This window comes from Arachis stenosperma, chromosome 9 (assembly GCF_014773155.1).
Source record: "Arachis stenosperma cultivar V10309 chromosome 9, arast.V10309.gnm1.PFL2, whole genome shotgun sequence".
Lineage (NCBI taxonomy): Eukaryota > Viridiplantae > Streptophyta > Magnoliopsida > Fabales > Fabaceae > Arachis > Arachis stenosperma.
In genome coordinates, this window is record NC_080385.1 from 20,386,194 (window position 1) to 20,530,372 (window position 144,179).

Genomic DNA, 144,179 nt, shown 5'->3' on the forward strand with positions numbered 1-144,179 from the left:
CGTCAAGCGTGTGTGCGCGTCCATGAGGATTTGGCTTAGCCATGAAAATACGCTGGCTTCTGGCTTTGGCTTCGTCGCCCCGATATTGGTAGCACGCATCCACGCGTACGCGCAAGGCACGTGTACGCGTCGCTACTCAAACTCCAAAGCTCCATTTTTCCATGCTCCTTCCCTTTATGCATGCTTCCTCCCCTCCTTCTAGGCCATCCTTGCCCTAGAAGCTCTGAAATCACTTAACAAACGGATCACGACATTGAGTGGTAATAGAGGGGGATTAAAATGTAGCTAATTTAGTGTAAAAGAAGCATGTTTTCATCCATGAAGAAAAGTTGGGAAAGGAACACAAATTCATGCATTTTTATATGGATAAGTGTGGAAGATCATTGATAAAATCCTTAAAATCTATACAAGATAAACCCTAAAAACGGGGTTTATCAACCTTCCCACACTTAGACTATAGCATGTCCTCATGCTAAAGGAAAGCAAAAGACCAAAGGATTACAAGAGAATGAGATTCATGAAATGCAATCTACCTATATGAATGCAACTAAGATGAATGCTACTATCTACTTGGTTACAAGCAAATCAATCTCCCAAGAACATTCATGAGTACATATGGCAAAATGTTAAGATGCTATATGAACTCTACCAATTTAAACACCAAAGTAAACTGTGTGTAACTTGCGTGACGAACGCTCGTGAGAGCCGGGAACAAGGAATTGGGCTTCAAACCTTCACCGGAAGTGTTTGCACTCTATTCGCTTGGTGTATGGGGTTAATCACTCAATTCTCTTCTACTTCATACTTTCCAAAATTTGTTCTTCATCTAACAATCAACAACCATTCAATGCATGCATACACATATTATGAGGTCTTTCTCAAAGGTTGTAATGGGACCAAGGTTAAGGTAAGATCATTTATGGCTAAGTGGGCTAGAATTTGAATCTTTGCTTAACCTAAACTTCCCACCTAACCTATGACAACCTATACAATTAAATACTAATCTAACTACCCATTCTTCACTTTTTCACATACTCATGCATTTTCTTTTCATTTCACAACACCTATGCATTAATTTTTTTATTGAGCTTTTGGTGCACGAAATTGTGATCATCAATGGCGCCATCAACATGGTACGCTCAGTTGCAATCTCAACTATTGATCACAACTTCGCACAACTAACCAGCAAGTGTACTGGGTCGTCCAAGTAATAAACCTTACGCGAGTAAGGGTCAATCCCACGGAGATTGTTGGTATGAAGCAAGCTATGGTCATCTTGTAAATCTCAGTCAGGCGGATTCAAATGGTTATGGAGGATTGATAACTAAAACATAAAATAAAGATAGAGATACTTATGTAATTCATTGGTGAGAATTTCAGATAAGCGTATGGAGATGCTTTGTCCCTTCCGTCTCTCTGCTTTCCTACTGTCTTTATCCAATCCTTCTTACTCCTTTCCATGGCAAGCTGTATGTTGGGCATCACCGTTGTCAATGGCTACAGTCCCGTCCTCTCACTGAAAATGTTCAACGTGCTCTGTCACAGCACGGCTATTCATCTGTCGGTTCTCGATCATGTCGGAATAGAATCCAGTGATTCTTTTGCGTCTGTCACTAACGCCCCACAATCGCGAGTTTGAAGCTCGTCACAGTCATTCAATCCTTGAATCCTACTCAGAATACCACAGACAAGGTTTAGACCTTCCGGATTCTCAAGAATGCCGCCATCAATTCTAGTTTATACCACGAAGATTCTGATTAAGAAATCCAAGAGATATCCACTCAATCTAAGGTAGAACGAAGGTGGTTGTCAGGCACACGTTCATAGGTGAGAATGATGATGAGTGTCACGGATCATCACATTCATCAAGTTGAGGAACAAGTGATATCTTAGAACAAGAATAAGCTGAAGTGAATAGAAGAACAATAGTAATTGCATTAATACTCGAGGTACAGTAGAGCTCCACACCTTAATCTATGGTGTGTAGAAACTCCACCGTTGAAAATACATAAGTACAAGGTCTAGGCATGACCGAATGGCCAGCCCCCATGATCTAAGAACTAGACGTCCAAAGATGATCCTAAGATCTAAAGTGATCAAAAGATGTCTAATACAATAGCAAAAGGTCCTATTTGTAGAGAACTAGTAGCTTAGGGTTTACAAAGATGAGTAAATGACATAAAAATCCACTTCCGGGCCCACTTGGTGTGTGCTTGGGTTGAGCATTGAAACTTTCATGTGTAGAGACTTTTCTTGGAGTTAAACGTCAGCTTTTGAGCCAGTTTGGGCGTTTAACTCCCATTCTTGTGCCAGTTCCGGCGTTTAACGCCAGAATTCTTGAGCTGACTTGGAATGCCTGTTTGGGCCATCAAATCTCGGGAAAAGTATGAACTATTATACATTTCTGAAAAGCCCAGAATGTCTACTTTCCAACGCAATTGAGAGCGCGCCAATTGGGCTTTTGTAGCTCCAGAAAATCCACTTCGAGTGCAGGAAGGTCAAAATCCAACAGCATCTGCAGTCCTTTTCAGCCTCTGAATCAGATTTTTGCTCAGGTCCCTCAATTTCAGCCAGAAAATACCTGAAATCACTAAAAACACACAAACTCATAGTAAAGTCCAGAAAAGCGAATTTTAACTAAAAACTAATAAAAATATAATAAAAACTAACTAAAACATACTAAAAACAATGCCAAAAATCGTATAAATTATCCGCTCATCACAACACCAAACTTAAATTGTTGCTTGTCCCCAAGCAACTGAAAATCAAATAAGATAAAAAGAAAAGAATATGTAATGAATTCCAAAAACATCTATGAAGATCAGTATTAATTAGATGAGCGGGGCTTTTAGCTTTTTGCCTCTGAACAGTTTTGGCATCTCACTCTATCCTTTGAAATTCAGAATGATTGGCTTCTATAGGAACTCAGAATCCAGATAGTGTTATTGATTCTCCTAGTTAAGTATGATGATTCTTGAACACAGCTACTTTATGAGTCTTGGCCGTGGCCCAAAGCACTCTGCCTTCCAGTATTACCACCGGATACATACATGCCACAGACACATAACTGGGTGAACCTTTTCAGATTGTGACTCAGCTTTGCTAGAGTCCCCAATTAGAGGTGTCCAGGGTTCTTAAGCACACTCTTTTTGCCTTGTATCACGACTTTATTTTTACCCTTGCCTTTTGGTTTAAAGGGCTATTGGCTTTTTCTGCTTGCTTTCTCTCTCTTTTTTTTTCCGAACATAATCTCTCTTTTTTTGTATTCACTGCTTTTTCTTGCTTCAAGAATCATTTTTATGATTTTTCAGATCCTCAGTAACATGTCTCCTTTTTTCATCATTCTTTCAAGAGCCAACATTCATGAACAACAAATTCAAAAGACATATGCATTGTTCAAGCATACATTCAGAAGTCAAAGTATTGCCACCACATCAAAATAATTAATCTGTTATAAAATTCAAAATTCATGCAATTCTTCTCTTTTTTAATTAAGAACATTTTTCATTTAAGAAAGGTGATGGATTCATAGGACATTCATAACTTTAAGGCATAGACACTAAGATACTAATGATCATAAGACACAAACATAGATAAACATAAGCATGAAAATTTGAAAAACAGAAAAATAAAGAACAAGGAGATTAAAGAACGGGTCCACCTTAGTGATGGCGGCTTGTTCTTTCTCTTGAAGATCTTATGGAGTGCTTAAGCTCCTCAATGTCTCTTCCTTGCCTTTGTTGCTCCTCTCTCATGATTCTTTGATCTTCTCTAATTTCATGGAGAAGGATGGAATGTTCTTGGTGCTCCACCCTTAGTTGTCCCATGTTGGAACTCAATTCTCCTAGGGAGGTGTTGATTTGCTCCCAATAGTTTTGTGGAGGAAAGTGCATCCCTTGAGGCATCTCAGGGATTTCATGATGAGTGGGATCTCTTGTTTGCTCCATCCTTTTCTTAGTGATGGGCTTGTCCTCATCAATGAGGATGTCTCCCTCTATGTTAACTCCAACTGAATTACAGAGGTGACAAATGAGATGAGGGAAGGCTAACCTTGCCAAGGTAGAGGACTTGTCCGCCACCTTATAAAGTTCTTGGGATATAACCTCATGAACTTCTACTACCTCTCCAATCATGATGCTATGAAACATGATAGCCCGGTCTATAGTAACTTCGGACCGATTGCTAGTGGGAATGATTGAGCGTTGGATAAACTCCAACCATCCCCTAGCCACGGGCTTGAGGTCATGCCTTCTTAGTTGAACCGGCATCCCTCTTGAATCTCTCTTCCATTGAGCACCCTCTTCACAAATGTCTATGAGGACTTGGTCCAACCTTTGATCAAAGTTAACCCTTCTAGTGTAAGGGTGTTCATCTCCTTGCATCATGGGCAAGTTGAATGCCAACCTTATATTTTTCGGACTAAAATCTAAGCATTTCCCCCGAACCATTGTAAGCCAATTCTTTGGGTCCGGGTTCACACTTTGATCATGGTTCTTTGTGATCCATGCATTGGCAAAGAACTCTTGAACCATTAAGATTCCGACTTATTGAATGGGGTTGGTAAGAACTTCCCAACCTCTTCTTCGGATCTCATGTCGGATCTCTGGATATTCACTCTTTTTGAGTTTGAAAGGGACCTCGGGGATCACCTTCTTCATGGCCACAACTTCATAGAAGTGGTCTTGATGCACCCTTGAGATGAATCTCTCCATCTCCCATGACTTGGAGGTGGAAGCTTTTGCCTTTCCTTTCCTCTTTCTAGAGGTTTCTCCGGCCTTAGATGCCATAAATGGTTATGGAAAAACAAAAAGCAATGCTTTTACCACACCAAACTTAGAAGGTTTGCTCGTCCTCGAGCAAAAGAAGAAAGAACAGAATAGAAGAAGAAGAAGAAATAGAAGAGATGGAGGGGGCTTTGTTTTTCGGCCAAGGGGGAGAAGTAGTGTGTAGGTTGTATGAAAATGAAGGAGTGAAGATGGGTTTATATAGGGGTGGAGAGAGGGGTAAGGTTCGGCCATTATGGGTGGGTTTGGGAGGCAAAGTGGTTTGAATTTGAATGGTGAGGTAGGTGGGGTTTTATGAAGTATGGATGTGAGTGGTGAAGAGAATGGTGGGATTTGATAGGTGAGAGGTTTTTGGGGAAGAGGTGTTGAGGTGATTGGTGAATGGGTGAAGAAGAGAGAGGGTGGTGGGGTAGGTGGGGATCCTGTGGGGTCCACAGATCCTGAGGTGTCAAGGATACTTCATTCTTGCACCAAGTGGCGAGCAAAAATGCTCCTTCTGCCAATCCTGGCGTTAAACGCCGGGCTGGTGCCCATTTCTGGCATTTAACGCCAGCTTCTTGCCCATTCCTGGCAATAAACGCCAGTCTGGTGCCCCTTTCTGGCGTTAAACGCCCAGAATGGTGCCAGACTGGGCGTTAAATGCCCATTTGCTGCCCTTACTGGCGTTTAAACACCAGCAAGTTTTTCCTCCAGGGTGTGCTGTTTTTCTTTCTGTTTTTGCTTTTTCAATTGATTTTGTGACTTCACATGATCATCAACCTACAGAAAACATAAAATAACAAAGGAAAATAGATAAATATAACATTGGGTTGCCTCCCAACAAGCGCTTCTTTAATGTCAGTAGCTTGACAGTAGGCTCTCATGGAGCCTCACAGATACTCAGAGCAATGTTGGAACCTCCCAACACCAAACTTAGAGTTTGAATGTGGGGGTTCAACACCAAACTTAAAAGTTGGTTGTGGCCTCCCAACACCAAACTTAGAGTTTGACTGTGGGGGCTCTGTTTGACTCTGTTTTGAGGGAAGCTCTTCATGCTTCCTCTCCATGGTTACAGAGGGGTATCCTTGAGCCTTAAACACAAAGGATTCTTCATTCACTTGAATGATCAATTCTCCTCTGTCAACATCAATCACAACCTTTGTTGTGGCTAGGAAGGGTCTGCCAAGGATGATGGATTCATCCATGCACTTCCCAGTCTCTAGGACTATAAAATCAGTAGGGATGTAATGGTCTTCAACCTTTACCAGAACATCCTCTACAAGTCCATAAGCTTGTTTTCTTGAATTGTCTGCCATCTCTAGTGAGATTCTTGCACCTTGTACCTCAAAGATCCCTAGCTTCTCCATTACAGAGAGAGGCATGAGGTTTATGCTTGACCCTAGGTCACACAGAGCCTTCTCAAAGGTCATGGTGCCTATGGTACAATGTATTGAGAACTTCCCAGGGTCCTGTCTCTTTTGAGGTAATCTCTGCCTAGTCAAGTCATCCAGTTCTTTGGTGAGCAAAGGGGGTTCATCCTCCCAAGGCTCATTACCAAATAACTTGTCATTTAGCTTCATGATTGCTCCAAGGTACTTAGCAACTTGCTCTTTATTGACATCTTCGTCCTCTTCAGAGGAAGAATACTCATCAGAGCTCATGAATGGCAGAAGTAAATCCAATGGAATCTCTATGGTCTCAGTGTGAGCCTCAGATTCCCATGGTTCCTTATTAGGGAACTCATTGGAGGCCAGTGGACGTCCATTGAGGTCTTCCTCAGTGGCGCTCACTGTCTCTTCCTCCTCTCCAAATTTGGCCATGTTGATGGCCTTACACTCTCCTTTTGGATTCTCTTCTGTATTGCTTGGAAGAGTACTAGGAGGGAGTTCAGTAACTTTCTTACTTAGTTGACCCATTTGTGCCTCCAAGTTTCTAATAGAGGACCTTGTTTCAGTCATGAAACTTTGAGTGGTTTTGATTAGATCAGAGACCATGGTTGCTAAGTCAGAGTGGCTCTGCTTAGAATTCTCTGTCTGTTGTTGAGAAGATGATGGAAAAGGCTTGTTATTGCTAAACCTGTTTCTTCCACCATTATTGTTGTTGAAACCTTGTTGAGGTCTCTGTTGATCCTTCCATGAGAGATTTGGAGGATTTCTCCATGAAGGATTATAGAGGTTTCTATAGGGTTCTCCCATGTAATTCACCTCTTCCATTGAAGGGTTCTTAGGATCATAAGCTTCTTCTTCAGATGAAGCGTCCTTAGTACTGCTTGGTGCAGCTTGCATTCCAGATAGACTTTGAGAAATCATATTGACTTGCTGAGTTAATATTTTGTTCTGAGCCAATATGGCATTCAGAGTATCAATCTCAAGAACTCCTTTCTTCTGATTCGTCCTATTGTTCACAGGATTCCTTTCAGAAGTGTACATGAATTGTTTATTTGCAACCATTTCAATGAGTTCCTGAGCTTCTGCAGGCGTCTTCTTCAGATGAAGAGATCCTCCAGCAGAGCTATCCAATGACATCTTGGACAGTTCAGACAGACCATCATAGAAGATACATATGATGCTCCATTCAGAAAGCATGTCAGAAGGACACTTTCTGATCAATTGTTTGTATCTTTCCCAAAATTCATAGAGGGATTCACCTTCCTTCTGTCTGAAGGTTTGGACTTCCACTCTGAGCTTACTCAATTTTTGAGGTGGAAAGAACTTTGCCAAGAAGGCGTTGACTAGCTTTTCCCAAGAGTTCAGGCTTTCTTTAGGTTGTGAGTCCAACCATATCCTAGCTCTGTCTCTTACAGCAAAAGGGAATAGCATAAGTCTGTAGACCTCAGGGTCAACCCCATTGGTCTTGACAGTGTCACAGATTTGCAAGAATTCAGCTAAAAACTGATGAGGATCTTCCAATGGAAGTCCATGAAACTTGCAATTCTGTTGCATTAGAGAAACTAATTGAGGCTTAAGCTCAAAGTTGTTTGCTCCAATGGCAGGGATAGAGATGCTTCTCCCATAGAAGTCGGGAGTAGGTGCAGTAAAGTCACCCAGCACCTTCCTTGCATTGTTGGCATTGTTGTTGTTTTCGGCTGCCATGTCTTCTTCTTGTTTGAAGATTTCTGTTAGGTCCTCTTCAGAGAGTAGTGCTTTAGCTTCTCTTAGCTTTCGCTTCAAGGTCCTTTCAAGTTCAGGGTCAGCCTCAACAAGAATGCTTTTGTCTTTGCTCCTGCTCATATGAAAGAGAAGAGAACAAGAAAATATGGAATCCTCTATGTCACAGTATAGAGATTCCTTGAGGTGTCAGAGGAAAAGAAAAATAGAAGGAAGAGGTAGAAGAATTCAAACTTATCAAGAAAGATAGAGTTTGAATTGTGCATTGAGGAGTAGTGTTAGTCCATAAATAGAAGGATGTGAGAATAGGGGAAGAAATTTTTGAAAATTAAAGTGAATGATTTTAAAATAATTAAAAGAAATTTTGAAAATTTGATTGATGATTTTCGAAAATAAAGATTGAGAAAGAAATAAAGTGATTTTTGAAAAAGATTTTTGAATGTCAAAATCAAAAAGATATGATTGAAGACTATTTTGAAAAAGATGTGATTAAGAAGATATGATTGAAAAGTTATGGTTTTAAAAAGATATGATTGAAAAAATATGATTGAAAAATAATTTAAAAAGATTTGATTTTTAAAATTAATGACTTGGCTAACAAGAAATTTAAAAGATATGATTCAGACATTAAACCTTTCTCAACAAAAAAGGCAACATACTTGAAATGTTGAATCAAATCATTAATTGTTAGCAAGTATTTTTGAAAAATGGAAAGAAATTGATTTTGAAAATATATGATTGAAAAGATATGATTTGAAAAAGATTTGATTTTGAAAAATTATGAAAACTTGAAAAAAATTTGAATTAAAAACAAAATCTTCCCTCTTATTCCATCCTGGCGTTAAACGCCCAGAATGATATCCATTCTGGCGTTTAACGCCCAAAATGCTACCCTTTTGGGCGTTAAACGCCCAGCCAGGTGCCCTGGCTGGCGTTTAAACACCAGTTTTCCTTCCTCACTGGGCGTTTTGAACGCCCAGTTTTTTCTGTGTAATTCCTCTGCTGAATGTTCTGAATCTTCAATTCTCTGTATTATTGACTTGAAAAGACATAAATTAAAATTTTTTTTGGATTTTTAATAATGAGGAATAATCAAAATGAAACTAAGATCAAATAAACAATGCATGCAAGACACCAAACTTAGAAGTTTGTATACTACTGACACTAACAAATTGAGAATGCATATGAGAAACAACAAAATACTCAAGACAAGAGAATTTAAAGATCAGAGCAAGGAAATCATCAAGAACAACTTGAAGATCAATGAAGAACATAATGCATGTAATTTTCGAAAATTAGAAGAATAAAGACATGCAATTGACACCAAACTTAAAATTAGACACTAGACTCAAACAAGAAACATAAAACATTTTTTTATTTTAAGATTTTATAAATTTTTTTTTTGTATTTTTGAAAAATTTTCGAAAAGTAAAAACAGCTTAAACATAAAATAAAATTACCTAATCTAAGCAACAAGATGAACCGTCAGTTGTCCAAACTCAAACAATCCCCGGCAACGGCGCCAAAAACTTGGTGCACGAAATTGTGATCATCAATGGCGCCATCAACATGGTACGCTCAATTGCAATCTCAACTATTGATCACAACTTCGCACAACTAACCAGCAAGTGTACTGGGTCGTCCAAGTAATAAACCTTACGCGAGTAAGGGTCGATCCCACGGAGATTGTTGGTATGAAGCAAGCTATGGTCATCTTGTAAATCTCAGTCAGGCGGATTCAAATGGTTATGGAGGATTGATAACTAAAACATAAAATAAAGATAGAGATACCTATGTAATTCATTGGTGAGAATTTCAGATAAGCGTATGGAGATTCTTTGTCCCTTCCGTCTCTTTGCTTTCCTACTGTCTTCATCCAATCCTTCTTACTCCTTTCCATGGCAAGTTGTATGTTGGGCATCACCGTTGTCAATGGCTACAGTCCCGTCCTCTCAGTGAAAATGTTCAACGCGCTCTGTCACACCACGGCTATTCATCTGTCGGTTCTCGATCATGTCGGAATAGAATCCAGTGATTCTTTTGCGTCTGTCACTAACGCCCCACAATCGCGAGTTTGAAGCTCGTCACAGTCATTCAATCCTTGAATCCTACTCAGAATACCACAGACAAGGTTTAGACCTTCTGGATTCTCAAGAATGCCGCCATCAATTCTAGCTTATACCACGAAGATTCTGATTAAGGAATCCAAGAGATATCCACTCAATCTAAGGTAGAACTGAGGTGGTTGTCAGGCACACGTTCATAGGTGAGAATGATGATGAGTGTCACGGATCATCACATTCATCAAGTTGAGGAACAAGTGATATCTTAGAACAAGAATAAGCTTAAGTGAATAGAAGAACAATAGTAATTGCATTAATACTCGAGGTACAGCAGAGCTCCACACCTTAATCTATGGTGTGTAGAAACTCCACCGTTGAAAATACATAAGAACAAGGTCTAGGCATGGCCGAATGGCCAGCCCCCATGATCTAAGAACTAGACGTCCAAAGATGATCCTAAGATCTAAAGTGATCAAAAGATGTCTAATACAATAGCAAATGGTCCTATTTGTAGAGAACTAGTAGCTTAGGGTTTACAAAGATGAGTAAATGACATAAAAATCCACTTCCGGGCCCACTTGGTGTGTGCTTGGGCTGAGCATTGAAGCTTTCATGTGTAGAGACTTTTCTTGGAGTTAAACGCCAGCTTTTGATCCAGTTTGGGCGTTTAACTCCCATTCTTGTGCCAGTTTCGGCGTTTAACGCCAGAATTCTTGAGCTGACTTGGAACGCCTGTTTGGGCCATCAAATCTCAGGCAAAGTATAAACTATTATACATTGCTGGAAAGCCCAGAATGTCTACTTTCTAACGCAATTGAGAGAGCGCCAATTGGGCTTCTGTAGCTCCAGAAAATCCACTTCGAGTGCAGGAAGGTCAAAATCCAACAGCATCTGCAGTCCTTTTCAGCCTCTGAATCAGATTTTTGCTCAGGTCCCTCAATTTCAGCCAGAAAATACCTGAAATCACAGAAAAACACACAAACTCATAGTAAAGCCCAGAAAAGTGAATTTTAACTAAAAACTAATAAAAACTAACTAAAACATACTAAAAACATACTAAAAACAATGCCGAAAAGCGTATAAATTATCTGCTCATCAGCTTTACTTTGGGGCATTTTGTCCCCTTTTTATTGCTTTTCTTTTTCTTTTTTTTCTATTATTTTCTTTTTCTTTTCTTTTCTTTTCCACTTTTTTTCTTTTGTTTTTCTCATATATTTTTTTCTTTCAAGCAATATACAAGAGCATCAATGCATAAGGTTTAACATTTGATTAATACATGAGTATGTACCAAATTCCCAATATTTACAACAAAACACAAAAATACCCTTTTATCCCAACCAATGTCCCAAGTTTCCCCACACTCGAATGATACTCACACTCACTAGCCTAAGCTAATAAAAGTTCCAAATAAGGACATTTATTGTTTTTCGCTTTAAGGCTTGTAATGTGCTAAATTAACGAACAAGTGGGTTAATCATAGGCTCCAAGTTGGCTAACAATGGAGGATCAAAGGTAGGCTATTTTGGTAAGTGAGATAATGAAATAATGACCTCAATCATATAAATGCATGAATACACAAAATAATGGACATAGAGAATCAAACAAATCAAGGATTACAATCATAGAAAGAGAACAATTACACACAAGAAGGAAAATAAGTGGTTATAAGATGTAACCACGCAATTAGGCTCAAAACTCACAAGGTTGTGTGTTCTTAGCTCAAAAACATGATCCACAATATATATATATATATATATATATATATATATATATATATATATATATATATATATATATATATATATATATATATAGAGAGAGAGAGAGAGAGCAAGTTCTATGAAAAGTTTTTACTCAATCAATTGGGATGTTCATGCCCTATTAAGAATGTGTTTCTTGAAAAATATCATGATATTGACTAAGCTTATTATATACATATATATGCAACTAAAATCCTAGAATGAAATGCAAAAGTGTTGGGATTAGAAACTTGTCACCCAAGAACGCCGAACGATTGAACGACCTCCCCACACTTAAAAGTTTGCACCGTCCTCAGTGCACTCAGAGATGAGCAAAGGGGTACGGCGACTCTCCGAGTTGCTACCTTCAGCTGATAGGTCAACCGGTTGCTGCGTGTTCTTTGTCTCGCTTCCATTTTGGCTTATAATGACTCATCTTGAAAATAGAATACAGGATAGCGAGGAAGGTAAATGCAAAATCAAGGAAGCCTAAATTGTTGGAGTGAGGTAAATCACTAGAATGGAGTGAGTGAATTAGTGTGACATAGATGAAAAATAGGTGTGTGGATCCTAAATTGCGCGCGGTAAAGAACACACGCACACTAGCATAAAAATCTTTGTCACAACTTTCACAACAAAAGAGTGCACTTCACTCATTCTAGTGTGCTTGAGATGCTCTAAACTTGTAGGTTAGGATGTCCAAACAAGCGATAAAGAAGCATGAAAGCATTCAAGAAAGTATATAACATGGATGCATATGATCAAGAAACACAATGCATTAAGATAAATGTACAACATCCATCAAGAAATTGCCTAATCAAAGAATATATTCAAATCACATGATGGCTAGCTACAACATGTAATTCAAAAAGATTTAAGAAGTTCGAGGGTAATTTTTTTTCATGTACTTGGTAGTTACAAGATTAAGCATGAAGAACTCAAAACCAAGTAGTACTATATAACCTCAATCAAAGAATTCAACCAAGATTATAAACACAATGATGTTAAGATAACATCCTCTTTAGTACTCAGCAGCAATTAACAGGAAACATGATTAACAATCCAACACTTATGATGAAAAATAGAAAATAAAATGAAAATTTAACTAATCAAACATTTAACTAACCAAAAAGAGTGGTTGTAGATGGTGTTTGGTAGTGTTGGACGAGGGGTAGGAGAAGGGAAGAAGAAAGAAGAAGGAAAGAAATAAAAAAAAGAGAAGAATAGAAGTGTGATGAAGGGAGGCGATCCACGTGTATGCGTAATGCGCACGTGCGCGCAGGTGGTGCCTGAGAGGATCGACGCGTATGCGTGAGGCACGTGTACGCATTGGATCGGTTGTGCTAGAGGCATAATGTTCGCGCAATGTAGGCACAACTCTCGGGTCAATGCATGAGGGATGAAACTTCTACATCCACGCGTAACGTAAGTGACGCGTGCGCGTGGATTGGCTGAAAAGCTTAGGTACGCGTACGCGTGGGTTGGTGCTGTGTTTTTCAAAATTTTTCATGTTTTTGCACCAAACCAAGCATTTCAAACCTCCAAACAGCTACCAAAACACCATAAAACCTTATTTAACATACTAGACTACCAATTAAACTCAACAAACTCAACAAAACATGAAATTAGACTAATTTTACCAATATTTACAAAAGAGAAAAAGAAAAAATTTACCATGGTGGGGTGTCTTCCACCTAGCACTTTTATTTATTGTCCTTAAGTTAGACTTATGGGGAGCTCCTTATCAAGGTGGCTTGTGCTTGAATTCTTCTTGGAACTCCAACCAATGCTTGGTTTTCCATTGTGCCCCAAGATTTCTCATAATTTGCACCAAGTCTTGATGGAGTTCTTCACAAGCTTGGGGCTCCCAAAGTCGATCCTCTTCTTGTAATCCGGGATCCCAAACTTTATTTTCACACCCGTCTTGAAGTTGATTATCGTTATTCCAACCGGGTGATAAGCAAGATGAATTCTCAATGAAGTGACCAAACATCATCCTAGGCCCAAGCAATCTAGTCCTACACCAACCCTTGCAATTAAGCTTTGAGCATGCAACCATCATGAGCTTTGATTTATATTTCCAACCACTAACCATCTCCTTTTTACTCTTAAAGGCACAAAGATGTCTCAGTTGACCATTTGTTTCAAGCAAAACATATTCAAGGGGAAACATAAAGCTTAAGTATAAGGAATTTACCCACTTGAATAAAAGAATGGATGGTGGTGGCTTGGGGAGAGATGTCTCCAATGGCCTTGCAAGCTCTACTCCCTTGTGTTCTTCTTTGGTTACCTCTACCTCTTCGCAAACTTCTTCAATTTCAATCATTTGTTCATCAATTTCATCTAACTCTTCTCCATCACTCAAATCATAAATGGGAGGATGAGAGAAATCTACCTCCACATTGTTCTCTATCTCATCGAGAGAAGGTTCTTCAAGTTCAAAGGATTCACCACCAAGAAGGTTGGATGTATGATTTTCATCACCAAGGGAACTCAATTCTTGCTTCATTCCTTCCAAGCTTTCATTCAACAATTATTTTGGAGGTTGTGCACACTCCTCCTCAACACTAATTTCAATCTTCTTGGAAGAACTTTCTATGATACTAGGTTTCCATGGAGGTTCCGCATCTCCTAGGTCTTCAACCACTTCTTCCTCTTCTTTAACAAGCATAGGTTCCTCCAATTGTTCTAACATAAAGCAACATTCTTCCTTTCCCACCGGAGTTTCCAATCCCTCTTTCATGCTAGGCTCTTCATTTGATTCTCCACATATGGCCATGGAAATTCCTTGAGTGCTCAAATATTGGAAGGCTAATCGATCGGTTCACCACCTCTATCAAGGCGGCCGTGGATTCTAATGCCTCCCTTTGCATTTCTCTTTTTTCTTGAAGTAGCAAAGTGAAAGAGTCATCTATTGGGGCTTGGGGTGGATAGGAGGGTTCATCATTTTGGAGGAAAGGTGCATGATAGGAAGGTGGTTCTTCATGATAGGGGTATGGAGGTGGTGTGTATTGTGGTGGCTCTTGAGAGTATTGATATTGGAATGATGGTTCTATATGTGGCTCATATGGCTCAAAAGGTGATTGGTATGGTGTATATGGGTTAGGGTCACATGGAGGTGTTTGGTGAGAAGAGGCTTGTGAGTGTGGTTGAGGGTTATGTTGAGGAGGTGGTCCATAGGCATGTGGTAGTGGTTGGTGACACATACAACAAGGACTACTACATCCATTAGATTGATATGCATTAGGGTTGGAGTTATACCTATATGAGACCGGAGGAGGTTGTTGCCAAGAAGGTTGAGCATATGCTTGAGACTCCTCCCACCTTTGATTGTTCCATCCTTGATGCACATCTCCATTGTAATCTCTACTTCCTACAACATAGTGAGCAAGGTTGCGAGAATTAGACCGGTCGAAAAACCGGTGAGGTCACTGGTTCAATGGTTCAATGGTTCGACCAAGGTTTAACCGGGGTTCAACCGGTTTAATTAAATATTAAATAAAATTATTAAAAAACCTAAAAATAATTTTAAATATATAAATTTAATAATTTGTAACTTAATAAAATTTAAAATTTCACATAATAAATTATCCATTACTTAATATTAGAGGTTCACAAATAACTTCAAACATCAAAGTTTATAACTAAACAAAAAAAATGCACATAATGACAAACCTATAATGTTCTACATTCAAAAGAAACAATTACTAGCAAGTTTTCAACTAATCAAAGGTGCAACTCATCAAAAATCATAATTATCATTAAGTCTTCTAATATCTCCATCATAAATAGTAAATCTAAAGCCATCATCATCATAAGTACCACCAAAAGAAGCTGTATTTGAAAATCAAAGACCAGAAAATAACTTCAGAAAACCATGAATAAATAAATAAATCAAGAAGCAGCAAACGAATTCAAGAAGCAGTAAACAAAAAATCATGAAGCAGCAAACAAATTCAAGAAGGTAGTAAAATAAATCATGAAGCAGTAAACAAAAAATCATGAAGTAGCAAACAAATTCAAGAAGGCAGCAAAATAAATCGAAATCAGTAAATCAAGCAGGCAGCAAATAAATCGAAATCAGTAAAAAATCAAGCACAGAACCTCAGATTCAGAAGGAGGCGAGATCAGAAAATCAAAATCAAGAAGGCAGCAAATAAATCAAAATCAATAAAAAAAAACAAAAATCAGAAGGTAGCAAAATCGCAAACAAATAAATCAAGAACTCAGAAGGCAACAAATAAATCAAGAACTCAGAAGGCAGCTCATAAATCATAATCAGAAGTTCAGAACTCAGAAGGCAGCAAATAAATCAAGAACAGGGTCTTACCGGCGGCGAGTGAGGACGCGGTATCGGGCACGTTCGGTGACGGCGAATGAGGAGGCAGGCTCGGCCAGCTCGGTAACGTTCGGCAATGGTGAATGAGGAGGCGGGCTCGGCGAGAAGCAAGATGCGGTGGTGGTTGTGGCCCTCAACATCGTCGCTGCTGTGGGTGGCTGTGGGTGGCTCAGTGGTGAACTGCTTGCTTGGGTGATTTATGGAATCTGGAGTTGTGGGTGGCTGTGGTGGCTCGGTGGTGAACTGTTGTAGGTGGCTGTGGGCGAAGAATGGTTTCTGGAAACTGGAAAGGGGAAACTGGAAACTGATTGTGATTATTTGGGATTTAGGGTTACGCAGTTTGCTTTTGCCGTTTTCTTTTTTTTTAAATAGGCCAAAACGACGTCGTTTAGCATCTCTGATTTCAAACCAAAAAACTGCCAAAAAACCGAACGGTTCTCCCGGTTCACCGATTAACCGCCAGTTTGACCGGTTCTTCCACCGGTTTTTTGCCAGACAGTTTTCGATGTTACCCGGACCAGCCAGGTGACCGGTTTCTGGTTTTTCCGATTGAACTGGCCGGTCCGATTCGATTTTCAGAACTATGATAGTGAGAACTAAACTCATAGCCAAAGTGAGAATTCATAGTAGCAAGAGAAAATAAAAAAAAACTAGTAACAATAAAAGGAAACAAATTCCTACAACTATCAAAGACTAACAAATAAGCAAAAACCAAACATATTCACAATATTCACATATATACAATAACCAATAACAACGCACAATTGCAATTCTCCAGCAACGGCGCCATTTTGATGATCGGCTTTTTGTGTGGTCTAGAATTTCACAAATGAAATCTCGTTCCAAGTATAGTTTCTAAACCAACAATAATCTTTTCATACAAAAATTTTGTTGTCACAAGTAACAAACCCCTAAAAATAATAACTGAAGTATTCAAACATCGGGTCGTTCTACCTAGAAATTGCAATAAAGTGTTCTTGTTATTGGTTAGAGGTATGTTTTGGGGTTTTTGGAATAAGAGACAAGAATTGTAAATTGCAAAGGAAATAAAGGAAATAAACTATCAACTAGAAAAGTTTTTGGCAAGGTATGAGAACTAGAGGTCTTATCCTAGCTATCCTTATCAATTGTGATGAGAATTGTCCATTGCTCCCACTTGGTTAACCTCTAACTATGGAGGAAAGTCAAGTGGATGAATTAACTTGAGTCCACAAGTCCTAGCTAGCTTTAGTGGCATTCAAGTCAATTAGCAACTTCTAATTATCAATCAATAAAGGAGTTTGACAACTCAAGAATCACTAATTACTCTACTTAGGCCAAGAGGAACAAAATCTAATTCTCAACTAAAAGAAGCATTTCAACAAACACATAAAAGGTAATAAAAGCAAACATTATTAATTGCAAGAATTAAAAGAGTCTACAACTATAAAAGCAAGAGATTAACAACAACAATTCAAATTAAGAAATAAAGGAACATGAAACATGAAATTGCATAAAAGGAAAATGGAAGAACAAAAGTGCATCAACATAAAAGTAGAGAATTACAAGAATTAAATGCTAAAGTAGAGAGATGAGATGTAGAAGAACAAGAATTACAAAAGGAAAAGTGAATCAAAGCATGAATTTAACCTAGATATAAGGAATCCTAATCTAGATCTAACCTAATTCTAGAGAGAAGAGAGAGCTTCTCTCTCTAGAAACTAACTCTAACTAAAACTAACTAAAACTATCTAATGGTCTAATTGTGATTCCTTTTGACTTCTGCATGTAAATAGGCTCAGAAAGTGAGTTGGAATTGGGCCTGGGAAGCCCAGAATTCACCCCAAACGTTTTGCCTTTAAGTGAGTCACGTGCGAGCATCGACGCGTATGCGCCATGTACGCGTACGTGTCGCTTGACACTTTGCTATCCACTCATACGCGTCATGTACATGTACGTGTCGCCGTGCGACTCCACAAATCCACGCGTGCGCGTCGATCTCAGCATCCCAAATCCTTGTTTCTTCATGAGTTCTCCACTTGCATGCTTTTCCTTTCCATCCCTTTGATCCATTCCTAGCCTTTCCAATCTAAATTCACTAACAAACATATCAAGGCATCTAGTGGAATCAAGGGTGAATTAATATTGACACATTAAAGGTCTAAAAAGCATATTTTCACATTTAAGAACAAATTAGGAGACAATCATGAATCCATGCTATTTCCTTGGATAAATGTGAGAAAAGATGATAAAATCCTTTATATTGAGCACAAGATAAACCCTAAAATTAGGGTTTATCAATAAGGTTTTGTGAAAACTTAGGTTAGAGAACCATAGGTTAAGTTGAAATGGTACAATGTATTAAATGGTTAGCTTTGTGATGATGTTGGATAAATTAATGTATTAAATGGTTGGCTTTGTGATGATGTTGATTATATTAATGCTTGAGCTTGTGTTGAAAATTATGAGCATGAGATGTTGCCATTGTTGGATATGTGTTCTTGGAATTGCTAATGAAAGGTTGATGATGATATTGATATATGGTAATGGAATTTGGTGATTATGGCTTGTTGAGTTAGTTAAAGGTGATTTATGAGTGGTTATTAATGAATGGAGGAAATGGGTTAATGAATTTTAAAATGGAGGCTTATGGTTGAAAAGGGTGGATTTATGATTAATGTGTGAGTTTCATTTATTAGTGTAAATATAAAGGTATTAGTGGATAGTATTAATGATATAGGGCTTGAGATATGGTAAGTGTATAGGTTTATTGGGTAAGAAATGTGACTTTTGGTAAAAATGGGGTTTAGTGTAATTTGGTAAAAAGTGATTTTTCAACGAACTTTGGAAGTTCATAACTTGCTCCTCAAAATTTGAATGCAAATGAAGTTTGTTTTAAATTAAAGAGTGTTGGATAAGCTTGAGATGGATATAAAGTTTGCGGAAAAGCGAATTCTGTAGAGGAAGTTATGGACGCTGGAAAATCGGTGCGAAAAACTGAAAGTTTGAACATTATAGCAGAATCAAGTTTTTCTGATGTGTGCCCACACACACAGCTGTGTACAAGCACCCAATAGAAGCAAAAAAGTTTACTTGTGCGTACACACACTCTTGTGTGCACGTACACACTAGGTAGGCCTTCTGTTGGTGGCGCTAGTACAGGTGAGGCGCATGCACACCAAGTGATGTGTGCGCACGCACACGTCCTGATATTTTGCTAAGTTGTGTGCACGCACAGGTGTACGCATACGCCCTGTTTTTCAGCACCTGAGTTTTGAGATTTAGACTTGGTTTTGAACCCCTAAACCCCCTATTTTTGCCCTGTTAACCTTAGATTTCACCAGTAGGTTTAGTAATTAGTTGAAGTTAGGAATTTGAGATAACATGGGAATGAAGAAAAGGGGTAAATAAGATGAATTGTGAGGGAAATGGTGTGAAGCTGAATTAATATACGTCGTTATAGTTATAAAGAATGAATATAAGAGAATGATATTGATAAATGATGAGATTTAAGATGATTGTATGTGGCCGAAATGGTCAGAATGGCAAGGTCTGGGTGTGATCCCGCTTGCGTATTAAATTGAAAATGTGTTCGGATGGCAAGTTGAGGGTGGAAGTTTCCTCTCTTGTCGTAATATGGATGTGGGGAAGGTGGAAAGGCACTCTCCTTCGTATTGTATCCCCCACGTCCTTCTCTGGTTGCAAGGTAGAAAAGCACACTCATTCGATTTGGAAAGGCACTCTCCTTCATGAAACCTCCAGGAGAAGGTGGGCAGGCACTCTCCTTCGTTTATGATCCTCCTGGAGATGCACAACCTAGAGACCAATGTCTGGGTTAGCTACCAGATGTGTCAGGTTCTGGCAAAGTAACCGACACGTGAGCTCATGGCCAGTAGGATAGACATTCATCATATGCATATGTGTGCTTTGTTTGCTATGCCTTAATTGGGAATGCCTAATTGATTATATTCTGCTAATTGTTGTAATTGCTACTTGAACTACTTATTTTCTACCTGTGCTTGCTTTGTCTGTTTGTTTTGTCTCTGCTGAATTTATGGATGACGAAGGAACGGAGGAAGGCTGAATTGGTTAGGTGTTAGGTTTTAAAGCAAATAAGTATAGGGTACTTAGATAACCTACCCTTTTTTATGGTTTCTGCTTAGAAATTAGGTTTTATAATTGTATGATGGAATTTTAGGATTTTCTCTGGCATTCCTAAGACCTTATTTATTATACACGAGGCACCTTTACCATGCTGAGAACCTCCGGTTCTCATCCCATACTGTGTTGTTATTTTTAGATGCAGGTCGAGAGGCTCCTCGCTAGGCATCTGGGTCTTTGAAGCGGAGCAATCCCTAGGTAATTTTGGGTCTCTGTTTGTATATATATGTACCTATGTACTTAGATTGCTCTCCAAAAAATTTGTTTATTTTATTCCTCATAGAGGTTACAGGAGAGTTAGGACCTACTTCTGTATTTTTGGTATTTTTGGAATACTTATATATGTATATAAATATTCTCCGGCCAACCTTGGCTTCGCAGACTGAGTCAGGAGCTAGCTATGTTGTATTCTTGGCTCTCTATTCACTCAATCGCTTATTCACATCTTAAATCTGTAGGTTTCTTAGCACACAAGTAATTTCGTTTTCCGGAGCGTTGCGTTTTTTTTATTTTCGCGATTTTTCTTTTCCTATTTTTCAAGGCTCTTAGTATACAACATCCTTTGTTATGTATTATTATATATATTTTAATTTAGACGTCGTAATACCACACCACCTTTGTTTTACATCCTAGGTGTAAAGCTCTGTGTGGTAGGGTGTTACACTAGATGCGCAAAAACAATGACTTTTTAAAAGGGGGACCATCTATAAGATTAGGGTATCTTTTCAACCTTCTTCAAATCTAAACCCAAAGTGATTTTCCTCATATATTTTTGAGTGAGAGTGAGAGCGATCGACACGGGGGAAAGAAAGTCGATAATGGCGAGTGAAGGTAGGACATCAACAACAAGTAAGCGCGATGTAGGAGACCTGTTAGTGATGAGTTGTGTAACACCCCGTTATCCTAAGCCTTACCTCTAGCTGTAAAGTGAAGCATAACAAAGCGTCATGACAGTTCTAAAGCTCATACAATAATAAATATAGAAGAAAATAGTAATACTAGAAGCCCGTTGAAGGAATAAAGTTCAAAATCGCATAAAGCGGATTTACAAAGCACGAAGCATTCATACACGATAACTAAAAGTGTAAAGGAGCAAGATACAACATGAGACGTAAAATAATAATAATAAAGATAGATATATATAAATATGATAGTCATAGAGTACTAATCGCAGCTCATGGAGTGTAGGCCAACTAGTTATATACAGACATAACAGAGTTTTTGAGTTAAAACAGCATATACAACTTATCTCTCAAAGTAAGCCTCTAGGGTAACAAAGTATAATAACAAATTGAGAGAACTTCAACATAATAACCAAAATATAGAGATAACAAAAGATCTTCCGCTCTGTCACCATCTGCAAACTCACCGAGGTGGGTTGCGACCTATATCTGAAAAATAACAACAACATATGGTATGAGAACCGGAGGTCTCTGTATGGTAATAAAGCCCAATATATAAGATATAAGGTTCTGAGACAACGAAGGCAATCCTATAACTTCACATCAAACAGATATTCAAGCTTAATAAAATAAATAACTTAAACCATAAACAGGGTTATCTAAACTTAGGGATTTCTAACTAATACCAATCACACCGTTGTATCCCACAGCCTTTGCCAACCTAACCTCCATGCGATCCCATCGTAGCCGCCTCCCGATCCTCCTCAACGCCAGTAAGACACATTTAATGCAAATAAGTAAAGCACAAATAGAAAAACGAAAATTAAAACGAAAATGCTAAAACAGAAAAGTGCATCACTCGCGTAAGCGATAAACTTAAACTGACGAGATATGAGTGAAGGACATATACATAGGAAAAGAATTCCAAAGATACAAATAACAAAGCTTTTGACTCGGCTCGCAAGATAAACTGGCTAGAGCATATTAGCATATATATAACAAATCCTATTTCTCCAAATCAACCTCTAACAGAGATAAAACATCATATATACAATGGAGATATAAGTAGCTATATATATAACAAAAGCCAAAACATAAACCCAAAAGCTAGAGTCCTTCACTTCAGAAACTTCCAGAATGCCTCAGCGGGGTGCTCACGTCCTGCATCTGAAAACCACAGAATATGTATGGGGTGAGAACCAGAGGTTCTCAACATAGTAACAGTGCCCACATAACTAATATATAATGTCTCGGGAAAGCCAAAAGCGATCCTAGAACTTTCGACATATGATTACAAGATTAAAACTAACATTGAAAACCATGAATAAGGTAGGTCATCTAAGGTCCTAAATCTTAATTAAACTTTAACTAAAACCCTCAACTTCTAACCTCCCTCCACGAACCTCCTAACTCCGGTAGAACCACACAGATAAACAAAATAGACAAAGAGAAACACAATTAGATTACAGTTATTGTAGGTAGCAAATATAGCAGGTAAACATAATAATCACATAGGGAAGCCTAATTAATGCACAATCAAGCAAAACACACATATGCATATGATGTATGCCTCCCCTATGACTGATGATATCATCTGTCGGTTATATAGCTAACCCGACACGTCCTGATAGCTAACCATGGACAAAAATACCCATTGCGGAGCAAGTGAGTTTGAGCTACAACCCCCATGCTACTACCCGCTTAACCCAGAGCCAGTGGAATAACCACTACTGCGGCTACTACCCAGGCTGGTGTTTAAAAGCTCAACCTGAAGCAAGTAGAATAATCCACTACTGCTGTTACTACCCAGGCGTCACATATACACTGGCCTGGAGCAAGTGGGACGAACCACAATCCTTGCCACTGTCCAACTATCACAATCACTTACCTGGAGTAAGCGGGATGAACCACAATCTTTGCTACTGCCCAGGTATCTCATTCAAGAATTCATTCAATCTCAAGTCAATCATTAATTATTAATTCATCAGCATTTTATCATCAATCATTCTCATGTATCATATTCATTCAAAATTCTATAATTAACTCAGTTTTTCATAATTCTCCATCCTCAACTCATACTTCCAACTTCCTCATTCATCCCACCACCTGCCAAGTCTCCACTTTCATCAATCTCAACTCAATATTTCAAATTCAAACAATTTTCAATATACATAGTCAATTATTTATATCAAATACAATATCAACTTTACCACCAATATAGTACCAACAACGACAACTTCAAATTCATTAACCATTATACATATACCAAATTACACACATGTCATCCATACAAGCCTCTATCACAACCTCCAAAACCATTAACCACACACATAATAATCAATATCAACCAACCACAATATCATAATTCAATTACTATCTTAAGGCCACTAGCCTAAGTTTTCATGATACATTATATTTTAATTACGAGAAACCGAGACCATACCTTGGCTGATTCCTCCCTAATGCTTGGAACACCACAAGTATTCACCATCAGCAAATATCCACAGCCCCAAAGTTCAAGCTCAAGCTCCCAACTTTTTCAATTTGCCTCTAATATCACCAAATTGTTTCCAAATATATAATTCAATCTAAATTTTCATACAATAATACTAGAATTACCTTAGGTTTCACAAATTTAGTAATCTTTACAAGGGTAAGGTTTTCTTACCATTACCCACAAGTCAAATGGACAAAATCTGGTGATTACTCGCTGCTAGAGTTCACCTAAACCATCAAAACACCAAAACCCTCAACATCCAAAATCCAAACAAATCACAAACTGAAAAGGGGAGAACTGGACACGAAATCAAAATATCCTTACCAAATTTTTGGATAGATTTTGTAGATAATTCTGAGATAAATGTGTAGCTGCTGACGGCTCGTCAATCTGAGTTTCGGATCAAAAGTTATGGCGAAATGAAATTTGAGTGAGGGTTTGGGCATTTCACTTGTGTTCTTCCCCCCCCCCCCCCCTTCCTTTTGCTTTCAGCGTGTTTCCCTTATTTGGGAAAGAAGGAGAGCTAATGCTCTTATGTATTGTGGGCTTGAGTTGGGCCTTGGGCCCATTTTAGGTCTAATTTAATCGGTTTGGCCCGTTTGACCTAATTTTGCGTCAAATTCTTTAAAATTAGTGTCAAAATTTATATTATAATTTTCTCTACCACATTAAAATATAAAATTCTATTTTCTAATTTCTTTAAATAATAATTAATTTATTTACTAATTATTCACTAATTTTTTGGGTTTTACATCCTACTCTCCTAACAAAATTTTTTGCCCTCGAAAATTCGCTCTCAGATGGAGACTAAAACATAGAATTGATGACTATTGATACTTACATTAACAATTTGGCCATGAGAAGAACAGAAAAAATTCAAGTTCAGTGACAAAGGAAAATAAATTCAAGTTATGGATTTAGTCAATCTTTTTCATTGGCTATCCTTTTCTTTTTTATTTTTGCTATTAGCTCGGGAATCCATGAAAATTCATTACACTTTAAATTTAGTAATATCAATTTTTCACTAGACTCAAAGAATTGCTTAAGCATGAACTTTCATCAACATGCAGCAACAAATGAAACCATTGTATTTGCAACAATAAAACTCATTCAAAAATCCAATAGATAATCAGTGATTGAATAAAGACCAAGTATGTACCTGAGCAACTCGATCAATCTCGAAAGCAATAATGCTTTTCTAGTCTCCAGTACTTTCAGAAAAAGAATATGCCAAATTTCTTATGCCAGAAATGAAGAACAAAGACTATATCAGAACTGAAAGGAAATGGAATGAAGACAGTCCTTCAGAAGGATAAATACTTAATCTAATTAGCAGTCGGATAGTAATAACGGAACAAATTGAACTCCTTGTAAACAAATTGAACAAATCAACTAGTAAAAAATTGATAAAGACGACGACGATGGCACCGAGATCTCAGAAAAAGACGGCGACGGTGCTGCAAACTCAGAAGACGACTATGATGGCGTTACGAGTTCAGAAGACAACGATGACGGCTGCGAGTTCAGAAAATAACGGCCGCGCTGCGAGCTCAGACGAAGACGCCGATGCTGTGAACTCAGAAGACGACAGCGGCACTAACTAAGAATACGACGACGTGAATGGAGCTACGAATCAGAAGACGACGACGTCGCGAAGGGAGAGGGTGTTGTGTTGTGCTGTTGATGAGTGGATAATTTATACGCTTTTTGGCACTATTTTTAGTATGTTTTTAGTACATTTTAGTTAGTTTTTAGTATGTTTTTATTAGTTTTTATTTAAAATTTACTTTTCTGGGCTTTACTATGAGTTTGTGTGCTTTTCTGTGATTTCAGGTAATTTCTGGCTGAAATTGAGGGACCTGAGCAAAAATCTGATTCAGAGGCTGAAAAAGGACTGCAGATGCTGTTGGATTCTGACCTCCTTGCACTCGAAGTGGATTTTCTGGAGCTAAAGAAGCCCAATTGGCGCGCTCTTAATTGCGTTGGAAAGTAGACATCCTGGGCTTTCCAGCAATATATAATAGTCCATACTTTGTCCGAGATTTGATGGCCCAAACCGGCGTTGCAAATCAGCTTCAGAATTCTCGGCGTTTAACGCCGGAACTGGCACAAAAATTGGAGTTAAACGCCCAAACTGGCATAAAAGCTGGCGTTTAACTCCAGAAAAAGTCTCTACACATGAAAGCTTCAATGCTCAGCCCATGTACACACCAAGTGGACCCCGGAAGTGGATTTTTACGTCATTTACTCATTTCTGTATACCCTAGGTTACTAGTTCACTATTAATAGGACCTTTTGACATTGTATCTCTACCTCATGACACTTTACACATTTCTCATTGTATCTTCTACGGCATGAGTCTCTAAACCCCATGGTTGGGGGTGAGGAGCTCTGCTGTGTCTTGATGGATTAATGCAATTACTACTGTTTTTCATTCAATCATGCTTGCTTCCATTCTAAGATATCACTTGTTCTTAAACCTGATGAATGTGATGATCCGTGACACTCATCATCATTCTCAACTATGAACGTGTGCCTGACAACCACCTCCGTTCTACCTTAGATTGAGTAGATAACTCTTGGATTCCTTAATCAGAATCTTCGTGGTATAAGCTAGAATTGATGGCGGCATTCAAGAGAATCCGGAAGGTCTAAACCTTGTCTGTGGTATTCTGAGTAGGATTCAAGGATTGAATGACTGTGACAAGCTTCAAACTCCTGAAGGCTGGGCGTTAGTGACAGACGCAAAAGAATCACTGGATTCTATTCCAACCCGATTGAGAACCAACAGATGATTAGCCGTGCTGTGACAGAGCGCGTTGAACATTTTCACTGAGAGGATGGGAGGTAGCCATTGACAACGGTGAAACCCTACATACAGCTTGCCATGGAAGGAGTCTTGCGTGCATGAAGAAGAAGACAGTAAGAAAGCAGAGACTCAGAAGATAGAGCATCTCCAAAACCTCAACCTGCTCTCCATTACTGCAAAACAAGTACTTATTTCATGTTCTTTTACTTTTCACAATTAAACCTGATAGTTATTGATATCCTGACTAAGAGTTACAAGATAACCATAGCTTGCTTCAAGCCGACAATCTCCGTGGGATCAACCCTTACTCACGTAAGGTATTACTTGGACGACCCAGTGCACTTGCTGGTTAGTTGTGTGGAATTACAAAAGTGTGATTGCAATTTTGTGCACCAGCTGTGCTTCCGGCTATGGTCAAACTCATAGTGGAAGGGGTGAAGTGTAGCTCAGTAACCATTTCAGAAGGTGAGAATGGTGATTGGTGAGGCTGAGTTAGGGTTATCGAGGGGTAGAGTATTTCAGTAACTATTTTAAATTAGCGACCGATTAGTGATAACGTTATTATAAAGTGGTCGCTAAATCGGTTGCTAAGTTAAAAAATAGCGACCAATTTTATAGTTGGTTGCTAAATCAGTCGCCATCTTAGCTATTAGCAATCGATTTAGCAACCACCAGCTTAGAGACCGAGTTAGCGGACCAACTTTTTTCAGCTTATTTCTCTATTGGTTGCGAAATCAGTCGCTAAATTAAAAAATAGCGACCGATTTTGTGACCAACAATCCCAAGCATTACTTTCACATTTCGGTTGCTAATTCATTCCCTAAGTTAAAAAAATAGTGACCGATTTTAGCCACCAATTTTATGTTGCTCGTATAAAAATCTTATCGGTCACTATTAGTGACCAATTTCTTTGATCACCAAAATTGGTCGCTGATTGTAATTTAGTGACTGATTTAGCGACTAAAATTTTTTTTTGTCCTTGAAATCCTATACCGGTCGCTAAATCATTCGCGATTAGCAATTTTTCGGTCACTAAAATCGATTGCTATTCTGAAACTTTCTTGTAGTGTGTATTTTCTAATTTCTTTAAATAATAATTAATTTATTTGCTAATTATTCACTAATTTCTCGGGTTTTATAGAAAGCATGTAAAAGATGCATATGATGAATGTCTATCCTATTTGGCTCGTGATATCACTTGTCGGTTCAAAATGCCAACCCGACACATCTCCGAGATGTCGCCTCTCTGCCACACCAGGGATATAGTGCCATACTCACTCTCAACCCATGGATATATTGCCTGGCACACTCTTTCAGGTCATAGTTTCCAAGTTCACTCTTGAAGCAGAAAGGTTATGTGAGCGGGAGACTGCCTCAGTCCTCAAATCTCAACATAGGCGGGAGACTGCCTCGGCCCCTATGCTAGAACCGCTACCTCGACAAGCGGGAGACTGCCATAGCCCTTGCCCAAAGCGCATAGCCACTTACCAATATAATTTCATATCACGTAAGTGGGAGACTGCCACAGCCCTCACATCCAAATGTAGGTGGGAGACTGCCACAGCCCCTACGACGTAAAACAATGCATATCACAATCACATACTCAATCTCATTAGCCATAACCATTCATTTTCAAGCTTCAAACTCATCATCCATCCTCAATATCACAAGTTCATCATCAAGCCGGCTCCCCACCAGTTCACATGACAACTCCATCCAACTGACATACCAGGCCTAAGTCACCGTCTTCTAAACTCATACATAAAATTACTAATCTCAAATCATAAACCCATCTATACTAGTCTTAGGGCCTAATTCCTCAAACTTTATATCATTTTAAAGCTCTTGAGATAACCTTTAATTTAAAACAAAGTTCATGCAATTTTAAGGTTTGAGGCTAAAGTTATGATCCGCCAAAGTTCACCAAAAATAGGTTTTTACCAAAAGAGACAATTATCTAGTATGTTGGGCTTGGGCCCAGTCCTTACAAGTGGTTTTTATGTGAAACTCCGGTTCTTACAAGCTGAGCATTGAAAGCACCATTGTTGTGGGTAGGAGGCATTTTAAAAAGACTAAATAGCTATTTCTAACCATGAAAGATTCAGAGACTAACAAAACTGACCGTGAAATATTGAAACTAAGTTGTACCCATATAAGATAAGTATTGTTTGACAAAAATAACTAATTGTTAAATTTTTATTGATAATTCTATAAATATGCTTCTCCTTTCTTCGTCCTTCCTCATAATCCTTCCATAACCACCACTATCTCCGCTGCAAAATCCACCATCCTACCAGATCTGCTCCTTTATTCCCACCTCTTTTTCCCTATCTCTCCTTCCTTTTTTTTTCTACTGCTCCTCCCTCCTCGTCCTTTCTTCTTCCGCCGCCTTTGCTTTTCACTCCCCCGATGCCACCACTAAAACCATCTTTTCTTCTTTCCCTTCTCTTGCTCCACCTTCCTTCCTTGCCTCTACCCAGCGTCATTGCTGCCCTCCTCTCTCTGTGTCTGGCCTTTACTTTTGCCTCACTCCTCATTTCCTCTTCCTCTCTTAGCTGGCTCAGCCACCACTGGAATTGACTAACCCTTTGTGTTCGGAACGGGTCAATTGGAGAGCTCGATCGCATGTGAGCCATGCATTGATGTTGGGGCGCCACTGTGCGAGAATGTGGTTTTAGACGACGATGTAGTTGGTCTTCTCAGAGCCGTCGGCGGTAGAAACGACATTGGCCTCGGTTTTCTCCACTGTGAATGAGCTGAAGGGAAACTAACGGAGATGGCGATGAGAGCCTCGATGACGCAATCTTTGGCAACATCATTACGGCAATTGTTGGCGGCGATGGAGACGGTGCTGTTGATCCCAGTGAAGAACTTTCAGTCACCTCCACCGCCCCCAAATCATCGCCGCCAGTGTTTTGTTGAAGTAGAAGCAGAAAGAAGGTGAGGAACCTTACATGGATAGAAGGTTCTTAGTTTCACAGTGGGAATTCTTGATTTGTAGCATTTTCTAAATTTTCTTAATTCAATTCCCGATTCATTTGGGAAATGTTAACAACCGATGATGTAAGATTTAGTTTGGTTATGAGTACTTCATGGATTCATTGTTAAAGGTGCAAAGAGACATTTGGAATCATGTATTTATGTCTAACTTTGTTAATTAGTTTGGATCTTTTGGAATAGTCTTTATATAACTCTTACGAAAGAACAATTTTACTTCAACCTTCAAGGGCTTGGTTGAAGATAGAAGAATACATTTCTCTTCCTTTATGGATTCTATTCTATGGATTATTAATAGATTGATTTTTACAGTCTTTGGATGGTTCTTTGAATATTTTATCTCTCTCTCAACCTTCAACCTCTATTTTTTTGTTCGTGCTATGAATGTAACTGGTTTTAGTTTTTTAGTGATTTTTACTCAAATTTTTTATTATTGACTTGTGAAATTTCTATATTATTGTGTGATTTTTTTTGTGACTGTTTGTTAAGTATAGTTAATGGTGAATGATGTTAAATCTATGATTTTGATGTGGTTGTGTCAGTAGAAGATGATGATAAATATGAGAAATGGCTACAGTGATGGACGATAATAGTGGAGGATGACTATGAAACTGTAATGATGGTGGTGGTAGTGGTAACAGAGAAGGAGGAAGAGGTGATGGTGGTGGATTTTGGAGCAAAAGTGATGGTGGTTATAGAAGGAAAATGAGGAATGCAGAGGAAAGAATAGGGGTATTTACGGAATTATCAATAAAAATTTAACAATTGGTCATTTTTGTCAAACGAAACTTATCTTGTATGGGTACAACTTTAGTTTCAGTATTTCATGGTCATTTTGTCAACGTTTGAATCTTTCATGGTCAGAAATGGCTATTTACTCTTTTAAAAAAGTAAAATACCCTAAATGTAAGTGCAGGATATATGTTGTATTCTCTAGGTCTCACACGGTGGGAAACCCAAATAGATTGCTCTTCAGGTGTCTTTACTTCAAGGTATTTCTAAGTTTTGATGATGTTAAAGTAGTGAGTTTGTGAGGAATGTGTTAAGAATCAAGTGGTGATTGTTGTATATGTTATTTTGTTTGCAGAATAAGCAATCATATTATGATTTTTTTGGTTGGTTTGATGACATTTTTTGTTATACGATGAATAGTGTAGCCAAGCAAAGTGAGTTGTCTTCTTTGAATGTCTTTTTGGATGATGCAGGCTTGGATAGTGTAGAGGAGAGAGTGAAGCTGTTGGAAGAACTGTTGTTAGACGAAGAAAAATATAGTGGTATTGTTAAGAAAGGTGAATTTTTTTTTGCTTTGTGAGTGGTTTAATATTAGGGGCATTTATAGTAATTGTGTTTTGTAGTTTTAATGGGTTTTAGGATTGTAAATGCTTCTTAATCGTTATTGTTGATTCAAATGCTATGATAACTTATGGAATGGCTAAGATGATATTTTGATTCAAGTGACTATATATTTTCTCTCAAATTATAAGATAAGCAATATATTAAGCAAAGATAGAGCATAATGTATCCAAAAGCTAAAGATATATATATGTATCCAATATATTAAGCAAATGCTAATGTTATATAAGCAAATGCAAACATAACGAAGTATTTTAAACAATAAACTTAAGCTAGAGTATCTTAAACAAAAACCTAAACCAGAGCCAAATAATTGAGTAGCTTAATCATACAAGACCAAAAGGTCTATTTTCTTGAAGAACACACAAGATAAGTAAATTTTGTAAGAAATCAAATTGACAAAGTCACAATCCAAAAAACAAAAGCTCCATTGATAAATCATTTCTTCTTAGAGAGGCTTAAGCCTGGAATTGGTATGAATTGGAAAAGCTGTCGTTGTCTCTACAAAGATACCACCTAGGCCTTTCAGTTTTACTATTGCTTGCTTTAGGTGCCTATAAGATTGTAGGCAGGTCAGCCATGCACATTTGTCCCTAAACAAGTACATTCTAAAAGTCTAAATTAGTAAGCATAACTTAGTTAGCATCTAGTGTTAGGGATAAATTATAGAACACATTAGGCAAAAACACTTACAATTCTAGCATTGACATGCCTCCCCGAATTAAGAACCATATTTGAGGTAACATTGTGCGCAACATCAACAGATCTTATTGCTTCAGGCTAAGTTACCAAATGTATAAAATAATTAAATTATGACAATGTAGTCTTTGACATTTTATATTATAAGTCATATATTTTTATCAATACTTATATTATTAGTCAAATAGGTCCCTAAAAAATTCATTATAAGGCAGATTGGTCCAACGAAAAAAGCAACAAATTGTACAAATGACCACAATCCTAAATAGATTACCACAGAACTCAAATCGAGTAACTATCATTATGACTATCATAATGTAAATCAATCTATAACCACCTGAATTATGGGTAACATGCACTTTTTCTTATGTTTAAGAGGATTTTGCCTTGGTGTTTTCCTTGCCCTTACCCTTTGTAGGTGTCCCTAGTTTAGGTGCTCCCTTGAAAGTCTTGGCTGTGGCTAGGCTCTTTACATTTACCGCATATAACTTTGAATGTCTTTCTTATCTTTGTACCCTCTGGTCCATCTTCCACTGAATCTAGCATCTTTCTCTTCACTGGACGACCTATTAACCTCTTAATTTTTAGAGAGATTGAGCTAATTTAACTAGATTTCTTTCAGTTTTCCTCACTGTTCACATGGCTTATGGAATGGCTATAGATTCCTCTGAATGCATCCATCTACAGTCATTGATGTACATATATTTTTGGTGTATCTCCCTTTTTTGCAATTGTAACCATGGCATGCACACAGGGGATACTTGGAAGAGAACTATGGAAAATTAATATACAATTGCTTAAAATCAAAGGTAAGATATCTACTAAAGTCCCTAAATTATACCTGTAAGTTGCCACAAATTACATTTACATGTGCTTTTACCTAAATGCACCCCCAGCTTCTTCATGTGCATTTGCGCCTCAAAGAAATGTCTTGCATCATCTCTAGTCTACTAAGCAGTCTAGTGCCTGGTGTAAACCCCGAGTAATTAGTAAATAATTAACCAATAAATTAATTATTAATTAAAAAATTAGAAAATTAAATTTTATAGTTTAATAGAATAAAAATAATTAAAATATAAATTTTGACACTAATTTAAAATATTTTGGCCCAAAAACAGACCAACGGACTGAACCGGTTGGACCAAGCCCAAGTGGACCCAAGCCCACTTTCTCCACCCTATATAAAAGCATGATTTCAGCCACTCCTCCCTTAAATATCCACCGGGAATCACAATGAATTGGGGAATGGGGGAGCAAATAAGAACCACAAACCCTTGTCTAATTTCAAATCCACATATCTTTCAATCTGAAGCTCTGATTGACGAGCCATCAGTGGCCATGCGTTCGTCTCAGAATTCTCTACAAACCTCATTCAACAATTTGGTAAGAAAATTTTGATTTCGTGCCTAGTTCTCCCCTCTTCAATTCGTGATTTTTGGGCTTTGGATGTTGAGGGTTTTGGTGTTTTGATGGTTTAGGTGAACTCTAGCGGTGGATAATCACCAGATTTTGTCCATTTGACTCATGGGTAATGGTAAAAAAACCCTAACCCTTGTCAAATTACTGAATTTGTGAATCTTAAGGTAATTCTAGTATTGTTGTATGAAAATTTAGATATAATTATGTATTTGGAAACAATTTGGTAATATTGGAGGCAAATTGGCAAAGTTGGGAGCTTGAGCTTCAACTTTGGGGCTGTGGATATTTGTTAACGGTGGATACTTGAGGCGTTCCGGGCTTAGGGAGAAATCGGCCAAGGTATGATTTCAGTTTCTCGTAATTAAAATATAATGTATCATGAAAACTAAGGTTAGTTGACCGTAAGATAGGATTGAATTGTTGATGTTGTGAGGATTGATATTTGTTGATGTTTTGAGGCTTGGTGATTTTGAGGTTGATGATTATTGATATGTATGATTAGGTATTGTATTGTTGGTGTGATATTGATTGATGATGATGTATGTTTGGAATGAGCATAATTGGAATTGTTGCATTTGAATGGGAATTGTTGAATAAAGGTTGAGAAAGGGGAGTTTGAATAATGTTTAGATGTTGGAAAGGCTGGACAGTATTTAGTATAGTATGAAAATGCTTGATTTGTATTTTGGAATGATAAATTATTGATGAGATATGATTAATGGATTATATTATTGATGAATAAATGAGATTGAAATTGATTAAATTGAGGCTCCAGGTAAGATGCACTAGCATGGTCCACTTGCTCCGGCTACAGTTTAAGGCACCGAGTAAGATGCAGTGGCGGCATCATCCACTTGCTCCAGGTAAAGGTTCAAGAAAGTGAAGATGATGGTTAGACAGTTTGAGAAGGAGTAGGTTGGCTATGAAAATGAAGAATGATAAGGGTTGATTTAATTATGATTTATGAATGAATTTGAAAATAAAACTATTTTTTAGTTTGACCTGGCAAGGATCGTGGTGGTTTACCGCTTGTCTAGTGTCAAAATGTCTGTGAAGATTATGGTGGTTTTCTGCTCACAGAAGGTGGAGATCGTGGTTATTTACCACCCATGTGTGTGTGTTATTTTTCCAATTAAAGATCTTGCGAGGTTCGTGGTGGTGTACCGCCCGCCAGGTGGGGTTCGTGGTGGTGTACCGCCTACCGATTTTCAAGAGGACAATATCCAGGTTAGCTATCAGATGTATCAGGTTCTAGAAAAGTAACCGACACGTGAGCTCACGGCCAGTAGGAGAGGCATGCATCATATGCATTTATGTGTCTTGTTTGGTTTTGCATTCTTGGGTTCGCCCATTTTTTGTTCATGCTTAACTGCTATATGTTCTGTTTGTTGTATCTGTAAACTACCTGTATTTTTCTTGTATGCATTGTTTGTCTGTGTAACTCTATTGGTGTTTTGGAGGATCTGGAGGAAGGTGGATAATGGAGGGTTTGGATAGAGTTTTGTTTAAGTTTAGGAACCTTAGAGAACCTCCCTTGCTTATGGCTTATTTATGGTTGTAAAGAATTGTTTTAAGCTTGTAATCTATTGTCAAAAGTTCTAGGATCACCTCTGGCTTTCCTGGGACATTATATGTTAGTTATGTGAGCACCGTTACCATGTTGAGAACCTCCGATTCTCATCCCATACATATTCTGTAGTTTTAGATGCAGGACGTGAGGCACCTCAGTGAGGCATTCTGGAAGTTTCTGAAGCAAAGAACTCTTATTTTTTTGGGGATTCTATTTTGTTTTTTATATATATATGTAGATACTTTATATATCCATTGTATATATTATGTTATGTCCCTTTTAGACGTTGATTTGGAGAAACAGATTCTGTAAACTGTATTTTGGGCCTTTTTGGGATTCTCATGTATAAATGTATGTATGTATATATGCTCTGGCCGGTTTTAACTTCGTGAGCCAGTTCAGAAAGCTTGCTATCGATATCTTTGGAATTTTTTCCCCATGTATACATATTTATATGTGTCGCTCTGCTCTTACCTCGTCGGATTTACATTTATCGCTTTCGAGAGTGATGCACTTTTCTGTTTAACGCTTTTGTTTAATCCTTCCTTCAAAGGCTCCTCGATATAAACTCATTTCAACTATTATTATATGTTTACTTTTAGATGTCATAATACCTTACTACCTCAGTTTTATGACTTAAGCATAAGACTCTATGTGGTAGGGTGTTACACTTGGTGTCTTTCATGACGTCCTCTATCCTTTTTTGTTGCACAGGAGCAACAACAGCAGTGTATGTGCTTAGGATATTTTTATGTTGTGTCATCCTCCTCATAATGTAACATTTCAGCTCCTCTAGCATTGTAGTGATGGACTTTTCTCTATAGTACACTATCTTGCTATTCCACACATCTGTCATGTTATTAGTAATATTGTTCAGCTTAGGCCAATGCCTGAAGTATAACCTGGTCCAACATCTTCGCAAGGTAATTCCATGCATCCTTGTTCATCCTCTTGAGCCTCTGCATATTCTTATTAAACTTAGCATATGTTGAGCTCTTGAACATGCCCATACCATGTTCTTAAGCTGTTTGTACTTGTATTTGCTGGTGAAATTCTTCCATATATGTTCTCAGCAATGTTTTATTCATCTTTTTGTTTATAATTGGATTGTGTTTTGTTGGTTTTGAATTCTTCTTTTAATTGTTGCAGAAATGGAGAAGGCAAAGGATGAAACTATGGCTAAGTCTAAGGTCTTGGACGAGGAAGTAGAGCTAGGAGGTGGCAGCAAAGGAACAATACCTTTTTAGAAATTGTAACCATGATGCTTTAACTTATTTGAAAAAAAAGTGAAAGATATGTTTCAAGATCAAAGAGAAAAATATGACTTGTTCTTTGAGCTCATGGAAGATTTCAAGTTTCAGAAGTAGACTCTTAACCCTCCCTCCTTTTTTGTGCTTTGTATGGCATTTTTAAAAATTGTTGTTTTATACTTAAAAGTTCAATGGATCTAATTTCTTTTAGGATTGTTGAGTTAAGTAAATAACTAAGTTTAATTTGATGATGACAAACATTATTTTATTGGGTTAAACACCTAATTAGTTTTGATTGTGTTTGATTAGTGTTGCAGGCCAAAGAAACAAAATAGTTACAACAGTCCAAACAGAAGGTGCTGAAGCATACAAAATGCATAAACAAAGCCCAAATGAAAAATAACTAAGAGATCACATGGGCTGAGAGGTAAGTGAAGCAATTCCAAGCCAAAGATGCTTGATCCAAGTGAAAGCCTTCTAAAGACATCATTCTCAAGTTGGCTTCGGTCAAAATCAAAGAGAAAGAGAGAGCTTCTCCCTTTGCATTCCTTTACCAGAGAAGAAAGAAAGAGAAAGCTTAATCAAAAAGCAAATGTCCAATCGCCTAAATCAAACCATATTAAGCTAAATCAGAAGCTAAAGGTGATTTATTTCCATTTGCATGAAATTTACTTTCTTCACTCCTTCTCCAAATTTCTGCAACTCTAATTTGGAATAAATGAAAAAAGTGTTCTTGGATAATCACTGTTGTGAATCAAAGGCTAAAATTGTTTCTTGGGGACAAAGCACTTGCTCAAGGATTCAGATTCAAGTTTACCTAATTTGGAAGTTAATGGAAGAAAGTGAAATGACAATTTTGGAAAGCACACAGTTCGAAGAGTTGACACAGAATAGAGCAACACAACAACTTGGAAAGAGGTACAAAAGAAAATTTTTCATCTTTTTGAACATAAGGAGAGCTAGATTTTGAGTTTTGCTCTGAAGAGCTTCTCTGCGAAGAGTTCATCAACTTTGGACAGTGTTTTCTAAGTTAAAGAAGCATTCCGCCAAGATGAAGAACTCAATCAAAGTCAGCTGAATCTGACTCAATTTATAGCAACAGAGGCTGTTGATGCATTAATCTCCTTCATGTTTCATAATTTGTATTTTATTTTCAATATATATATTTCTGTAATTTCTTAAGTGGTAAAAGGCTGAAAGAGAGAGCTCAAGAAAAAGTCAACGAGTGACAAAAGGTTGAGTGAAACATTTGGGAGAAAAACCTAGAGTGATTTAAGATTTTTTTTAGGTTGCTTCATATGTCTTGTGTCTTGTACTTGTAAAGTGCCCCTTTCTAAGTTGGGTCAGCACTTAGAGTGAAGAGTTAGGTATTAGCATAACCAAGTCAAGTTAGCTTAGAACTTGAGAGAGAAAAGATTGTGTGAATCCTAAGAAATTGGTGTATGTAATATTTTAACCATAGTGAAAATTCCACCATTATTGTGGTGGAGACTGGATGTATGTTGTATTGCACAAGCCAACTGAACCAGAATACATGCCTGTGTTATTCTTCTTCTCCTTCTCTAAATTCTATTTTTTGATATTTATGAGATAAAATGGAATTGTCTAATAAAGTTTTTGCTGCACATTTCAAACAGATTCTAAGTGTAAGCTTGTAATTAAAGGCTTATTTCCTTAAAGTAAAAGAAGGCCATAAATTCAACCCCTTTTCTCTAAGTCTTCTATAACCTTCAATTTGTATCTAGAGCCAAGGTCTCAAAAATCAAGCTTCACCGCTTAGAGCAAAGATCCAATGGCGAATAACTTAGGCACAACCACAGTTGTCTACACTCTAACAGAAGGCCAGTCAAACAACAGGCCTCCCTTCTTCAATGGGAAGAACTATGCCTACTGGAAAGAGAGGATGCGGATCTTCATCCAATCCATCAATTACAACATATGGAAGATTGTTGTAAGCGGCCCCAAAATTCCAACAAAAACAAGTGTTGATGGAGTGGTGACTCTAAAAGAAGAAACTGAATGGAATGATGATGACAAGAAGAAGGTGGAGTTGAATGCTAAAGCCGTCAACTTACTTCACAGTGCTATCAGCTTTGAAGAGTACCAAAAGGTGTCTAGATGCTAGACAGCCAAAGAAATCTAGGAGAAACTCCAGGTTACACACGAAGGTACCAAACAGGTCAAAGAAACAAGGATTGATATGCTACAAAAAGAGTTTGAGATGTTTAACATGAACGATGGAGAAAGTATTGATGAAATGTTTGAGAGATTCTCAATCATAATCAACAACCTTGATTCTATGGGTTCAACTCTCACAGAATAAACTCTAATGAGAAAAGTCCTTAGAAGCCTCACAAATAAATGGGAAACAAAAGCCACTATCCTAGCCGAGAGTAACAATCTAAGTCCCATAATCTATGATGAGTTGAGACAGAAACTACTTGCATATGAAACCACACACACAAACCAAGATTCAAAGAAAAAGGGAATAGTCCTTAAGTCAAAAGTCGAATCAAAAGAGAGTAATTATAGTGATTGTTTTTCATATGATGAACTTGTGATTTTTGCTAGGAGACTTAGAAGTCTAATGAGGAACAAAGGCAAGTACAAAGGCTCAAGCTCAAAGGAGTACAAGAAGGACTTGAGTAAAGTGATTTGTCACCATTGCAAGGAAGCTGGACATCTCAAGTACAACTGTCCAAAAATCAAGAAGGGGGACAAAAGAAAGAAAGCAAAGAAGAGAGTGCTCATGGCATCTTGGGAAGATCTTGATAATGATTGGATGAGGAAGAAAACTCTGAATGCGAAGCTCAAATCTGCTTCATGGCTGGTGAAGATCAACTTGATGAGGTAAATTACTATGACCTGTTCATAGATGATTTACATGTCATAATTGATGATCTCACACTAAATTCTACAAAACAGCTGGAAAAATACAATAAATGTAAATCTGAAAAAAGAAATGTTGAAAGTTGAAAATGATTTTTTGAAAGAAAATGTGAAGAAAACCAAATGTGCTTTGAATATTATTTAAGACAATAGATTTTTGAAATCTGAACTTGAGAAACTAAAAGAAAAGCACATTGCTTGTGGATCCTTCTCAAGATCTTATTGCTGAAAATGAAATATTAAATGAAATTATTAAAATATTGAATAGTGATTTAGCAAAATTTGCTCAAAGTTCTAGCAACTTGGACAAATTACTTGCAAATAAAAAACCATTGTTTGAAAAATCTGGTTTAGGATATGTGACAAAAGACAATGCAGTTTTTAATAGTTCTTCTACAAATTTCATGGCCTCTTCTTCGAAAACAAAGTCCATCATCAGCAAATCTGGTTTGGGACATGTTTCCATTTATGAAGAGAAATTTGAAAAACCCTATTCTGATGAAACTGCATCATCTTCAAGAACCGAACCTATATCAAATAAGTTGAGTCTGGGCTATGTATCAAATAATGAGGTTGCTTTCAAAACTCTACAGTTTCACAAAAAACCTCTTATTCTAGAAGCCCATATGCTCTCAAAAATTCTGATTTGAATGGTCTTGCAAAAAGAAATAAAAATAATAAAAATAAGTTTGTAAAAGGAAATGACTGCTTTAATTATAAGAAAATTGGTCACTCTTACGCACAATGCTTCATTGAAAAAGAAGAGTAGGAAACCAAACTTACAATGTTGTTTGTGATTTCAATGCACTTGAGCAACCAAGGTGGATTAACTTCAAAGGATCCAAATTAATTTGGATACCTAGGTTACTTGAGATTTTGTGCAGATTTGTCTAGCATCCAAGAACAAGAAAGATATGTGGTACTTGGACAATGGATGCTCAAGGCACGTGACTGGAAGGTCAACTTTCTTCATCAAACTCAACAAGTATGATGGAGGTTTTGTGACCTTTGGAGATGATAGAAAAGGTAAAATAGTTGCTGTTGAAAAAGTAAGTAACAATCATTCTACCTTCATTGATGATGTCTTTTTGGTCAATGGTTTAAGGCATAATCATTTAAGTATAAGTTAATTGTGTGATTTGGGTTATTTGGTGATTTTTAAAAGATTGGAATGCTGTGTTGTGAATGAAAAGACAAATAATGTATTATTTATTGCTAAGCATTGTGATAATATATATGGACTCACTCTTGATGAACTAAAGGATCAAAATGTAGCTTGTTTTCACTCTAAAGAATCTGAAAAGTGGCTATGGCACAAGAGATTGGGCCATGCTAGCATGTTTCAAATAAACAAGCTTGTCAAGAAAGGATTAGTAAGAGGTCTTCCTTTGATAAAATTTGACAAAAATATCACTTGTGAGGCTTGCCAAATGGAAAAACAAACTAAGAACTCATTTAAATCAAAGGAAGATGTCTCTAATAAAAGACCACTTGAATTGCTACATATTGATTTATTTGGTCCAAAAAGAACTCAAAACTTAGGTGGTAAACATTATGGTTTGGTAATTGTGGATGATTACTCAAGGTTTGGTTGGGTTTTATTTCTTCCACACAAAAATGAAGCATTTTTGGCCTTTGAGATTTTTAGTAAGAAAATTCAAAATGAAAAGGATTTAAAGATTGCCTCAATAAGAAATGATCATGGAACTGAATTTGAAAATCAATTTTTTTGAATTTTTTTGTGAAAAATTTGGAATATCACACAATTTCTCTTGTCCAAGAACACGACAACAAAATGGTGTTGTTGAAAGAAGGAATATGAGTATTCAAGAAATGACAAGAGCTATAATTTGTGAAAGTAATGTTCCAAAATTTCTTTGGGCTGAAGCTGTTAACACAGCTTGCCACATTTTGAATAGAACAATCATAAGAAAAATTTTGAGAAAAACTTCTTATGAACTTTTGAAAGGTCACCCACCAAACTTAGATTACTTACATATCTTTGGTTTTGTCTTAAATAATAAAGAAAACTTAAGAAAATTTGATCCAAAGGCTTATGAATGTCTATTTGTAGGATACTCCACAACTAGCAAAGCCTATAGAGTTTATCATCAAGATGCTAGAATTAAGCCTATAGAGTTTATCATCAAGATGCTAGAATTATTGAGGAGTCTATACATGTTACCTTTTGTGACACTAACTTGGTTCAAAGTATCTTGGAAGATTGTGATGCAGGAAATCAAGTTCAAAGGGAGAAAGAAGAAGCCCAAAATTAAGAGAAAGAAAATTCTGGGCAAAATGAATCAGAAACTGATGCTGCAGAAAATTCTGCAAGAGACTGTTTTGTCTCATGAAACTGGCAAAAATTCTGAAAACACCAGTTTCCTGAATCCCTTAGTGACCGAATCTGCTTCTAAGTCCACAAGACCTCGTGAGTGGAGATTCCTAATAAAGAACTACCACAAGAATTTGTCATGGGGACGTCTCACAAGGTGTCAAAACTCGTTCCTTCACTAGAAAGGCAAATGAAGAAACAAACATTACTTTTCTCTCTCAAATGGAGCCACGAAACATCAAAGAAGCTCTTGATGACCCCTCTTGGGTAAAGGCAATGAAGGAAGAGCTTGGTGAATTTGAAAAGAACCAAGTTTGGACACTAGTTCCAAAGCCAAGTGAAAAGAAAGTGACAGGCACAAAATAGATCTTTAGAAACAAGTTGGGTGAAGATGGAAGCATTGCTAGAAATAAAGCAAGATTAGTGGCACAATAATATGATCAAGAGAAAGGAATATACTTTGATGAATCATTTGCCCCTGTTGCCCGAATGGAAGCTATAAGACTTCTTCTAGCCTATGCTGCTCATTGTGGTTTCAAATTGTATCAAATGGATGTGAAATATGCATTTTTAAATGGTGTAATAGATAGAAAAGTGTATGTGACACAGCCACCTGGGTTTGAAAATAAAGAATTCCCTAACCATGTTTTCAAACTATCAAAAGCTCTCTATGGATTAAGACAAGCTCCTAGAGCTTGGTATGAGAGACTTAGCTCTTTTCTTTTAAAAAATAGTTTTCAAAAAGGCACCACAGACACTACTCTATTTATTAAGAATTCTAATGATTCTTTTATTCTAGTACAAATTTATGTTGATGACATTATTTTTGGATTAGCAAATGTGACCCTTTGTGCTGATTTTGAAAAACTTATGACAAGTGAATTTGACATGAGTATGATGGATGAACTTAATTTTTTTCTTGGGCTTCAAATTAAACAAACTGAAAATGGTATTTTTATTCATCAAGAGAAGTATGCCAAAGAAGTAATTAAGAAATTTTGTATGAAAAATGCCAAACCCATGGGAACTCCCATGCACCCTAATTCTAAAATAGAAAAGGTAAAGACTGAGAAAGATGTTGATGAGACTAGACATAGAGGAATGATTGGATCTCCTATGTACCTAACTTCTTCTAGACCAGATATTGTGCAAAGTGTTGGAATGTGTTCAAGATTCCAATCAAAACCAAAAGAATCACATCTTTCAGCAGTTAAAAGGATCATTAGATATTTTCATGGCACATCCAATTTTGGTTTATGGTACCCTAAGATTGATGAGTTTTTTATAGTTGGTTATTGTGATGTAGATTTTACTGGAGATAGAGTGGATAGAAGGAGCACATCATGCATATGTTGTTTCTTTGGAAAGTCTCTACACGTACGGTCAAGTAAGAAGCAGTCTACAGTGGCATAATCCACTGCAGAAACTGAATATATTGCTGCTTCTTCATGTTGTTCTCAACTTATTTGGCTGAACACACAACTTGCTGATTATAAATTAAATGCTGAAAATATTCCCTTGTTATGTGACAATATGAATGCCATAAATATTTCTAAAAACTTAGTTTTGCACTCTAGAACTAAACATATTGAAGTAAGATTTCACTCAATAAGAGAACATGTTCAAAAGGGGAATATTAGCATTCAATTTGTTAAATCAGAAGACCAATTAGCAGATATTTTTACCAAACCTCTAGCTGAAGACAGATTTTGCAAGCTTAGGACTAATCTAGGGATTTTAAGTCATGATTCATTGTTTGCGCATTGCTGATGTGTTTGTTGAAGTTTTTGTCTCTCAGGTTAAGATGAAACAATTCTGGGTACATGAAGAATCATCTTCCTAAACATTTTTCTTTCTGGGCTCAAATAGCACGTTCTGAATCTGCTAGGCCAGCCCTTCAGTTCAAGACACAATGGCCCAACATGTTTCCTTAAACACTACCATCTCCGAGCCCAATGAATGTTACATTATCCATGTATTATACTTTATTTTTGTCTTTTAGTCAAAAGTTTTCAATTTTAAAATCATTTCTATTTTACCTAATATATTTTAATAAAATCAAATCATCTTTTTGTGATGTCAAATCTTTTCAATGTCTAGTCATAGTCATGTAGTTGCATGGTTTCAAGAAACCTCTTCTCTTGTGGTAGTTACCAAACCTCCATCTTCATAAATCCTTCCACTACCTCCTCGTTTCTTTCTCACTACCATTAGTGCTTTTCTTCATTTGAAACCAGGTTTCATTCTAATGAGGAAGAAAATTATCATTCAAAGAGGTCCTTGTGAAAAGATTTCAAATACCAGAGAACCCTAAATGCACTACTCACTCCAAAGATCAGACCTTCACACCATCTCCATCTCCTCCTACTTCTTCTCCTTGTACCGATCCAATGGCAAGGACCAAAACTACTCTAAGGTTCCCTCTTCTGCCAAGCCAACGGCACCACCAATTGCTCCATCCAAGCCAAGCACTTCGACAGGAAAGTGCCCTACTGCTGAGGAACCTGCGCCCGAACCCTCTCGTCCTAAGCCTAGGTCTGCTCCCTCTCGTTCTCAAAGAGGTAACCCTCGCATTCCTCTAAAATCAGTTAAAGAAACCTCCATTGATCCTTTTGCACACAAATCACACTTTATGACCTCTCACTCAAGCTATAATCCTCACCATTTTCGATCTGCCATGAACAATGACTTCTATGATGGTGTTATTGCTCACCGTACCATATGTCCCACCTTTTTTGTTGATTTACCAAATTTGAAAAAGAAAGGTTTTACTTTTGCTGAAAATTTTGAATTTCTGGACTATAACCATATTTTTAAAATCAGAAAACCAGTCTACCCTATTTTAGTCAAGGAGTTTTATGCAAATATGACTGATCATGAGGAAAGTGTTCATTCCTATCTAAAAGGTCGTGACCTCGTTCTGAATGAGGAAACCATCAGTGATTCTCTGAAATACACTGATGTTGGTGCTTGTGTTTACACCTCTGGTAAGTGGGATGATGGGGTAGGTCTCTCTTACAATGATGCTCTGGTCTATGTATGTGAATACATTTCTTTGATTGATGGCATCACTCCTACACACAAAGCCTTGGGTTACACTCGTGCTCAATTGCATTGCATAGTGAACCATATCATCCTTCCTCAAAGTGGCTCATATCAAAGGGTGTCCTTCTGTGATACTCTAGTTTTGTATGCTATTCTCATAAAAACTGAAATCTCTTTTGCATATTTAATACTAAGGTATATGTTTGATTGTGTTAGAAGTAAGAAAGATAAAGCTCTTCCTTATGGCATGTTCTTAACCTGTATTTTTGAATATTTTGGTGTTGACTTGTCAAATGAGACATATAAAAATAGACACTCATATCTAAAAGGAGGTAGTTCAGTGAAACAGCAAAAAAAGGGGACCCACTCGTTTTGAAAGGGTGGTTCTTGATGATGATGATGATGAATCTGTTCCCGATGACACTCCTCCTCCCTATACCACGGGTACTTCAACTTCCAATGAACACAAATCTGTTATGTATGGAGTTGTTAAGGATGTGATGTAAGAATTTGTCTCTCAGTCAAACCATCTAATTGCTATGAGTAAAGAGCAAAGAAAACTTGCCACCAAGCATGAAAATTTCCTCAGAAAATCCAGAGATAGAGTGGCAGTCTTCTTGAAATTCATTGATAACCTCCAACAGGATGACAATGCTGCCACTGATCCTGAAGACGATGCTGCTTCTGAAGAAGATGGTTTGAATGCTTGAAAATATCTCGTGTTGCTGCAGCCTTTTATTTACTTTTTCTCATAAAAACTCTTGTCTTTTACTTTTTGATTTCCTTTTATTTTGTCTCAAATGACTGTAAACCGTTTAACAACTGTTACCTTTAATTTTAGTTATTTAGATGTTTGAACTTTGCATTAACAGTTTGTTGCACGCTTTAAGTTGCAGGATTGGTATTGCTTCCATTTTCTCTCTCGATGACAAAAGGGGGAGTAGTAGTATAGTAGTAGCTTGTATCTATTGCATGTTGCATGTATCTGTTGCATGTATCTTTGTTGCTCTGTTTTGCTTTTGCTACTCTTGCTATTTGCTTCATCCATGGACAACATATTGTATATAGTATATTATTGTGTTCTCTATGAGAATATGTAAACAGGAAAGAAGAGCACAAATTTAGGAGGAGCAACTCTTGAAAAGAAAAGGAGGAGCAACTAAAATGCAAGTAACATCACCTAAAGGGAAGATCCTTAACCTTATTCAAATTCAATCCCTTTGATGAATGTTTCAATTATATTTGTCATCAACGGAGAGATTGTTAAGTAAATAATTAAGTTTAATTTGATGATGACAAATATTATTTTATTGGGTTAAACATCCAATTAGGTTTGATTGAGTTTGATTAGTGTTGTAGGCCAAAGAAATAAAATAGTTACAACAGCCCAAACAGAAGTTGTTGAAGCATACAAAATGCATAAACAAAGCCCAAATGAAAAATAACTAAGAGATCACATTGGCTGAGAGGTAAGTGAAGTGATTCCAAGCCCAAGATACTTGATCCAAGTGAAATCCTTCCAAAGCCATCATTCTCAAGCTGGCTTCAGTCAGAATCAAAGAGAAAGAGAAAGCTTCTATGATAGAGGAAAAATCGTCGGTAAAAAATTTCACAAAAATAGTCACGTTGTAAGTATAATTCTAAACCAACAATTAAACCTCAATCAAATTTAATTTGTTTGTCACAATGCAAACCCAATAAAAATAAACCGAAGTATTTAAACCCCGGGTCGTCTCTCAAGGAATTGCAGGGAAGAGTACTTATAATTAGTTATGAGATTTTATCTTTTTGGATTTTTAAATGTTGAACAAGGATTGTAAATGACAAGATAATAAACTAATAATTAAGAAAAGTCTTAGCAAGGATTGATAATTGGAATTCATATCCCCATTATCATAGTCACTTGTGATGGTAATTGCCTTTTTTTGCTATCACTTAGTTAACCTCTAACAATTGAAGGTAAGTCAAGTGAGAAAATCAACATGAGTTCACAAGTCCTAATCAAAGATTAGATTTAGTGAAGCTCAAGCCAACTAGCAAGTTTCAATCACCAACCAACAAGAGACTTTGACAATTCAAGAGTCTCTAATTACTCAATCTAAGCTAAAAACATAAAAAGCTAATTTAAAATCCAACCAAGCATTTTATCAAATACTTGGAAGGCATAAAACAAAAACATAGAAATTAACAAGGGATAATAAATCTAAACAACCAATTGCAAGCATCAATGATAACCAATAAATAAAGAAGCTATAAACATAAAACATAAAATTGCATTAAAAAGGAAAATCAAATCTAACATGAGAATTCATAAACTAAATTGGCAACATAGATAAACCAACAAGAGAAATAGATAAACTAAAGTACTAGAACAATTAAAAGTAGTAGGAAAACTAAATTGAAATAAGATAGAATTCAGAAATTGAGAAAGAATAAAACTAAGAAACCTAAATCCTAGAGAGAGGAAATTATGAATCAGAAGTGAATGTCCCCATCTGCTCCACTCTGCAGCCTCTAATTTGGAATTTCGGGCCAAAAACTGGGTCAAAGAGGAGCCCAGAAATCGCCCCTAGCGTTTTCTATGAATTGCAGCACGTGACGCTCGTCACGCGTACGCGTAGTTCACACGTACGCATCGCTTGTCTGACGCGCCAGTCACGCGTACCCGTCGCTTACGCGTACGCGTCGCTGCCAGCTCCTGAATTCCTCGTTTTCTTGTGTTTCTTCCACTTTTGCATGCTTTCTCTCTATCCTCTAAGTCATTCCTGCCCTATAAACCCTGAAAACACTCAGCAAACATATGACGGCATCGAATGGTAATAAGAGAGGATTAAAAGTAGCAAATTTAAGGCCAAAGAAGCATGTTTTCAATTATGGCATAAAATCAGGAAGGAAAATGTAAAACATGCAATTTACATGAATAAGTGTAAGAATAATGGATAAAATCTACTGAAATAAGCATAAGATAAACCGTAAAATAGTGGTTTATCAATCTCCCTACACTTAAACATTAGCATGTCCTCATGCTAAACTCAAGAGAACTAAAAGAGTGAAGGCAAAATAGTAGAACTTATGCAATGCAACCTATCTAAATGCATCATGCTATTCTAATTACTATATATATATGTGGTCAAAGTGAGTCACATTTCCAAGAAATCATATATGGACAGTCAAGGACTAAATTAATCATATCAAAGCACATTCACAATTGAGTTGAGTTAATCAAAACAGTTCACAATTAATCATATCAAAGCACATTCACAATTGAGTTGAGTTAATCAAAAGAGTTCACAAACTTGCAAGACAAGCAATGATCAACTATGGACATATTGAAATGAGCAATTGAACCCTCACTGAATTTGTATATGCACTCTAATCACTCAAGTGTTTGGGATTAACTACTCAAATCTCCTCTAATCATGCTTTATAAAACGTGTTCTTCATCTAACTAATCAACAATTATCAAGTGTACAAATGCAAATATCATGAGGGCTTTTTAAGGTTATAATGGGGTTAAGGTAAATGTAAGGATATATGTATAGCCAAGTGAGCTATCATTTGAATCTTTGACTAACTTGAATTCTCACTTAACACATGCACACACTATATACAATTCTAAGATTAAGCTTAGCCACCCAATCTCACTTTTGCATATTTTCACACACTCATGTATCAATTCTAATTCCATCACATATGCATTGATCATTTTATTAAACTTAATATTGGGATAATTTTATCCCCTATTCATTTATTTCATTTTTTTTCTTTTATATATATATATATATATATATGAATGAAAACATATATATATGAATGAAAACATAATATATCAATGCATATGATTTTTCTAATTTCACATGAGTAAGCACCCAAATTTTCAATATTTGTCAGTAAAAACACAACACATTCTCATCAACCCAAGTTCCCACATTTTTCCACACTTAGTTGGCACACGCTATCTTAAACTAACCAAAGATTCAAATCGGATAATTAATTATTTTTTTTATTTTTTCGCTTAAGGCTAGTGATGTGGTAATATAAAGAACAATTAGGGATTAAAAAGGCTTAAAATGGCAAACAAAAGCAAATGAAATGATAGACTATTTGGGATAAGTGAGCTAATAACAAATGATGGCTTCAATCACCTAATTACATTAAAATACACTCAATAATAGACATATAGAATGGAACAAACCAAATATTGCAATCATAGAGAAGAAAACACACAAGAATAAAAATCATGGTTAAATAATATAACCATTCAATTAAGCTCAAAAACTCACGGATTGTGTGTTCTTAGCTAAAAAATCATATTCCAAGCTATACATATATATCATGCAAGTTTCAAAAAGTTTTAACTCAGTTCAATGTGAATCTTAAATGCCCTTGTTAAGAAAAAGATACATTCCTTGAAAATTTCATCAATTTGACCAACATTTCTTGTATTATATATGTATACTAAATGAAATGATGTGATTGTGAAAAGTTAAAAATTTCTAGTTCACTCTCTATTTTCAATCAAATCAATTTCTCATATGCAAAAGGGTAAAGTAAGCTCAATAATTCATATTTTTCCACATCACAACTAACAAACTAAAAGTGCAATTCAAACTAATAGTCTAAAATATATACAAACCAAAGTACAAAATGCACCAAAGTAAAAATAAACGAAAGTACAATAAAATAAAAATGTGCAAGTACTAAAGGAAAAATAAAACAAAATAAAGTAAAATAGAACAAAAGTCTGAAATAGTTCACCAAAATATAGTTCGCCAAAGATGGCGACCTCCCCACACTTAAATCACAGCATCGTCCTCAATGCTCTTAGTCAAGCTGGGTGATAAGGATCGTCGCCTGTCAAAGGATGTGCCTCTGGCTCTGTCGGCTGTGGCTATGCATGTGCCTGTGGCTCTGTAGGGATCCCATGTTGCGTCTCCTCCTACTGGGTCTCCTCCGGCTCATCTTCCTCCTGCTCATCCTCCTCCTCATAGTGCTTCGAGGGTGTATCAGGCTCAGAGGGGATATCAGTACGCCCCGAAGTCACAATCAGCCTCAAGTGTGCATAACGTCGCTTGTTGCGACGCTCAAACTGCTCGTAGCGTCGCTGATTGCGGTGCTCCATCTGATCAAGGCGCTCAAAATGGCAGTGCACAAGGTGGTAAACTGGCTGAGAAGTGGATGATAGTGCTGAAGTAGGTGGTGCTGCAAGTGCGGCTAAGGAAGTGGCCGCCTCAGTGGGAGCAGTAGTAGGTGGTCTGTAGTCTAGAGGGTCAAACCGCTTGCCGTGCGGAATAACCTTCTTGCAGTTGGCAATCGGTGGTCTCTCATCCTCTGGCTCCCAGGGTACCTCAACTCGGCCAGCCATCTGGGTGACCAAATAAGGGAAAGCCAATGTGCCTCTCACATGAACTCTAGACATATACTTCCTGATGAGTCTTGGAAGGTATAGGTCCTTCTCTTCCATGACACACCAAATAAGGAGGATCATGGCAGCTGGCACTTCTGACTCGTGAGTACTAGGCATCACATATTTGCTCAGTATCTGTTGCCACAGCCTAGCCTCATCATTGAGATAAACAACCTTTATACCCCGTGGAGTTTCCTTTGACTTTCCCATAGCCCATGGAACATCAGGATCAATGGCTATAGTACGCCGGACAGCATCCCAATCAAAACTCATGAATCTAATAGACTTCTCGGCCTTCTGAAAACCATCTGTATCATCTGTTTTAGGCCGAGAAGTGGAGGATATCCTGTATAGCCTCCTCTGTGACTAAGATCTGCTTTCCCCTAAGCTGCACTTCATCAAGGGTTGTCCTATAATAGTTAGAATAGAACTCACGGACCCATGATGTGTTTACCTCTGCCAGATCTCTATCTAGAAATACCCAACCTCTCTGTTCAATCTGAAGTTCAGTGTACTTTCTCAAATCGGCTGGTATTCTGAGCTTTCTTTCCAAGTAGAGGTTCCGGTTTTCCACAAACACCGGAAACTTGAGTTCACAGTAACGGTTGGCAAATTTAACTGGGTCATTAGCAGGCACAAGTTGATCAGCTTTTTCTTGATCAGAAAAATTCTTTTCACACCAAAATTCATCCGATAGAACAACGGATGACTGTCCTCTCTTCCTTTTATTGGAGCTGGCCTTAGCCTTTCCCTTTTCTTTCCTATCAGACATCTTGAAAAACAGAATTCCCAGAGTACAGATTATCAAATAAAACAAAGGAAAGAAAAGCAGGTAAATAAGCAAGCAGACAAAAAGCCAGAAACAAAAGGATATTGACTTGACCTGAAACAAAATTAAAACAGAAAAGAGGTTCAAAGTCACTTGGTCAATCAAGGTTCTATTTGACACAGAATTTCGTCAAATAGCTCCTTGTTCCCATCAAACAAGTAGTGCAGATAAAGGGAAGCAAATACGGGTGGAAATGCTAGCCGACCAATTCATGAATTGAATTTGGCAATAATCAAGTAGGAATAAGGTCAAATGTGCCAAATTCAGTTCACAATTGGAAGTTAATAGCATAAAGATTTTAGAAAAATTTGACAGCATTCCGGCAGTAATTTGAACGTTCCCGGATTAAAACAGCAGTAAACAAGTCAAATGAATTTAGAGGAATTCAAACAGATGCAGCGAGCAGTAATTCCATATGATGCAGATAGCATTAAGCAAAACAAAACAGCTCAAAATAGCATAGCAGCATTCCTTCATAATGAACAAAAATAATGACTTGAAACACAGCACCAAATCAGCAACAATGCACAAACGCAGTAGATCCAGCAACATTTCTTCATTGAATTCAGCAGTCAACTGCAAGTGATAAAAGTTCAACAATTACACATAGCTCAATCCAAGAATGAAGTTCAATTTGAAATAAGGACTCAGCAGCATGAATTGTTTGTTTTAAAACCAGCCACCAACAAGAAAAAGTAAGAATTTATAACCGGGCAGCATTCATTTCTTTGAATTTAACAACCAATCATAAGTATTCAACATGAATTCAGACAATTAAGCATCCTGAATCGAGTGATTAAGTTCAGATTGGAGCAAGAAATAAAATACAGTAGTAGTGATCTTCATTTGAACAGCAGCAGGCATAATCCACAATGTACTGAGCATCAATGCATGACAAGCACAAAGAGTTGCAATGAGCAAACAATTTGTTAACAAATACATTAAAGCAGCAGCATCAATCAAGCTAGTGTAGCACAGAGCAAATCAATGAAGCAGTAACAGTTTCAAACAGCAGCATGACCCACAATTAGTAACAACAGCAACTTGTAAAGTAGTACAGAATCACATTATCATCACTCAACAAAGCAAACAAAAATCAGCCATTTCAGACAGCAGCAGTAAATAGACAAGACCTAAATCCACTATCCAGTCCAGAGTCTCTAACAACCTAATCAACTAACATGCATTTCTAACTATCCTAATTGTGCAAAAATTAAGCAATGCTAACTATACCACTTAAACAGAATGTAAACAGAACGCAGAAAGGAGAAACGGGGGAAACCTGGTAGGGTTTCGTAGGCAGAAACGGAAACTGAAAGGGAGAGAAGAGCAGCGCCGACCCAGAAACGGCAGATACTGATGGAGGTAATGACGGCGGAACGGAGGCACTGAATGAAGGTGCTGAACTCAGGGAATGGGGCTCACTGTTCCTATCGCGAAAATAGCAGAGCAAGAAGAAACAAAGAAGAAGAGAAGAAGAAAGGAAGGTGGTCGTGGTTAGAGGGTGGTGGTTAACGGCGGCACTGGCGGTCGCGGTGGTGTTGGTTGATGGTGGGAAGGATCGAGAGGTGGTGAAAGGGGGAAGAGAGAATAGAGAAGAAGGAAAAAAAAGAATAAGGGAAAGAATGGGTGGTCGGCGGCGGCTCGGGGTCGTCAGCGATGATGGCCGGTGGTGACGAGAGGGTGAATGGGTTAGGGTTCTCGCGTAAGGGGTGTAAGTGGATTCAAATCCAACGCGTCATGGACGCGCGTGGGTGGAGAGAAATGAAGGTGAAGCACGCGTACGAGCGAAATTTTGCCAAACGCATAATTTCCACGCTGTTTTCTCGCAATTTTCTGTTCACAATTCTCTTTATGCCGATCTCCAAATCCACGCGTTCGCGTCAGGGAGACTTGCGTGTGGATTGTCAAAAATGCAGGTGACGGAGATGCGCACGCGTTGTGTGTCTAGCACTCTTTCAGTACAGTTTTAGCCCAACTCTCTGTTCATTTTAGCTAAAACGTAAAATTGGCATCGACGTGTATGCGTGTATCACGCGTACGCGTGGGTTGCCTTACTTTTTTTATTTTATATAACAAGCTACCAAAATAAATCCAAATATTATTAAATCAGTAAAACCACGATTTAAATTAAATAATTCTAACTAAAAATAAAAATTCAATTAATTATCAATCATAAATAAAAGATGAAATTGGAAGAATTTACTATGGTAGGGTGTCTCCCACCTAGCACTTTTAGCTAAAGTCCTTAAGTTGGACATTTGGTGAGCACCTTGTCATGGTGGCTTGTGCTTGAACCCATCTTGAAACTTCCACCAACGCTTGGACTTCCAATGAGCTCCATCATTTCTGAATGAATTAACCAAGACTTGATAAAGTTCTTCACAAGCTGTGAACTCCCAAAATTGATCCTCTTGTATGCCAGGATCCCAAATCTTGTTTCTACACCCGTCTTGAAGTGGATCATCAGTGTTCCATCCGGGTGGCAAACAATCTGAATTCTCAACGAAGTACCAAACTCTTCTCTTAGATCCAACCAATGGATCACTAGCCCGACCCTTGCATCTAGCTCTTGAAATCGCAACCTTGATGAGCCTTGCATTGCAACTCCAACCACTAAATATCCTTCTCTTACGCTTCATTCCGCAAAGCCTCCTAAGTTGGCCATCCATTTCAAGTAGACCATACTCAAGTGGGATAATAAAGTGAATGGAGATAAATTTTACCCACTCAATTGAATGAGCATACGGTAAGCTAGGTAGAGAAGTCTCCGATGATCTTGACAATGCATATTCAACTCCCGTCCAACCTTTTCGAATGACTTCCACCTCATTGTTGCTTTCAATTTCATCGAGAGAAGGTTGGCTTGATTCATGATCATCATCACCAAGGGAACTTTTCTCTTGATCTATTCCATCCAATTCTTCATAAGGAATATGCTTTGGAAGTTGTTCACCTTCTTCCTTAACCTCTTTTCCAAGTCCAATGGGGATGACTCAATTATAGTAAGAAATTCATCAATTATTGAATCCATCTCTTGATCAATCTCTTCAAAGTCTTCAACTATGATATGTTCTGGAGGTTGTACACCCTCCTCAACATCAAATTCAAACTCCTTAGAAAGAGGCTCTATGACTTGAGGTTCCTATGGACTCTCAACATCTCCCAAGTCTTCAACCACTTCTTCCTCTTCGATAATTATAGCTTCCTCCGATTGTTCTAGTACAAAATCGCATTTCCTATTTTTCACCGGAGTTTCCAATCTCTCATTTATGCTACGCTCCTCACTTGATTCTCCACATGTGGCCATGGGCGTTCTTTGGGTATTCAAACATTGGGAGGCTAATCGATTTACTACCTCGGCCAAGTTAGCCATGAATTCTAATACCTCCATTTTTATCTCTTCTTGTCCTTAAAGAAGAACACCAAAGGTGTCGTTCATTGGAGATTGGAGTGGATATGAGGGTTCATTGCTTGGAAGGAAGGGTTCATGATAGGAAGGTGGTTCATCTTGATAGGGATATGGAGGTGGTGGTTCTTGGGAGTAATTGTGTTGGAATGGGTGTGGTTCTATATATGGCTCATAGGGTGGTTGGTACGGTGGATATGGGTTGGGGTCATATGGAGGTGTTTGGTGAAATGGGGCTTGTGAGTATGGTTGTGGGCTATATTGAGGAGGGAGTTCATAGGTATATTGTGGTGGGTGTTGATTGTCATGAAGCGGTCCATCATAACCATTGTCTTGGTACGCATCATAGGATGGTTGTTGCTCATAGTGCATTGGAGGTGGTTGTTGCCAAGAGGGCTGATCAAATCTTTGTGGCTCCTCCCATCTTTGATTGTCCCATCCTTGATCCAAGCCTTCCTTGTTATCTCCACTTCCTAAAACATAATTGTAACCAAACTCATAGCCAAAGGGGTGAGAATTCATGGTAGCAAATAAAAACAAAAACTAATGAAAATAAGCAACAAAGTCCTAAAACTAACAAAAACTAACAAACAAGCAAAAAGCAAATATTTATAATAATCAATAATAATGCACACATTTGCAATTCCCCAGCAACGGCGCCAAAAATTGATGGAGGAAAAATCGTCGGTAAAGAATTTCACAAAAATATTCGCGTTGTAAGTATAGTTCTAAACCGACAATTAAACCTCAATCAAATTTAATTTGTTTGTCACAATGCAAACCCAATAAAAATAAACCGAAGTATTTAAACCTCGGGTCATCTCTCAAGGAATTGCAGGAAAGAGTACTTATAATTGGTTATGAGATTTTATCTTTTTGGATTTTTTAAATGTAGAACAAGGACTGTAAATGACAAGAAAATAAACTAATAATTAAGAAAAGTCTTAGCAAGGATTGATAATTGGAATTCCTATCCCTATTATCATAGTCACTTGTGATGGTAATTGGCTTTTTTTGCTATCACTTAGTTAACCTCTAACAATTGAAGGTAAGTCAAGTGAGAAAATCAACTTGAGTTCACAAGTCCTAATCAAAGATTAGATTTAGTGAAGCTCAAGCCAACTAGCAAGTTTCAATCACCAACCAACAAGAGACTTTGACAATTCAAGAGTCTCTAATTACTCAATCTAAGCTAAGAACATAAAAAGCTAATTTAAAATCCAACCAAGCATTTTATCAACACTTGGAAAGCGCAAAACAAAAACATAGAAAATTAACAAGGGATAATAAATCTAAACAACCAATTGCAAGTATCAATGATAACCAATAAATAATGAAGCCATAAACATAAAACATAAAATTACATTAAAAAAGGAAATCAAATCTAAGTTGAGAATTCATAAACTAAATTGGCAACATAGATAAACCAACAAGAGAAATAGATAAACTAAAGTACTAGAACAATTAAAAGTAGGAGGGAAACTAAATTGAAATAAGATAGAATTCAAAAATTGAGAAGGAATAAAACTAAGAAACCTAAAACCTAGAGAGAGGAGAGAGCCTCTCTCTCTAGAAAAGTACATCTAAAACCTAAAATTATGAATAATCATGAATCAGAAGTGAATGTCCCCATTTGCTCCACTCTGTGACCTCTAATTTGGAATTTCGGGCCAGAAACTAGGTCAAAGAGGAGCCCAGAAATCGCCCCCAGCATTTTCTGTGAATTGCAGCACGTGACGCTCGTCAGCGTATGCATCGATGAGTAAAAATGCTGGTCACGCGTACGCGTAGTTAACGCGTACGTGTAGTTCACGCGTACGCGTACGCGTCGCTGCCAGCTTCTGAATTCCTCGCTTTCTTGTGTTTTTTCCACTTTTGCATGCTTCCTCTCTATCCTCTAAGCCATTCTTGCCCTATAAACCCTGAAAACACTCAACAAATATATCACGGCATCGAATGGTAATAAGAGAGGATTAAAAGTAGCAAATTTAAGGCCAAAGAAGCATGTTTTCAATCATAGCACAAAATTAAGAAGAAAAATATAAAACATACAATTTACATGAATAAGTGTGAGAATAATAGGTAAAATCTACTGAAATAAGTATAAGATAAACCGTAAAATAACGGTTTATCATTCTACCTTTCCATTCTTTTACCAGAGAAGAAAGAAAGAGAAAGCTTAATCAAAAAGTAAATGTCTAATCGCCCAAATCAAACCATAGTAAGTTAATGGTAATTTATTTCTATTTGCATGCAATTTACTTTCTTCCCTCCTTCTCCAATTTTCTGTAACTCTAATTTAGGATAAATGAAAAAGTGTTCTCTGATAATCACTGTTGTGAATCAAAGGCTAAAATTGTTTCTTGAGGACAAAGCACTTGCTCAATGATTTAGATTCAAGTTTACCATTGGAAACATTTCTCTTTGCTGATCTGAGGCACTTGGTCAAAGCAAAAGGACTAGTTCTAAGATCCCTAATTTGGGGGTTAATGAAAGAAAGTGAAATGACAATTTTGGAAAGTACACAGCTCGAAGAATTGACTCAAAAGAGAGCAACACAGCAACTTAGAAATAGGTACAAAAGAAAATTTTTCATCTTTCTGAACATAAGGAGAGAGAACCAGATTTAGAGTTTTGTTCTGAAGAACTTCTCTATGAAGAGTTCATCAACTTTGGACAGTGTTTTCTAAGTTAAAGAAGCATTCCGCTAAGATGAAAAACTCAATCAGAGTCAGCTGAATCCGGTTCAATTTATAGCAACAGAGGTTGTTGATGCATTAATCTCCTTCATGTTTCACAGTTTGTATTTCATTTTCAATGTATATCTTTCTGTAATTTCTTGAGTTGTAAAAGGCTTAAAAAGAGAGTTCAAGAAAAAGCCAATGAGTGACAAAAGATTGAGTGAAACACTTGAGAGAAAAATCTAGAGTGATTTTAGATTTCTTTATATTGTTTCATATGTCTTGTGTCTTGTACCTGTGAAGTGCCCCTTTCTAAGTTGGGTCAGCGCTTAGAGTGAAGAGTTAGGTATTAGCATAACTAAGTCAAGTTAGATTAGAACTTAAGAGAGAAAGGATTGTGTAAATCCTAAGAAATTGGTGTATGTAATACTTTAACTATAATAAAAATTTTACCGCTGTTGTGGTGGAGACTGGATGTAGGTTGCATAACACAAGACAATTGAATCAGGATACATGTCTGTGTTATTCTTCTTTTTCTTCTCTAAATTTTCTTTTCTGATATTTATAAGACAAAACGGAATCGTCTCATAAAGTTTTCACTGCACAGTTTAAACAGATTCTAAGTGTAAGCTTATAATTAAATTCTTATTTCATTAAAGTAAAAAAAATGCCATAAATTTAATCCCCCCAAACCATCTATAATCTTCAAGAGCTAACGTTGTTGTGTCATAACAAGGGTAAAAGAACTATCCAAATGGCACAACAATTTGATTTTTGGATTTAATATTTTTTTGCCTAAGGAAATGAGATAATAATAATAATTGATGAAAAAAAAGTTCCTACGAAAAAAATAGTTGAATTTGAAGAAGAGATTAGTTTTGTGAACAAGATAAAGGTGGATGTGGTTTAAGTTTATGACTTATTTTATTTATTTATTTTTGGTTGGTTTTTAGGCCTAAATGGTAAGGTTTTTTCACAAAAATGATTCTAAAATGATGAGCGTGTTCATTTTCGAAGTGACATCGTTTTGTGGGTGGATGTTTTTCAATTTTTTAGCCTTCTTTCACTTGGATAGCCTAACAAACATATAGACAACGTCACATCCACATTAGTTTACTTCTCACTATAAGAATTCCAGCAGATAATGGCATTCTTTAAGTTGGATAGCGTCGATTTTTAATCGCTGCAAAATGATTATTGGCGATTCTTAAATTGCTCTATAATATCTGTCGGTATCTATCAAAAATATTGTAGCATCCGTTTTATTTTAAAAGGGTAAATAGATAGAAGAAGTTATTTGTCTTCTGTCTGCGAAAATAAGAGATTTTTTTATTTAAATTTTGTGAAAGATTTTATTTAAAATTTTTAAATTAGTGAGATATCTCCACCTCCAAATTGTTAATGTGAGCGTTTTAGTTAGTATTGATATCAAGCATACATAAAATTTTCTCTTCTATTTTGAGATAATATTCAATTTGGTCTTTGAATTTGCACACAAGTCTCAATTTAGTTCCTAAAATTTCAATTGCCTTTATTTAGTCATCAAATTTTATGAACATAATTTATGTTAGTCCTTGAAACAATTTTTAACATACAAATATTAATGGAACGCTGTCATGGACAGTCGAATGCCACGTTAAACACTGTAAGATATGTCATTTTAATTTTGACACTCAAATAATTCAAAAACAACATTGCAAGTAGTGTTTATCAAAATTTTACCTAACAAAATAAGTGATACGATACTGTTTTTAGACTATTTAAATGCCAAAACTAAAATTACATCATTTTATAAGTTTCAACGTGGCATTTGGTTGTCCATATCAAAATTAATGTAAAATACATTTATAAAATTTAAAGACTAAATAAAAGCATTAAAATCTCAAAAATTAAATTAAAACTGCCTATAAATTCAAAAACCAAATTGAATACTCATTTTATTTTTCACGTTTCTAATAGTTTTAATATTTTGTCTGCATCTGAATCTAAATTTTTTATTTTTAATTTCGGCATTCAACAAATTGCAAAGGTTTGATGCGATTTATGATTTACAAAATGAGCACCGGCGCAGCAATTTAAGTACATAAAGAGATAAAGAGATTCTAATACTCTTTCTAATTTCTAGTGTTTGATGAGATTTATATATTTTCTAAAATAGATAAATCAATACTCTTTCTAATTTTTTAGTTTTTGTTGTCATTTACTGATTTACCTATATAAAAAAATTATAAAATTATTTTTTTAGTTTAATTGCGTAAAAATCCTCTGACTTAAAAGAAAAATGAAATACAAAATTTTCTCATTTTTTCTAGTCGAAGATGTAAAGTGTAATTTTAATTTTTTTATATTTTTTAATTTGTTATGTGTATATTAAAATTAATTATTAAAATTAACTACTAGTATAAAATATATATTAAAATATAAATATATATTAAAAATAAATTAAACCACACATATATTTATACACAAATATATTAATGACTCAATCCTTGAAGATGATGCTAAACCAGTTGTGCAACCACAAAGGAGACTCAATCCAACCATGAAAGAGGTGGTCCAAAAAGAGGTAATAAAATTATGAGAAGCAGGTATTATTTACCCTATTTCTGACAGTCCTTAGGTAAGTCTTGTGCAGGTAGTTTTCAAGAAAGGAGGGATGACAGTGATCAAGAATGAAAAGAATGAGCTTATTCCTACAAGAACAGTCATAGGATGGAGAATTTGTATAGACTACAGGAGACTCAACACTGCTACAAGGAAGGATCACTTCCCCTACCTTTCATTGATCAGATGCTTGAGAGGTTAACTGGTCATACTTTTTATTGTTTTCTAGATAGATATTATGGATATAACCAAATTACAATGGACCCTCAAGATCAAGAAAAGACAGCATTCACATGCCCTTTTTGAGTATTTGCCTACAGGAGAATGCCATTTGGACTCTATAATACTCCAGCAACTTTTCAAAGGTGTATGCTTTCAATTTTTTTTGATATGGTTGAAAAATTTATTGAGGTATTTATGGATGATTTTTCTGTTTTTGGTAATTCTTTTGAATCCTGCCTTAAGCATTTATCTCTTGTCTTAAAACGGTGTCAAGAATCAAACCTTGTTTTAAATTGGAAAAAATACCATTTTATGGTTACAGAAGGTATTGTTCTTGGACATCGAATTTCAAAAAGGGAAATTGAGGTTGATAGAGCAAAGGTGGAGGTAATTGAAAAATTACCACCACCAGCTAATGTTAAGGCAGTCAGGAGTTTCTTGGGTCCTGCAGGATTTTATAGAAGATTTATAAAAGATTTTTCAAAAATTACTAAACCATTGAGCAACCTGTTGGTTGTTGATGTTCTTTTTGTCTTTGATTCTGATTGCCTGCATGCTTTTGAAACTCTGGAAGCAAACCTTACCTCTGCTCCCATTATAGCTCCCCCTGATTAGGATTTACTATTCAAGTTGATGTGTGATGCTAGTGATTTTGCTATAGGAGCTGTTTTAGGACAGAGGCATGGTAAGCTTATACATGTCATTTACTATGCCAGTCGTGTGTTAATTGATGCCTAAAAGAATTACACAACTACAGAAAAAGAATTATTAGCTTTTGTGTATGTTGTTGATAAGTTTAGGTCCTATTTAATTGGTTCTAAGGTTATTGTTTATACTGATCATGCTGCTTTGAAGTACCTTCTAACCAAACAGGATTCTAAACCAAGATTAATCAGATGGGTGTTACTCCTTCAGGAGTTTGATATTGAAATAAAAGACAAGAAAGGGTCAGAAAATCAAGTAGCTGACCATCTCTTTAGAATTGAGCCTGAAGCAGGAGTATAACCACCCACAGCTGTGACTGAGACGTTTCCGGATGAGCAATTGTTCCTCATTTAGCAGGCTCCATAGTTTGTAGATATTGCAAATTACAAAGCTATGAATTATATTCCAAGGGAGTAAAGTAGGCAACAAGTAAAGAAGCTATTGACTAATGCAAAGTACTACATTTGGGAGGAACCATACATTTTTAAAAGGTGTTCAGATGGTATAATCAGAAGATGTGTCCCAGATGAAGAAACACAGCAGATTCTTTGGCACTGTCATGGTTCTGATTATGGAGGCCACTTTGGTGGTAAAAAGACAGCTACAAATGTTCTTCAGAGCGAGTTTTACTAGCTGACTCTCTTCAGAGATTCAAGAGAATTGTGAAGCGCTGTGACAGATGTGAAAAAGCCACAAATCTCCCTGCCAACCATAAAATGCCACAGCAGGGGATTCTTGAGGTTGAGTTGTTTGATGTGTGGGGTATTGATTTCATGGGACCTTTCCCACCCTCACATTCAAACAACTATATTCTAGTGGCAGTTGACTATGTGTCCAAGTGGGTGGAGGCTATGGCTCTACCCACCAATGATGCCAAGGTGGTAATGAGCTTTCTTCAGAGATATATCTTCAGCCAATTTGGTGTCCCAAGGACACTCATTAGTGATGGAGGAAGCCACTTCTGTAATAGAGAGTTGGACTCACTTCTGCATAGATATGGAGTCCGTCATAAAGTGGCAACCCCCTATCACCCTCAGACAAGTGGACAAGTTGAAGTTTCCAACAGGGAACTCAAGAGGATTCTAGAGAAAACCGTCAGTGTTTCAAGAAAGGACTGGTCTAGGAGGCTTGATGATGCTCTCTGGGCATACTGGACAGCATACAAGAGTCCCATTAGCATGTCCCCTTATTAGTTGGTCTATGGCAAAGCCTGTCACTTGCCAGTTGAGCTGGAGCATAAAGCTTACTAGGCAATCAGGTATCTGAATCTTGATTCAAAAGCTGCAGGAATTAAGCGAATGCTTCAGTTGAATGAGCATGACGAATTTAGATATTCAGCTTATGAGAATGCCAAGCTCTATAAGGAGAGAACCAAGTTATTGCATGACGAGAAGATTGCCATCAGAGTCTTTGAGCCAGGACAAAGAGTGCTTTTGTATAATTCAAGACTCAAAACTCTTTTCTGGGAAGCTGAAATCCCGGTGGTCAGGACCGTTTGTGGTTACCAGAGCTTCACCATATGGTCATGTGGAAATATAGGAAGAAAATTATGACAGGAAATTTACAGTGAATGGCCAGAGGTTGAAGCACTATCTTGGAGGCAAAATCGATCGCCAGAGGTCCGCTCATCTGCTGAATTAGCAGAACTGACTATCAAGCTAGTGACGTTAAAGAAGTGCTTGTCGGGAAGCAACCCGATAATTTCATATCCTTTTCGTAGTAGTGGTTTCTTATTTATTTGATTTCTATTGAGAATTTGCTGTTTTTTCTTTCGTTTTACGTGTGTTCTGATCATGCAGCTATTTTAGAACAAGAACCGAAAAAAAAAGAGGAGGAAGAAAATAGGCCGAAAGATTGGCCGCAGTGATGCTGGAAGCGTGCCTTGCGCACAAGCAAGACCACGCGTACGCGTCCAAGATGCGTGCGCATCGCTTGCGCAATTGCTAGCCCGCGCGTAAGCATCCCTGACGCATACGCATGACCCTGGAAATTGGCGTCAATAGGAGTTTGGCTAGAAAGTTGTGATGGCTTAAGGCTGGAATTGTGCTAGAAGCACAATCTTCATCACGCGTATGCGTCCTTAACGCGTACGCGTCCTTAACGCGTACGTGTCATTTTCACTTTGTCCCCATCTGCGCGTGTGCGTACCTGACGCACACGCGTCGTCTGTCTATCTGGCCCTCATGCGTATCAACCCGAGAGTTGTGCATGCGCAGGGCTGCCTTCGCACGATTCGCACAAACTAAGAGCACGCGTACGCGTCGCTTGAACTTTCTGCGACCCACTTATACGCGTGTCGTACGCGTGTGCGTCGCATACACTGCCTCACTTCACTAGCGCGCCGCCCAGATTTTAATTATTCTCTCTCCCTCCCAAATCCTAATTCTCTCTTGTTCTTTTATCCTTTTATTCTTCTTCTCTCATATTATTTGTTTTTTTTCGTGTGTCTTTTTATGTCCCTCTTTGTTTTCAGTTCTTCTTTGCTTGAGGACATGCAAACCTTTAAGTTTGGTGTTGACGCTTCGCTTATGGCTTTTTTGTTTATTTTTAATAGCACCAAAGGGAAGCAAATCATCTTCACGGGGGAACACAACCAGAAGAATGAGATGGCCACTAGGATAACTGAGGTGGTTGAGTTCCTTTCATTCTATACTTCCTCCCGTTCTTATTATGTTATATTCCTATTTTCTGTTATTATTGCATGATCAGTTATATCTTCAATTCCTAAGTTTTAGTTTATTTTGCTATTTTTTATTTATTCTGTTATTTGCTTTAATGTTGAAAGGTGTCTCATGTATTGCCCACTGAGCTTGAAATCAAAAAGAAAGAAGAAAAGATATAGTGGATGAGAAATTGGTTTAATTTTAAGAGTAGTCTCATTTATCCAAATATGGTGGTATTTTCTGTGACTCTAAATGCATGACATGAACAGTGCATATTTAAATTTGAATTAAAGAATGTTGATGTACAAGGAACATGAATCTAGAGAACTATTATGAATTCTCTGCAATAAGAGAAAGTTTAATCCTTGAAGCAGAAGAAACAACAAAAGAAAAATAAAATCAAGGTCCAAGGCTCTGAGCATCAATGACTAGGGAGGTCAGACATGATTAAAAGCTCAAAGAGTTGTTTTCCTAGTCATATGCTTGTGGTGTGGTTTGTGTCAAGTAACCCTTGAGACAGAACACTAAAAGTCGAGATCAATTGCATTTAACAGAGTATGCCAAAGGCTTTGAGCACCACTGTCTGGGAGTAACTGAAAGAAAAATCAGAACTTAAAGAGAGTTCTCCAGTTAAGTGCTTATGGTATTTTTGTGTCAAGTGAAGCTTGAGACAAAACATTTAAAGTCACAGCTAGGCTCAAGGTGCAAAGAACAAAAAAAAAAAGAAATTTGCTGTGTTCAAGGATTAAACTGAAATATAAAAGACTAGAGAATTCATAATATTGTCCGGATTCTAATTCCGAGTGACAGTAACATTCTTCTGATTCAAAGAATAGTGAGATGCCAAACCTATTATGGATTGCAGTTGTAAACCCCACTTTAAGAAGAGACATGAGCTTAATTGAACTCTCATTCTCATGAAAATTCACATCCTAAGCCTACATTAGTTTTGGTTGCTTGAGAACAAGCAATAATTTAAGTTTGGTGTTGTGATGCGTGAGCATCTTTCCTATCTTTTTCTAGTGAATTTGCATTTAATTTGTTGAGTTTAATCAAGAATTAATTAACTTTTAGCCACTATGGATGCTACTTTGAGCTTGTGCAATTCTGTTTATTTTAGGTAGCATTCGGCTGGATTTAATGGAGTTTCTGCAGAAGAAGATCACAAGAATTGAAGGGGATAACCAGCGAGGAGGGACGCATGCGCGTACCTGACATGTGCGCGTGATTTGGAGATTTGTACAGCGACGCGTGCGCGTACCTGACACGTACGCGTGACACGCGAAGAAGACCATCGACGCATACGCGTGACTGACGCGTACGTATGACATGCGCCACGTGTAGAAAACGCAAAAAACGCTGGGGGCGATTTCTGGGCCCCATTTTGGCACTCAAGTAAGGCGCAGCTCTTCACCAAGTTAGGCATGGATCCTACGAAGCAAGTGGTCCCTATCCATCAATTGAAGACTTACTGATTGCTATAATTAATTCTGATTTAAATTTAAATTTGATTTTAAAATAGGAAAATATATTATTTTAATTTTAAGAAATAGATTTTAAATTAAGGAGGATGGGATCCCACTTTTGATTCCACCTCATTCCACACTTTACAGTTTTTAGGAATCCTAGTTTTCTCTCTACACCATGAGCAACTAAACCTCCACTGTTAAGGTTAGGAGCTCTGTCTATTGTATGGATTGATACTATTATTTTTCTATTCTAATATATGTATTGATTTATAATTCAAGAATTGTTTTCGTTCTTTATCTTATGAATTTGGGTGGAACGGAAGTATGACCCTTGTTCTAATTAAGTTCTTGTATAACTTGGAAAAACTCTTTACTTGAACAACAGCTTGAAAACATATTCTCCTAAAATTTTAATTATCTGAACTTAATGGGATACGTGACATATAATCCTCTTATATTTGGATAATTAGGATTTCTGTGGCATATAAACTAGAATTGTACTTTACCCTCTAATTGGAATTAAGTGACCAAGGAATTGGCGGTTAATGAATTTTAGAGGAGACTAAAAAGGTCTAAGGAATTAGGGTTTAGTCACTTATAGTTTGCCATGAATAAAATCTTGCATGATTAAAATAGTTAGTAAGAAAAGTCAATCCGGAAAATAGATATCTTTGAAGCCTTAACTGTTTCCCCATATATATTTCACACCTTATTTACTGCTTGCTTTCTGATATTATTAATTACTATTTAATGCAATTGAACTCTCAAACCCCATTTTTTGCTTGTATAACTAAGTAAATTACTCAATCATTGTTGATTGATCCATCAATCCTCGTGGGATCGACCCTCACTCACTTGAGGTATTACTTGGTACGACCCGGTGCACTTGCCGATTAGTTTGTGGATTATAAATTCCGCGCCAAGTTTTTGGCGCATATCCAAAACCTAAATTTACATAAACAAAATTCTGTCTCTCTATAAGCCTCTAAGAGGGTCAAAAGGATCAAGTCATGCGAAGAGAAAACTAAGTACATATATATACATAACTGTACAACAAAATAACTCGATAACCACTTCGCTTCAGAAGTCCAGACGCCTAATAAGGTGTCTCTCGACTGGATCTGAAAAACAACAACATAGTATGGGGTAAGAACCAGAGGTTCTCAGCATGGTAAAGGTGCCACACATATAAGATATAAGATCCTGGGAATGCCAGAGGCCATCCAAGGACGCCGACACTCATATTATGAAGCTTAAAGTATTATACAAAAACCATAAAAGGGTGGTTTTCTAAGAGTATCTAGGCCTAGCTTAACTTAATCTTAAATCTAAGTCCCACTGCACTTCCTTCATACCTCCAACTCAGTCAACATATCACAGACAAACAAGCAGATAAAGACAAGTACAAGAAGGTTACAAGTATTGCCGGTAACAATATACATTTAACATAGCAAATACATTTAGGTACACCCAGTTAGTGCACAAACAAGTAATTCAAATAATATGCACATGATGCATGCCTGTCCTATGGCTGATGAATCTCATCTGTCGGTTATCAAGCCAACCCGACAAGTCCAGTTTGCTAAACCTTTGGATTGTCCCCCGACATGCATCCCCACCAAGAGTCTATGCATAGATTTTTCTCAAATAAATAATATTGCTCAATGAGGATAAACATTCCTGGGAATTTATAAGTGCCCGGTCACCCTTACGTTGTAGGGTCAACAGAGTATCGAGTTTTCGACCTGATACACATGGTGCCAAGCCACAGTACTTAACCCAGAAAATCTCATGTCTCAGATCATTTAATTAATCAAGCCAAATGTTCTACACAATCATTCATAACATTTCATAATTCAATTAATAACTTTCTCAGCTTTACTTCACCTCCAAGTTATCCTCACTTTCTAATTTCATCTAACTATTAGGTCTAATATTATTATTTACGACTAAAGAAATGAAAATAGAGATTTAGAAGTTTGAAATAGAGTTTAAAACTCAGAAAAAATCATGTTTTCTGAAAAAGGGACCACACGTAGCCACACGTATGCGTGGGAGTGTAATAAAGCAGCTCGCGCGCGCTTCCCCTTGTCATGTGTACGCGTAGGTGAGTACCTAATGACACGCGTACGCGTGAGCCATGTGTACGCATGAGCCATGCGTACGCGTGGGCATGCATACTGGCTCATCACGCATACGCATATGGCTATTCGCGTACGCACAGTCAAAAATTTCATGCCACGCGTACGCGTTGCCCACGCATACGCGTGGATGTACATTTTTTAAAAAAAAATCAGATCAACCAGAAAGCGGCATAATCATGAAGTATTCACCTGCATAATTACATATTTCACACCAAAACTTCCGACATGCATAACTTAATTGTTTTTCCTCCTTACTTCGAACGACATAAACTTCACAAATCCAATTTTCATTTAAAACAAGTTGGAATCAATTTGAAATTCTTGAAGCCAAGTTATAGCTCGCCGAAGTTCGGTCAAAAACCAATTTTTATCATACTTCAAAAACCTCACTTTTCTTTAAACAATTTCAATGTTCACTTCCTCTACCTACATTCAGCACAAGCATACAATATATAACAACTCCAAATCACTCAACTATCCATAAATCATCATTACCATCAATCAACAAAATTTCATACTTCCTTCAACAAAATTACCACTATTTTGCCATACATACATATGAAATCATTATCACCAACTTACCAACAACACCACCAACACATACATAATCTTTATTACCAATCAATGCTATTAATTCTAAACATCCAACATACATAATCTTTCCAACCGATCCTATGGTTCTCTAGCCTAAGTTTTCACAGAACGTTATATATTAAATGCAAGAAACCTAAACCATACCTTAGAAGATTTTTCGCGTATTGTCCAAGGCAACTTACTAAAATAAACACAGCCCCCAAAAGTCCAATAAAACAACTTCCTCCAAGTTCCGATATTCACAATTTTAAACTCCAATTATTTATTCACAACCTAATACACATTTATAAGACATATACCCAATTTAATACCCAAGGCCTAAATTCATTAAATTAAATAGGATTTATGGTATCTTCACCTTACCCAAGCTTCGTATAAGTAAGAGTGAACATTTTTCTCAAACTAATTAGATCCTAAAACATCAAAGAGCAAAGAAATTCAATACCTCCACTTAATTTAATAAAAATTAGGGAAGAAGAAGTTGAGAGTGAATAAGTGGGTTACCTGTGAAATTGTTCTGATAGAAACGTAGAGTTCGACATGGTGGTTGCGTGGCCGCAAACAGTGCGGCGATCGGAGCTCGGACGGAGGAGATACGTGGATTTAAATTTACCGTAAGGGTTATAGAAAGCTTCTCTTCTCCTTTCCCCCTATTGTGTTTCAGCGTTATTTTCTGCTAAATTGGGGAAGATGAGAAGCTTGGGTTCACTTAAGTGTTGGGTTGGTTGGGCCCACGGGCCCAATTTTGGCCCGATTCAACTGGTTTGGCCCGTTCTGTCTAATTTTGGGTTGAATTCTTTAAAATTAATGTCAAAATTCTCATTTTGATGAGCTCTATCATAATTTAATATAATATTCATATTTCTAATTTTTTTATTAAAAATTAATTTATTAGCTAATTATTTACTAATTTAACAGGATTTACAGTATATAATATTAAATATAAACACAATGATAAAAAATTTTGTGTTATATAAATTTAATTAATATATATATATTATTTTGTGTGAAATAAAATTAAAACATTAAATATGAACATAATGATAAAAGATTTTGTATTATATAAATTTAATTTAGAAAAATTATATATACAACGTAAAAAGCAAACAAACATATATTAATTTTATTTTGTGCGAAACAAAAAATTATATAAAAAATATTTATATAATTTTTTTATTAACAATTTTTTTATTGAAGTATGTTTACTTTACTATATTTAAAATATATTATTTGGAATAACTAATGTTTAAAAAAGATAATAAAAGAAAGAAGTACTTCTTTTTTTTTTACCAAAAATAGGAAGATTTGAATACACAATTTATAGCTGGTTGGCAAAAAAATACTCTTAATTATATATTAAATAGAATAATTTTTTTATTAGGCTCATTCTTATACAAATAAAATTTTCTCCTAGTTTTATATCTTAAATATTTTATACCAATTAGCTCCAAAGTTTAATTGTTTTTTAATAAATTAATAAAAAAATAACACAATAATTATTTAAATATAATTGTATTTTAATTTTTTATTTTATTACATACACGTTGAGGTTAATTTAAAATAAAAGATAATGGATTTGTTATAACTGTCTTGTATTTTGTGCTTTGATTGCGTTGTCATCTGAGAATTATCGTACCTTCATGGAGATCGGAGTTCTTCTACAAAATCGGTTTTGCGTTTGGAGTTAGCCAACCAGCAATGTGACAGACAAGCGTCTTCCTCTTCTATGGCAACGATTTTTCGGACTTTAAAAGTCATTTATGACAGAGGTGGAATGAGCGGGTTCAAGAGCGTCAAAATCTGTGACTAACCAGAACAATAATGAAAGCACAGCCAGCAAACAAAACAGTGAAGATGTTTGAAGACATCACATCGGAAATAACAGAATAACGGAAGAATTCAAGTTATCCTGAGTACTTTTGTGATGTAAAAGTCGTCCCGTGTTAAAGGAGGAAATTAGTATTTTTTGTCGGTGTCAATTTGTTTGATCAGCCCATAACAAAAAAAAAAATAATAACAATAATAAATAAATTTAATTTACCTAATAAAATTTGATATTAGATTAATTTTTAAAGAGTGCTTCACTCTTTACTTTACTTGGAGTGCACTAACTTTCGCCTGCAAAATAATGCATTTAGGAAAATAACGCATTTTTTAAAAGAGAAATACTATTTGTATACTAAAATCAGCCACTAAAATTAATTAATAATGTATTTGTGTATAAATATATGTGTGGTTTAACTTATTTTTAATGTGTATTTATATTCTAACATATATTTTATACTAGTAACTAATTTTGATATGTAACCCCTAACAAAATTTATCTAATATCAACTAAAAAATATAAATTCTTACTAGACATTGAAATACTAAATTTATAATATCCACAATATATTTTATTAGGACACGATGGCCATTTTGCAAGTAAACCAATAAGAAACGTGTACACAAAGTGTTTACAAAGTGACAAGTCCACCTTAGGGTTAGGTTCTTGAACACCGCGTTTTTAACTTGGAAACTGCACATGTTTTTGACTCGCAATTCATTCAATTTTAAAGTCAAGAGTACCAATATTGATGACAATTAGAGTAGTAAAAAGGATTCCATTAGTGTTCCACAGAAACAAATAACAAATCAAAGCCAATAAAACAGACCACATAGCTGTGGATTTACAAGTACAAATCACAAATTTTTCTAATTTTTCTGGCAATTATTTAAAAACGTGTGAAATGGACGGTGTAGTGAGATTCATGTTTTTGCCACTTTTTTTTTTCTTTTTTGTTATTTGATATTTTATTTAATTTAAATTTCCTTTGCTCTTCCCTATATAAAAGAAATAAGAGCCAGCTCATTCCATTCCAACCAACAGACCACTAACATCTTCCACAGTGATCCCACTTTTCCATAGCAGAGAGAGAAGAGAAACAGTGAACAGTGAAATTAAAAAAGAAAGAGAGAAAGAGAGAAAGAATCAACAACATCAACTGAAGCCATGGCTTTTGCGAATGAAATCATGGCTTCTTCATCAAGAGTCCTTCTACATAATAGTTTTAAACAGAGTCAATCACCATTCTTGGTAAGCCCTGTGTTGGTGAGGTTGAGGAAAGCTGTAAAGTTTCCTGTGGCAGCTTTAAGTGAAGATTTGCTGAGGGACCCTTCCTCTTCCTCCTCCTCCTCTTCTTCTTCATCTTCCACTTCGTCTTCGACCTCAGTGTCTTTATCTTCTTCTACTACGTCTGTGCCTGTTCCTGTTCCCGTGGTACCCTCTGAGAAACCGGTGAAATTCAGAGTTAGAGCTGTGGTGACTGTGAGGAATAAGATCAAAGAGGGTTTTAAAGAGACTCTTGTGAAGCATTTTGATGCTCTTACTGACAATATTGGACAGAATATTGTTCTGGAACTTATTAGCACTGAGATTGATCCAAGTAAGACCTTGTTAATTATAACTTTTAGGAATCTGTATTTCCTTTTTTATTTGTTTTCTCAAAAATAGAAAGTCAACTCTTTCTTATCTTTTGAGAAAGATTCCCTAGTTTCCGGAATGTTTTTGCATTTTTGAAAATATTTTACAAACTACACAAGAGTCTATTATTGATTTTGGTGTGTTGCAGAAACGAAGGCCGCAAAGAAGAGCAACGAAGCAGTGCTGAAAGATTGGTCGAAGAAGATCAATGTTAAAGCAGAGAGAGTTAATTACACAGCAGAGTATATGATTGACTCTAATTTTGGAGAGCCAGGAGCAATAACTGTGTCGAATAAACATCAACAAGAATTCTTCTTAGAATGCATAACAATTGAAGGGTTTGCCACTGGACCTGTTCATTTCCCTTGCAATTCATGGGTACAAGCACGAAAAGATCATCCTGGAAAAAGGATATTCTTTTCCAACAAGGTAATCTCTTGTCAACTTCCCAAAATTTATGACAATAATAGTATGCCTTAATTACTATGCAGATGCAACATAAAATCTTCAAGATATTTTTAATTAAGGAGTTCCATATACTTCTCTTTAAACTTCAAATCTTTAGATTAAAATAGCGTTAAAAAATTTATATATGAAAGTGAGATGAATAATATAACTTAGAATTTAATTTCTGGTGGTTTTTTAAAATTATGGGAGATACACAAATCAGACGGCATTTGGAGTACATAAATCGAATGTACTCCAAATTTTTTTAATTTTTTAAACACAAATCAAAGAGTCCTGTACCCAAAAATTATATGTTCTGATTTTTATTTCAAACATTAAAGCTGCATAAAACATACGTTCTACACTATTTACCCCTTTTATATATAAATTAAAAAGTGAAAAATAGTAGAGAATGAATATTTTTATCTGATATTATTTTATTTTATTTTATAATTTTTTAAGAAATAACGAATTTTTGAATATTAGTTGTGTGAATGATTATATAAGCAAGTAGTTTAGTTGAATAGTTAATATACTTTTATTATTTTTTTTATTTTAATTTTTGTTTCCTATAGCAGCCCTGCCTAGAAAGAATATTGAATAGTAAACATCCAAAAAGGAATACTGAACAGGATAGCCAATTAGGCCATGACCTTTTTTATCATCTCTTCATTTATTTGGTGTATGTATATTTATTATTGGATTTAGATTATAAACTCAAAAAAGTTTAATAAAATTAAAATTATTATGTAGTTATTAAAATAAAAATTTTAAATTTTATTAATAGAAAATTTGACATTAGTATTAATTAATAAATCCTTTATTGCTTTATATTTTTAAATATTCTTTTTTTCCAGTACAAGTATGGCAAAATTATTATTATTATTATTATTATTATTATTATTTACACTTGAAACAATATTATGTTTAAGGATTTTTCTAACCAATATCGTTATCTGTGTTAAAAAATATTTTAATTTTATAATTATTTTTTGTATATAAACATTTAGAAACTTGAAATTTATAACTTTTTAATATAAACGATTTACATTTAACATTTTAATAAGTATTCTAAAAATATTTAGTGTATAAATTTTTTTACATAAAAAATGAAGTCATTAAGAATAAAAATTTTATTTAAATAAAGTTATTAAATCGTTAAATAAAAATACTATTTATATGCTAAAATTAATGATTAATATATTTATATATAAATATATATGTATTTTAATTTATTTTTAATGTATATTTATATTTTAATATATATTTTATATTAATAACAAATTATAATGACTAATTTTAGTGTGCTGTTGATCAATAAAATATCCTAAGCCTAATCCTACGTGGCTATGGCCATGGGCCCGTGAACTTTGCATTGACCTTTCACAATCTGTGGCATACAAACCGTCCAATTTCAATACCCCCACTGTCGGTTAATGTAGTGCTATGCTAGTATATTCTTTTTTTTTTTCTTTTTTTTTGGTAGTTAAAAATTTATACTACCACTTTTCAAATATTTTCTCTCTTTTATATAGTTTTATTTGTTATTTATAATATTTAATATATAATAAACAAATGAATAATTTATTTTAAGAAGTAAAGACAACCAAAATATAGTTTTCTAAAACTATCAAGTAAATCAAATAGTAACACTTTTATTCTCATGTCAAATAACAGTTATTGTTATGGTTTTGTGATTCATTTGTTCAGCCCTACTTGCCTGGAGATACACCTGCTGGTCTTAGATTTTTGAGGGAAAAAGAGCTGAGGAATCTCAGAGGCGATGGAAAAGGAGTTAGAAACTTGTCTGATAGAATATATGACTTTGATACATACAATGATCTTGGAAACCCAGACAGAGCACCTGAGTTTGCAAGACCAACAATTGGAGGATCTGAGCAGTATCCATACCCAAGACGGTGTCGTACTGGCCGTCTCCCATCTGACACTGGTAAATCCTTTGAGATTTCTACCTTCTGAATTACATTAGGGTAGAGACTCGTATGCAGTTGTTTTCATGCAAAATTAATTCTCAAAAACTGTTAAATGATTTAATCTGTTTGACTAAATTGTCAACTTCATAGGAAGACAACGGTATTGATAACTATGGGACGGCAGAAGGTTTTGAAACATGTATTAAATTTTCTCAATAAGCAAGCAAATATTGGTGATATCCTATTTATGCAATTAGTTAACGTGACATTCATAATATATGAGTTATTTATGATCATTTGCATCTAGACTGAATTTTTTGATATAATACTATGCTTTACTGATCACAAAGTATTATGTGATTGCATCTGGCAGACATGTTTGCAGAGAGCCGTTTAGAGAAACCAAATCCGATGTACGTCCCGAGGGACGAACGATTTGAAGAGTCTAAGCAGAACACATTTTCTGTGAAGAGACTCAAGGCTGTTCTCCATAACTTGATTCCTGGGCTTAAAGCTAGTATCTCTGCTGATAATCAAGATTTCAATGATTTCTCAGATGTTGATGGTCTTTACAGTAAAGGGTTACTGATTCAGTTGGGTTTACAAGATGATGTTTTAAAGAAACTTCCTTTGCCAAATGTGGTTAGCAAGATCCAGGAATCAAGCCAGGGACTTCTTAAATATGACACTCCCAAGATTATATCCAGTGAGTATTCCTTTGTTCGTGTCAATAGTTTTTGAGTTTTATTTGTTTGAATTTTGGATAAAAAAATTTTATAGTGAGGAGGAGAAAAATAAAGAGACAAAATGATAGGTAAATAATTGATTTAAAAAATTATACTTGCACCAAAAGAAATTAAACTAAAAATAGACATCTCTTTCATTAGCGAGTGAATGCCATGACAAAACTAGGTGCGACCACGGAGAGGAGCTGCAGCGGTGGTGGACAGTGGTTTCGCTGGCATGACCTTCCCCCTTCTTCTTCCCTGCCCCCACCCTCTGCGTGATTTCCCCTTCCCTTCCCCTTTGTTTTCTTTCTTTTTTTGTTTTTTTTTTTAATTTGTTTAATTAGGGGTAATTTGGTAATAATTTATTAAATTTTTGGTAAAAAATACAATTGCAAAACTAAGTTAAACTTTGAGGACCATTTTGTAGTAAAAAAAAGGTCGAAAACAAAACAAATTTTCAACTCCTACGACCAAAATCGTACTTAACCTAAAAGTAACATTTCGTACTTAGTTATTTCTAGGACAGACATTTCTTATATTGTTAATCACAGAGAATTTAGATATGTCCAAATTTGATCTTATGTCAACTGATTTTTCTTTTCCTTACCTACCTATTATTTGGCTGAGTGTGTCTAATTGAAAGTAGGTGAGTTTTAATGCTATTGCATAGCGCTCGCAATATTATTTATTCGACCGATAACGAAAGAGGACCACTACGATATGCAATTTGTGCTTTAATGTTCATCAGTTAATTTCTACACTTTGAAAAAAGGAAAAGTATCTGTCTTTTATGTATGTTCTTTCTGAAAGGTTTATATCCATAGGCATTTAGCAAAACCTGCATCCAATTGTCAACTTGATTTCTTTTTTTAATGTTTCACATGCGGCATGCGGGAATAATTTATGTGTGCTTTTTATTTAAAAATTGTCAAACAGAAATGATACATTGTCTTATAGCCTTTATTATTATTAAATTAATTAAATTAATGATCTCACATGTGTAACGTGCAGAGGACAAATTTGCGTGGCTGCGAGATGACGAATTTGCCCGCCAAGCAATTGCAGGAGTCAACCCTATTGGCATTGAGAGGCTTCAAGTTTTTCCACCGGTTAGCAAGCTTGACCCGCAAATATATGGTCCCCAAGAGTCTGCTCTTAAAGAAGAGCATATTCTAAACCAACTCAACGGCATGACTGTGCAACAGGTACCCTTTCAAAGTCTTCTTAAATATCTAACTGTATGCGAAGTTGATAGTTGAAAATTATTAGATTGTAATTTAGTTAAACATGTCAAGTAATTTGACGAAAACTATACTGCGCGAGTTTTACCAATCACTTTGCTTTTAATGTGTATGTGATTTATATATATTTTTTTCTGTTAATTAGTTCTTTACTTGATGATACTAAATTCAGTTATGTTTCTATTCTCTGCTGCAGGCAATAGATGAAAATAAGCTGTTCATAATAGATTATCATGATGTTTACCTTCCATTTCTTGAAAGGATTAATGCACTTGATGGTAGGAAAGCATATGCTACACGCACGATCTTTTTCTTGACACCGCTTGGTACTCTCAAGCCTGTGGCTATAGAACTTAGCCTGCCTCCGGCCGGGCCAAGTTCCCGGTCCAAACGCGTAGTCACACCTGCCATAGATGCAACTACCAATTGGATGTGGCAGCTTGCTAAGGCGCATGTTTGTGCCAATGATGCCGGGGTGCACCAACTTTACAACCATTGGTAAGCTATAACCCTCTTTAATATGCATTAGTGCATTACAAAGTACTTAATAAGCTCTTAATTAGTGAGTAGCTTACCTGAATTTTTATTGTTGTGTGTAATTTTTATATAATAGGTTACGCACACATGCTTGCATGGAACCATTTATTTTGGCTGCTCACAGGCAAATGAGTGCTATGCATCCGATTTTTAAGTTGTTAGATCCACACATGAGGTACACTTTGGAGATCAATGCCCTGGCTCGCCAGAGCTTAATCAATGCTGATGGAATTATTGAGAATTGCTTCACCCCTGGCCGCTACGCCATGGAAATTAGTTCTGCTTTCTACAAAAACTATTGGCGTTTCGACATGGATAGTCTCCCTGCTGATCTCATCCGCAGGTACTTATCTTAGTGTTCCTTTCTTTCATGTCATTCATATAGAATACATGTTAAAATATAACATAATTACAAATATTTAGTGACTAATTTTTTGTATACACATAATATCTTTATAAAAATAACGTAAAATCAATGTGTTGTGGTAAATATTATGAATTTGAGAAATATAAAACTTTTATAACATAGACTATTATTGTGACTGGACCAACATTGTGGAATTGGTGTTTGCCTTATGTGGTGATTGCAAAAAGCAACTATATCTAACCAAGATTTTTCTGTTGGCACTATGCAGGGGAATGGCGGAACCAGACCCATCCCAACCACATGGCCTAAAGCTTGTATTTGAAGACTACCCTTATGCTGCGGACGGTCTTATGATCTGGTCAGCAATTGAAAACTGGGTCCGCACCTATGTGAACCATTACTACCCACATTCAAGCCTTATAATCAATGATAAAGAGCTTCAAGCATGGTACTATGAGTCAATCAACGTGGGCCACGCAGATCGCAGCCACGAGAGCTGGTGGCCCACGTTGAACAACAGTGAGAATCTTGTCACCGTACTCACTACATTGATCTGGCTTGCGTCTGCTCAGCACGCTGCTCTTAACTTTGGCCAGTATCCTTATGGAGGGTACGTGCCGAATCGTCCCCCGTTGATGCGAAGATTGATACCGGATGAGAGTGATCCAGAATATGCCAGTTTCATTGCTGATCCACAGAAGTATTTTCTCAACGCCTTGCCTAGTTTGTTGCAAGCTTCGAAATACATGGCCGTGGTGGACACTCTCTCCACTCACTCCCCTGACGAGGAGTACTTGGGAGAGAGGCAGCAACCTTCCATTTGGTCCGGTGATGCTGAGATCGTCGAGGCGTTTTACGAGTTCTCGGCCGAGATGAGACGGATTGAGAAGGTCATTGACGGAAGGAACCGGGATAAGAAGCTGAGGAACCGGTGTGGGGCAGGAGTGTTGCCTTATGAGTTGCTTGCACCAAGTTCTGAACCGGGTGTTACATGCAGAGGAGTTCCAAATAGTGTGTCCACGTAAATTCCGGAAATAAATAAAAGTTGAGTCTCACATCTTGATAAAGAATTATGTTGGGCTTAAATAGTTAGTATTATGGGAAACGGGTCTGTGGTCTATGTGGAGCACTAGGCTTGCCTAATTTGTAACTAGATTGGATTAATGTTAGTATATATTGGTTATTGGTAATATACTCTAAGGTTATATATATCATATTTTATTAAATAATAAATAGAGTTCGGTGATGTATTAGTTAGACGTATAATCTTAGAAAATGAATTCGTAAAATTAAAATTAGTTGAATAATTAAATTGTCCTAAACTTCAAATAGCTAACCATCATAATTCACATAACACAATTAAGTGATTGTACTTGTTTGCAACTATGGAATGAACATATTTTAAAACCAAGTGTGGTCTTCTGGGCCATTGCCAATAACTGAGATCACTGTTCACAATATCTTATCAAACATTGCATCCACTGAAGTTGCACAATGGTTGCTTCTCCCTTGGTCCAATATAATACAGGTTACATAGCTTTACAAAATTAGAATGGTATGCCCTCCACCACTTATCTACCGGTATTCGTGCTACCTCCACCAAAAGAAACAAAACAAGCAGGGACCAAACAGTACAAGAGTACAACCAATAATTCATAGGTTCAGATATATGGGAAAGGCAAAATCTATGGTGTCTATAATTTTGGTATCGAAATTGTCGAACTTGTCTTTTATGGTAAGTTTTAAATATTAACAAATTATTTATTTTTATATTTTTTAATTTAAATATTTATTTTTATCTCCTTTTAGTAAGTTAGGCAAATATATATAAACACCATAGCATGCACCTATGAAAAATAAACCACCTAATACATTAATACACCATGATCATTAACATATTTGAGTGCCGAATCCACATACGAGGCCAGCTGGTCTCGATCGGGAGAGGGACGAGGAAGTGGCTACGAGAAGAATGTTCTGAGCCCAAAAGGTTTATGAGTTCATTAAAAGTACTAAGATTTAGTCTTGAATTGGCTAAAACTACTCTAATTTTAGTGCAAATTAAATCTGACTTATGAATCCTAAATAGGAAATTAGGCTTGAATTATTTTGGAGACTGAGAATTGGATTCTAGTTTCCAAATAAGTTATATGGTCAATAAATGTGAACTATCAACAGTGAACATGGATTGGTAAACTAGTTAATTTCATGAATGATTTCTTCACTGTTTTTTCCTATCTAGTATACTTTGATAATTGAGAAGATTGGAAGAGTGAACTAAGGAGGGAGTAGTGGTGTAGTGACGGTTATTAAATAAGAGTAATTTGAGATTGACGCGATTATTTAATGTGGTTTTTGAAATCCAATTTTATTATTGTAGTCTTTTATATCATAGTTGTAAGGTGATTGAATCGGTCAGATTACTGGTTTATTGATTTATTAGTTCAACCGATAAATTATTAATTGAACCGATAGAACCAATTCAACGTAAATAAAAAATATAAAACAGTTAAAAGTCTAAAATTAAAATTCTAAAATAGATATCTTCACTAATATTTTAAAAATAATCAAGTTTAAATAAATTATAATCAACAAGTTATAATTCAGTTATCATTAAATAAATATATAAAATTTTAATATTTTTTCATAATAAAAATTTGAGTAATGGTTCCTATAAAAATTCCTATTTAGGGTTGTGCATACGCACGCCCAGAAATATTTTCAAGAAGTATGCATACACATAAAGGTGTGCGTACGCACAGTAAGTAAAAATTTTCATTCTACTCATATGCACGATACATGTAAACGTCCTCAGCAGAGTGCACATTCCCGCGTGTGCATGCGCACAAGGCTGTTCGTGCGAGCAGCTTGCAAAACTTCGTAGGTTGTGTATGCGCACTGAGCATGCTAGCGCTCCCAACAGTAGATATATCCCTGTGTGTGCATGCGCACAAGGCTATGCGTGCACACACAAACAAGAAATCACAATTTTTGCAACATCACAAAATTCAGATTTCAGACACCAACTTTCAACGATTATATCATTCTCTACAAAATTCAGATTTCTACAAAATTGATACTGTTTTAAAGCTCTTTGAAAAATCTTTAATTTGATATAAAATTCATCTAATTTCAAAAATGGCAGCTCGAGATATAATCCGTCAAAGTTGGCCTAAAACCCATTTTTACCAAAAACACATTTTTGCCAATTTTCCAATGATTCACAAGCCTCAATCATTTTCCAACCAACAAAATGAACCCAGACCAACTCAAATTACCTATTCCCACACAACCAATTTCAATTCTACTCCTTTTACACATTCCACCTCAATTGCATCTATTCCACATTCTAAAAACCTCATTTTCCACTATTTCATTCATTAATCACATTTTCATACATTGCATACCGACCCTTCATTCAATATCATACATTATCACACAACTCAATCATCTCTTATCGTCCTTATCTTTTTCCGGCCTCCGGCCCAAATTCACAATTCAATACACATTCCACAAACCATTAATCATCATCCAATTCCTCAATTTCACAACATACCAAACACACTCATTCACACTATACTCATTCCAATTCATTAATTTTCACATCATAATATCTATATATATCAATTCCAATCAAGACACACAATTCAAACCTATTCCTAGGGTCATCTAGCCTACGAATTCATATCAAACCATACGATACTTAAATGAAACTTAAACCGTACCGCTTGAAAATCAAATTTAAGCTCTCACTTGGAAGTCTCCACCAAAACTCAGCTCCAAGCTCCACCAAACACTTTCACAAGCAAGATTCAAGTTCTAAAAGTGTATCCAATACTCTAATACGCATATTACATACATACATCAACTTAGGGCTCACTAAATATCATAAATTACAAGGGTTAGAGGGCTCCTTACCTTAACCCACGAAATTGGTTGATGGAATTCACCAATGGCTTATACTAGAGCACCCTAAACAACCAAAATCACAAAATCACTCAAAACTCACAACTATATTCGAATTCAGAGAGGAAAATAAAAATTGGGCAGAGTACAAAGAAATACTCACCACAATACCCAGATGGAATCAAAGAGGGAGAGAAGAGCGACGCGTAATCGTAAACGGCTCGTCGATTGGAGTTTCGTAGCTCAAGTTTTGGTGGTTTGAAGTGAAGGGTGAAATTAGGGTTTTGCTCTCCCTTCTCTCTTCTCCTCTAACCGAATCTCTCTCTCTTTGGATAAAATGAGCTGAAAGCTCATTAATGATGAGTATATATGTTTGGCTTGGGCCCCACTTTGGTTTGGTCCAATCGGTTTAGCCCGTTGGCCCAACTTTGAGCTAAAACCTTTAAGATTAGAGTTTTAAATCGTATTTTAAATATTTCTATCTTTTCACATTATAATTTCTAATTTTCTAACTTTATTCACTTATAATTAATTTTCTCAACTGCAGTACTGGACAGATCTCAGCTGGTACTGTCGGTTAAATTCCAATGCGCATTTTTACGCAGAAAACTATGTTTTCTGACTCAGAAAAATCCACTGAGTTCAAATATTAGATTTAAATTATCAAATTCTGATTGATAAATTTTCTAACCATGTTCGCTCATATTTAATTTATTATTTAATTAATTACGATTTGACTGATTTTACAATCGTCAATTTTTGCCCTTGGATCATCCATATCGAAGAAATAAGGTTTCATTCTTGAAAAATCGAGTTGTGGCCTCTCAAGCTCCAGTTAGATTGTTAGGAAAGGTGGTTTGGTGAAGTGTTTGCAATCTTCCAAGAAGTACAAAAGGTGAATCTTGTTCATGTCTTGGTTTTGGTGTTTCTCATAGTTGGATAAAACGAAGTATATTTTGGGAGTTATCATATTGGAAAGACAATTTGTTAAGACATAATCTTGATGTGATGCACATTAAGAAAAATGTCTTTGATAATGTCTTTAATACGGTAATGGACATTAAAGACAAGACTAAAGACAATGTGAAGGCAAGAATGGATTTGAAGAAACTCTACCGACAGAAGGATTTAGAGTTGTAATAGTTACCAAATGGAAAATACATGAAACCCAAAGCAAAATTCACTCTCTCTCTCTCTCTATGGAACAAAAAAGGGCAATTTATAAATGGGTTAGTGAGATTAAAATAACAGATGGATATGCTTCTAATTTGCGTAGATGCATAAATATTCGAGAAGAAAGAAAATTGTTTAGGAAGAAAAGCCATGACTGTCATGTCTTTATGGAACGTTTGTTACCAATTGCCTTTGCCAATCTTCAACTCCAAATCTGGAAGCCTATATGATTAATTAAGCAAAATTTTTAAGGATTAGTGCTCCACAATTTTGTACGCGGATGACTTATTATTGATGGAGCAAAATATTATCACCATCACGTGCAAGTTAGAGCAAATGTTTCTTCCAGGATTTTTTAACTGCATGAAGCATTTGCCCATTCATCTTCCATATGAAGCAAGAGTGGGAGGCCCAGTCCAATATTGATGGATGTACCCATTTGAGAGGTATAACTTTAATTCAATGCTCTTAGTCATTTAATCTCAATCTTATGGTTGCCACTCTATGCTTACATGTTATATTGCTTTAGGTACTTGAATAGATTAAAGCGAATGGTTAAAAATAAATCACGTGTTGAAGGATCCATTTGTGAGGCATACATGAGTCAAGAAACCTCTCATTTCTGCACTTATTATTTTGAGTCTCATGTACAATCAATGAGAACTAATGTGGGCCGGAATGATGACGGTAGAGCCATCAACATTCAATTTCTAACTTTATCAATATTCAACCATCATGGACGCGCATCTAGGATAATTAAGAGCCAATACTTAGAGGATAAGGAGTTGGTTGCTGCACACTTACATGTTCTACATAATTGTGAAGAAGTTGAACAATACATCGAGTAAGATCACTAAATACTTAATTTTTATAGTTTAGTAGTCTTATTTATGAGGTACTTATATATATGTATATTTATATGACATTTAGATATTTTGTGAAAGATTTGAGAGGTGAAAATCCAAATATCAGCCAAGATAAAACCAACTGAAGAATAACATTAGAATTTTTAATTTGGTTTGAAAATTATGTAAGTTTCCTAGCATTTCTTGTTAAATATTTTCACTTTTATAAGTAAGTTAGTTATTATTAGTTATTAACACTTTGGATCTTTTCTAGATTTATAATAGCAAAAATTCAGTAATGAATCAAAGTCTACACCACTTGACATGGGGTCCTAATAAAAAAGTGCACAGTTATTCTTGATATATAGTAAATGGTTTTAAGTTTCACACAGAAAATTAGAGTGTTGGTAAAAAGACTTTCAATGCTAGAGGTTGTGTTAAAGGAGATGATGACGGCAATGAGGAGAGCTATTATTATGGAATAGTTAAAAAAATTATTGAGATTGAATACTCTGGATGTGAATTGAATAGATTAGTGTTGTTTAAGTGTAAATGGTTTGATTGTACTCTTAATCATGGAGTCAAGATTAATAAACAACTTGGAATTGTGGAGGTGTGTCATACTAGAGAATATTCAAGATACGAGCCTCTCATATTTGCTCAAAATGCAATTCAAGTTTATTATGTCCCATATCCTGAAAAGATAAAAGAAAAGACCAATTGGTGGGTTGTTATTAGAACCAAATCAAGACGTACAGTTGATGATCGGTAGACACTAGAACATGCATTTCAAGATGAAACAATACTTGAAAAACCTGTAGAAAATGATGAATCATTAGGAAGTTTAAGAGTCGAGGATGGTGCATACGAAGAAGTTCAAGTGAATGAAGTAAATGTAGTTCACACAAATGATGGGGAGTTTGAGTTTGACAATGATTTTGAATATGACAGTGAAGATCAGATGGATACCTTGCTTGATGATAATGAAGAAGATAACAATGATGAAAATCAAAACAATATTGATAGTGATAGTGATAATGATGAATATTAGTCTATCTCATTCAGGTGATTTTTCCTTTAACCTTTGTAAAAAGATATAGTTGCTCATTATTAGGCTTATTACCAGTAAATCACTAGTTATGTAGAATTAAATAGAAAATAAAAAATGTTGTTACTAGTTATATATATATATATATATATATATATATATATATATATATATATATATATATATATATATTGTTTTAATTGAAAACTACAAATATATAATCTATAAATAAACCAACTAAAACTAGTTATTTGAATTAATAATAAGGATTACTTTAATTTCATGCCTGGTGGGACGTATATTACGTTTTATGGGGCAAACATAATATTACTTATATGGAAGTACTTAATCTCTTTTATTTTCTGGGTGTGAATGAATATGAATCTGTTAATATTATATATGTTTATGATTCCTTAGCTTAAAGAGAAGAAGATCAGTTATTCAAATTAAGAAGAAAACCACTTAATTATATTTGGTTTTAGCTTGATCTTTATTTTTATTTTTTGGTTTCACTCTATGCTTATGTTTCAATTGTGAAAATGTTTCAGTTTGATCCTTATTTTTATTTTTTGGTTTAAGCTTGATTTTTATTTTTATTTTTTGGTTTCACTCTATGCTTATGTTTCAAATGTGAAAATATTTGCCTAATTTGGTATTCTTTTGAGAAATGTATTATTTTTATTCTCTAAGTGTTTTTCTTGACACAAACTTAATGTAAGAATTAATATATAATGTTATAGGTTGTACTCCTGGACTTAATTACTTTTGGAGATCCCATTTAATTTATGCCCTTTTAGGTGAAATGAAATGGTAAACGAGGTGATATCAGATTTTGGAACTGGATTTAGGATACACTTGGGATTGTTACTTGATAGTAACAGATTGTTTGGATTTAGGATAAATTTATTCTGTTTTCACTATTAGAACATGGCCTTATCATTCTAAGTTTACTTCCTTAATACCATACAAGAGCACAATAATTTTATTTTTTGAAGTTAATCTCTTATATTGCATTCCGATTAATATTAAGTAATATCTACAGATTTTTACCTTTACCTACCGTAGCTCATGCGATTTTGGACATTATTAAAGGATACTACTCTCAGCCATGGCCTTCATGGAAAAAAATACCATATGCTATTAGAAATTTTGGTGAAAAAAGTTCAAAGTAGGTTTTAGAGAAACATTTAATCTTTAGTAGATTAAGAATTAGCTCTAAGTTTGAAATATTTAATATATATCAATATATAACTATCTTACTTGTGTTGATTATCCGGAGCAAATATCAATTTGTTCTTCCAGATCTTCATTGGGCTCGAAAAAATTTTGAGAAGCGAGGTGCGGCTTTACTAAAAAATTTGTTGGGAAAAGCGCGTGCAAGTCGTGTCAAACCTCAATGGATAGGAGAGGTTGTGTGTAGGGATGGCAACGGGTCCCCATGGGGCGGGGACATGCCCCCCGCCCCCCATATCTGTCCCCGTCCCCGCCGCATCCCAATGAGGGGTAACGGGGACCCCGTATCCGCTGGGGACTTAGGTCTCCACAGATTTTTGTAAAAATTAATAAAAATAAAAAAAATTAAAAAAATTAGAGAAAATCAAAGATAATTCTCAATTGCTATTACAAACATAATATCCATAGTCTTTAAAGACTTAAATAGCAATAACTACAAACATAAACATCCAAACATATCCATAAACAACCAAATATTACATAAACAACCAACCATATTCATGAACAACCAAATAAAGTTCATGACATCATAAAAACATAATTTCACCATCTCAATCTTCCTTTCATCCCATAATGTAGTGATGGTAGATTTTGACTTAATTGAATCCTACATCGACAAGAAAATAATTTAAAGTTAAAATCATATAATAACTCAATATGTCAATCATATAAAAACATAGTGTGTTATGTATAATTTAATAGTTTACTTACATCAACATCTCCTTCAATGTTATGAATTGTGTAGCACTCAAATCCTATGTTAGTTGTGATGCCAAGTTCATTCCAAAGCCAATCTTGATTACACATTAGAGCCTTTAATGTGTCCGGATGCAACCTACTATGATGTGGCGTAACAAATTGACCACCCGCACTAAATGAAGATTCAGAGGCAACGGTAAAGAAAGGAATTGCCAAAAAATCCCTAGCAATAGCTTGTAAAGTAGGAAACTTCGCTCCATTTGACTTTCATCAATTTAACATATCAAAATCATGTTCAGTTTGTGGTACCGTTCTCTCTTCAAGATAATAATCCAACTCACTCTTTGTATCAATAAATGCGGATTCCTCACTTACTTGTGCAGCAAAATCAGCTTGCCAATCTTCATGACTGAACTTCCTCCCCTTTGATCTTCAAGGAATTGATGGTGGTGGCGGCATATCTAATTGAGCAGCTTGGTCTCTCTCTCTTCCCTTTGTTGCATATTCTAAAACTAAATTTTGCACTACCCTTTTTACTTGACCAATTACAACACATGCCTCCGTCTCACCATATATTTTACAAAAAAAATTCAATAAATACATCTTGTACCTAGGATCCAAAAGAGTCACAATAGCTATAACTGTATTAATCACACTCCAATACTTTTCAAACTTAGTTATCATACTAGTAGCCATCATTTCAATTATCTCATTTCCACAATTGTTCCACCCCATCAAAGCCAACTTAATCACACAAACCTTAGGAAAATAAAGATTTGATGTAGAATAACTTGTTCCAGAAAATAATTCAGTCACATTAAAAAATATCCTCAATCTTTGAAAAATCTCATCTACCATATCCCAATTCTTCTCACTAGGCAAAGATTTATATTGACTCTCACGCAAGGACAATCTTTCAAACACATCTCTATACATAATTGCAACTTCAAGCATAAAAAATGTTGAATTCCACCTAGTTTTGCAATCAAAACAAAGATTTTTTGTGTAGGGTATTTTAAGTTGCGCACATGTTTCCTTAAATTTTTCTTCTCTTTTAGGTGTTGCAGTCCAATAATGAACAGTATCCCTCACCCTTTCAATAGCATGTGAAATAAGTTGTAACCCATCCTTGACAATCAAATTTAATATATGCGCACAACATCGCATGTGAAATAATTTACCACCCAAGATAAAGTTTCTATGTGACATTTTAGTCAAAATATTCTCAATCATAACATCATTAGTACTGCAATTATCAACAGTCAAAGTGGATACCTTCCTATCAAGATTCCAATCCATCAAACAATCCACAAGAACCTCCGAAAGTACCTCAGCCATGTGGGGAGCCGGCACATAAACAAACCTGTAATGATAATTTAGTACAATTATAAACAAAACAGCTTTGCAATTATATACAAGACAGCTTTGCAATTGTACACAAGAACATATCACAATTGTATAAATAACAAAGCTTTGCAATCATATAAACATTCGAAAGAACCTACTTTGATAATATTATTACCTCACAAGACGGCATTGAAATTTCCAAGAATCATCAATGTAATGAGCCGTGATAGCCATATAACCTTTGTTTTGGTTGCTTGCTATTCACATATCAGTTGTAATTGCAACTCAACTTTTATTACGCTCAAGGACATTCATTATCTTCGATCTCTCATCATTATAGAGCTTCAAGATGTCACTCTTTAAAGTGTTGCGAGTAATTACCTTGAAGAGAGGTTGCAAAGCATTGCCAAATCGTCGAAACCCAATGTGGTTCACAATAGATAGTGGATACTCGTGAAGACAAACTATAACTGATAACTCTTTTCTTGCATTTTCTTGGTCAAAGGTATATGCACCAATCACAACTGATAACTCTTTCCTTACAATAAATTTTTGTTTTTATCTTAATAAAATCTTGTCTGTGATCGTTTCAATGGTAAACAACATTTTTGGAATTCATTAATTTTCTATATATTTTTTAAACAGGAAATATTGCAATCGATATCAAACCCAGGATGAACATTGCAAACTTTTTAGATTAAAAAATCACATTGACCTGGTAATGATCACCAGAAAATTATAAAAAAATCAAAATACCAAAATAGAAATCAGAATCAGAAAATTCAGAAATCTAAACCTAATTACCCTAAATAAAAAATTCAGAATCAAATCAACCCTAAATAGAAATCATAATCAAAAAATTCAAAACTCTAAACCTAATTACCCTAAATCAGAAATTTAGAATCAAATCAATACTAAATAGAAATCAGAATCAGAAAATTCAGAACTCAGAAGCATAAATTCTGAAGCCACAAGACTGACTTACTCGACGGAAAAAAGGGGCAGACCAGCGAAGAGCCAAAGACCAGAGACGAGGAGAGGATGACGTGGCCGCGACAGTGAGATCGAGACCTGTAGTGAGTGACCGAGCCACTCAGAGGTTAGGAGGCGACGCTGAGGAGAGGAGACGAGAAGGAGAGGAGAGGAGACGGTCAGCGGTCGGCGATCTTTGATAAGGAGAGGAGAGGAGACGTGGCAGTCAACGGTCGGCAGTTGGCGATGTTCGAGAAGGAGAGGAGAGGAGACGAGATTGATGGTTTCACGGTGAGGAGTGAAGAGGAGAGGAGTTTGTCTCTGAAGCAGTAAAGCATGTGTGAGTATAATGTGACGGCTAGGGTTTCTCCAACAATGAATCACATATTATATATATATCAAAGACATTTTTGTCTTTTATATACACAGAAATTTAACGAGTCTCCACGGGGCGGGGACCCCTCTTCCCCCTGCCCCGTTTATTATATGGGGCCATGTCCCCGTTCCCGTGGGTAGAAATTACCCTCCATGCCTGCCTCCCAGCGGGTAAATCCCCGCAGGTACCCGTCCTGTCGGGATTTTTTTGCCATGCCTAGCAATGTTTTGTGGATGTCTACATGTCATGGAAAAAAATGAAAGAATACAAGTAAGTTTGACTTTAATTGATTTAGGAACGACCTATGCACATCAATTGTAGTGACTTGAAATGTTCAAATGCTTGATAACTTTGACCTCTGTACGAGAAAGGATCACAATCACAAATGGGAATAACTCTTTTGACATCAGGAATTGAAAGTTATGACACAGGACAAGAACTGATGGAGAAGGAGAACAAATAATCTTTTGCAACCCAATAATAGTATTGAAAAGGACTCAATTATTCAAAAGTAGATCACTCAAATTTAGAGTTCCAGTAACCCCAAGCACATAGCCATATAAACAGAACAGCCGTATGAGCTGGAACATTAGCCCTAATGCAATATTGTTTAATACATACAGAGGAAAAGATATACATTTTGATTAAGATAGCCTCACCTCAACATGTTTTGATTCCTTATCCACCCATGTCTCATCCTTGTGTTTGTGGGTCTTCGTAAATAATTCTAACTGTGTTGGAGTCCTCTTTAATGATTTTTTCTACCAAACATCTAAATTAAAAAACATATCAGTATAAATTACCAATTGAAGTGTATAAAATTATAATATAAAAGATCTAAGTTTTTCTATAACATCACCATATTAGCTTTGTGTTGGGTAACGGAAATTAAGCCAGTAGTATGAAGAGCTGCTCCAAACCCGCTGCAATCAAGAGCTCAATTTAACTTGCCTTGTGCGCTCTTTTGTAGAAATCCAGCATCAGTATTCCAATAAGAACAGAGAGCATCCCACACAACTAGGCATGGCAAAATCCACGACGGGACGGATGCCCACGGGGATTTACTCTCTGCGGGGCAGGTATGGGGGTAATTTTTACCCGCGGGGACGGGAATGGGGCCCCATATAATAAACGAGGAGGGGGCGGGGGTAGAGGTCCCTGCCCCGTGGAGACCCGTTAAATCCACGTGTATATGAAAAGACAAAAATGTCCTTGGTATATATATAATATGTGATTCATTGTTGGATAAACCCTAGCCGTCACATTATACTCACACATGCTTTACTGCTTCAGAGATAGACTCCTCTTCTGTTCACTCCTCACTGTGAAACCATCAATCTCGTCTCGTCTCCTCTCCTTCTCGAACATCGCCAACCGCCGACCACCGACCGCTAACCGCCATGTCTCCTCTCATCTCCTTCTCGAACACCGCCGACCGCCGACCGTCTCCTCTCCTCTCCTTCTTGTCTCCTCTCCGCAGTGCCACCTCCCAACCCCTGAGAGCCTCGATTGCTCACTGTCACGGCCATGTCGTCCTTTCCTTGTCCCTGGTCTTCGGCTCTTCGCTGGTTTGCCCCTTTTCTCCGTCGGGTAAGTCAGTCTTATCGTTTCGGAATTTATGTTTCTGAGTTTTGAATTTTCTTATTCTCATTTCTATGTAGGGTTGATTTGATTCTGAATTTCTGATTTAGGGTAATTAGGTTTAGACTTCTAAATTTTCTGATTATGATTTCTATTTAGGGTTGATTTGATTTCTGAATTTTTTATTTAGGTTAATTAGGTTTAAAGTTCTGAATTTTCTGATTCTGATTTCTATTTTGGTATTTTAATTTTTTTTTTAATTTTCTGGTGATTATTAGTAGTTTAATGTGATTTTTTAATCTAAAAAGTTTGCAACATTCATCCTGGGTTCGATATCGACATGCAATATTTCCTGTTTAAAAAATATTTAGAAAATTTATGAATTCCAAAAATGTTGTTTACCATTGAAACGATCACAGACAAGATTTTATTAAGATAAAAACAAAGTTTTATTGTACATTATCTGACAGCTTCAATTTTTTAATGAGCCACAAAATTGGTCCTGATTATTACTTAATAATAACATATATATTTATTGATTTTCTAATTTCATTGATTTCCTTTGAAGTATGCATAAAGAATATTCATCCATCTCTTTAGTTACATGAATAGCAATTGTTAATTTCATGTATCAATTTTGAATTGTAGCATTAGGCTTTTAATCTATGTGTCTTCTGAAACATTTATAATATAGGTAACGTAATTGACAATTGTAACTCACGATTTTATTTTATTTGATTTTGGATTAAAGTGATTTTTATTCATGATTTATAGAATGTCTTCTTCGGATGCATTGAGTAATACTCTTGTGAAGAATACTCCATCAAAAGAACCTATTGACACCAATATTCAAACTACACAAGAGGCTCCACAATCTCAACCTTAAGAACCCCCAACGGATACCGCAACTACTAATGAAGGAACGACAAACTCTACAAATGGTGTTCGAAAGAGGAAGTTAACCTCCGAAGTTTGAAATCACTTCAAGATTGTGGAAATCAAAGGAAAATTAAAGGATGAATGCAATTATTGCAAATCAAAAATACTTAGTGACCAAAACAAGGCACTTTGCACTTACGTGATCACTTCAAAAGCTGCAAGCTCTGCACCACTAGAGATATAAGACAATGTATATTGAAGACAACTCCAACAAATAGTGTGGAAATAGTTGTGGTTGGTGCATATACCTTCGACCAAGAAAATGCAAGGAAAGAGTTATCAGTTATGGTTTGTCTTCACAAGTATCTGCTATCTATTGTGGACTACATTGGGTTTTGATGATTTTGCAATGCTTTGCGACCTCTCTTCAAGGTGATTACTCACAACACTTTAAAGAGTGATATCTTGAAGCTCTACAATGATGAGAGATCGAAGACAATGAATGTCCTTGAGCGTAATAAAAGTCGAGTTACAATTATGACTGATATGTGGACAGCAAGCAACCAAAACAAAGGTTATATGGCTATCACGGCTCATTACATTGTTGATTATTGGAAATTGCAAAGCCATCTTGTGAGGTAATAAAATTATCATTATTGGTTATTCCGAATGTTTATATGATTGCAAAGCTGTCTTGTTTATACAATTGCGATATGTTCTTGTGTACAATTGCAAAACTGTCTTGTTTATATAATTGCAAAACTGTCTTGTTTATAATTGCTAAGCTGTCTTGTTTATAATTGTACTAAATTGTCATTACATGTTTATATATGTGCCAACTCCCAACACGGCTGAGGTACTTTTAGAGGTTCTTGTGGATTGTTTGATGGATTGGAATCTTGATAGGAAGGTATCCACTTTGACTGTTGATAATTGCAGTACTAATGACGTTATGATTGAGAATATTCTGACTAAAATGTCAGATAGAAACTTTATCTTGGGTGGTAAATTATTTCATCTGCGATGTTATGCGCATATATTAAATTTGATTGTCAAGGATGGGTAACAACGTATTTAACATGCTATTGAAAGGGTGAGGGATAGTGTTCATTATTGGACTGCAACACCTAAAAGAGAAGAAAAATCTTTGATTTGATTGTAAAACTGGGTGGAATTCAACAATTTTGATGCTTGAAGTTGCAATTATGTATAGAGATGTATTTGAAAGATTGTCATTGTGTGAGAGTTAATATAAATCTTTGCCTAGTGAGAAGGACCGGGATATGGCGCATGAGATTTTTCAAAGATTAAGGGTATTTTTTGATGTGACTGAATTATTTTTTGGGACAACTTATCCTACATAAAATCTTTATTTTCCTAAGGTTTATGTGATTAAGTTGGCTTTGATGGAGTGAAAAAAATTGTGAAAATGAGATAATTGAAATGATGGCTACTAGTATGATAACTAAATTTGAAAAGTATTGGGGTGTGATTAATACAGTTATGGCTATTGGGACTCTTTTGGATCCTAGGTACAAGATGTATTTATTAAATTTCTTTTTTCGTAAAATATATGGTGAGACGGAGGCATGTGTCGTAATTGGTCAAGTGAAAAGGGTAGTGCAAGATTTAGTTTTAGAATATGCAACAAAGGAAAGAGAGAGAGACCAAGCTGCTCAATTAGATATGCCGCCACCACCATCAATTCCTTCAAGTTCAAAGGGGAGGAAGTTCAATCACAAAGATTGGCAAGCTGATTTTGTTGCACATGTAAGTGAGGAATCCGCATTTATTGATACAAAGAGTGAATTGGATTATTATCTTGAAGAGAGACGGGTACCACAAACTAAACATGATTTTGATATCTTTAATTGGTGAAAGTCAAATGGAGCGAAGTATCCTACTTTGCAAGCTATTGCTAGGGATTTTTCGTCGATTCCTATCTCTACCGTTGCCTCTGAATCTTCATTTAGTACGGGTGGTCGATTTGTTATGCCACATCGTAGTAGGTTGCGTCCGAACACATTAGAGTCTTTAATGTGTAATCAAGATTGGCTTTGGAATGAACTTAGCACCACAACTAACATAGGATTTGAGTGTTTCACAATTCATAACATTGAAGGAGATATCGACGTAAGTAAACTATTAAATTACATATAACACACTATGTTTTTATATTATTGACTTATTGAGTTATTATATGATTTTAACTTTAAATTGTTTTCTTGTCGATGTAGGATTCAAGTAAGTCTGAATCTACCATCACTACCATTATGGGATGAAAGGAAGATTGAGATGGTGGAATTATGTTTTTATGATGTCATAAACTTTATTTTGTTATTTATGAATATAGTTGGTTGTTTATGGATATGTTTGGATGTTTATGTTTGTTGTTATTGCTATTTAAGTCTTTAAAGAGTATGGATATTATGTTTGTAATGGCAATTGAGGATTATCTTTGATTTTCTCCAATTTTATTTCATTTTTTTTATTTTTATTAATTTATACAAAAATCTGTGGATATCCGCGGAGACCCAGGTCCCTGGCAGATACAGGGTTCCCGTTACCCGTTATGGGGATGGAGCGAGAACGAGGACAAATATTGGGGGCGGGGGGCGGGGGTAGATCCCGCCCCCATTTGGACCCGTTGCCATCCCTAAACATTGCTGGCCTTTTGTGCTAGCATCAGTTAGATGATCTGCCATTATCATATGCTACTCATTTTCCATATTTGCTATATATATATATATATATATATGCTAGCATCAGTTTGATGATCTGCCATTATCATATGCTACTCATTTTCCATATTTGCTAAGATTATATATATATATATATATATATATATATATATATATATATATATATATATATATATATATATATAATCGAATCAACCAATGACCTACCACTTGAATAGTGACTCATTGCCTTAATTTTAATCATTATTTGATTTTTGGTTACTGCTCATATGGTACATAATACTTTAATTTTTACTCCCAATTAATAGTAATCATTACGTATATTTTGGGGTTGTAAATGATATAGATAGTAATGACATTACATACTGTGATATAAATCAGTTATAATTAGTTAGAAAGCTCACTGACATTATTCTTAGCAAAGCATGATTTATTATGTACTATGATGTTGGGGTTACTTTGTAATAATCCCTGCATGCAGAGCAGAGTTTTATATTTTGTGAACTTGAACTGAACTTTGTCCAAATAGAAATTATGAAAAGAACTTATAGATTGTTTCATGGCTAATTGTTCTCTTTGGGTTTGGCATGGCTAATTTTGTAAATGATATTGGCAAGATGAATTTAAGAATGCTATAGAACAGGCTACGCAAAAAACGTCTAAAGAAGGAAGTAATGCACCAAATGAGATGGATGTGTGGTGTGAAATAGCTGGAGTTAAAAAGGGAAGAATTTATGGACTTGGAATAGAATCCACTGCAATAGACAAAAGACCTAGTTATCGTGATTCCAGTTCTCAGTCATCTGATTAGTTGCGAAGGTCAGAACACGAAGAAATAATGAAGAAAATGCAAGAAGAGAACGATGACTTGAAAACTAAGTTGAAAAAGACAGAAAAAGAACTTGAAATCAATAAACGTATGCTTCAAAAAATGATGAAAAAGCTTAATTTTAAAATTTTGATTTCTCAACTAGAAGGTGGAGAAACAAATATAGGAGAGGATGAAGATGGTGAACGTACGTCTGAAGAGTGATTAGTAGTTCTGATGCTAGTTATTTAATAGACTTTAAATGATGTAATTAGTAATATAAGAGTGTTGTTTACTTATTATTGTTATTGTCTATGATACTAAATTGATGAGTTAGTTTGGTTATTGTTTAAGTGTGTTATGTTATTGTGGTTATTGTTAAGTGTTGTTTACTTTTATGAGTTAAGGTGTAGGTTTTGTGTTGATGGTTTTTCAATATTTGATGGCCTAAATGTAACAATTTAGTAAAAATGATAATTAAAAAACTGGGATCAACCATGGAAATTTGGTCACTAAAATGCTTGGTTGCTAATTAGCGACCGATTTAGTGACTAAAAGTTGGTTGCTAAAATATAGGTCCATACTTAGCGACCGAATTAGAGATTGAAATGTTGGTCACAAATTAGCGACCGATTTAGCGACAGAAATAACGGTCACGAATTGGAGACCAAAACACTAGTCGCAAATTAGCGACCGATTTACTCAAAGACCTATTTAGCAATAGATACTCTTTGGTGAGGGTTTGGTGGCCTTGTTAACAAATTGGTCGCTAAAGTTTAACGACCAAAGTTTGTCGCTATTTTCTAATTAGCGACCATCCAAATCGGTCACTATTCCGGTAATTTCTTGTAGTGCATGAAAATTTTAAATATCTATTTTTTAGGATGAGAATAAAAGTTTCAAATCTTGCCAATAAATATTTTTTAGAATGAATTATTCCTCAACATATATTTTAAAACTTCAAACATAAAAATAGTATTTTCATGGACAATTCCCAATAATAAATTGGAATTCATAGAAACAAACATCAATTAAGAAAACTTTAAAAAATAATTCTAAAATTAGCACTAACTACGTCCATCTGACCCGTTAGACCCGCATCTGGACCCGATCTGGCCCATTGGTTGACCCACGTGCTCTAAATCAGCGCTGACGTGGTTTTCTCCTCTCTTCACTACTAGAAAACTATTAATTACATACGAATATTTTTGACATATTTTATCCTACGGAAATACAGAAAGATTTTGTGAGGGAATTTTTATCGAAAATAGAGAAAAATGAATTAGCATGAATTACGAATGGAAAAGAGAATCTGTTGATAATTTTATCGCAAAAATTAGTTTTTTTCATGGAAAATAGTTACCAACAGAAAATCTGTCTGTATTTAAATGAACAAAAATGTTGCATTTTATTAAATTATTACAAATAGAAAACATGTCTGTAATTTAAAATATTCCATCGAAAATGTTAAAATAAAGGTTTGGGGATCATGTTCTCCTCTTCATTTCATATCACACTTCCACGCCTTCATACGCATCCCCTCTAAATGCTCCAACGGCGGCGCTTCTCGGCCTTACACTGCTGTCGCACCGAACCTTCATTGCACTGAACTTCCATCGCACTGAGGCTCTGTCGTACCCCTTCTCAGTTCTTCTCCATCAAACCCCCTTCCGTCGGCCTTGCTCGCGTTGCTCCCTTTCGAACCCTAATTTTCATTTCTCTCTTTGATCTCGCCTCAGTTGTACAGGCAACCCTAATCTCCTTTCTCTTTCATCGCTGTTTTCTTTCATTTAATTCCATCGCTAACTCTAATTATATTATCCTATATTCCATCGCTAACTCTAAATCTATTTCCTATTCTATAATAAGAACTTGTAACAGTTATAGTTCTTTATTTTGTGTTCTTATAAACTTGTTTGTGAAATCTAGGTTTCTGAATGCATTGACAAGCTAGTCCAGGCAGGCATTAAGCTATGGGTTTTAGCTGGAGACAAAATGGAAACAAAAATCAACATTGGGTAATATTCATAGTTATGAAGATTCACAAACTTTTATGTTGGTTATCGAGTGCCTAACATAATCCTCTGCTTATAAAATGGTTGCACTGAATGCTTTGTTATTTCAAACTAATATATGCTATGGTGGGTTGGGGGGCAGGATCATGAAATCAAGCCATTGGTGGAGCAAGACATAGAAACCTTGTAGAAAATGCTTCTTGAGAATCCATTTTGGATAAAAAAATCTAGACTTTAATAGGGTAAGAAACTATCTTTGACTACTTTCATTTTGGTTGAATTTTTTGGGGTTTAGGTTTTTATTGATGCAATGTTTCTTGTTTTCGTATTTTTGCTGAAGATTGATTGGCTGAACAAGTTTCTTGAATAGACTTACCTTGATAAGGTATTTGCATTTTGAATAAGCTTTGACCCTTTTTCATTTTTGCTTTTTACCTTGGTTGTTTGTTTGTCAAAATGTGTTAATTATTCTATTGTTTAGGTGATTTGCAAGATTGCAAAGAATATTGCAAAGCCCATAATTACTGAGAAGATTCTGAAATACAAAATTGATTTTGTTTAGTTTGAAACTCTGACACTGGATGCTTGCCCCCAACTTTTCAAGTTTAGTAGATCTAGATTCAAGATAAAAGATATAATGTTTGATACATTCATGGGTAAGAATCTCCCAGTTTTGTCCATAAGATACTAAGGATCACCAAGTTTTTGTTTTTGTGGGGGAATAAATGTGACAATTTATTAGTTATAATCTTCTTAATGTATCATATTATGTGTTATGCATATGCATTTTCCTATGAGATTCTCTTTTTGGTTTCACTTTTATTTTGTGGGCAGTTTGTAAATTAGGCTTAGAAAGTATGGTTTCTTCGTTTCCATTTTGTTCATGTGATTGATTATGTCTTGGTAACTTATTTATGATATGGTGTGAGTATTCTAATTCTCCTTTGATAAATACATAATTGGATATTGATACTTTTGTAGGAATGAAAGTTTATGTGACTGATAAGGAGTTTACTGGAGTTGATTGGACACTCCAGAGGCAAATCTATCATTTCCAGAAATGAGTTCACCAATTCAATTATTTTCCTTTTGTTTTTTCTCCCTTATTCATCAATTGAATTATTTTCCTTTAGATTTTTTCCACCTGCATCCAACAGATTTTCATAAACTTTCATGATATTCTATTTGAGAATTTTAGTTTTTATTTTATATCAACTTTTAAATGAAAATTTAGCATTAGGCATTCATATTCTTTTGTTCTTTGACTTTATTTAATAATATTTTGGATACTAATTGAAATAAAAAAATATTGGATAAATTTATTTAATAATGGTACAAGTATGTTGTTCTCAACAACTCACTATCATTTTCGCTGAAGCAAGCTATGCTTGTGTAACTTTTAAGTTGTACGTGTATGGTGCTAAGTGTATATGTTATGGTCTTCAATAGAATTAAGAATTTATGATTGAGTAGATATGGGTTCTGAACATCGTTTTCCACTTTATTTGCAGATATTTGGAGCCAAATTGTCTGAAGGTATTTTCATTGTCTCATTTCTCTCCATGTCATCAACAGTAGTGGTATGTTTTTCATGTTTCTCCAAACCAAAAAATATTGTATATCCAGGTATCTATTTGGTTGACTATTAAATGGTAACTTGTTAGATTTTCATAAAGTAATGTCTAAGGTTTGACTTGTCCATTTCTTGGTCCTTGTTCAACACTTGTATATCCAGGATTGCACTGTGGGTTTACTATTTGTCTTGCTTCCAGTTTTGGGTGGTAGTAGGATGCTAATGCTGTCCTTGTATCTCACTGCTACTCCTGTCTTGTCTTGGTCATTTGTTCCTTGCTTTCTTAAATTGATGATGCATCTCTCATCTCAGGTAAGGGTAATTCATAGTTGATTCATAGTTTTACTTCCACTTTCTTGCCTCTGTTAGCAATTCATGAGCTTTCTTTCCTATCCAGACAAATGAACTTTATCAGCTAGTTGTTGTTGCTTTCTCTTACGCTCTGCATGGGTAAGAAAATCATATGCTAAGTTTTTATTTATTTGTGTGCCATTCCATATTGCTTTTCCAAAACAATTCAAAGCTTAATGGCCTTGTCTAACATCTGTTTATATACAATTTGTTAGAGTAAGTAATTAGTTATGATTCTATGCATTTTGTTAACTTTATTTAATATCTTTCCAGTGTAGTGATAATCTCGGCCTTGGTCTTGAATTGGGTTTATTTATGGTTGCTATTATGGTTTCTACAACAGATTTTGCTCAACATACTTTGGATCAAGTATCATTCTCGTGTTTATTTACTTTTTATTGAATTGTGAAGTTCATTGCAATTGTCTGATTATGCTTTCACATTATATATAGGTGGAACCAATTCGAAACCTATTTGCAACTCTTTTTCTCTGGAGTATCGGAATGCTTATACATGTGCAATTTTTTTGGAACCATGTTGATATCTTGTTGGCCATTATATTCACTTCCACTAAAACATAGTGGAAGAAGATTTGATGTACATAGGAATATGAATTTTGTATTCTTTGAGGAAGGTGTATGTAGGTAATCACAGGCTAGTCTTATTTGTTGCTTACGTTGATCTGTTTACATCATACCCTAGTTAGCCTAATATTTGCTGCAATGAACTGTTGGAGCTAAAATGATTCAACAAAGTGTTTAGAAAAGAATTCACCCTGTAACTGTTTTCTGTTTGAAGGTTTATTGTAACATGTAAGAACCCGAATGAAGATCTTGGTTAATAGTTACTAACCATTACTTCAAATTATTGGTGCTGTAGCTCAGCTAGGATTTTGGTAATTAGGGTATTGTAAAACAATCCAGATATGCATACACTCTTTATTATAGACATTCTTTTGATACTAATATTTTATTTTAGTTTGATAATACGATGAACTTGTTTATTTTTTGAAATATTATAAATGTTTGAATACAAGTTAGATAAAAATTTGTATTCATTAAATTTATATTTATTTTGTATGAAAACAAGTTTTTTTGCAATGGAAAAATCTAAAAAAATCCTATTTTACCTTATTGACGAATTTACAAACGAATTTTCCGTCTGTATTTAGAGTTTGAAAATGTTTTTCCAAGGCTCCAATTACCGATGAAAAAGCTGTCAGAAAATTTAACGCTAGTTACTGACAAAAAATCTATGGAAAAATCAGACGGTTTTAGCAAAATGGAAGTGACGATTAATAAGGGAGAATCTATCGGCAACAGAAAAAAATCTGTCGGTAAATTACCGACAGAAAATCTATTGGAAAATCTGACGATTTTTTAGCGAAGGGGGAGACCATTACCGAGGGAAATTCTGTCGGTATCGGGGAAAAATTTGTCGGTAAATTATCGACGGAAAAATCTGTCGGTAAGTAATTTCCGATGAAGCTTTTATAGAGGGACAAAATCCATCGGTAATTTTATCAATAACCAAAAATCCGTCTTTAATGAATACCAAATCTGTCTGTAAATCCATCTGTAATAAGCAATTTTCTAGTTGTGGTTCAGACGCTGACACATTTTCTTCATTGGCTGATGTGACTTCTGACGTGGCAAACAATTGGACCATCCCTAAGGTTTTTTGGTGAGCTCTTTCCGATTTTACCCTCCATTTTCTCATTTTTTGCCCTGAATTTGCAGGTTTTCTCCTCTCTTTGATCTCTGTATCTACTATTATGGAAAATCAGATATTTTTGCTACCACAGACAGAAAGGGTAAATTCTATCGAAACTGTAACCATTCTGGACACCTCTTTTATTAAACGTCGCAAAGGCCAACAAAAAGGTCGCATTAGCTACAATTATCCACAATTGTTCTACCATTATTGAAAGCTCTCAAGACATTTGATTACTAACTATCTTACTTGCCCATCACGTCCTGATCAACTCAAAGTATCATTCTCGTCCCAACTTCTCTAAGAATATGTCTACTTCTACTGTTGCTGCTACTACTGAATCTACCAACTCTGCTCCTCTCAACCTGTCTCCTGTCGCTCTATCTGATATTGTGTTTCTTCTTAAGCATCTTCTCTCCCTTTCTGGTAATACTCCTACTGCTTTTTCTACTCTTTCAGGTAATTCTACATGGTATTTTGATTCCGGTTGCTTTCATCACATGTCTCCTTTGCGTCGTCTTTTCTCGTCTTTGTCTACAACTACAAATGCACCTTTTGTCAATACTGCTGATGGTTCCCTCTTGCACGCGACACACAAGGGTTCTATTTTCCAATCAACTCTTAATCTCCCTGATACTCATTATATTCTAAAATTGAACTTTAATCTTATTTCTGTTGGTCAACTTGTTTATCTTGATTTTGATGTCAATTTTTCCATTTCTAGTTGTCGTGTACAGAATCATCGATCAGGACAAATCATCGGGACTGGACGTAAGGTCGGAAGGTTGTTTGAACTTGAGAATCTTCATATTCCTCCTGTGTCAAAACTCTGTGTTGCTTCTTCTCCATCTACCCTTCACCTGCATCATTGTCTTGCCCATAGCTCCTTAAGAAAATTGCATCCTCTTGTGTTTCATAGTATTTTGGGTCAGGTTAATAATGAGTCTTTTGATTGCATTTCTTGTCAAACTATCAAACAACCTGCTTTATCTTTTCACAATAATTCATCTCTTGCTTGCTCTCCTTTTGATCTTATCCACTCTAATGTTTGGAGTCCTGCTCCCACCGCTTCTATGGGAGGGGCTTGATACTTTGTCATTTTCATTGATGATTATTCACGCTTTACTTGGGTTTATTTCATGTCTAATCGCCATGAGCTACCTCAGATTTATATTAACTTTGCTACTATGATTAAAACTCAATTTTCCAAGGTCATTAATGTTTTTTTACGCGATAATGCTATGGAATACCGTGACTCCAAACTTTTAACCTTTCTTGCAGAAAATAGTACTTTGTCTGATTTTTCTTGCCCTGGTACGTCTCAACAAAATGGATGAGCTAAACGCAAACACTATCACATTCTTGACTCTGTTCGTGCAATGCTTATTTCTTCTTCGTGTCCTGAGCATACTTGGGGTGAAGCTATTCTTACTGCTGTTCATGTTATCAATAGACTTTCTTCTTTTGTCCTTGGTAACATTACTCCCTTTGAGCGTCTTTATCATACCTCTCCAGATTACAGTTCTCTTCGAGTTTTTGGTTGTGTCTATTTTGTTCTTCTTTAGCCTCGTGAACATAATAAACTTGAATCTCGGGCTCACATGTGTTGTTTTCTTGGTTATGGCACTGAACACAAGGGTTATCATTGTTGGGATCCTCTTTCTAAACGTATTCGTATATTTCGCCATGTTGTATTATGAGAGCATCACTTATTTTCCAGGTTCTCCTCATTTGAGTCCATTCCTCCTCCTCAATCACCATTTTTTACTAACCCCTATGTTGATCTTTTTTCTACTGATGATTCTACAGGTTCTATCTCAAGCCAACCTTTACAGTCTCCTACTCTTCCGCCTTCTCCATCTCCTGATGATTCCAGACCAGACGAAGATCCTGCTCCTGCTGTCATTTGTCCTCCTTCCATTCATTCTTCTAGGATAAGAAATCTACCTCCTCATCTTGATTATCATTATTTTTCTACTATTCTTCATCACTATGAACCTATGTCATTAAGAGAAGCCTCCACAAATTCAAGTTGGTAGCAAGCAATGCAGGAAAAAATCCAGGCACTTAAAAAAACACACACTTGGGATTTAGTTGATCCTCCTTCTAATCAGAAAATTGTGGGTAGTAAATGGATCTACAAGATCAAGACTTGCTCTAATGGTTCTATTGACCGTCATAAGGTACGATTGGTTGCTCAAGATTTTACGCAAGAGTATGGTATTAATTATGAAGAGACTTTTGCTCCTGTTGCTCATCTCACATCTATTCGAGCTCTTTGTGCCATTGCTGCGGTAAAAAAATGGTCTCTTATTCTGATGGATATAAAGAATGCTTTTCTTAATGAGGATTTGAAAAAGAAGGTCTATATGAAATCACCTCCGGGTTATCCTTGTCCTTCTAGCAAAGTCTGTCTCCTTTGTAAGGCGCTTTATAGTCTTAAGCAAGCTCCTCGTAAATGGTTTGACAAGTTCAACACCGCTATGTGTAATCTCGGTTTCACTTGCAGCCCTCATGAGAATGCTCTCTTTATTCGTAAAAGTGAACATGGAGTTGTTCTCCTACTTTTGTATATTAATGATGACATGATCATTACTCGAGATGATGTTGATGGTATCTCTGATCTCAAAGCATCTTTTCACCATACTTTTGAGATGAAAGATCTTGGTTCTCTTAGTTATTTTCTTGGTTTAGAGGTCATATCCATAGATGAGGGTATCTATCTCTCTCAAGCTATGTATGCTTCAGATCTTTTTGCTTGTGCCGGGATTACAGATTGTCACACCGAGTCTACTTCCTTTGAGCCTAATGTTCGATTTATCCCTATAAATGGCATTGTTTTGGATAATCCTACTCTTTATCGACAGTTAGTTGGAGGTCTCGTCTACTTGACTGTCACACGCCCAGACATAGCCTATCCAGTTCATGTTCTTATCCATTTCTTGTCAGCTCCTCGTACTATTCACTATGTGGCCGTTCTTCACATTCTTTGCTACATCAAAGGCACTCTATTTCATGGACTTCATTTTTCTGCCCATTCATTTTTATCCCTTCAGGCGTACTTAGATGCTAATTGAGCTGGTGATCCCACTGATCTTCGTTCTACTATTAGTTATTGTTTATTTCTTGGTGACTTTCTTATTTCCTAGTGAACCAAGAAGCAAATGTTCACTGCTCGCTCCAGCACAGAAGCTGAATACTATGCTCTCGCTGACACCACTGCTGAGGTTGTCTCGATTCGTTGGCTTCTCGAAGACTTGGGTACTCCTCAGTCATCCCCGACTGATGCTTTTTGTGGCAACCGCAGTGCTAGATAGATTGTCCATAATGATGTTTTTCATGAACGCACCAAACACATTGAGATTGATTGTCACTTTGTTCAGCAACGTCTCTTTATTGATGTTATTCATCTCATAGCTGTTGAAACTCTATATCAGACTGCAGATATCTTCACGAAGGCTCATCATCTTACTCATTTTCGAACTCTAGTATCCAAACTCAAGATGGTATCTTTAGCTCCCACTTGAAATTGCGGAGAGATATTAGAGTATAATTAGGATCAATTAAGATCGGTCATAGATGCACGAACACTGACACGGACACGGGACACGACACGACACGGGACACGCTGACACGCGAATTTTAAAATCTTATAAGACACAGGGACACGCATATATATAAAATATAAAATATTTTTTAAATAAATCATAATAATATTTTGATATTTTATTGATATTAAATTATAAATTAATTTTTTAATTATTTTTAATATTTTATTTTAATTATATCAAGTATTTAAATATTTTTTATTTTAATAAATAATAATATATACTATATCTAAATTTATTTCAAGAATATATGTTAAGAATAAGACTGGACATGCTAACACGTGATGGTATTTAGGTGTGTCCAAGCGTATCTGGAGAAGAATTTTTTTGCTTTTTATTAAGACACGGTTAGACACAACAGACACGCGTGTCCGACGAGTGTCGGTGAGTGTCATTTCCAAAATGTCTCCGACACGCAGACACGACAATTTAGCAAAGTATCCGTGCTTTATAGAGATCAGTTAATATCATTTATATTTATATAGCATAATTGTGTATTTATTGTAGGATTTTGTATTTTTATTATTTTAATTCTTCTAAGCACGTATATATACTCTTGTATATTATACCATTCGATTCACCCTTAATAATACATTTTTTAAATTATTCTTTTATTTTTAACACTAGTTAACTGATTATTCAAAAAAAAAATTTGGTGTACCACTAATTATAAACCTTTTGTGGGACGCTTTTTCCAGGTTGCTTCTTTCTCCAACAACCACAACCATGTCTTATTATCACTCCACCTTACTGTATATAATTTTTTTACAAGTGTAATTTTAATACTGAAAGTAATTAGTATTATAAGTATTTTATATATTCATTCAATGTAAAAAAAAATCATCTGGCCTTTTTTTTTTCTTTTAAATAGCCCTTTAAAGAGTATATGAAAAGACAGTTACACCAATAATATATATATATATATATATATATATATATATATATATATATATATAATGCTAAAACAGTAAAACTAAACAATTTTCTTGTAACACATATTAATATAATACTACAAATCTCTTTTTTAAGTTATACAAACAACTACTTTCGACTTTGAAGTTTGAAAAATATATAAGTACATAAAATTAAAAAAAAAAGTGTATATATAAATTCTTAATAATAAACTCAAAACAGATTGTTTGCTACTTTGCTCCGGTGCCTCCTTTACCAATACTCAAACCTACTCCAAACCCTGAATAATTGCTCTCTCTCCGTGCCCTTCGAACCCTCCAATAATATAATTCCGACACCACTCCTCTTCGTGTTGGAGGACCCATCTATAATACAACATCTCGTTGTCATTTATTGTTTGGACACAAGAACCTATATAATTTTTTTAGAGTATATACTCATTTTAGTACTCAAAAAATTTAGATCGAACAGTTTAGTTCTCAACTAAAATTAATTACTCGATTAGTCCCTAACAATTAATTCCGCCAGTTATTTAGGTCCTCTATTCCGTTAACTCTAACGGAGAACAAAATAGTCCCTGACAACTCTAACAGGGGACAAAATAGTCCCTGATCTCCTCTGTTCAGAAATGACACTATTCTCTCTCAATTTCCATCATATCTCGCATAACACTAGCAGTCTAACACTGTAACTTCAAACTACACAATGCACACTCTATAAATTTAATGTTCACAAGAAAAAAAATCCTCAACTTGTTCTCAACCAATTCATACTCAAAAAACTAATGCCTATGTCTCTCAACTAGTTATCGTCTTTGATGGATCCAAATCTAGACAGCAAGTCTGATTTGTTAAGACCTGTCGTCGTCGTTGCCATCTCCCTCCTCCTCTGCCCTATCATCTCCATTACCACATTGTCCACCACTCTGATCGCTTCCTTCAGCTTCTTTTCCAAACCAATGTTCAGTAATCGCTTCAGTTTCCATATAAGCGGCAACGGCGATATTGCTCGTTGTACTGATAGCTTGGATCCGAGGTCGAAGCTATCTGCCAACCTGGACTCTGGAAAAGAAGGAATGAAGCACTCGGTATCTATTTCAAATGAGAATTTGCATATGATATCAAAGGAGAATCTTTTCATGATGTCCTAATATCCAACAATCTATATTGCTTGCCGGAGAGTGGAGAAAGGTGTGCCCTTGGACTAGTTGTGGAACTTAGTCTTGAGGATGTCGTGGACGTGTCGGGGTTGGAGGTGATGTTATCAAAGACGTGGAAGTTGATGCTTTTGGTGGGTGAAGTGCAGAGGAGGTGGATGTACCAGTCACAAAGATTTAGAAAGTGTGTGGTCCATGACATGTTGAAGTAGGTGCGACACATGTGACAATTACACCATGGCTTAATCTTGGAGCTAAAAAGGAGGAAGGAAAAGATGGAAAAGAAGACTGTGAAGGTATAGAAGGAGAGTGTGAATGTTAGGGTTATTCGAGATATGATAAAAATTGATGAAGAACAATGTCATTTTCCAATAAAGAAGTCAGAGATCACTTTGTCCCTTGTTAGAGTTGTCAGGGACCATTTTGTCCCCTGTTAGAGTTGTCAGGGACTATTTTGTCCTCCGTTAGAATTAACGGAGTAAAGGACCTAAGTGACAGACGGATTTAATTGTTAGGGATCAATCGAGTAATTAATTTTAGTTAGAGACTAAAGTGTCCAGTCTAAAATTCTTTGAGGACCAAAATGGGTATATACTCTTTTTTTGAATAATTTATTAAAATAATACTAAAAAATTCAATCATTCACAAAAAATAATTTTAAAATATGTTAATAATAAATAAACTTTTAAAAAATTGAAAAATAGGATAAAAAAATTAAATATTAGATATATATTTTAAAAAATAATTTTAGATATTAGATTTTGATATAAATTTTTGTAAACATTATTAAAAAAATAAAATCGTTTTATTCTTAAATTTTTAGTAGTTTTATCTCAAGTAATTTTTTTAAAAAAATTATTGTGAATAATCACATTATTTTAAAAATAAAAAAATATAGAGATCAAATTTTGTCCTAAATTTTTTTGTATATTTTTTAAATATTTATTTAAATATTATCACAAAAATTCAGATAAAATAGATAGGTACATTTGTTAAATATGAAATTTTTTTGTCACTTATAAAAATATAAGATTTATTAATTATTTTTATCATATTTTTAAATTATTCAAGAATTATTTTGTCAATAACATTTTTTAGAGACCTTTTAATAAGCATTTGAATCTTTTGGATACCAAATTAATAGTTAACTCTTTTTTTTCTAAATAAAAATATAATATTCATCCAGAATTATTTAATAGTCATTTTTTATTATCTCAATATATTTTATAATGTAAATTATCTTTATATAACGTTAAATTGTTATTTTAAATTTTGGTAACTTGTATGTTTTAAAGTTCTGCAGACTCTTCTCACAACTATTATATGATTTTCAAAAGCAGGTTTATTGTGAGAATATATCTCAGTTGAAAGTTGAAACCAGTCAAGTTATAAGGATACTGAAAGTTCTGATACAATTAATAATTGGACTAAATTTTTATAATAATTTTTGATATTCATAATTTTTAAGGATTAAGTACGATTTTGATCTCTAAAGTATATGTTGAAAATTTTTTTAGATTTCTAACCTTTTTTGCATACAAAATCGTTCCTAAAGTTTAATTTAATTTTAAAATCGTCCTTTTTATTTAAATCTTAAATTTTATTTCCAAAATTGATTTGTTGATTTTGTTAATCACATTGTTTCTGATTCTGATTGTAACACTCTATTATACAGAGTCTTATGCTTAAGTCATAATTCAGAGATGGCAAGGTATTACGACCTCTAAAATAAAAATTTAGTACGAATAGTATAGTGAAAAATGATTATAACTAGGAGCCTTTTTAAGAAAAATGGGTAAAACAAAAATCGTAACTCAAAAAACGCAACACTCTGATTGATAACGTAGCGAACAAGAATAAACTAACGTGGGATTATATATATACAAAAGAGTGTCAAAAATAGGAATATCAAAACTCAAAATCCGGTTGCGAAGATAACCGGTCCGAGCATAGCAACATATATATACAAGTAAATAAAATAGGAAACCCCAAGGAAAACCCAAAGGGGCACAAGAACTGAGAACCTATTCTCCAAAATCTCCTATAAGAGGAGTCATCATAGTTTGTATTATTCAATGGAGATAAAAGTTTCTAAGAAAAAATCATAAAATCAAAACAGAGTCCCAAGAACAAAGGATCTTCGCTAATCCGGAAATCTCCAGCATGCCTCAACGAGAAGCCTCGTGTCCTGCATCTGAAAACCACAAAATCCGCATGGGTGAGAACCAGAGGTTCCCAGCATGGTAACAGCTTCCACATATATAATATATAATAATAGAGAAAAGCCGAAGGTAATTTTAGAACTTCCTCCAGATAAAATCAAAGCTTATAAACAAGCTAAACCATAAAAGGGCATCTGACTAAAGATCCTTCAGTCTAACTAATACTTCCCTTTCCAATTCCTTCAAACCTCCCAACCACCAGCAGGGGTATAATATGGCAAACACAGTTATTTCAGACAAGAGATATACAAGTATGAACAGATAAGACATTTAGGCAGATAGCAAGTTATATGCAGTTAAGTAGGCAATCTCAAACACTTCACATAGTATGCATATGATGAATGCATGTCCCTAATGCCTGATGATATCATCTGTCGGTTATAGAGCCAACCCGACAAGTCCTGGTAGCTAACCATTGGACTGTCCCTCTGTCGTGTCTCCCCAACTCGAGTTATACTCAATATAAACTTGATCATAATCATGATCCATATCCATCACTTTCACTGGTGAATATTTATGGGGGTGTGCTCATCCGGGGCTTTCACAATGCCCGGCCACCCTGACGACATAGGGTCAAAAGAGTTTCGAGTCTTAACCTGAAGCACGTGGTGGCTAGCCACTGCTTTCTCCCAGGGAAACTCTCATCTCCGATAGTGGAAGTGCAACATTCACAATTCATTCAACAGCATATATGCATTTATACTTAGCCATAATCATGGCTCCGCCGTAACACGGTAATAATCCAGCCATCCAGCTCACGGTTAAATCCATAACCAGCCAATTCATTAACAATTGCGGCCCTTCGGCCCACGGCATAACAAGCACTTTCACCGCCATCCTCCGCATCTCACATAATCATCTTTGAATCATTCATTTTTCCCTTGCTTCACTCGCAAGTTACCACATTCCCTAGCTCTTTTTCTCATTGCTATGCATATCATAATGATTTAAGACACAAATGTTGAGATTGGAGGCTTAGAAGTGTGAACTTTGGCTTTTAAAACTCAAAAATTAACTTTGGGATGAAAATAGGGCCACGCGTATGCATACTCCACGCGCACGCGTAGATGGCCACAAAGCTCATCGGCACGCAAGCGTCATACACGCGGACGCGTGGGTTGAAAATTAGCCAAACGACGCGTACGCGTCAGCCACGCGTACGCGCAGGTACATTTGTGCCCCAGGCACAAAACCGGCACAACTCTAGCACAACTCTCGAGAAAATGGCTGGGCATTGGGTGCATCACATCGACGCGCACGCGCACGCCACGCGCACGTGTGGATGGTGCCTTTTTGAAAAACGGCGCGTACACGCCAAGTGCGCCTACGCGCGAAGGGTCATTCTGCTAAAAAGTTTCTAAGTTAAAAGCTGCAGAATTTACAAATTCAACCCCCAATCTTCCGACGGACATAACTTTCTCATTTTAAATTGTTTTCCGCCTGTTCTTCCAACGGCATGGACATCTCGGATCTAATTTCATTTCTAAATGAGTTTGGTACAAAATGGAGATCCGTAGTCCAAGTTATGTCCTGTCAAAGTATGCCCAAAAATCGTGTTTTCATACAAAACCACAAGGTGCCATTTTCAACTCTTTTCAAAATCAACCAAAACATGCCAATTTCAACCCTTTTTGAAATCAATCAAAATGTACCAAAATCAACATCAAGCCTCCTCAACTCACACATCCACACTTCACCACAATTCACAAAGCATCATCCCACTAATTTAACACTTCTCAATCAAATGGCTAAGAGACAACACATAAACATGTCATACATACTTTCTCATCCCCATTTTCCAATAATACCATTTCCAATTAACCATTATTACACATACTCAATATCATACTCACCATCAACATGGTGTCACCCATAATTCAACCTCAATTACTCATCAAGCATATATCATAACATGCATAATTCTCATACATCATACCATCAAGGCATCAATAATCATCATCACATATATGACTATGATAAACCCCATTTTTAAGGTTTATCTTGTATTGAATTTAGAGTATTTTGATGACCATTTCTTGCATTTAGCCTATGAATTGGCATAGTTTTGTAATCTCTCACGTATTTGTGTTTAAGTGTAAAAACATGCTTTTTAAGCCTTATTTTGATGAATTCTAATTTCTCTTTGATTCCATAAGATGCCTTGATGTGTTTGCTAGTAATTCCAGGATTGAAATAGGCTAGGCATGGATCAAAAGAAGCAAGGAAGGAAGCATACAAGTGGAGAGAAGCATAAAAAGTCAAAGAAGTGAAATCAGCCGAGCACGCGCACGCGCACAAGGCGCCCGTGCGCACATTGCAGAATTGGCCAGGGACGCGCACCCGTACCGTGCACGCGCGCGTCGAAGTTCGCACATGACTTCATTAAAAGCAACACGTGCCTGGCGATTTGGAAGGGTTTCTGAACCCATTTTGGCGCCAATTACTGATAGTTATGTGCTTTAATAATTGTAATTCTTCATTTTGTTTTGGATAGATTGTTGTTCCTTTGTTTTCTTCCAATAATGCAATTTGAGATAATTCATGATAATTGTAATTTCCTTGATTGTTGTTGTTAATTCATTTCAATAATTGTTGTTAGATTCTATTCTTGTTCTCAATTTACTATGCTTTCCTTTTATGCCTTCCAAGTGTTTGATGAAATGCTTGGTGGGATTTTAGTATAGGTTTTGTTCCTCTTGGCCTAGGTAGAGTAATTAGTGACTCTTGAGTTGTCTAATTCCTTTGTTGATCGATAATTAGAAGTTGCTAATTGATTTGGATGCCTCTAAAGCTAGTCTTTCCTTTAGGAGTTGATTAGGACTTGAGGAATCAAATTGATGCATCCATTTGACTTTCCTCCATGGTTAGAGGTTAACTAAGTGGGAGCAATGGACAATTTGTCATCACAATTGAGGAGGATAACTAGGATAGGACTTCTCGTTCTCATATCTTGCCAAGAGTCTTGTTAGTTGTTAGTTTATTCTCTTTGCCATTTATATTTCTTGTCCAAAATCTTAAAAAAAATCCCAAATATAACTCACAACCAATAACAAGACACTTTATTGTAATTCCTAGGGAGAACGACCCGAGGTCCAATACTTCGGTTTATAAATTTTAGGTGTTTGTACTAGTGACAAACAACTTTTTGTATGAAAGGATTATTGTTTGGTTTAGAAACTATACTTTACAACGAGATTTCATTAGTGAAATTCTAAACCGTAAAAAAAAATCCAATCATCAAAATGGCGCCGTTGCCGGAGAATTTGCAATGGTGTTATGTTATTGGTTATTGTACATATGTGAATAGTGTAAATAGTTTGTCTTTTGCTTGTTTACTAGATTTTGTTAGTTTTATTTTTATTTTTCCACTATGAACTCTCACTTTGGCTTTGAGTTTGGTTCTAATTATGTTATAGGTGATGGGAGCTACAATGAAGATGTGTATCAAGGATGGGACAACCAAAGGTGGGAGGAGCCACATGATCAATTCTCATGGCAACAACCTCCACCAATGCACTATGAAGAAGAGCCATTCTATGATGCATACCAATCCAATGGCTATGGTGAATCACCTTGTGACTTTCAAGAACCACCACCATATGCCTATGAACCATATCCTCAACATAACTCTCAACCACACTCACAAGCCTATTTTCAACAAACACCTCCATATGACCCTAATCCACATCTATCCTACCAACAACCATATGAGCCACATATAGAGCCACCACCACTCCAACATCAACATTTTCAAGAGCCACCCCCTCCATATTATTACCAAGATGAACCATCTCCAATAAATAAAAATTTTCAACCACAAGATGAATACTACTTTCCACCACAACCTCCCATGGAAGAATACTCGTGTCCTTCAACTCAAACCTATGGTCCTACTCATGATATCCAAGAGGAGCAAGAGTCAAGGGATCATCTCAAGGAAGCATTGGATCAATTTCAAGCAACCATGGAGTGTGTTGTGCAACAAGTGGAAATAGTGGAAAATATTGAACCACCACAACCCTACCAAGAAGAACCACCTTCCTATTATGAACCCTTCTCCCAAAATGATGAATCCTTCCGTCCACCCCAATCTCTAATGGATGAAACCCTTGGTGTTCTTGTTCAAGGGCAAGAAGAGATGAAAAGGGATGTGAAAAATTTCATGGCCGCCTTGGATGCGGTAACAAATCAATTAGCCTCCCAATGCTTGAACACTCAAGGAACTCCCATGGCTACATGTGGAGAATCGAATGAAGAACATAGCATGAAAGAGAGATTGGAAACTCCGGTGGGAAATGAGGGAAGTTGCTTTGTATTGGAACAATTGAAGGAAGCTTTAATTGTTGAAGACAAGGAAGAAGTGGTAGAAGACTTAGGAGATGTGGAGCCTCCATGGGAATATAGAGTTGAAGAAAACCCCTCCATGATGATTGAAATTGATGCTAGGGAGGAAAGTGCACACCTTCCAAGGCATATTCCATATGACGACTTGGATGGGATAGAGCGTGAATTGAGTTCCCATGGCAATGAAGAGCAAACATCAAGTCCTAGTGGTGGAGAATCCTTTGAACTTGAAGACCCTTCTCCCGGTGCATTTGAAAATATTGTGGAGGTAAACTTCTTTCACCCTCCCAATTATGGTTTGATTAAGGGAAAAGGCTTAAATAGTAGTAATGAACAAAGGATTGAATTAGAGAAATCTTGTGAAGAGGTGGAAGTCCCTAGAAATAGAAGAACGGGGATTGGTTATGCTTTGTCAAGATCGTTGGAAGCACCTCTACCTAGGTTGTCATCTACTCTTTCACTTAAGTGGGTAAAATTCATTTATTGTCCCACTTGAGTATGGCTTGCTGGAAATGGATGGTCAACTTAGGATGCTTTGTGGGATGAAGCGTAAGTGAAAGATGTTTCGTGGTTGGCGTTGCAAATCAAGGCTCATTTTGGTTGACACTTCAAGAGTTGGATACAAAGGTGGGAATAGTGTTCAAATAGATGGGTCTAGGAGGTTTGTTGGGCACTTCATAGAGAATTCATCTTGTTCACCACCCGGATGGACCAATAATGATGATCAACTTCAAGACGGGTGTGAAAATAAAGTGTGGGATCCCGGATCACAAGAAGAGGATCAACTTTGGGAGCCCCAAGCTTGTGAAGAACTCCATCAACACTTGGCTCAATCCATGAGAAATCTTGGGGCACAATGGAAAACCAAGCATTGGTGGGAGTTCCAAGATGAGTACAAGCACAAGCCACCATAACAATGAATCTCTCAACATGTCCAACTTAAGGACTTAAAATAAAAGTGCTAGGTGGGAGACACCCCACCATGGTAAACTCTTTCCATACTATTTTAATTCTGCTTAATAAGTGATTTGAGTTGCCATTGTAGGTAGATGTTTCAAAAAAATTTGTTTGTACAACTTAATTGTTAGCTTAGTCACATGTATGTTGTGTTTAGTAGTAGATGAATAATATCAAATTGCATTTTTTGTGAATTGTACGATGGTTGATTGAATAAAGAGTTGTGAGCAGTATAGCAAGCACCTGAGCACAATTTTTCTGCTTAAAAAAAAGGGGGGGACGCGCGCGCACGATGCACGCGCACGCGTCCATGAGCAGATGCATCATCACCCAAATCCCAGAAAGTTGGGCCTCTCTTGGGCAAACACTATGCCCCGAACCCAACACAACCCACGCTGACGCGCACTATGTGCGTGCGCGCCGATCACGAGAACAAGGAAGTGCATGCGGCCGCACGCCTGCCGCGTCCGCGTCGATCTGCTACTGCAACTTCTGAGCCAATCCCCAGAGAGTTGTGCTGGACCTGGGCCAACTCTAAGCCCCCAGCCCAACTCATCCCACGCGGACGCACACTTGCCACGTGTGCGCCCATATACCAAAAGGAGGAAAGGACGCGAGCGCACGCATCGTGCTTGCGCGCCTTATGATAAGCTACCAATGTACGCGAACGCGCACTTGCCGCGTACACGCCCTAGCTGATGCCGTCATTCCAGGCCTTTGTCCAGAGAGTTGGGCGTGCGCTGAGCCCACTCTAAGCCTCCAGCCCAACCCCATGTACGCATGCGCGCGTTGTATGCGCACGCGTCCCTTTGTAGATTCCCCATCCACGCCTGAGCGCGCTGTACGCGCACGCGTAAGTCCCTAGTTTCATCAATGTACGCGGACGCGCAAAGTGCGCGCTCGCGTCGATTCAAAAAAATAGGATAACCCTAATGCGCGAGGGTGTTGCGCAGTCCCGCACATCTCTTCTTTCCCCCCCCCCCCCCCCCACCATCTCCTTCCTCTTCCCTCCTTCAACCTCTAACCACCCTCCGCCGCTAACAGCGGCCGCCGTCGCCACCATCCAACCTTCGTCCGTCATCTCTCTCTCACTGCCAACCTTTCATTCTCTCGCTCTGCTCACCTCTACCCGAACGCTACCTCCGCTTCCAGATTCTCTGGCCTCCGATGAGCAGGATCATCAGGAGGAGGATGTTGATGAGCCGACTCAGCAGGATGCACCTCCAGCTGCTCCTGACGCCACAGAGATTCAGCACCCCCATGAGGAGCCGATCCCACAGCCTCAGCCAGAGTCAGCACCTACCGTTGTACCTTCCCCTGATCCTCCGGTTTAGCATCGAGGACGATGCTCGATCTTAAGTGTGGGGAGGTCACCGGTAGCATCATTAGAGGACCGGTGAACATTTTGGCCATTTTCCTAGTTATCTTACTTTGCATACCTCTTGTATATATTTAATGCATTTTGAGTTTATTTTGGATACTCTTACTATTTTGGTTCGTTTTGGATACCTTTACTGCGTATTTTGGATTTTTAGATATTTTGATGCTTTTGGATATTTCTAGATATTTTGGATGATAGATTTCATACTTTTAGTTGGATTTTTCTTTATACATTTTTGCATATCTTCGTTTGTATATCTTTCTTTTTTTTTTAGTGTGTGGTTGTGATTAGAAACCATTTTTTGAATTGCAAAAACTTAGTCACCCTTTTTGCATAAGAAATTATTTTAAGTGAAAAAGAAAAAGGGTAAACTAAGGAAAATTTTTGAATTTTTCAATCACAATAATGCTTAGTCAAATATTGAGATTTTTTAAGAAATTTAATTATAGGGCACCAACCCAATTGATTGAAGAAAATTTTTGGTGAAACTTGCTTGAATTCTTACTTTGTGAAGCATGTATTGAATTAAGAACACAAGCTTGTGAGACTTGAGCCTATTGATGTGGTTACATTTCATAACCACCTATTTTCCATTCTTGTGTGAAATTGTTCTCTATTTATGATTGTGATCCTTGATTTGCTTGGTTCTATATGTCCATTTATCTCTTGTATTCATGTATTTGTATGATTGAGGCCATTATTTCATTAGCCCACTTACCCAAATAGCCTACCTTTTACTCTCCATTGTTAGCCAATTTTGAGCCTATGCTTAACTAACTTGTTCTCATTTTAGCACATTACAAGCCCAAGGCGGAAAACCAATGAAAGTCCTTGCTTGGATCTTTGATTAGGCTAGGCTAGTGGAGTGTTTGTTATTCAAAGTTGGTGAGGCTTGGGAATATTGGATGGGATAAAAAGGGTAGTACACTTTCATATTTTAGAATTGGGAACATATTCATGTATTGATTGAATGTATAAGACCTTATGCAATTGATGTCCTTGCACAAAGTATAAAAAGAAAAGAAAAAAGAAGAGAAAAATAAAATGAAAAAAAAAAGGAATATAGAAAAAATGAAAAGAGAAGAAAAATAATAAAAAGGGACAAAATGCCCCAAAGTGAAGTCAATAAAAGGGAATCAATGCATAAGTATTATGAATCAAGGAATAGAATGCATGAATATGTAAGAAAAAGTGAAGAATGGGTAGTTAGAATAGTTTGAACTTGTATAGGTCATTATATAATTAGGTGGGAAAGTCTATACTAATCAAAGATCTAAACTCTAGTCCACTTAACCATAAATGATCCTACCTTAACTCTAACCCCATTACAACCTAAATGAAAGACCTCATGATGAATGTGTGCATGCATTGAATGAGTGTTGATTGTTAGAAGAAAATCAATTTTTGGAAAGCATGATTAGAAGAGAATTGAGTAAATTAACCCTTAAACACTTGAGTGAATAGAGCGGATACACATCCGGTGAGGGTTCAAAAGTTCAACTACATGTGTTCACCCATATCATCTATATTCTTGCAAGCTTGAATTTCTCTTGATAAGTTTCAATACAATTATGGTTTGGATTTGATCCCTATTGCCCTAGCTATTGTGCTTATACATGTCTCTTGGGAATTGATTTGTTTAAACTAAGCATTTGCATTCACTTTAGGTAGTTGCATTTAGATAGATTCATATAGTTTAGTTACATTCAATAAATGTCATACCCCTTAATTCCTTCTTATTTTAGCATGAGGACATGCTAAGGTTTAAGTGTGGGGAGGTTGATAAACCCCATTTTTAGGGTTTATCTTGTATTGAATTTAGAGTATTTTGATGACCTTTTCTCGCATTTAGCCTATGAATTGGCATGGTTTTGTAATCTCTCCCGTATTTGTGCTTAAGTGTAAAAACATGCTTTTTAAGCCTTATTTTGATGAATTCTAATTCCTCTTTGATTCCATAAGATGCCTTGATGTGTTTGCTAGTAATTCCAGGATTGAAATAGGCTAGGCATGGATCAAAGGAAGCAAGGAAGGAAGCATAAAAGTGGAGAGAAGCATAAAAAGTCAAAGAAGTGAAATCAGCCGAGCACGCGCACGCGCACAAGGCGCCCGCGCGCACATTACAGAATCGGCCAGGGACGCACACGCGTACCGTGCGCGCGCGCGTCGAAGTTCGCACATGACTTCATTAAAAGCAACATGTGCCTGGCGATTTGGAAGGGTTTCTGAACCCATTTTAGCGCCAATCACTAATAGAAAGGAATAAAAGGATCAAGGATGGAAGGGGGAGACATGAGAAGTTAGTCACAATTAGTGATAGCTTTAGTTAGAGTTAGTTTTTAGAGAGAGAAGCTCTCACTTCTCTCTAGAATTAGGATTAGGTTTAGGTTAATCTCTCTTCTTAGATCTGGGTTTAATTCATGTCTTAATTCACTTCTCCTTTATCAAGTTTTAATCTTCTCCTCTTCCTCTTTCTAGTCATATGCTTTAATAATTGTAATTCTTCCTTTTGTTTTGAATAGATTGTTGTTCATTTGTTTTCTTTCAATAATGCAATTTGAGGTAATTCATGATAATTGTGATTTCCTTGATTTGTTGTTGTTAATTCTTTGCAATAAATGTTGTTAGATTTCATTCTTGTTGTTGATTTACTATGCTTTTCTTTTATGCCTTCCAAGTATTTGATGAAATGCTTGGTGGGATTTTAGTTTAGGTTTTGTTCCTTTTGGCCTAGGTAGAGTAATTAGTGACTCTTGAGTTGTCTAATTCCTTTGTTGATCGATAATTAGAAGTTGCTAATTGATTTGGATGCCTCTAAAGCTAGTCTTTCCTTTAGGAGTTGATTAGGACTTGAGGAATCAAATTGATTCATCCACTTGACTTTCCTCCATGGTTACAGGTTAACTAAGTGGGAGCAATGAACAATTTGTCATCACAATTGAGGAGGATAACTAGGATAGGACTTCTCGTTCTCATATCTTGCCAAGAGTTTTGTTAGTTGTTAGTTTATTCTCTTTGCCATTTATATTTCTTGTCCAAAATCTTAAAAAACCCCAAATATAACTCACAACCAATAACAAGACATTTTATTGTAATTCCTAGGGAGAACGACCCGAGGTCCAATACTTCGGTTTATAAATTTTAGGGGTTTGTACTAGTGACAAACAACTTTTTGTATGAAAGGATTATTGTTTGGTTTAGAAACTATACTTTACAACGAGATTTTATTAGTGAAATTCTAAACCGTCAAAAATCCATTCATCAGACCACATCATGTATCTCAACCATTCAACAACATCAACAATTCAATGCCTATCTTAGGGCCTCTAGCCTAAGTATTTCCCACCACATTACATATTAGATACGAGAAACTGAGACCATACCTTAGCCGATTTCCCAAGCTCAACCGGAGCACTTCCAAACCACTTGTCCACAAGCCCTCTAGGTCTCAACACCTCCAAGAACAGATTTTTGCATACAAAACCCTCTTTCAAGCTTTACAAAATCACAAAATCAAGCTCCAATATTCACATATACACAACCTAAGCCACAATCATCATACCCATACACAACATCTCAATATCCAAACATCATATAACAATAAGTTACACTAGAGTTGAGAATCTTACCACACCCAAGGTCCAAAGAGACAAGATTAATCTTCTCATTCAAGAGAGTTGGGTCCTATAACATCAAAGAGCCAAAATCTCAACATTTTTGCTCATAAAACTCGAAAACAAGGGCTGAAAATTCGAAGAGCAAAACGTGGCTTACCTCAAGATTGGTTGTATGGATTTTGTAGAGCTCTCCACGGTGAACGCGTGGCCATAAACGGTGTGGCAATCGGAGCTCTAGATCAAAAGTTATGGTGGTTTGAAGATCAACCAAGGGAGAGAACTTGAGAGTATGTTCTTCCCTTCCCCTCCACCATTTCAGCGTGTGTGTGTAACAAATGAGGAGAGAGAGTGCTGAAAACTAGGGTTTTGGTTTAGTTTAGTTGGGCCAAGGGCCCACTTTGGGTCCGGTTGGTCCGGTTTGGCCCGTTCGGTCCAATCTTGGTCCGATTTCTATAAAATTGGTACTGAAATTCTCGTCTCAATCTCCTCTATCATATTAAGCTATAAAAATCACATTTTTGGCTTTCTAGAATAAATTTTTATTTATGGTTTAATTAGTCATTAATTAACCAGGTTTTACACCGATTCTATTGATGTTGTTCACTCTGATTCCATTCTGATTTTACTGTTCTTCTGTTTTTGATTTTGATTCTGTTTTGATTGTTGATGTGCTTTTGATTATTGTACTTCTAATTTTATTGTTCGTTGATTTTATTATTCTTTGATTTCTTGTGTTCTTCTGATTTCTTCTGATTGCGCTACTGATGATGAAGAAGAAGAGATGCTGCTGTGATGGAGAAGAAGAATTAGGTATTTTGGTGAAGAAGAAGAAGGGTATTTTGGTCCGAAGGACGATTTTAAAACTAAGTTAATCCTTAGGAACGACTTTGTATGCAAAAAAAGATTGGGACGGAAAAAAATTTTCGGCCAATACCTTAGGGACCAAATCGTACTTAACCCTAATTTTTACTATTTTAGTCTTTTATATCCAAAATTTATTGTATTGGTTCTCGAGATTCTGCTCTAGGCACCATATTAATCCTTGGACCCTTTTTGATGTATGTTCGACACATGGCTAAATAAAATTGTTTTATTTTGATGTTTAAACAAGACAAAAACGAGATCATTTTGAAAAAAGAAATGAGATAAAACGATTTGTACATCATATGAATTTTTCTTGGTTTTTCTGTTTTTGCCTATTTTAAGCATCGAAACGAAATTGCTTAATCTTGTGTCCACAGTGGCAGAGCATCCTCAGTAGTCTGTTTGCCAACTTAGCACTAGAAAAAATTCAAGGACTAATATAGTGCACGACGTTGGATCTTGAGAACCAATTTCACTACGAAAAAACACCAAGTGCTGTCAAAGTTACCGTCGGATTTACCAAAAAAATTCGCTAGTAACCTGTTTAGCAGCGAAATAAATTCGACCGTATAAACCTTGTCGGTAACTATTTATCGTCAGATTTTTTTGTCTGTCGCTAATTACCGACAGATTTTCGACAGATATAAACCTTTGATTGCGAAATTCTGGAGCTCGTTACCGTCAAATTTTTTTCACGATAAATTCGACGATAATATATTATTTATTATTAACAATTAAATTAATAGCTACCGGTAGATTTAATCGACAGTAAATTTAAATTCTAATTTTTTAAAAAAATTATTTGAAAAATCCCAATATAATTTTAAATATTTAAATTTAATCATTTCTAAACTAACAATATAACAACTTTTAGTTGAAAATTCACAAACAAGTTTAAATATCAAATTTTATTATTAAGACAAAAAAAAAGAATTCAATTCAGAAGTAAAATCAGATTTAAAATGCACTAAACCCTCAATTACAAAAATTGAACAAAATTAAAGTAGAAATCGAAAGAGCAATACTCATGAGCATTATAAATTAGGCTATACTAATATTACTACATTACATAAAGAATAAAAAATACCAAACTATTTATGATATTAACAATTAATTAATTTATCGTATACAACATCAACCATACATTGTCATAAATTAAGCCAATATAATGGCCAAATCAAACACCAATTCATAACCAATAAAAATTTTATTGTCAACTGTTATTAATATTAATCATCTGAGATCATTTTAAAAGTTAAAAAGTAAATAAGTTTTCTTAGTTATCCAAGGTGTCTTGATTCTTCAATTAAGTTTGATGGAACTTAACCTGCCAAGTTGTTGTTTTTTAGAAATTTGCAACAGTCAAAGAGAGTCTGAGTCTAATAAATAACTTAAAACAAAAAATCTGCACCGTCACCATTAACATTCAGTCATAAGTTCACCAACCCTACATGAACCAAAACCAAGCAAACACCAAAAGCACCCAAACTATAAAAGCTTTGCAAATCTATTCACCAAATCTAAAATCCACAACATCAGCCAAATACAATCATATACAAAATTAATCAACTAACCACATCAAACAGTAATTGACATTCAGCCACCATTAATCCAGAAACATAATTTAAATAAAAACATAAATCAATAATTAACTCAGAAGATAAACAAGTTAAGATCAACTCTGACAATTAACAACAATCAACTAATTAACCCAGATAATAATAAATTTACAAAATTAATAACAATAAACAATGAGTCAATAATTACCTCAAAAATTAAAAAAGTTAATATTAACTCAAAAAATTAACAGCAATCAACTAGAAGAACATAAATTAGAACAATATAGTTGGGGATCTTACATTTGTAGAAAAATAAACAGAAATTAAAGCAATAAACAAAAATTAGAATAATAAACACAGAATTATAAAAACAAAATTTTAAACATAGAATAATCAAAATAGAATTTTAAAAAATCCTAAATCAAAATAGAATTAAAAAAAACCTAAATCTAAACTAATACATAAACTAAATCTGAAAAATAGTTAAATTTCTAATACAGACATCCTAATTGCAAATTTTCTAATAGAAACAAGGAGAAGGACAACATACCTAGAGGGAGAAATGAGGCAGCTCCGGCGACACAAGGAGCAGCGGTGACAATGATGGCAGCAGTGGCGGAGCGACGAAAACAGCGGCATAGAGCGACCAACACAACGTAAGGAGTCCACGTAATCTTTGAACGCTGTTGGTGGTGGTAGACGATGGTGGAGGCGCTATCAGAGGTGGTTTGTGGGGAAGAGCGAGTGAGGGAGAGAGAGAGAAAGGAGAAGGTTAGAGAGAGAGGGAGTACTTCAGAAATGAGAGGGAGAATGTTCATGATTCGAATTTAGGACAAGATTATCGTCGGATTTACCGGCGGATGAATCCGACAGTAATGCTTTGTGAATGACCAAAATGCAGCGTCCCACTAATTCAAATCTGCGTGTAAATTGGACGGCAATGATCGCGTTAATTTTTCTTTTTTTTTCCAATTATTACCGGCGAATTTATCATCGGAAAATCAAATCTGACAATAATTTTTTTATCCAACGACTTTATTGTCGAATCCGTCGGTAAACCACCGCTTCTTTGTTAGTGGTAGAATATGATGACCTAAAATAAAACTAATTCAAAAAGAACAAAATTAAAAGTTAAAAATAAAAAGTAAAATTTACTGTATTAATTTTTTCTTGTTAATTTATAATCAATGATTATATTATATAAAACTCAAATATTTTAGAATATTTTCAAAAGGTACATTTTAACTCTATTTATGAATAAATAATTATTTGTAACCATCAAAAAATTTGATCGTCGACAAAATTGACTACAAAAAAACTAACATAATGTTATATGCATCAAAGATAAATTATATTTGACAAAAATATCCAAATATTAAATTTTTACTTATTCGATTAAAAGACACATTAAATTCTTAAAATACCATTACTATCATCATCTTCAACCTCTTAAAGATTCAACCCAATTGCATTAAAAAATAAGCATTTCCTTGGAGATAAAAATAAACACGTCAAAATCAGAGCAATAATGTTAAAGAATCATAGTAGTGTAAAAGAAATTAAAAAAAATTTGAACCGTCATCGACATACAATTAAGCACAAAATATGATTATCTAATTCATCTCTGAAAGAAAAAAAAGAATAAAGGGAATGAGAATAAAATAGGCTTGGATAACAATAACAACTAAATAGCAACACAAGTTTTGGGAAAGATAACAATAACAAAGAAAATAGAAACTTATGCCTAGATCTGATGAGAAAATAAAAAGAAGCAAAAGGACATAAAATAGCCAAAAGAACACTTGAATGAATATTCCTCCAGTGTGTGTAACAATAGCAGACGCGACGGCAGGAAAGGAAAACGACAGCGAATCTAGCTAGGCAGCAATTAAGAAAGAGAAGAGGGAAGAGATGAAGGGAGACAAAGATGGATGTATAACGGCTTCATTATGCTTCTACTTGTTAGACGGCGACAACTGTTGTGATCTCTTTTGTCGTTGCCTTTGCCACTTTCCTTTCTTCTGCTTCTTTTTTTCTTTCTTTCAGTTTCTCACTGTTTATTCTTTGCTTTCGATATGTCTCTCATCCCAGCATCCCTTTCTCTCTCTTCTCTGTTGTGGCAGGGACAACCACTATAAGAAAAATGCTAAATACCGTTGGATTTAGTGTCAGAAGTTAGCGGCGGATTTACTGGCCAATTTACCAGTGGATTTGGCACTAAATTTGTTGGGTAAAAAAGTTACCGTTGGATTCAATTTTCCAACGGTAAATTCGTCGGTAATAATTGAAGGGAAAAAAAAAGAAAAATTGGCACAATCATTACCATCGAATTTAGGGAGAAAAATTCGACTGTAAGGTAATTAAATAAAATGCACCACTTTGGTCACAGGCTGTGCATTATCGGTGAATTTTTTCGATGATAAAATTGACCCTAAATTCAAATTTGCAAACCTTTCCCTTCCACTTTTGCAACATCATTAACCTCACTTCTCTCCCCTTTTCCTTTTTCTTTCTCTCTCACCGTCAGCTCCCATCACCACCATTCGCTGCCATTTGTAGTTGTTGACTGCTTTCCACGACTCCAGCCATCATTGGCGTTGAGGAGTGTCCACCTGGAGCTTGTTTCTGCCATCGAGGAGATTATTTCTCTCCTGCGAGTTGCTGCCTCCATTGTTTGCCGCCGTTGCCGCTTGCCTCCGTCAGCTGTGATGTTAACCTCGTCCTTTATTCATGTATGTCTTCTTTCCTTCCTTTTTTTTTGACATTGTTGACATTTGCTAAACCCTAATCCTATATTTCTCATCTCCCAATTTTATCATGTTAATTAGTTTCTTAATTTCTTTAAATTTCATTATGATTCTACATTTGTAGATTAATTATAAAATGTTGGTGTTTAATGTAATTATCAGAGTCCATAGTTTTTGAATGCATTGATTTATTGACATTGAAAGGTTTTGTTTTAAATTTTTAAATTTTTTATATTATTATCAAAAAGATTTTTAATTGATTGTCCTCAATAAACTCATTAATTAACATTAAATATGTGAAATCAAGATTAATGTTAATTATATATATATATAATCAAATTAATCAATTCAATCAATGATTCAACAATTGGATCAGCAACTCAATGATACAGTATTTTAGTTGAGTTAATTATCAACTCGATTCTAATAACTATATTCCGAAGAGATCAGTCTAATTATAATTAATAAATAGAAAAGTATAGGTAATTAAATATGCTAAAGAAAAGAGTAAAACAATTGAGCAAAGCCACAACAAAGGTTACATGGTACACAGCCAAATATGACAATAATTTTCTCTATAAATACATCCACTCACACATTGACCATCATTCATATATTAAACACACATAACACTCTTCCTTTAGCTCAGTGAAACAAAAACCACAAAACTCAAATATGGCTATAGATTTGTTATCCCCTGGCTTAATTCCAACCATAGCAACAATATTAACCACTTTCGTGGTCGTAGACATCCTCCTGCGCCATATTCGTGGCCGCCGGTATAATCTGCCACCAGGCCCAAAACCATGGCCCATCATAGGGAACCTAAACCTCATTGGATCCCTTCCTCACCGGTCCATCGACGATCTCAGCAAAAAATATGGGCCCATCATGCATCTCTGGTTCGGCTCCCACCCTGTAGTTGTGGGTTCATCCGTAGAGATGGTAAGATCTTTCCTCAAAACCCATGATGCCGCCATAGCCGACCGACCCAAATTCTCCGCCGGAAAATACACAACCTACAATTATTCCAACGTATTATGGTCCCAGTACGGCCCATACTGGCGGCAAGCGCGAAGAATGTGGGTAATGGAGCTCTTCAGCGCAAAATGCCTCGAGTCATATGAATACATAAGAAAAGAAGAGATGCGCAACCTGTTGAGTGATCTTGCCAACTCTACTAACACAACGCTGTTGTTGAAGGACCATCTTTCAACAATGAGCCTCAATGTCATAAGTCGCATGGTGTTTGGGAAGAAATACTTGGACAAATCGGAGAACGCGATTATATCCCCGCATGAATTCAACAAGATGCTAGAGGAGTTGTTCTTAGTGAACGGTGTACTTAACATAGGGGACTTCATCCCCTGGATTAACTTCTTGGATTTGCAGGGATACATAAAGAGGATGAAGGCTGTGGCTAAGAAGTTTGATAGGTTTATGGAGCATGTGTTGGATGAACACATCGAGAGGAGGATAGCTGTAAAGGATTATGTTGCTAAGGACATGGTAGATGTGCTTTTGGAGCTTGCAGAGGATCCTAATCTTGAGGTCAAAATTGAGAGGCATGGGATCAAAGCATTCAGTCAGGTACATACTCCCTTTATCTCTTTCTCACGTAAATAGTAAAAATCACTCATGTGTATTAATTATTTTTAGTAATATCAAATAAGTCTCGATTCTTTACTACTTTTTTTTCTTGGCTTTCTTTTTTCATTGTTGTTCACCAAAAAAACTAGTCTCGCTTGGTTCTTCTGCCAGTTTAATGGTAAAAACTAATTTAATTTATGATTGTATTTTTTATGACTAATTTGTTATATTAATCTTTTAACAAATTAATTAACGCACGTGTGATTTTTCAATCACTATTTTTAGCATTTATTCTTTATTTTTTTCTGCACAACAAGTCAACAACAGTCCCTCACTTTATTTCCAAAAAATAAAATAAAATATCTTTTTAAATTAGAACAAAATTACAAAAAATAACCAATTAGATAAACGCAATGAGTTATAATTCAAATGGCATAATATTTCCATATTCATTTAGAAGTCGCATATTCGAGTATTCCCATCTTTAGTAAAAATTAAAAAAAATTAGCTAAACATTATAGTTTCTCGTGAATCAGCAGAATTAATTAAAAGTAGTTTAAATAAAAACTAATATAAAAAATATTAATTATATAATATTTCTTTTAAGAAAATTGTGCAACTTTTTTTTAACTACTTTAAAATAGAGATGATCGCATCACTTTGATATATATATATATATATATATATATATTATATATATATATTATATATATATATATCAGGATTTAATAGCCGGTGGAACGGAGAGCTCTGCAGTTACTATAGAATGGGCAATCTCGGAAATATTGAACAAGCCAGAGATTTTCAAGAAAGCAACAGAAGAGCTAGACAGAGTAATAGGAAGAGAGCGATGGGTTGAAGAGAAAGACATTGTTAATTTACCTTACATTAACGCCATCGTTAAGGAGGCAATGAGGCTACACCCTGTGGCACCAATGTTGGCGCCACGGCAAGCCCGCGAAGATATTAAGATCGACGAATACGATATCCCGAAAGGGACACAAGTGCTAATCCATATTTGGACCGTTGGCCGAGACCCCAAGATATGGGACAACCCAATTGAGTTTCAACCAGAGCGATTTCTTGGTAAGAATATTGATGTGAGAGGCCATGACTACGAGTTGTTGCCGTTTGGTGCTGGTAGAAGAATGTGCCCGGGTTATCCTCTTGGACTCAAGGTGATTCAATCAAGTTTGGCTAATTTGTTGCATGGCTTTAATTGGAGACTACCTGACAATATGAAGAAAGAAGACTTGAATATGGAGGAAATTTTTGGGCTTTCAACCCCAAAGAAATATCCTCTTGAAGTGGTCATTGAGGCTAGACTTCCTAGCCATCTTTTATTCCATTTGAGTACTAGGATTAAGTGTTTTGGAATAATTGTGAGCTTTGTGTGTTTTTATGAAGTTTAATTTCATGATGTCCCCTCCAAAGAAAAATAGAACTACTTTTGAGTTTTGACCATATTGTTAGTATGAATGTTTAGTATGATGTAACCTTTATCTAAATTCTATGTCTTAATTCAAAGGTAAATAAGCTAACGCACAATATGGATTTTCATCTCGGATAATGTTAGGTAAACAATTATTTTTTTTAAATAATATGAACAACGGATGTTCAATTGACTGGGTGTGCAGATGGTTATCTTAATATTAGATTTAGACGGGTAATTTAAGAGTATAATGTATTTTTCCTTTATTGAATCCATTGTTCACAAAAATTATTGTTTACCTATACTTTTCCTTTTCATCTCATCTTTCTTTTTAATGTTTTGTTTAAGCTTGCGACAAAAATAATACCAAACAGGTTGAAGATCATCTTAGAAAGATTGTTGGAGACTTTCAGAGCACTTTTGTCCCTAGTAGTTGCCTTCGAAACATTCCATTATATGCATAAGAAGGTGGGGAATAAAAGATAAATGAGGCTGAAGTTAGACATATGGCAAAGGCTTACGACCGTATAGAATGGCAATTTCTAATGATGGTTCAGCAAACTATGATTTTGCAAGCTACACATATATCAGTACTGTGTCTTTCCAATTACTACTCAATGGATGCCTCTCAAAGGAGTTCAAGCCATCAAGAGGTCTTAGGCATGGTGATAGCCTCTCCCCCTATTTATTTATTCTATGTGCTCAAGTTTTTTCAAGATTAATGATGCAAGCTTAGGAAAGAAAGGCCTTACAATGAATCAAAATTGTTTTAGCACCCTAGATTTCTTATTTGTTTTTTTCATATGATAGTATTATTTTTATTAAATCTAGGTCAAGCCAAGCAGAGTGGGTCATTAGGCTTTAGATGTTTCAAAGCCTTCAACTATGCACTTTTATCCAACCAGGGATGGAGATTAATTAAGAAAATGGAATCCCTGGCAACAAGAACGCTAAAGGCTTACCAACTCGAATGTCGGGTACACACCTAGCTATATATGGAGGAGCATCTGGGGCACTAAATGAGTGTTGGAACTAGAAGGATTATGGAGGATTGGCACATGGAGGAACAAAAAACTCTTTGAAGTGTGGAGCTCTCGGACTAGTTTTGGTCAAAAGCCACAGTGGACATCCTAATTGATTTAGAGACCAGAACATAAAAATATGCTTTCATATAGAATATATCCTACCATTTGAAGCATCACATATCCTAGCACTACCAATTGATATCCAGACACAACCAGACACATTTTACTTGAGACACAATAATGAAGTGTGTTTACTATTTAATCAAAGCAAAATTCCAAGAGACAACCCAGAACAATGGAGTTCAAAGCCAGGAGGCAATATTTTAGATATCATTTTGGAAGATAAAAAGAGGGTGGTCAATTGTATCACATTGTGTCCTAGGTGTTAGGAGTGGGAATAATTAGAATCACATCTATTCAGGAACGGTACCTAGACCAAAAAATTTTGGTTTTGCTTCCCTATTACATTGTGAACTAAGGCGACAGGAGAAACGCTATTGAACCAATGGATCTTCTCCATTTTGGATCAAATTAAAAAACAAAGGAAATGATTATTCTTAGTTTGCTTAAACTTCATTTGGATTTCAAGGAATCATTTAACTTTTGATGCAAAACCTTCGTCGTAGCACCGCTTCTCGGAGAGCCTCACTGCCTTGTCCACTATCACGCTGGTAGTCGCAGGCTCCCTACCACCACAATCCCACAACCCATTGTTCTGGATCGGGCCTCCTCCTGTGTTTAATAAACTGAATGTTGATGCATCTTTGCTTTTGGGTACAGCGATGGGAGTTGCCATCGTCATTAGAGACTATGATCGAGTGGTTGCAGCAATGGCGACAAAGGAGATCCCAATGGTTCTGTCTATTCATGAAACAGAGGCTTTCGCCTGTTTTCTGGGTTTGAATTTGGACTTGAAGGGTGCTTCTTTAACATTATTTTGGAGAGTACTGCTCTATTGTTGTAAATGCACACTTAGACTCACACGCTCAACATGATAATTTTAGTCTTCTATTTTCAAATAATAAAACCTTTTTACATATGTTTAAGTCTTACCATTTTTCTCTTATCAAAAGAGATGATAATGTAGTCTCACATAATCTAACTTTTACCATGCCAAATATTTTGTGGCTAAATGATATCCCACTAGAAATTTGTAATAGGTTAATATGGATATCTTGAGCATCCAATGTCAACAGAATATAATTTCTCTAAAAAAAAAAAAAAAAGAAAAAAGACAGGGCAAGAGTAACATGCAATACCATACATAGTTGTTAAAATCAGATCGAACCAGTCAGTTCAATCAAAAAATTGGTGAATTGAATTCTAAATTGGTCTAATTCAAGGCTAGGACCGTTTCAGATAAAGAACCAATACAAACTAATCAAATCCAGAGTGAACCAACAAAAATTGGTCCAACCAAACCACTCAGATTGCAGATGCAGGCACACCTATGGTGCTTCAGCATTTTTGCAAGTCCACCGTACTCCAATGCTTGTGTACTGCATATTCCTTCAAGCTCCATTTGATTATATCTTATACATAGATATAAACACCAAACATATATTATATTAGGAAGATATAGACACAAAATACATGTATACATATTTTATTTTTGACAAATAAATACACAAAATACACAAAATATTAAAAAATTCATAATACCCCCATCTTCTACCTTCACCACCATCACTACTAAAACTTTTAATTTACCACCACCTAATTTTTTTTCTCAATCACCATCCATAAAACCAAAAATAAATTATCCATATATCGAAAAATTCTAATAATTTCAACAACAAATTCAATAATATTAAAAAAAAACAACAAAGATGAATAATAAAAAAATTGAACTTTGTATTAGAAAAAAAATAAAAAAGTGGCAGAAAGAATGGACAAAAAGTAAAATCAGAGAGAATATCAGTAGCAGACTGAAGAGAAAGAGGGAAAGAGCCAGTGATGCAACCCGCTGATGACATATCATCATGTCATGTTTTTCTATGTTTTTTTATACAAGAAATTGATAATTAGTGCTTAAATAATGTATTCTTTTATGCTTAAATGGTATATTTCCTTAATCTATTAATTTTATAAATTTTATAGGAAAAAAGTGGAAAAAGAAGCAAAATAGCACAAAATCAGCTCAAAAGAAGAAAAGAAGGATTTTCGGGTACACTTTAAAGTTGAGCATGATGCCAGGGCATCTTAGGTGAAGGAAAGAGGAAGGTTGAAGACTGAGCATATAACGATGGAGAAGAAGCAACGTTGGTGGCCAAGTTAGACCACTAGCGTTGACTCAAACTTGGAAGAGAAACAGAGCACTCCGTTGTAAACAATGCTGATGCTCACGTTTGAGGCAGCGTTGGACGTCCAACGTTAACCCCAACGTGGTAAGAAGGACTTCAATTCTAGAGCTGCATGCAATTTGAGTGGCGCGTACGCGTCTATGACGCGTACGCGTAAAAAAAGCAAATTTTGGCATCCGGGCGGAAGCGTGCAGCACGCGTACGCGTAAATGAGTGTTTTTAACTCATTTACGCAGAAGCGCACGGTACGCGTACACGTCACAACCGAACATTGGGAGTCCAACGTTACCTCAAACACGGCCTCCAACGTTTGCGATGCCAAACTCAGAAGTTGGAGTTGAGAAATTTGAATCGACGCGAACGCGTCAATGCCACGTACGCGCGGATACAAAAATAGCAATGGGCGCCTAAACGCACGGTACGCATATGCGCGGGTTGGCTGACATTGGCCCTCCAACGTTGAATCAAACGCCAATGACAGCAAGCTTCCTGGTTTCGCTGGTTTATTCTACATGGCGTTTGAGTCAACGTTGACCCTCAAACGTTGACTCAAACTTGAAGCATTAGTATTCAAATTTTGCACAGATCTCTTCTCAACACAAAAGGACAACCAATTGGAACCATCCTTAACCCAATTCCATCAAGGCCAAATCCAAATCAACAAAAGCCCCAAAGCAAGCAGAGCCCAATATTATCACTCAAAGGCACAAGAAACAATTAGATTAGGAATTTCATTTCATTTTGTAATTTATTTTTAATTTCATTTTTGAAAAAGCCTATAGAAAGGCATCTGTTCCATTTTAGAAAGGAATGATGGCTCTGCTAGAGAGCAATAGGAATAGGGTAGAATAGAAAGTTCTCTTTGAAACACTTTAATTTTTCTGCACTTTTACATTTCAAGTATTACAATTCAATTTCAGAGTTTCATTTTCATTGAGCTTGATTCACTCTTCATTGCTTGCTTCATTGCTTTCTTTAATTTTCAGCATCTAGCCCCCTTTTACATTTTGCTGCAATTTTACTTTTCTTACTCTTTAAGTTTTCTACCCATTTACATTCTGCAATTTTAAATTCTTTGTTATTTACATTGTGTTGCTTCAATTTCACTACAATCCTTGTGGGATCGACATCACTCTTGTGAGTTATTACTACTTGATTCGACCCGGTACACTTGCCGGTGAGTTTTGTGTGTGAAATCTAATTTTTCACCTCATCAAGTTTTTGGCACCATTATCGGGGATTGATTTATATCAACAATGATTAAGTGGGTGAGAAGTCTAGATTAAGCATTTTCTTTGTTTTGTTCTCTGTTTTAAGTTGAAATCAAGGTGTTTGTGCTTTTGCCTCACTAAGAAATTTTAGTAATATTTACACTTAAGTAATTAAATAACTAGAACGAAGAAATAATAATAAAAAGGGTTAAGTATGATTTTGATCCCCCAACGTAGAGGCCGAAAATCAATTTCGTCTCCAACCTTTTTTTCGCTACAAAATGGTCCACAAAATTTCAGTTTGTTTTAAAATCGTCCTTTGGACGAAAATACCCTTCCTCTTTCACCCCCAAATCAACCAAACTCAACAGAAGCATAATAGAAGCCCAAGCCGAACCAGAACCCACCACCACCACCACCATTATCATCATGGTCATCATCATTATCATCAGAACTTCCCCTAAAATCAACCAAAATCATCCAGAAGTCCAAGTTGAACTAGAACCCACTACCATTATCATCATGATCATGATCATGATCATCATCAGAACAACAAAATCAACCAAAATCAACCAGAAGCCCAAGTTAAACCAGAATCCACCACCACCACCACAATTATCATCATGGTCATCATCATTAGAAGAAGAAGAACAACAACAAAACTCAAAACCCACCACCACCACCCTCACCTCAGAAAATCAAAACTTAAAAAATCAGAACAATCAAAACTCAGAACTATCAACAAAATTCAAAACTAAAACTCTTCATCTTTTATTAATAAAACTCATATACAATTATAATAATAAAAAATTCTCAAATTCATCTTCAATTACAAGAACAAAAAATTCATAAATATAATTACCGAAACAAACGACGAGACGAGGTGCGACAGCGAGGAAAAGGTGCGGCGAGACGAGGTGCAACGGCGAAGAGGAGGTGCGGCGAGACGAGGGCAACAGTGAAGGCGAGGCAATGACGTCGGCGAGGGCGAGGAGGAGGAGCAGAAACAGCTCGCAGCGCACGGTGACATCTAGCGGCAAGGACTGAACGACGAGGAGTAGGAGCTGCGGTGGCCCTTAGCTTTCTCCCTTCCGATCTCTCTCTTCTCTCTCAGCTTTCTCCTCTCTTGCTCTCTATTTTTCCTTCCGATCACAGACGGCAGTGTGACGGTGCGGCCTTTCCTCCCCTCTCCCCCGGATTCTCTTTCTCCCCCCTCCCCTTCCTTCTCTTTCTCGCTCCCCCCTCCCCCGATTCTCTTTCTCCCTCTGATGCCTTTATTTCTTTTTTTTTTCTTTTTTATTTTATTTTATATTTTTTAATGAAGAGTAATTTAGTAATAAAAAAGGGTTAATACTCAAATTTGTCCCTGAAAGATCACTCATTCTTCACATTAGTCTTCAAATGATTTTTTTTTAGTCATATTAGTCCCTGAAAAATAAAATGTAAGTCAAATTAGTTCTTCCGTCAGTTGGATGATGACGTGTCATGCCACGAGGCAGGCCAGTGACACGTGGCACGCCACGTGGCTTCTCAGTGACACTTGGCAGGTCAGTGACACGTGGCATGCCGCGTGTCACTTGACATGTAAAAAAGTTTTTTATAATCAAAATAGTTCTTGAAAGTTCAGACGTAAGTCATTTTCATCCCTAAAATTTTAAAAATTAATCAAACTAGTCCTTATATAATTTTTTTATAATATTAAATTTAAAATATTTTTTGATACTACTAATTTTAATATTATTTTTGAAACCTTAATAAACAAAATTCTCTTTACATAAAATAATAAAAATAACTAAATTTTTATAAAGTTATTTTGTCATTTGTATTTTAAAATTTTACATTTTTAATTTGTAATTTTTTTATGTGAATTTTTTTTATTTAAATGAGTTTATCAAATTATTATTGATTATATATTTAAAAATTTAATATTTTAAATTTTACTAAATAATATAGTAATTATTTTAAATTTTAAATCTTTTAAATTTTTTAAAATTTTAATTTTTATTATTGTTTAATTTATATAGTAAAACTCAATAATTGAAAAACTAATTTATGGAATCACTTTTTGAATTTTAATATTCTAATATAATTTTTTAAATATTTCATTTAAAACACAATAAATTTTATTTTAATACGAAGCATATCAATTTATATAATGTACTAGTGCGGAGTAGCCTATGTTATGCATAGGTATAATGTTTTCTATTTCATTTTATCTCATTGATTTGTGAAATTAAAAAAAAAATTATATAATCTATCTCAAATATATGAAACACACAAAAATTTATTATGATCTTTGCACATATTACGCTTAAGAAGCAATTCGTTTAGCATATATATTAATAATAAAGTAACAAATAAATTTTCAATATTTTGTAAAGTTTGGAATTGAAGCAAAATTTGTGGATCTTCTTAAATTTTGACTCTAAGTATCACTACCATTACATCCTATATGTAAGTAATACCGTAATGGAAAAAAAAAAGATGTAGTAAAAAAAATAGTGGTATAACTTTGTTTAGGTTAATAAATACATACATTTCAATTTTGAGTATATATATATAATATATATATATATATATATATATATATATATTATATATATATATATATATATATATATATATATTTCAGCAAATGTAATAATGTAAGAAAAAGGTTTTAGAATAGAAAAGAATAAGAGAGATTTTGAGAAGAATTAAAGGAGATAGATAATTTTACTGAAAAAATTTTTAAGAAGAAAAGATACAATTACTAATGTTTTGTTTGTCAATTACATTTCTATTAAAATTATTAGTATCAAAAAATATTTCAAATTTAATATTATGAAAAAAATAAAAAATATATATAAGAACTAGTTTGATTAATTTTTAAAATTTTAGGGATGAAAAAATGACTTACGTCTGAACTTTCAAGGATGATTTTGATTATAAAAAACTTTTTTAAATGTCAAGTGACGTACCACGTCATCATCCAAAGGACAGAAGGATTAATTTGACTTACATTTTATCTTTCAGAGACTAATATGACTAAAAAAATCATTTGAGGACTAATTTAAAAAATGAGTGATCTTTTAAAGACAAATTTGAATATTAACCCAATAAAAAAATAAAATTGATAAAAATGACGATTTTAAAACAAACTGAAACTTTGGAGACTATTTTTTAGCGAAAAAAAGCCGAAAACGAAATCGATTTTCGGCCTCTACGTTGGGGACTAAATCACACTTAACCCTAATAAAAAATAGATAATATTTTAAATAAATCTGTGACTTATTTATTTAATTACAGTTTAAAAAAATAATATTCTAATAACATATCAAAATTAAACTCTACAATTTATCATCTAATAATAAAAAAAATATCTTCACATAAAAATAATGATAAAATCTTGGGAGTCACTCATATAAAGACGTTTAAAACGTCTTTTTTTAAAAGACGTTTTTTAATAATTAAAATTTAACTTATATAATCAATCAAATTGTGTTATTTTTATCAAAATTAGACCAAACAAATCAATTTGACTGAAAAATCGATAAATCAAATCTTGAATCGATCTAAATTAATATTCTTTTTTATAGAAAATTATTATAATACTCTTATTATAAGAAATGACTAAAATATTTGTATTATATATATTAATTTTAAAAGTCTTAAATTCTAATTCTATGATGGTATAGAGAGAAGAGAAAGGTTAGAATTTAAAATTTTAAAATATATATTAGAAATATTTTAAATCATTTTCTATAATAGGGGTATTATAGTTATTTTTATAAAAAAAATATTAATTTAAATCGGTTCAAGATTTGATTTATTGATTTTTTAGTCAAATCAATTTATTTTATCTAATTTTGACAAAAATAACACAGTTTGATTGATTATATAGGTTGAATATTAATTATTAAAAAAATATCTTTAAGAAAAGATGTTTTAAGTATCTTTATTTGAGTAATTCCTTAAAATCTTTATATTTGTAAACATTTTATGAGACGCTTTTTCCAGCAAAGCATCATTGGTTCTTTGACTTCTTTCTGTAACAACCCCAACCATGTCTTATTATCCCTCCACTCTACTATTATATAAACATGTTATTTATAAGTTTAACTAATACACTAAGTCACCAGTATTATAAGCATTTGATTTAATTCTCATTATTCGATGTCAAAAAAGAAAAAAGAAAGCAAAACATAATCATCTAACCTTATTTTTCTTTTAAATAACCATTTAAATAGTATATGAAAAGATAGTTACACCAATAATATATTGTCCTAAAATTAAATAATTTTCTTGTAACACATGTTAATATAATACTACAAATCTCTTTCTTAAGAAAAATTGTTATACAAAAACAACTATTCTCGACTTTGAAGTTTAAAAACTATACAAGATAACTACATAAAAATTTAAAAAAGTATATTATAAATTCTTAATAATAAATTCAAAACTGATTGTTTGCTCCAATCTCCTTTACCAAGATTCAACCCCACGCCAAACCTGAATAATCGCTCTGTCTTGGTGCCCTTCGGACCCTCCAATAATATAATCCCAACACCGCTGCTCTTCGTATTGGAGGGACCAGCTACAGAACATGATGCCGTACTCGTTTGGTCGCACAGGAATTAAAATTTGGTATCTTTTATACTGTCTACATTTTACTGGCAGAATTCAAACATAAAATAGTGTATCTTATCATACTTTATTTTTACTTTTAGACAAATTAGACACCATTTTTATAAACATCAAGAAGATTTTCTTAAATTTTTTCCCAACATTGAGAAATATTTAATAGTTCTTTCTCTTTTATTATCTCAATATATATATTTTATAATGTAAGTAAAATTATTTTTATATAAAGGCTAACTTGTTATTTTATATTTTGGCAACTAGCATGTTTGAAAGTTCTCAGAACTCTTCTCAATCACTATGATATTTTGAAAAGCAAGTTTAAGAACTGCGAGGAAACATCCAAGTTGAAAGTTGAAACTAGTCAAGTTATAAGGATACTGACAGTTCTTTTACAACCAAAATTGAGTTTAAATTGACTAAATAATTCTCTATTTAGGTGGCAAATATGATAAAAATAAGACTAATTTAAAAAGAAAAAAAAGATAAAAATTAAAATTAAAAAAGAAGTAAAATCATTTAAATCTTCTGCCATTATCTTGGATAATAAAACTGTGAAAGAAATAAAAAAATGCATTTATGTCCGAATATTACTAAGGTCTTATAATGATTAGATCAACTTTATTTTTTTAATTATTGTATTCACACTTAGACAAAAATTGTGTTTATTACAGCCTTATAAGGTCAGTAGAAAGAAAAAAAATTATCCAAAAAAATAGAACTCAAAACGAAAGGACCAGCCAATGTTGAAGCAATTTCCTACTACTTGCCTTTCCTCTTTATTCATGAAGTCAAGGTCAAGCACTTGAAACGAAAAGAGTAAAATAATGAACAAGTCTACAAAGAATCTAAGGTTACACAGTACACACATACACAACCAAAGTTAGTTAATTAGGATTAAGCATGCATCACACGGCAATAATTTTCTCTATAAATACATCCACTCACACATGTACCTTCATCATTCATATATTAAACACATAACATTCTTCCTTTATCTCAGTAATCCAAAAACCACGAACCCAAATATGGTTATAGATTTCTTATCTCCTGGCTTAATTCCAACCATAGCAACAATATTAGCCACTTTTGTGGCAGTCGACCTCCTCCTGCGCCATATTCGTGGCCGCCGATACAATCTGCCACCAGGCCCAAAACCATGGCCCATCATAGGGAACCTAAACCTCATTGGATCCCTTCCTCACCGGTCCATCGACGATCTTAGCAAAAAATATGGGCCCATCATGCATCTTTGGTTCGGCTCCCACCCTGTAGTTGTGGGTTCATCAGTAGAAATGGTCAGATCTTTCCTCAAAACCCACGACGCCGCCATAGCCGGCCGACCCAAATTCTCTGCCGGAAAATACACAACCTACAACTATTCCGACATAACATGGTCTCAGTATGGCCCGTACTGGCGGCAAGCGCGAAGAATGTGCTTAATGGAGCTCTTCAGCGCGAAACGCCTAGAGTCGTATGAGTACATAAGAAAAGAAGAGATGCGCAATCTGCTGAGTGATCTTGCCAACTCTAATAACACAACAGTGTTGTTGAAGGACCATCTTTCAACTCTAAGCCTCAATGTTATAAGCCGCATGGTGCTTGGGAAGAAGTACACGGAGAAATCAGAGAACGCAATTATATCACCTGACGAATTCAAGAAGATGCTGGACGAGTTGTTCTTGCTGAACGGTGTGCTTAACATAGGGGACTTCATCCCTTGGATTCATTTCTTGGATTTGCAGGGATACGTAAAGAGGATGAAAGCTTTGGCTAAGAAGTTTGATAGGTTTATGGAGCATGTGTTGGATGAACACATTGAGAGGAGGAAAGCAGTGAAGGATTATGTTGCCAAGGACATGGTTGATGTTCTTTTGGAGCTTGCAGAGGATCCTAATCTTGAGGTCAAACTTGAGAGGCATGGCGTTAAAGCATTTAGTCAGGTACATATTGTACTCCCCAATCTCTTTCATCCTACTTTGTCCCCTAAGATAATGGATTAGAAATAAGGAAGGGAAAATGACATTTTGTTGAATTATTAGTGTTTTTAAATCATTGTCATAGTGGTCATCCCAGGAAAGTTGTCCAAGTTAAACTATCTTAACAATAAATAAATAAAAAATAAATGATAGTGGGCGGATATAGTAAACTTTGCCATGAGGTTAAGCAAACTTTTCTATTACCAAAAAAATTAAATCTTAAAATATAAGGATGAATTAATTTTTTTTAAATTAATTTTTTCTATTTTATTTTTAAAAAAAAAATTCCTAAAATCATTCCTTCTAATATTTTACCTATTTGACATAACTTGAACTATATTTCTTTTGACTTCTGATTTGTTGGTCACTACTGCAAATTTTTTTTTTGTTCGGAAGAAACTATTCTTCCTCGTCTTTTCTTTGGTACCGAACTAGGCATACCCAACTATATAAATTATATTTTAAATCAGAATAAAAATTACAAAAATAACCAAGTAGCTCAACATTACATTACAGTCTAGTGAAATTTCGAGGCTAACATTTTTAGTAAAAAAAAAAATTGGTTAATAAATGCCAAAAAATTATAAAAAAAATATTGATCACCAAATTTTTTTTTAAATCTGTAACTTTTCTTAATTACTTTCAAAAAAGGATTGATCGGATCATATGTGGAACGATTAAAATTGTGACCAGTATATATTTCATTCACCAAATATGTAGAGGTTGAAATTGAGACTAAGTATAGCATCTTTTGAAAAAAAAAGGGGTAATATTTGCTCAACGAACTTTTTTAACTATGAACAAGAAGAAGCAAAAACAAATTTAACAAATATTCATACTCAATTCGAAGTTACATTGTGTGTATATATATATATATATATATATATATACATGAAGATATTTACTTAATAACACGATCTCTCTGCGCATTGATTAGAATAACCTATTTCATTACTTGCACCGTTGATACTAAAAAGTTTGATTGAATAATTTGTTGATCCACTTTGATATAAATATTGAGTAGGATTTAATAGCTGGTGGAACAGAGAGCTCTGCAGTTACTGTAGAATGGGCAATTTCGGAGATGTTGAAAAAGCCAGAGATTTTTAAAAAGGCAACAGAAGAACTAGACAGAGTGATAGGAAGAGAGCGATGGATTGAAGAGAAAGACATTGTTAATTTGCCTTACATTAACGCCATCGCTAAGGAGACAATGAGGTTACACCCGGTGGCACCAATGCTGGTGCCACGGAAAGCCCGCGAAGATATTAAGATCGACGGCTATGATATCCCGAAAGAGACACAAGTGCTAATCCATGTTTGGACCGTTGGCAGAGACCCCGAGATATGGGATAACCCAACTGAGTTTCAACCCGAACGATTTCTTGGTAAGGATATTGATGTGAGAGGCCATGATTATGAGTTGTTGCCATTTGGTGCTGGTAGAAGAATGTGCCCTGGTTACCCTCTTGGACTCAAGGTGATTCAATCAAGTTTGGCTAATTTATTACATGGCTTTAATTGGAGACTACCTGATAATAGGAAAAAAGAAGACTTGAATATGGAGGAAATTTTTGGGCTTTCAACTCCAAAAAAATATCCTCTTGAGGTGGTCATAGAGGCTAGACTTCCTAACCGTCTTTATTCCATCTGAGTACTAGGGTTAAGTGTTTTGGAATAATTGTGAGCATTGTGTGCTGCTATGAAGTTTAATTTCATGAACTCCCTCTCTCCTTTCTCCTGGAGAAAAATAAGAACTACTTTGGATCATATTGTTATGATGGTCAATAGGACCTCCAAAACTAGTAAGAGATGGTTATGATTTTTTATCTATGATCACAATTGCAGTATCTAAATTATAACATTTTAGATCATATCTTTTTTTTCGTGATCATTGATTATTCTATGATTACGCGTAAAAATTATGACCATAACTTAATCTATAGTCACGATTTTAGTGTGACCATAACTTATCTATCGTCATTCTATTTTAAAACCGTGACCATAGATTAGGCTGTAGTCACCTTTTTAAAAAATTGTGATCATAGCCTACTCTATGGTTACTCCTGTTTTAAACTGTGACCATAGCTTATTCTATGGTCACTCTTTTATATAACAGTAACCATAGTTTATCTATGATCATCCTTTTTTAAAACTTTGACCATAGCCTTCTCTATAGTCATGATTTTAATATGACCATAGCTTATTTATGGTCACTTTATTTTAAAACTGTAACCATAACTTATTCTATGGTCACTCCTGTTTTAAACCGTGATCATAGCCTATTCTATGGTCACCCTTTTATATAACCGTGACCATAGCTTAATCTGTAGTACGGTTTTAACATGACCATAGGTTATCTATGGTCATCCTATTTTAAAACCTTGACCATAGTCTTCTCTATGATTTTCTTTTGTAAAATGGTCACGGTTTTAGCGTGACCATAACTTATAATTCACTCTATGATCACCCTTTTGAAAAATCGTGACCATAATCTTATCTATAGTCACGATAAAAATCGTGACCATAATTTATCTATGGTCATCCTATTTTAAAACCACGAGCATAACTTACTCTGTTTTCTAAGATTTATTTTTTTTAAAAAAAATATAATCACATTCCAGAATTATGATCATCACAAAAATAAGTCTAAAAGGGAGAAATTCAAGAAATCTAAATCATAAAATTTACATTATAAGCTAAATATGTTTTTAGTCCAAATAACACATTAAAATATGACGTAATTTATCCATTACATATAATACGAATAAAATCTCTTAAAAAAAGTACAGAAGACATAAAAATATTAAATTTAGATAATTAAAATATATATGAGACCCATCCTATTTCATATTTCTATGAAACATAATATTTTTTCATACCATATCCTCTTGTTACACTACAAGAATATGGCCGATTAGCTACCACAAAAAAAAATCGTAAAATCGTCGCTAATCCGACGCAAAATATAATTTGTGACGGATTAGCTACCGCCTAGCAACTAATGCTTTCCTCACTGATTACAAGTCACAAATCAATGAGGCAAACACAACAATCGCTAATTCATCGAAAAGTTTTTTAGCTACCGAATAGATAGTCGCAAATCTATCACTAAAGTAAAAGCTAATTCCATAAAAGAAATAGACAAAACAGTAGTCGCTAATTAGCATAAAACTTTACTGCAGCATACTCATCGCTAAATGCAAGCTAACTTCGAAGACAAAATGGAATGATTAGTTGACCCTAATTCGAGAGGAATTTTTCCGAAACTAACTTGTCGCAAGTTGTCCGCTAATATGATCGCAAATCTGTCACATTTTGTAGCAAATCTATAGCTAATCTTTAAAAATCATTAATCAAATTTGTAGAAATTTTGTCGCTAAACCAAAGCTATTCGAAATGAGAAAGTAGAGTTATGAAATAATCGCTAATTTGCTAGGAAATAATCTGTAGTCAATTAGTTGTAATACTATCGCAAAATATCATCGCAAATTCCTTTTAAACTAGTAACAAATCGATAAGTATCTCTCACTACAAGAAAATCTGGCTTTTGCTACGCTTTTAAAACATTCCAAATATGCAAAAAGTGTAGCGATATCTTTTCACCACACTTTTTTATACACGTGCCAATTGAGTTAGTGTTAGCTACGCTTCGAAAGCGTGCCAATAGGAGACAGCCACACTTTTGAAGGGAGAAAATAAGAAAGTATAAAAAGAATTGATTTTTTTATTGATTTACATAAATTATTTACATGCTATAATTATAATTAAAAAAATTACAATTCTATAATAAAGCTAATAATTTAATTTACATACTGCAAATGTAATGCCAATAAGCCATAACAACCTCTTTGTTTCCAGCTGAAATATGGAGAAAAATGCTTGATCCATTTTTGGAAAATTTACCGAGAAACCATCAATTGAGTGTTGATTACCTCATCAGTTCTGCAGATTACAGAAAAGCAACACGAATCAATAGAAAAATGGAAAATTTTGTGTCCATACACGAGGTCATAGAACTATAAGCCAAACTAACACATGATAAAATTCCATAAATGGATTCATAGAAGATGATCACCAAAGAAGTAGCAAGAAATTCAACAAAAAAGAAAAGAAAAGAACTTTCATAATTATAAAGAATCCAACAACAGTCAAAATCAAAGGCACTGCACTACACTACACAACATCATGTGATTCTTGTTTGCACGCAAAATAAATTAATCAAGATAAACAACAGAATCAAATAGAAGAAAGTAAGATGAGAAATTAAAGTAGAAACTTTACCAAGAAACACAAATAGGATTCATTTTCAGCTTCTCTCAACAGAAGAGAACAGGGTGAGTCGAAAATAGCATGAGCCAGCAAATAGCTGAATAATTGATAAGAGACGTTGAAAAAAAAGAGTACAATAATTGACTATTTAACATTGACCAAAAATCAAACAATTGATCCCCATTAAAAGAGATTGCATCAGAAAACAGGTTCAATAACATCACTCTACAGTAGCAATTCAAGTTCAACCAACTAAATCAGTAGAGGATGTTAACCGTCTTTCCATGCCGTTGCCAACAACTTTATAAACCAAATAATCTTTTCTCAAAAGAATCAGCAAAGTTATCATCTTTAAACAAGTCTTAAATATTCGTTTTAATTACAACCTTATACTTTTATAAAAATTCGAACATAACCTCCTCTAAAAATAGAACTTAGCCACCCATACGGGTTCCCTCTTTCTCAACATTTCACCAACCTTTTATCAGCAAGTACCACAACAATATATTCTCAAAAATACTTGATAATAGTGTAAAAATCAATTTTTAAACCCTATACCCAGGGTAGTTACCAAAACAACATTGGCAGCCTAATTTCAATTTTGTTTTTAAAATATCAAATGAATTCAGAATTGCACAAACTTTATATCCATACGACCGTCTCGGATTAAGCTTTCTATTAAATGAAAAATCATAATTTTTTGCTTACTCTAGCTTTGGGAATAGAAGCAAAACTGTAACTGCTCTGCAGCGTCTTAAAATCAGAAAACAGCAGCAGCATGTGATATTCAAAATTCAATATAAAATCCAAGTTAAATCCAATGACCTTGAAAATTAATGTGGTTCAACTTCACTCATCCAGGTTTCTTTTTCAATTGGCTCCAGATCAATATCGTTTTTAATGAAGGAGTTATTATATAACTTAGAAGTTGAGTAATTTTCTGCAGAATTCTGTTTTAAAAGTTAATGAACATATCCTTCCAAATCCCATAACTTACTCATTAAAACATTGACAGCCCTGAAATTTAAATTACATATGCTAAACATACTTAAATTTCACCTCCAATTAGTTCCATCTCAATAACTATCCAAAATCCAAAGTTATAAACTCTCAAAGTTACTGATTTAAGAAAACAGAATCTGGCTTTTACTGCATAATGCATCATCTTTCAAAAATTCATATCTTTAAAATTACAAGTCCAACCATTCTGAAATTTTACGGCATTAAAATAATAGGACAAAAGTTTCATTTAAAATTGATTCCATTTCAAAATTCAATTCGAAACACACACAGCAGAGCCAACAAGTTACTGCTGTTCTAAAAATTCTGCAGTAAAAATCAGATTCCACAACCATAACTCAAAAATTCACCATAAATCATATACTTAACAAAAAGGTCTTAAATTCCCCAGTCCAGCTCCTTATATTCCCAAGCTTAATCTAGACTTGGTCTCACGCAATTCCGATCATCATAGAATTAGTTATAGCTTTTCAAAGTTACCGATTTCATTTAAAGATAATGCAGGAAATCAGATTTTTCAGTTTAACTTTGAAAATCACAACTAATTCTCCAGCTAATTCAAACTTCTCAAAATTAAATTCCAACAACGAATTTCATCCTAGTTTACTTAGCTTTTACTCTCTTATCATTTTTGATTACTGTTGAATATCTGATTTACTTCTAAAGTTTCCATTTAATTTCAAAACTCAGATTCTCAGCAATCAATTCAACATTTCAAGATTCATTCCTCCAAATATCCTCTAAACCCAACTCCAATCAATCACCAACTAAGTCCATTACAATAATCATATAACCAGTTTAATAACAATTAACAAAAATTTCAATTTAATCCATCAAAATACAGAATTCACAACAATCTCTCATCAAACAATTCATAAACCAAGCATGATCAATTTCACAAAATCAATGAATTCAATCAAAGTTCCAACCAAAATCTCAATCATTCCAATCACAATCTCATCCACAATTCAATATTTCATATAATCAATCAATCACTCACAACTATTATACCTATTTGCAGTTATCCAATAAACTTTGTCGGCATTCTTAAATTAAAACCGTTTAAATTAAACCCCCTACCTCGATTAGCCGAAATTCGATAATTAAGCGCAGCAAACCCCTGTTTTGTTTTAGCTTGTAGCAGCAACAGACTCGAACCAAACTAGCAGCAGCAGCAGCAACTCTAACAGTTCTTTATTATCATCAACACTATCTCCTATGATAGTTCCATCAGCAAACAGAGAAGGCAGAGCAGGAGTGTTAAACGGAGACATGGGTTTTCTTTACCAGAACAGAAAAAGACTAAGGAACAAAATGGAAGTAGCGCAAATTCAAGAATGGAAACAACAGAGTTACTGGTAAATTTGTCCTGGTTTTGGCAATGACGACGACAGCGAAAGAACACAACTCTCCCTTCTCACATTCTGTTTGATCGACGGAGGCAGAAGCGGCAAGCAAGAATAACAATAATCAAAATAGGTCGTGAATGGTACAGAATTCAGAGACAAGGACGAAGGAGGCGGTGGTGACCGAGCAATACCAGCGCAGTAGCTGAAATAGTTCACAGCAGCAACGCCGACGATGCTTCTCTGACGGCAGACTCTCAACAGTGGCTCAATCAAAGAAAACAGGGCGCAACAGCAATGGTGTGACCCCAATCGACGGCAGCGGCAGCGGCGGAGCAAGACAGTGCGAGAACAGACCTCGTCCTTCTCCTTCCAGGTTCGTTCTTCTGACAGAAGCGACGGTTAGGATTCTGAGGCAGTGACTCCCTCAATGGCGACGGCGGCGGTCTAGGCGGAATCGGCGGTGATGACGGGAGCAGCCTTCCTCCCCTTCCTTGCTCTCGAGCTCTCTGTCTCCCTCTCTCAATCTCTCTTCTCCTTCCTCACGTCCGACTCTCTCTCAGCACTCCTCCACCTTCACCTGACGGCGACGGCGACGACGGTCTTCCCGGCGCCTTCCCTTCCATCCCGTCCCTCTCTTCTCCTTCCTCTTCTTCCCGTTTCCCCCGTTTCTTTTCTTCCCCTTCTGTGTGTATGTTTTGCTTGTTTTGATTTAGGGATTAATGAAATTAGGGTTTTATTTGGAACTTTTAGGTTAGGATAAAATATGTATTAATAATATAATAATTTTATAAAGGTATTTGAAATAAAATAATAATTCAAAAATTAAATATAATACTATAAAGATTATTTTTAAATACGTAAGATTTTATTTATTAATATATCAATGAACTCAAATGATTATCTTTAATTTAAATCATAAAGTAAATATACTAATCACATTTTATAAAATACAGTTTAAATGCGAGAAAATCAATTATTCAAATTATATGTCATAATCTTTCATAATCTCTCTATTACCAAGATTTTAATTTCAATTTGTATAAAATAACTAATTATAATAAAAATTGTACATACACGTTAATTAACTTAACTCAAAGTATTTATAAAAATTAATTTAATCATTTCTAATAAATTAATCTCTAAGAGTTCAATTTATAAAATTAATCGTAATTTAATCAATACAAATTTCTTAAATTAAATTATATATACTTTTATTGCTGAGTTTTAATTTCAAATAACCAATTATAAATTTGCACAAGAATATTAATTATCTAACTCCAAATATTAATAAAACTAATTGATTATTCTAATAGATTAGTTTACAAAATAGGAGTTCAAATTAATAATAAGTCATAGCTTATTCATAATAGAAATCACTTAAATTAAATTATATAATTCTTACTTATTTTTCAATCACTAAAATTATGAAA

The 144,179-nt window shown here is 35.4% G+C and overlaps 5 protein-coding genes across 6 annotated transcripts; 4 read left to right on the forward strand and 1 right to left on the reverse strand.

Moving 5' to 3' along the window:
- Window positions 1-48,453: 48,453 nt before the first annotated feature.
- On the reverse strand, window positions 48,454-51,982 carry LOC130950678 (uncharacterized). 2 transcript variants are annotated; one of them, XM_057879237.1, is made up of 3 exons: window positions 51,435-51,982; window positions 50,663-50,728; window positions 48,454-50,095 (listed from the first exon to the last, which is right to left on the reverse strand). In XM_057879237.1, exon 3 carries the CDS (start codon window positions 49,594-49,596, stop codon window positions 48,856-48,858), a length of 741 nt encoding a protein of 246 aa, XP_057735220.1. In that variant the 5' UTR covers window positions 49,597-50,095; window positions 50,663-50,728; window positions 51,435-51,982; the 3' UTR covers window positions 48,454-48,855. The 2 variants fall into 2 exon arrangements, with proteins under 2 accessions (XP_057735220.1, XP_057735221.1); XM_057879238.1 differs by lacking the exon at window positions 50,663-50,728.
- Window positions 51,983-69,452: 17,470 nt separating this feature from the next.
- On the forward strand, window positions 69,453-76,619 carry LOC130950624 (linoleate 13S-lipoxygenase 3-1, chloroplastic). The gene is made up of 8 exons (XM_057879176.1): window positions 69,453-70,068; window positions 70,255-70,535; window positions 72,264-72,504; window positions 72,861-73,193; window positions 74,227-74,420; window positions 74,653-74,954; window positions 75,070-75,336; window positions 75,629-76,619. Exons 1-8 carry the CDS (start codon window positions 69,636-69,638, stop codon window positions 76,383-76,385), a joined length of 2,808 nt encoding a protein of 935 aa, XP_057735159.1. The 5' UTR covers window positions 69,453-69,635; the 3' UTR covers window positions 76,386-76,619.
- A 36,093-nt stretch (window positions 76,620-112,712) lies between these two features.
- Window positions 112,713-113,114, forward strand: LOC130949217 (pistil-specific extensin-like protein). Its single transcript, XM_057878002.1, has one exon. It carries the CDS (start codon window positions 112,713-112,715, stop codon window positions 113,112-113,114), a length of 402 nt encoding a protein of 133 aa, XP_057733985.1.
- A 9,467-nt stretch (window positions 113,115-122,581) lies between these two features.
- Window positions 122,582-125,060, forward strand: LOC130951557 (trimethyltridecatetraene synthase-like). The gene is made up of 2 exons (XM_057880239.1): window positions 122,582-123,538; window positions 124,261-125,060. The coding sequence occupies exons 1-2, from the start codon at window positions 122,624-122,626 to the stop codon at window positions 124,948-124,950; spliced, it is 1,605 nt and encodes a 534-aa protein (XP_057736222.1). The 5' UTR covers window positions 122,582-122,623; the 3' UTR covers window positions 124,951-125,060.
- A 10,020-nt stretch (window positions 125,061-135,080) lies between these two features.
- LOC130947798 (trimethyltridecatetraene synthase-like) lies at window positions 135,081-137,941 on the forward strand. Its single transcript, XM_057876503.1, has 2 exons — window positions 135,081-136,072; window positions 137,133-137,941. The coding sequence occupies exons 1-2, from the start codon at window positions 135,158-135,160 to the stop codon at window positions 137,760-137,762; spliced, it is 1,545 nt and encodes a 514-aa protein (XP_057732486.1). The 5' UTR covers window positions 135,081-135,157; the 3' UTR covers window positions 137,763-137,941.
- The last annotated feature ends 6,238 nt before the right edge of the window (window positions 137,942-144,179 follow it).

Excerpts from the sequence above, each read along its gene's own strand:
- LOC130949217 (XM_057878002.1), top strand. The coding sequence starts at position 112,713 with ATGCGCGAGGGTGTTGCGCAGTCCCGCACATCTCTTCTTTCCCCCCCC.
- LOC130950678 (XM_057879238.1), bottom strand. The coding sequence starts at position 49,596 with ATGAGTTTTGATTGGGATGCTGTCCGGCGTACTATAGCCATTGATCCT.
- LOC130951557 (XM_057880239.1), top strand. The coding sequence starts at position 122,624 with ATGGCTATAGATTTGTTATCCCCTGGCTTAATTCCAACCATAGCAACA. Across the intron at positions 123,539-124,260 it reads GGATCAAAGCATTCAGTCAG|GATTTAATAGCCGGTGGAAC; the intron begins GTACATACTCCC and ends TATATATATCAG.
- LOC130950624 (XM_057879176.1), top strand. The coding sequence starts at position 69,636 with ATGGCTTTTGCGAATGAAATCATGGCTTCTTCATCAAGAGTCCTTCTA. Across the intron at positions 72,505-72,860 it reads CCGTCTCCCATCTGACACTG|ACATGTTTGCAGAGAGCCGT; the intron begins GTAAATCCTTTG and ends TGCATCTGGCAG. Across the intron at positions 73,194-74,226 it reads CACTCCCAAGATTATATCCA|AGGACAAATTTGCGTGGCTG; the intron begins GTGAGTATTCCT and ends TGTAACGTGCAG.
- LOC130947798 (XM_057876503.1), top strand. The coding sequence starts at position 135,158 with ATGGTTATAGATTTCTTATCTCCTGGCTTAATTCCAACCATAGCAACA. Across the intron at positions 136,073-137,132 it reads GCGTTAAAGCATTTAGTCAG|GATTTAATAGCTGGTGGAAC; the intron begins GTACATATTGTA and ends AATATTGAGTAG.